The 136,551-nt window shown below is 46.1% G+C and overlaps 3 protein-coding genes, 2 long non-coding RNA genes and 3 other non-coding genes across 16 annotated transcripts; 4 read left to right on the forward strand and 4 right to left on the reverse strand.

Annotated features, from left to right (window-relative positions):
• Positions 1–2,550: 2,550 nt before the first annotated feature.
• Positions 2,551–18,280, reverse strand: LOC140686109 (uncharacterized). Of its 4 annotated transcripts, none has more exons than XR_012059618.1 (5): positions 18,192–18,280; positions 17,153–17,267; positions 4,536–4,642; positions 2,935–3,069; positions 2,551–2,842 (listed from the first exon to the last, which is right to left on the reverse strand). It is a non-coding gene; the product is annotated as an uncharacterized lncRNA (long non-coding RNA). The 4 variants fall into 4 exon arrangements; XR_012059620.1 differs by lacking the exon at positions 18,192–18,280 and adding an exon at positions 17,908–18,035; XR_012059619.1 differs by lacking the exon at positions 18,192–18,280 and adding an exon at positions 17,556–17,597.
• Positions 18,137–40,205, forward strand: KPNB1 (karyopherin subunit beta 1). The gene is made up of 22 exons (XM_006214217.4): positions 18,137–18,269; positions 18,374–18,432; positions 20,591–20,773; positions 22,763–22,963; positions 23,873–24,025; positions 25,479–25,538; positions 26,124–26,213; positions 26,559–26,669; positions 27,439–27,540; positions 28,771–28,995; positions 29,997–30,188; positions 30,992–31,122; positions 32,061–32,208; positions 32,579–32,650; positions 33,871–34,015; positions 35,204–35,286; positions 35,778–35,885; positions 36,312–36,455; positions 36,571–36,676; positions 37,333–37,447; positions 38,108–38,269; positions 38,990–40,205. Coding segments are annotated over exons 1-22 (2,631 nt in total). The 5' UTR covers positions 18,137–18,229; the 3' UTR covers positions 38,991–40,205.
• On the reverse strand, positions 29,265–29,338 carry TRNAS-AGA (transfer RNA serine (anticodon AGA)). Its single transcript has one exon. It is a non-coding gene; the product is annotated as a tRNA-Ser (tRNA).
• Positions 40,206–44,017: 3,812 nt separating the features above from the next.
• Positions 44,018–65,923, forward strand: TBKBP1 (TBK1 binding protein 1). 5 transcript variants are annotated; one of them, XM_072938857.1, is made up of 10 exons: positions 44,018–44,090; positions 50,693–50,952; positions 51,373–51,495; positions 51,749–51,853; positions 52,864–53,044; positions 53,645–53,820; positions 54,014–54,075; positions 62,329–62,447; positions 62,678–63,405; positions 64,377–65,923. In XM_072938857.1, the coding sequence occupies exons 2-10, from the start codon at positions 50,728–50,730 to the stop codon at positions 64,503–64,505; spliced, it is 1,848 nt and encodes a 615-aa protein (XP_072794958.1). In that variant the 5' UTR covers positions 44,018–44,090; positions 50,693–50,727; the 3' UTR covers positions 64,506–65,923. The 5 variants fall into 5 exon arrangements, with proteins under 5 accessions (XP_072794958.1, XP_072794956.1, XP_072794957.1 ...); XM_072938855.1 differs by lacking the exon at positions 44,018–44,090 and adding an exon at positions 48,696–48,834; XM_072938856.1 differs by lacking the exon at positions 44,018–44,090 and adding an exon at positions 48,922–50,310.
• Positions 44,256–44,328, reverse strand: TRNAV-GAC (transfer RNA valine (anticodon GAC)). Its single transcript has one exon. It is a non-coding gene; the product is annotated as a tRNA-Val (tRNA).
• On the reverse strand, positions 61,865–66,004 carry LOC140686110 (uncharacterized). Of its 2 annotated transcripts, none has more exons than XR_012059622.1 (3): positions 65,918–66,004; positions 62,569–62,671; positions 61,865–62,395 (listed from the first exon to the last, which is right to left on the reverse strand). It is a non-coding gene; the product is annotated as an uncharacterized lncRNA (long non-coding RNA). The 2 variants fall into 2 exon arrangements; XR_012059621.1 differs by lacking the exon at positions 65,918–66,004 and adding an exon at positions 63,272–63,347.
• A 19,393-nt stretch (positions 66,005–85,397) lies between these two features.
• Positions 85,398–95,686, forward strand: TBX21 (T-box transcription factor 21). The gene is made up of 6 exons (XM_006220183.4): positions 85,398–86,091; positions 92,521–92,675; positions 93,067–93,188; positions 93,778–93,936; positions 94,081–94,142; positions 94,382–95,686. The coding sequence occupies exons 1-6, from the start codon at positions 85,601–85,603 to the stop codon at positions 94,998–95,000; spliced, it is 1,608 nt and encodes a 535-aa protein (XP_006220245.4). The 5' UTR covers positions 85,398–85,600; the 3' UTR covers positions 95,001–95,686.
• An 11,693-nt stretch (positions 95,687–107,379) lies between these two features.
• Positions 107,380–107,453, forward strand: TRNAA-CGC (transfer RNA alanine (anticodon CGC)). The gene has a single exon. It is a non-coding gene; the product is annotated as a tRNA-Ala (tRNA).
• The last annotated feature ends 29,098 nt before the right edge of the window (positions 107,454–136,551 follow it).

Raw genomic sequence — 136,551 nt, forward strand, 5'->3', positions numbered from 1 at the left:
GGAGATGTCAACTGCTCTATATTTGGAACTAATGCTTGCAACCTTATACACTGCTGCCTGGGTGTTTAGCCACACATTTTGGTTATTACCATGAACTGGACTGAGAAAGTCATATGGTGACAAATTTCACAAAGCCTTTGGTGAGGAGGGATGTCGCTGGCTTCAAAAGAAAAGGATCACAACAGGCAGGGACTTCAGCTTGCTGCAGTTGTTGAAATGAGGCCATGAGTTCCTCCCACTGGAGAGGAACCTGCTTACCTGCCTGACGCCTGCTGCGTGCCAGCCTGAACAACTGTGGTACCTCCACTCCTGTGCTTGCACTATTAACTTGGTAACTACACCTCACTGCTTCGACAAGTGAAAAAAATGAGCCATCCACCTATAAGTGACCCAAGTGTGCACCAAACCAAGGGAAAGACCTCAGATGAGAATAGTGTGAGGAGCTTTTAATGTCCCTGTCAACCCTAGTCTACCCTTGACCACCCCAAAAGGATGCTGGGCAAAGGTTCTCATTGGTATGTCAGCATCAGAGAAACAACAGAAGAGGTGAGAACAGTATCAGTTTTTTTGAATTGTGACCAAAAAAATACAGTGGCACTGTGCCCTAACCTCACAACCTGCTATTTGATGTGGGAGGTGTGCATTTTGGCCACTAATCAAAAGACCTTAATTACTGAAGTAGCAGGAGCAGCTTGTCAGAAAAGCCCCACAGCACTGGACCGGAAGGCAAGGTTCTGATGCATTAGGTCCATGGCTATGGCATCCAGACAATAGACTGATTACAAGAGCTTTCAGAGCATATTATCCAAGGCACAGTCTAAGTGATCAGTTAAGGCAGACTTGGTCTCTGCCTCATGGAGCTTACAATCTAGCAGGAACAAGAAAGAGTGAATGAGTAATCTGAAGTGTGATGAGTCTTTGGAATGGGAAGTGCAGGGTGGTATAAGAGGAGATTACTAGGAAGACCAGTGTAGCTTGAATGTTCAGGAAGGCTCCTATGAAGAACGGTGTTAAACTAAGCCCTGAGAGATGAGGATTTGCCACCAGGCAAAGAGGACAGGCAAGAGTGTTCGAGGCAGAAGAAACGGCGCGTGCAATGCAAGGCCTACGGCTGGAAAGAATGTAACCTATTGGAGGAACCAAAAGAAATACAGAATAGCTGGAACAAAGTGAGGGTATTGGGAAAGTGGTGAAAGAGGGATCTGGAGAGGTGGGCAAGGCCCAGACTACGGGTAGACTTAGGCCAACTTGAAGATTCTGAACTTTAACTAAAGGACAATGGGAAACCATCAGTTTCCTCATGTGTAAAGTGAGAAGAATCATCACCTCAGAGTCAGTAGGAAACAAAATGAATACAGGTGATGAACTGGCTACAGAAGACTGATCATTGCCTTTCTGCATCCCCATAAGATTATGGGAGTAAAATCTCTGAGGGAGGAATGAAGTGGGAGGAAAGGGGGCAAGGCACAACCATGCAAGGAATGACACAGCAATTGAGGACAGGACAAATTGGTTAGAACCAAGATGGTGGAAGATTCGACTTCCAGTAGACCTTGAGCCTCGTGGTACACACACAGGCACCATGACAGCTCCTAGGTTGACCATAAAAGGTCAAAAAGTAGGCGGGGGAGGGAGGATCATTTCCTGGAAATCCTCACCCCTGCCCTAAAGTAGTGGAATAATCCTCCTACTCATTAGCATGTGAAATTACCGAGCTCATAAAACCTAACTACCCCACACCTGGTGGTCACGCTCTCTCTTGCCTTCTGAGGCAGCCTGGACTCTGTCTATGGAGTGTGTATCTGCTTTTACTTTATTTTTTTAAATATATTTTTACTGAAGTATAGTCAGTTTATAATGTGTCAATTTCTGGTGTAAAGCACAATACTTCAGTCATATAGGAACATACATATATTCATTTTCATGTTCTTTTTCACCATAGGTTACTACAAGATGTTGAATATAGTTCACTGTGCTGTACAGTATAAACTTGTTCTTTTTCTATTTTATGTATATTAGTATCTGCAAATCTAGAACTCTCAATTTATCCCTTCCCACTCCCCCCGACCAGTACCCCTAAGTTTGTTTTCTGTATCTGTGAGTCTGTTTTTGTTTTGTAAATAAATACATTTGTCTTTTTTTTAGATTCCACATATGGCTTACTTCACTTAGAATGACAATCTCCAGGACTGTTTTTACTTTAAACTAAACACTGGCACCTCTCGGTCTCTCTCTCTCTCACCTTTCCGAGATGGCCCACATTCTGCCTGTGGAGTATGCATCTCCTAAGCCGTTTTCCTGTCTGAGTGAGACAGACCGCACTGTGTCTATGGAGTGTGTATCTTTCTAAATAAAGTTGCCTTCACTTAAAAAAAAAGAATACAGATGAAAGGCCTTTGTAAGTCATAAAGTACGATGGGAATATCAGTAATAGTAGCAGTAGTAATAATAAGCAGTGCTGTTTTCTTAATAGAAGTAACAGTTCCAATCTCCTTCTAAGTGGGAATATGAAATAGTCTGTAAAATATAAAAGCCCCACTTAGTCGAGGGAACTGGTGGCAAGGTCAGAGGTTTATTTCAGCTGAAACTTCCAGTGTGAGGTTCAGGAAGCCCAGCAGGGAGCTTGGCCGTCTGGAGCAGGATCACACCATCCACGGCCCTGTGTGCTTCTCAACTCCACACCGACTCCCCAGCGCCACTTTCAGCAACACCACTCCCACCAGAGCAGAACGGCTGACACCTTCTTTCCCCTTCATTTTTCCTGCCAGAGCTTGGGCCCAGCATCTCCGAGGTCAGCTTTTGTAGCTGTCATCATTCCCAAAACATTACACTCTTCTGAGATCTTCAAGGCAAAATAATTATCTCAGTTAGCACCCGCATTACATTTTAGGAAAAATTCAACACCTTTCCAAATCTGTGGCGTTTTATTCTTACCGTGGTTCTGTGAAGTAGGCACAACCGAATCTCACAGAGTGGATTTGAAACCAGAGGCCCTCCTCTCCTATTTGACCAGCACAGATTTACTACCAGGAAAACCTAATGGTTCCTTTTGGGTCATTTCCTCTCCACCTGCAACACATTAAACTTTACCCAAGGACAGAAGGGGAGAGCTTTTGCAGGTACAGGCATTTGATTTGGGTCCCAATAACCTTTTCCCAGCCCTGGTCAAACAAACCAGACACAATTCTTCCCCCGAGGTCACCAACTACCACAAGTGCCCCACAGTACCACAGACCAGAGGTTGCAAATGTGTGTTTTGTCTTTGACTTACATGATGCCCTGTAAATCTTTTTGAAAATTTAAATGCCAGCTTTTAAAAATCATGGTATTTCACATAAAAACCCAGATTTCCAGTTTTCTTGCAAAATCAGAAGATCTGCCAACAATGTCGAGCTGAGAACTGACTTATGACCAGCACATTATACCACAGTCCCCACTTTGACCAGAGCCCTCGTGAAGGTCCTGTGCCAGGCCCGGAATATCTGAGTTGGTACACCCACTCCCGCACAGACCAGGGGTCATGAATACCCAAGCCCTCCTTTGTGACCCTTTCTCACGCACCGGACTTACTTTGGGAATGTTTTGGAGCCTATTTTGTACATGAGAAAACAAGCCTAGGCCACTCCAGTCCACCTCTGGTGGCTCTTAGTTATCGGCAGCTACTTCCCAAGAGTAAAGGTAAAAAGCTTCATTCCCTCAAAGACTGCTGTTAGGTCAATCATTTCTGCTGTTCTCCTCTGTTCCATTCTGGCCCCTTTGTTCATTCATTCATTCATTCAAAATTTAGAAGTTTTTTTTTTTTAATACTTAAGAAGGTGCTGGAGGAGTGACCTCAAATCATTTTTGGAATGAGTTGGAGAATTTTAAAAATGCATTACTGGAATCCCACTTCTGGGGATAGATCCAAAAGAACTGAAAGCAGGATCTTGAAGAGATATATGTACACTTGAACTCAGAGCAACATTATTCACAACAGCTAAAAAGGTGGAAGTAACCCAAGTGTCCACTGATGGATGAATGGATAAACAATTGGCTACATCCATACAATGTAATATTGTTTAACCTTAAGGAAGAAAATGGATGAACCTTGAGGACATATGCTAAGTGAAATAAGCCAATCACAAAAGACATATATTGTATGATTCCACTTACAGAAGGTATCCAGAGTACTCAAATTCATAGAGACAGAAAGAAGAATGGTGGTTGCCAAGGGCAGGGGTGAGGGGAGAGTAGAGTGGTTGTTCAATGGTATAGAGTTTCAGTTTTGCAAGACAAAAAAGTTCTGGAGATCTGTTACACTACAATGTGAATATACTTAACACTACAGAACTTATACACTTAAAAAAGGTTAAGATGGTAAATTTTTCTAACCACAATTTTATAAAAAGTTTTTTAATGCATCACTGGGTATCAGGAGACCTGAGTTCTGCTAGAGGCTCCAACAATGACTTGCGTGACCTTAGGGAAGGCATTCTTTGGAACTCAGGGCCTTTTCTGCAAAATAGGAGGGTAGAAGAGATAATAAAAACACCAACCTCAGTATGGGGCAGACGGATGTGATACTGCTGTATGAGCAATTCAACGCTCTGCAAATATTAGATGTGGTCATCAACTCAAACTGTGGTCTCTGTGGTGTCTTCATCTTAGATTTCAAAAAAAAAAAAAGAAAAAAGTAAAGGTCTGTGTTAGGTGCCAGAATCTTACAGAGGAAAGAACAAGAGCCTGCCCTCAAATTGCTCACCATCTAGTGGCAAAAATAAATACAGAACTAGAAAAAAAATTTACAATATAATGTGTTATGGGTCAGTCTAACATACATTGGATTCAAATATATACAACTTCCCTGTAATGGGATGAATGGGTATATACCATGATATGATGTTCAGGTAAATCAAAAGTCTCAAATTAGTTAAGAGAACACAAGTTTAAAGCTTGATAATCCTTTCCAGATATTTAGTCCAAAAAAGAAAAAAAGTGTGTGTGTCTGTGTGTGTACACTTTCATCACAGCCTTTTCTTTAGACTCATTTGTATTGATATTTTAATTCAAAAATAAATTTATGAACATATTAATTTACTAACTGAATTTAATTAACTCAATTCCTGTTTAAACAAAAGAAACCCAGAGTAACTGCAACAAAGAGCACCCCTGCTGGCTGGAATGCAGTCTACAAAGAGGAAAGCCCACGAGAGCTGAGGTTAGAGGCGATCAATAACCACACTGTTTACACAATTCTGCCTCCATAAATACTATCCACAGCCAAGCTATTTAGTTTACTACAACTAAACTGTGTTTCTTTTTCAGTTTTTTATAATGTTTTTTCCTGGAGTTAATCATTAATAAAAACAAATTGCTGGGTTTTGTTATTTGCTTAGTTTTCCATGTCCCTATAATTAATTTATTCTCCATCACTACCAGAAGTGTAAATTTTTCCTCTATCCATTTCATGTTATCCCTTGGAGACATCCCTTCTGGGGCCTTCGGTCGTCCCTCTCCAGTCCAGACTGGTTACTCTCAAAGGCCTGCAGCCAGGTTATCTGTCTGTTGCCCTGGGATTTCCTTTCATCAGCATCTCGAGGGTTCTCTTCATTTCTCATCTCTGTTGAATATCCTGTTTCCAGGAGCACATGTCTTCCTGTTTCTTGGTTTATTCTCTCATTTTGGTGTACCACATACCCCAGTCATTTCCTGAGAAAGGGTACATGGATAGGAAGTAAAAATTTTTTCAGATTTCACACATCTGAAAATGTGCTTACTTTACTGAATTCACAATTTGGCTAATTCATAAAATTATAGGTCACAAATAAATTTTTCTGTTTGTGGTTTTTTGTTTGTTTGTTTTGTTTGTTTAATGGAGGTGCTGAGGATTGAACCTAGACCTCACTCATGGTCATAAATAGTTTAAAAGCATTCCTCCACTGTCTTCCAGCATGGCTGGTGGGAAGCAGGGTGCCATTCTGATGGCTGATCCTTTGAATGTTAACTGCTTTTTCTCTGGAAGGTTTTAGTAACCTTCCACTATTTACCCAATAATCTGAAATCTATTTCTTTTCCATCCATTATGTTGGTCACTCAGTGGACTTCTCATTCTGGAGATCTAAGCCATTCAGTTCTGACTTCTCGAATTATTTTTCGATGACTGCTTTCCCTCCATTTTTCTGTTTTATTTCTCTGTAACTCCTCTTAGTTGAATGTTAATCCTCCTGGGATACTTCTAGGTTCAAAACTTTTTATGCCTATTTTCCACCCTTTTATTTTTTTTTAGGATATTTTCTCAATCTTATCTTCCAACCCTTTGATTGAAGTTACTGGTTATATTATCTTAATAAGTTATTTATTTTATTATTATTTATTTACTTATTTTATTTATCTTAGTGGAGGCACTGGGCATCAAACCCAGGACCTTGTGCATGCTAAGCATTCACTCTACCAAGGAGCTATACCCAAACCCCTGGTTATCATATTTTAAAGATCTGTATTCTCTAATGTTCTTTTTTAAAAATAACTTCCTGTTCTTGTTTCATGGATGCAGCATCTCTGTATGACAATGCTATCTTTAAAGATCTGTTTCATTCTGTCCTTTGTGCTGTTTCTGTATTCTCCAGTTTTCTTGCTCTTATTTATTTGGTGTTTGTCTTTTGTGTTAGAGGCTTTCCTTGACTACCTGATGATCCTGGACAGTCCACTCATGGTTAAGACCAAGGCATTAAAATGTTTTTGGGAGCTCTGTGTTCATGAGACAGGGCCTCTGAGTTGACAGACATTACTGGGGACTCTCAGCTTAGTATCTCTAGTGGGTTGAATAGTGGCCCCCCAGAAAGATATGTCCACATTCTAATCCCCATAATCTGTGAAGTGACCTTATTTGGAAAAAGGGTCTTTGCAATGTAACTGAGTTAAAAGTTCTGAGATCTGAGTGAAGGATCTTGAGATAAGACCATTCTGGATTACCTGAGTGAGCCCAATAACAAGTGTTATAAGCGCTACAGAGAGGAGAGACACAGAAGAGGAGAAAGTTATTTGAAGATGGAGGCAGACTGGAGTGATGCAGCTGTAAGCCAAGGAGCACTTGGAGCACCAGAGCCAGAAGAGGCAAGGAAAGAAATGCTCCCTACAGCCTCCAGATGGAATATGGCCCTGCTGATGTGTTTTCAGACTTGACTGATTTTGGACTTCTGACTTCAGAACTGTGAGAGGAAATTTCTTTTGTTTTAAGATACCAAGATTTTGGTACTTTGTAACACAGCCCTATGTATGGAAAACTCATACAGTATCCAAAGGTATTTCTTCTTGAGCTGGTCAGTTTTCCCAAAGGATCGTCCAATCTACTGATTAAAAGGAGAACCTCGGGCACGTGTGACAAGAGGATCAGCTCTTGCCATTTCTTATGTAGTCTTTTACCTAATTTCCTGTGTTTTAGTACAGTAAGGTACCTTGTTTCTGCTTTGCCTAGCACCTCACAGTTTAGATTCTTTCTAGAAAAACCTTCCAACAGGTGTATAATCATGTTTTTAAAACTTTTCTTTGGGGGAGGGTCTAGCTCAGTGGTAGAGCACATGCTTAGCATGCACAAGGTCCAGGATTCAATCCTCAGTACCTCCATTAAAATTAATAAATAAAATTTAAAAACCTAATTACCTCCTCCATAAAATTAAAAAAAAAAGAATTTCTCTATTTACTGATGCTTTGACATCTTGGGGCCTTGCTAGCCCTGGAGAGGCTGCCCCTCCCAGGGCGAGCCAATTCTTAGAGACAGTAAACCATTTTCTTCCAGTGTACCTTTTATATACAACCAATCCAATACCCTTACTTACCACCTACTTATCAGGCTCTCACAATCAGTCACTTTTCCTCCACCCTAATCATTTCAGGGCCAGACACCAGACAACTATAGGCAGTCCCTATGCCCCAAGGTCCACGAAAATTAAGCTAGCCAATCCTAAGCCTGCTTACACTGCCTCATCTGTTCCTTTCTGTGGAAACCACAGTAAAGGTCCTGGCCAAGCTGTTTACCAATACAACAGAATCCAATGAAAAGGAATGAACTATTGATATGTGTAACAATGTTGATGATTCTCAAAAGCATGCTGAGCAAAAGCAGCTAGGCACAAAAGAGTATACAGTGCATGATTTTATTTACAGAATTCTTAGAAATGCAAAAGGAAATGTCAGAAAGCAGACTGTGGCTGTAAGATGGACGGGTGACTGCAAAGGGGCACAAACTGTAGTACTGGTTAACTGGTTCTAAAAGAATTTTTTTTAAAGAAGTCTTGATCTGTGGCACTTTCCCAATTTCAGTGAAGTACTCCCACAATGGCTAATTTTGAGCTATCAATGTGATGTCACTAAATGTAAATTCGAGAGATGTACACAAAGCTGGTGCTCCTGAGCAGGTACTAGGGTACAAGCCAGCTTCGGCTGCCACTATAGAAAGGAACAAAGGTGATGAGAATGTTCTATATCTTGTGTTGGTGGCAGCACGGACTTATACATTCATCAAAACTTATCAAACTGTACCCTTAAAATGGGTGCACTTCATTGCCAGTAAATTATACTTAAAAATTGATTAAAATATTTCAAGTGAAACAGCAGCAATAATCAAAATGCCCCAAAAGAAGGCACTGGTTATGTTAGTTATTGCCTAACCTCTTGTTAATATGATGCAGCCATTCAAACAATGTAGAAGATTTTAGGAATATGGCAAAACGCTTTGCTATATCATGTTTTGTGAAAAAGGCAGAACAGGAAACTTTATTTTTACCATGTGTTTGCCTATGCAAATTCTGTAGGCAGATGGACAATGTCTGGCTTACAAAAAAAAAGTTTTTTCTTTCTTTGTATTTAAAAGCAGTAGATAGCAAAATGGTTGAGAGCTCAGAATCTGCAGCTGGACTGCCTGGGTTGGAGTTCAAATCCCAGGTGTCACTTCCTAGCTGGGTGACCATGAATAACTAAACTAATCTCTTCGAGTCTTAGCTTCTTGATTGTAAAAGGGGCATAATAATAGTACCTATCTCATAGGGTTGTTGTGAAGATTAAATGAGTTAATATGTGTGTGGAGCTTAGAACAGTACAGAGGAAGGGCTTTATAAAAATTAGTTACTATTTTCATAAGGCAGTGATACTCTTTGGGCAATAAACTCACCGTGTGGAATACAGGGATTTATGACATGGCAGCTGACCTCAAGGAGCAGTGGTTCTCAACTGCAGCGGGTGGGGAAGCTATTTTTGCCACCAGGGAACATAGCAAGGTCTGGAGACCTTGTCAGGTTTCTGACTGTCAGGGTTTGAGAGGGGTGTTACTGGTACCAAGTAGGTAGAAGCCAGGGATACCGCTAAAAAATTCTACAATGCACAGGACAGCCCCCTAGCAACAAAGAATTATTTGGTCCAAAATATCAACAGCACCAAGGCTGAGAAGCCTTGAATTACAAACTAATAGGGGACAAAAGATATTTGTGTGCATACAAAACGTACAAACATGAGATAATAGAAAACATATATATTAACCTCTGCCCCCAGTGCCTGGCATGTAGTTCCTAAACCTTTGTCACATCCTAAGTGATAAGAGCACCAGGAGCCTCTCCTGTTCTAGTATTTGGTCTCCTACCCCGGCCCTGACTCCCTGACTTCAGGGCTCCTAAAACCCTTATAAATTTCGAGTGATAAGAATACTAGGAGCACCTTATGTTCCAACGAGGTGACTCTGCGTGGGCACCTGGATGGTTCCTGGATGGCAGCTGGTCACCAGAAAGACCAAACCATAGTTAGGAGCATGGAATTTTAAGCCCTGTCTACCAGCCCCAAGTTCTCTAAAGAGGGGAGAGGGGCTGGAAATGGAGTAAACTGATCATGCCTACATGAGAAAGTCCCCATAAAAATCCCAACAGGGGTTTCAGGGGCTTCCAACTCTCACCCCAACTCCACAGGGACAGCAGCTCCTGTGCTCAGAACCTTCTCAGACTTCATCCTATGTATGTATCTCTTCATCTGGCTATTCATCTGTATCCTTTATCATATCCTTTAATAAGTTGGTAAATGTAAAGTGTTTCCCTGAGTCCTATGAGCCAGTCTAGAAAATTGACAGATCCCAAGGAGGGGGCCATGGAAATCTTAGATTCATAACCAAGGTGGACAAAAGCTGTGGGTAACCTGGGGGCCTACTACTGACAACTGGCATCTAAAGTAGGGGGCAGTCTCATGAGACTGAGCCCTTAACCTGTGGGCTCTGACTCTATCGCTAGGTAAATAGTGTCAGAATTAAATTGACCCCCTGTGTCAAAGAACTGCTTGGAGGGGAAAAACCCCCACACATCTGGTGTCAGAAACTATCATGAAGATAAAGGAGATACATAAGAGGAAAAGAGCTGGGTGTTTTCCAAAACAAAGCAGATCATCGAAATTGAGCATGTACTCAAATAAAGGAAAAAAAGAACAGAAAGATTAGAAGACAGCTGGCCCAGAATACGGGATACCTTTGTAACACCGGGCCAGGAAGAGGCTTCAGTGAGCCTCCGGGTTTGTGAGCCACTGGGCATACTTCAATGATTTTCAAGTTTTAGCTTATTCTATTGGTACTTTTTTTTTTAAAGCTTGAGTCAAAGTTAAAAGGCTTCACTTACTTCTCCATTATACTACCAGTATGAAAACCCATTTGGAGTCAGTCCAGATATGTTTAGTTCATACTAATTTTTAATGCCACCTGACAAAGAGTTGAACCAATTTAAAATTCTTAAAAGTATGTTTTTTTTTAAGGTGGGGGTGCCAAAATGTTACACAGTAATACTTTAGCTTTCATTTAAATTTGAAGTAGGTTGGGAAGTATGCCAATTTTTCAATAATTTGGGATTACAGGTGATTTCTGCTTAACTCTTCATGCTTTTCACAATTTCTCCAGTGAGAGGCATTATTACCTTGATAATTAGAAAAAGAACAAAGGAAGGATATAAAGAACTGAATAAACAAAAGGAGAAAGCGGCTGAGGGTGTCGGATCTGTCTCCAGGCTCTTGGGCAAACACAGGTGGGGGCAGGGGAGACTGAATAATCCGCTCTACTCCCCTCACTTCTCACAGACCCTCCCAACTCAGGAGTCAGGAAGCTTTCATCTCTACAGTCTAGCTTTTCTTCTTCTTCCTTCTCTTTACATCCCCAGTATTGAGTTTCTTTCTGCTTTGGGGGTTGGGGTAGGAGACACATTTAAAAAAAAAATCTATTTTCAGAAAATTGTTCATAGAGGCTTGGCTGCGCCACATGCCGCTGGGCCCTCACCCTTAAGCTTTTAAATCCTTCAAATTTTCTCCCTACCCCTTTTTCTTGATCTTTAAAAAATTAATTTTTAAAATGTTTTCTGATCAAAAAAGTAATGCCTGTTCATTGAAGAAAAGTTGGAATAGACAGAGAAGAATAAAAAGTGAACATAAAAATCATCTGTAACCCTACCATCCAGAGACAGCCATTATTAACATTTGGTTTATTAACATTCCTAGTCTCTTTCCTATTCATGGATACATAGATTTAACACAAGATTCTCTTCTTTGAACAAACAGGACATCTATATGAATCTGCAAAACTTTTAAACTGAGGTATACCACATCTAGTCAAGTGCATAAAATGCATGAATCTTGTACCACTTGATGAAATTTTAATATAAATACCTACAATATTTTACCTTGCTCTCTGGACTTGGCAATCTATTATGAACATTTTCCACATGTTTAGATGATCTCCTATAGCATAATTTTTAATGACTAGCTACGATTATAATAGTCCATCATACCGACATGCTATAACTTATTTAAAGAATCCATCATTGTTAGATTTAGGCTATTTTTAGCTGTTAACTCCTGCATTAGTTTCCTATCGTTGCTGTAACAAACTACTACAACCTTAGTGGCTTAGAGGAAAATAAATTTTCTTACAGTTCTGAAAGAAGTTGAAAATGGGTCAGCAGCACTGTGTTCCCTCTAGCAGCTCTAGGGGAGAATCTGTTCTTTGCTTCTTCCAGCTTCCTGAGGCTGCTGACATCCCCTGGCTCACAGCCCCACATCACTCAGGCCTTTACTTCTGTCATCACATCACCTTCTCTGACTCTGATCCTCCAGTCTTCCTCTTATGAGGACCCTTGTCATTATATTACAGATCATCCAGGATAATCTCCCCATCTCAAAATCCTTAATTTAATCATAGCTGCAAAGTCCCTTTTGCCAGGTAAAGGAACACATTTTCAGGTTCCAGGGATTAGCATGTGGACAACTTCTGGGGAATGTTACTCTATCATAATATTAACTGTCCACTTGCCCACTTCTTTCCCTACCTCTGCTGTTCCTTCTCTACTGCTGCTTCCTTTCTCTTCTCCCTCACTCTTATTGCCTACTAGTTTGTTTGTTTTTTTTCTCTGAGGGGGTGGGAGGGTAATTAGGTTTATTTATTTATTTTTAATAGAGGTACTGGGGATTGAACCCCGCACCCTGCACATGCTAGGCATGCACTCTACTAGAGCTATACTCTCCCCCATTGCCTGCTACTTTGTAACCCCATTTCCATTCCCAAATCTTTTTCTTTTCTCTCTTTATAGATAATGTCCTTAAAGACATAATTTACTTGTGGGAGCTCAATGACTGTTTGTCTATTGACGTCTAACTTCTTATTTTCTGAGCGTCAGCCCTTCTCCCAAATCCCAGTCAAGAATGTGCAGTTCCCCTTGGATGTCCTCTTATGACCTTAAAAACTAAATGTTTCTAAAACTGGATACATGACCCCTCTCCCAACCTCTACTCTACCCTCCTGCACCAACTCAGCTCCTATATTTGATCTTGTTTTTAAAATGACTCAGTCTCAAAAATACTCAAGCTGAAGACCTAAGACTCACCTTTCAATCTTCCCTCTCCTCTGTATCTAATCAGCCAGTAAATCCCATCAATTATTTTGTGACTTAGCATTCCTCTAATATTCCCCTAATATCTTGACTGTTGCTAGAACGTGTAATCAGAAGCCTTTCTCTCATCTAAACCATATTGCTTGTATGGGGTGGATTATCCTCTCCTCCAGGAAGCCCTCTGTGACGGCCCCTTCCTGGGATACAATCTCCCCCTCTAGAGGAAACGACTCTTAATTAAGTGTCCACTATGTGCTCAGCTTTTTTAAGCATTTTAAAAATGTAATCTTTAAGGTATGGTTTTAATCTTTACAAATGAGAAAACTGAGAGACTAACTAACTTAGGCAAAGTAACAGAACTGGTAGATGGCAGAACTTGAATCCCAGTCTGACCAACACCAATGGCAAGCTTTTTGCCTCTATTCCACATGGCCTCCCTGAAATTAATGTCAGTGGTTCAAAACTTGACAATTCATTAAAATTACCTTGGGAACTGATTCTTAAGTCCTACACTAGAGCTACTAATAAGAGTCTCTGAAGGTGGAGCCCAGAAATTTACTTTTAAAAATCTCTATACTCTGCACAAGACATATTTATTACTAATCAGTATGCTTAAAACACATGCTTTATTCCATCAACTAGGATAGGAAGTACTGTCCTATTCATCTTTGTGACCCATCCAGTACCTTTACAAACAGGCATTCAAAAATATCTGTCAGGTGTTCAAGTGCTAGATAAGCTGTGAGGTACACTATGAGCTATAATGTTGTAATAAAATACACTGACAAGATCAAATATAGGAGCTGAGTTGGTGCAGAGAATAATACCAACAGGTAGCACTTACTGAACCCTCATATTTCAGACCCTCACTGTTCTAAGAAATTCCCATGTATTAACATCTTAGGACGTTGCAATAACCCTCCAAGATAAGATCAGGACACAATTTGCAAGGCCCCTTGTTCAAAAATTATTAAGAATTTCAATATGGTGACAGCAGAGCATTAAGCCAAGTGAGGGGCCAGCATTTCTAAGTGCCTGTGTGACTGTACAGGTCTCACACCCTTAAGCCAACCCTGGTTAAAACACTTATCCCCATTTTACAGATGAAGGGCATCAAATAAGCATTCCCAAGATCACACTGTTAGTGAAGTGAAGATATAAATGTGCACAACCTTGGTTGGAGAAGGTTTCATTGCAATCTCTGTATTCACAAAGTTCTCCAGTCCTTCAAGGTTCAACTCAAAGCCCCCTTGTCTACTAAGTGTTCTCATAACTAAACCAGGAAAAAAGATCTCTCTTCCCCATTTGAAATTTAGCTCCATATTTGCTTTGCACCTTTCTTAAGGACTTTATCACATTCCCATGTTATACCTGAAATAACCTGGTGGGTGGTGGGGCACATCTAATAAATTCATGTAGCTGAATTAACAAATTAACAAGAATGAAAAAAGTAACAAATTTGTGCATGACTTGAAGACTGAGAGGGACAAGGAGAGAACTCTAGGCATTTGAGTAGTGATGAGTACTTCTGCAGTATCCAGTGATGCAGTTGGCTTGACTGGACCAATGGTACACATGGGGATGCATGTGGATAATACTGGAAAAGATGGCAAAGTAAGTTACAAAGCATCTTTAACAAACCTAGACAGTCACTTCTCACCAGCCATAAGGACATGTTGCATGTGCCCTCTCAGGTCTGCCAGCTTTGCTCAGGAGGAAACTTTACTCCCCTGGCAGCCAGTCTCCTCACATACACGCATTGTGGGTTAGTGGGGGAACTGAGCGGGCAATGCTAGCTGATCTCATCCATTCACGAATTCACTTGTTTAACAGACATTGGTGAGCATCTCCTGGCACAAGACACTTGTATTGGCACTTCACAGGAGAAAGGCTCCCTCCTGTGTGTGCTCAGACCAACCAATGATGTGGCACAGATCCAAAAGGTTAAATATAACTTGTTCAGGATCATACAGCAGGAAGTCACAGCGTAAGACTGAAACCCAGTTTCTCTCTTTAATTTCAGAATTTGCTCACTGGACATGAATACTCATGACATATTACAGAGAATAGCATGTTAAAACCCATGTACTCCATACACAGCTCAAAATATAAAACCTGAAGCCCCTGTGTACCTCTCCACATTCTACCAAACCACGTGGTCTCCAATTCCCCCTACTTGGGAAACACGGCAAATGGCACCACCATCACAGTGAAGCCAAGAGAGCTAGACACTGGTGACACCTCCCTCTTCTTTCAATCAATTACTAAGTTCTTTAACTTTTACACTTGTTTCTATTTCCACTATTACTCCTATCCTTCTTTCTACAAGTATCATCTTGTGTCTGGATTACTGCAATGGCCTCCAAACTGGTCTCTTCGCATTGACTCTTCATTCTTTCCCGTGTAATCCCCATGTTACAACCAGCCTTTTTAAAACTTCTGAATATCTGCTCTTTGGTCTTAGGATATAGACAAAAGCATTTGCATGGCATGCAAGGGTTTTCCCTTATTCAACACTCTAGCTGTTTCTCAATCCCTTGTTCTGTGTTTTGGGGGTACTGGCTTTCTTGCAATTCCTTATAATCCCCAAGCTTCCTCTCTTATCACTAGGCCTTTGCATATGCTGTTCTTCCTTTCTCCAGCTGAGTAACTCTCTTCCCTTTCTCAGGTAAGCTTTCCCTGAGCCCCGTGGCTGGGCCATTCTTTCCCATCTGTCAACTTTACATCTTTACATCTGTTTGTGAGATTAACTGATTAAAGGCTTTCTTCCCTAAATAGGCCAAGGACCAAGAACAACTTGCTTAGTACAAAATACATGCTAAATGGATAACAGCCAATGTATACGCAACATATACAGTATGCCAGGCAGTGTTCCTAGCACTTAACGTTTATCAACTCACTAAAATCACCCAAAAGCCCTATGAGGCAGGTATAATTATTAGCCCCATTTTCCATATAAGCAACATAAATTATACAAGGTAAGAGGTGGGAGAGCTGGGAAATGAAATCAGGCAGTCAGTTTCTGAAGTCTGAGTGCTGAACACTCACATTATAGTGCCTCAGTAGCATCTGCTGAAGCAGGCAGGATGGTATCCAGTGCTAAGGACTAGGCAGCACCATCAATAACCTTGGCTCAACTAAAACAATATTTCAGTTGGATCGTGGTAAGGATCTTATATTTATGATTGGAACTTCACTGCAAAACACTTATCTTCCCAGCATTTTATTCCAGCTACTTTAAAAATCCATTTGCCCTCTGGTAGTATCAGGATGGATGTCGAGCAGGAGGTGGCTCAGCAAACTGATAAGACAGGAGAAAGTTGGCCTGGAGTGAGACAGAACTGTGGATCACCCGTGTTATGGATAATTCTCATAAAGACAATTCAAAGATTTTCATGGATGTCATCTCATTTAACTTTCATTGATTCCTTATAAAGTTACACACAGAGGGCAATTCTTTCTCAGCTCGTAGATGAAGCAAAATGCTAAGGTTAGGAGGACTGCTAAGCCACAGTAAATCAACATAGTCACAGAATGGGTAAGGAATTGTGTCCCCACACTTCCAGCTTCAGAACTGCAGCTATTTCTGGCAGAAAAAGACCTCTTCTTCCTTTTTTGAGGATTAAAGGTAGCTGGCCAACCTTTCCTAATTCTTGGTCGGAATTTCTCAGCGGAGGACTGAGTTGCTGTTAGGTTTTCCCAGTATGCCTAGAGCAGGGCAATTATTCCACCAGCTCAAGCTATTTTGTAAAGAGCTCTATAAGTTAGCTACCCCAATTAGCCCTAGGTCAGTACAGTGGAAAATGTAATAAATCAGGAAATTCTTCACCTGGAGCCCACGTACCAATGTCAGGAGAAATCAAGAAATTGTACACACATTTTCTTTATGTGTATTTTGCTAAGGAAAGGCTTTCATTACTTTCTTTCAGGGCTTATAACTAAAAAGGGCTAAGAATCACAGTCCTTTAAGCCTGTACACACATTCTTTCCAGTTTACAGTTGTGCCTTTATAAAAGGGGCACCTTCGCAGGATGAAACATTTACTCCAAACACCTGATAGCTGTGGGTGGGGGTCTAAGAGGAATCCAAATGCCCACCCTACATGAGCTAGACCTTCTAACAGCCCAGGCCTTAAACTATAGATAGGTCTAAACGGACTGTATTAGCATTCACCTCGTTGGAGGAGTTGCCTGTAAGGCCAAGCGCAGTCAGGAGCGCTTGAGTCCAGTCCCAACCAGGCCACTAAGCGGCTGAGTAACCTTGGACAAGTTGCATACCCTCTCTGGGCTTCAGTTTCCACATCTGCAAATTGGAAGTTGAACCGCAGGGTCTTCAAGGTCCTTCCCAGCCGAGAGCTTGGTACCAAGTAGGCCTAGTCACTAAAGCAGCTTCCTGTGGGGGCGGTGCACGGCTTTAACGGTTCCCCCTCCCCCGCTCGAGCCCGCGAAATCCTCTTCAACACGCCCCTCAGAGTGACAGCGCCTTCCCAACCGCAGCCTTGACACAGCTCCGCCCCCTCCCGGGGGCGTCCCATCGTGCCCCGCGCCGGACTCCTAAAGCGGCGGGGCGCCTCCCGCCTTTCCACGGCCAGGACCCCGAACTTCTCTCCCCAATACTCTCGGGCGCCCTATCCTATCAACGTCTAGTATCCCAGCCAATCACGCGGGCCCGGAGTCTTACCTTCCGTCCACCCTCCTCCCAGCGCGCAGCCGGTCTGAGCTCAAGGCCTTTACCAGGCCAATCCAATCAGAGTCCGGCTCTCGCCTGCCCCACCCCAGCCTCCCTCCCCTCGGCCAATCCGTGCGCCCCATTTCACTGCCCGCCCAGCCAACCCGGGCCTTGAAACCAGCGGGCGAATGGGCGTAGGGCGGCCCTTCAACGCAAACCATCTGGCCAATTGGGGATTCCGCGTGGCCACGGAGGCAGCCAATCAACATGGCGCGCGGTGCCGCCGCGGAGAGGTCCGGCCCGAATATCCCTCCGCCTTCCTCCCTCCCTCTCTCTCCCTCCCTGCGAGCCGCCGTTCACCTACCGCCTCCCTTCCTTCTTGCTCCCTCCGCCACCCGAGCACCAGCCGCGCTCTGAGCTGCCCCTGGGGTCCCTCCCCCGCCGTCAGAGAAGCAGCTGCCGCCGCCCGCCAGCAGCAAATTAGGAGGCAGGAAGGAAGGAAAGGAGGAAGGAGGCGAGCTGGAGCGACTACTAAGAGGGAGCCGGTGAATGGGCTTGTGGTGACCCCCGCCCCCCACCCCACCCTCCCTTCCCACCCGACCCCCCAACCCCCATCCCCAGTTAGAACCGCCGCCCGAGAGGCCGGACCGTCGTCTTAAGAAGGAGTCTCCGCCACCACCTCCGCCATGGAACTGATCACCATCCTCGAGAAGACCGTGTCTCCCGGTAGGGCGCGGGGGCCGGGGGGTCGGGCTGAGGTGATTGGGTAGGGGGAGGGGAAGCCCTGGCCCCTCTGACCCTGTCCCCTTTCCCACTTTCCTTCCCCCTAGATCGGCTGGAACTGGAAGCGGCGCAGAAGTTCCTGGAGCGTGCAGCCGTGGAGAACCTGGTGCGTGCCACCCCGCCGTCCCCCATCCTGCCGCCTCCCATCCTCTGCGTGCGGGCCTTCCCGCCCTCCCGGAGGCCCAGGCCTCGGGAACCCACCCCGCCCCATCCCGTCCCCCTCCCCCCCGGTCCAACCTAACCCCGCCGTCGGGAAGCCGGTGGGTGTGTCCCGCCCCAGGCCCCGGCAGCTGGCCAATGGCGCGGCGCGCCGGGGTGACTGCCGCCCAATCGCTGAGCGGCCTGAGGGCGGCGGTGCAGCAGGAGGGAGAAAGAGGGAGGGAAGGGAAGTTAGGTTGCGCGGCGCTGCGTGTTCAGCAAGGGTGGGGGTGGGGGAGCCGGGCCTAGGGGCCATGTGGAAGCTCCGAGCCCCGCTGCACGCCCTGTTCGGACCGGGGCCGGCTTCTCCTTCCTGTCCCTTGGCCCTTGTGATTCTCTCCACCTACTTCCCAGAGCTCTACCCTTTCCAATCTCCGTTGATCTGTGCTCATGGCCAGGCCTGCACCCGAATACCTCTTAACCCATTCCGGCAGTATTTCTTCTTTTCTTGATTGGTTATTCCTCTCCCGGGCTCCCCCCCGGATGAGTGAGACTTAATCTGCACCCAGATAACAGGCTGAGGCTCATCCTTGAAATCAGGCCTGTTTCCGTAGGAAATCAGAGGAAAGTTCCTCGTTTTACATATTTTCAAATTAAGGGGTACAGAAAAAATGAATACTCGGTCCACTAGAGACTGGACCTCTGTATAAAATTGTGAGATTAATTGGTTGAAACAACCTATGTGCCAGTAATGTTTCTCCTTGGATTCCCTCCAGTTGGGGGGTGGGGAGCAGAGAAAACAGTGGATGATACTAGACATCTTTTTTAAAGGTAATCGGTCTAAATAATACTGTAACCAAATGTATTCCTTTGTGTTATCTAGGCAAAATAATGTAAACCAAAAAAAGTGACAGGGCATATTTTCATTTCATACAAACTGCCTTTTGAATGGTTTTGGTTGAGGAGTTTGTTTTTTGTCCTTACATGTGCTAGTTTTTACTACTGATCTTTTTATCCTTGACTTTCTGTAGAAAAGATTTTTATCCACTAGTGTAGACTGATAATTTTTACATTTGATGTATATTCCTATTTCTGCTTTTTGCTAAATTTACAAGAAGCCTTTTATCTTACTCCTAACATTTGATCTTATTCCTAACATTCCAAACATTCTTTAGTGGTACATAATTAATAAAATTTTTAAGAATTATCTTCTGCTGTGATTGCAGAATTCGTTAGTGGTAAGAAACTATTTGCTTTTGGTTTTTCCCGTTAACTTTTCCATTGGAGAGAGCTTTTTGTGGGGAAGAGTAATGTGTGTTAAAATTTTTAAACAAAAGGAGTAGTTTTGGGGGTCTATACAGTACAAAAGATTTTGAGTATGCTTTTCAAGAATTCACTGTTTAGTGGACAACTCAAGACCAAAATGAATAAGAACTTTTAATATGTTAGCTGTTAAACATAAAGTCATTTTCCTTGACATTTTTATCTTTTTAACTTCCCCCAATTTCTAAATATTTGTTACCACTTTTTCCTTATAAACCTGCTTTTTTTCATTGTTCCCCTCTTGCTGGACACATTAAAGTAAAATAGAGGACTAGGCTCCTAGGTTTGTGTTTTAGGTTTAGAAGTATTTCCCTCTCTTAAACAAGATTACTTGCTTCCATGAGATCATGAGCAACCCTGAGTATCATTCTTTTTGGACTAAAATTTTTTTTTCATTTAGAAAAACAATTTTACTTTCTACCTTCTCATAACATACTCATTTAACAAAATTTTCCGAGTACCTGGTACTATTCTAGGTATGGCAGAAAAATCTGACTACCAGATTGTCAAACTTGCTGTAATCCTGGGGGATCTAATATGAAAATTTAAACACTAAGAATGATGTTGATAGGAAAACCTGTAACTCCTTGTTAAATGCTTAGGCTGTGTGAGAAGATGGATGACTTCCTTATGTACCAAGTAACATTTTTATAGGAGTCTTGAAGTAGATGTTTTGGTGTTTTTCTGCGATGTTATAATATGTCCTGAAAATGTTAGGCTTTCGCCAGTGTTTTGATGTTGTCCTCAATTGGTAAAATTCCTAAGAGGTATTTGCATTCACAAATGTTATCTTCTCTTAACAGCCCACTTTCCTTGTGGAACTGTCCAGAGTGCTGGCAAATCCAGGAAACAGTCAGGTTGCCAGAGTTGCAGCTGGCCTACAAATCAAGAACTCTTTAACATCTAAAGATCCAGATATCAAGGCTCAGTATCAACAGAGGTGGCTTGCTATTGATGCTAATGCTCGACGGGAAGTCAAGAATTATGTAAGTCACTTGCATCTCCTTTTGGTCATTCTAGCCTAGGAAATGTCAGTTCTTTTGTCATTTACGTGGGATAGGGCTGACAGTGTAAGTTTAGATTTCTGGAATCTAAACTTTACTTGAAGATAAAAATTGTATTTGATTTAAATCTTCTTTCTCAAACTCTTTTCTCAAGTGATTCTTTCATAGTTAACTAGCACCTAGCTCTTGTTGAACTTCTTTTGTAGGTAATTCTCGTTGTTTGGTGATTTAGGCATGGCATCATGTGGAGTCAGAAGGGGAATTAAATGATCTTGTGGGCCTTTCTTGTTGAATTAGAAATCCGTTAATTCTCACTCCAGCAAAGGAATCAGAATATATGGACAGATACACTTTAAAAAAAAAAAGGTTTTTTTAGTGGCCTGTCTTACGTAGATAAGGCATAAAGGGTAGTAAGTCAAACATCTGTGCAGTCATCAATTGGTCCTTGGTATTTGAGGGGAAACCAATGAGGGGATTTCCACGTGTGTATTTGTGTTGGTCATGGTTGTGCATATCATACTTGCTATTTCCTGGTTCTGGGTGTCAGCATTAGGTAAATTAGTGCCCCTTACGACAGTACCTTCTCTTTCTAATTATGAACCTCTTTCCCTCTCCAGTCTTGCATGAAGGGACTCATGACAGAAAACTAGGTTATAAAAGCCAACTTATTTTGAATCTTCTTTGGAATATGTAGAGCTATTTCCATCCGCGTTGGGTCTGCTTATGTAATAACATTTTAATCCTCACCCCAGTAATTTGATATAATTGAAGTTTATTCCGTCAATCACTGGAAATCTTGATACTTATTGAACCCATTCAATTTCTCGTTTTCTTTAAAGTACACAATAGTAAATGAGAGAAGACATGATTGGAACTGTCATTGACTTTTTTTTAGGCCACACCAAAATTTTTTTTTTTAATTTGAGTAAGGATTTATATAGGCATTATTGAAAAAAATTAGTCATTATCTTGGGTTTTTTCCCCCTTCGTAGCACATCTGGTAATACTTTCCCAGTGCTGGTGGTTATTTCTTTTTAGTACTCAGGAGTTTATAGTCTCTAAATCACCTCAAGTAATATTAATTAAGGGTCTTCTAGAAGCAATTTAAAGGAGAAAAGAATGGGATTCAGTATGTTTCACATATGTACTAGGAGATGGTTCAGTATAGTATGAAGATACTCTGGACTGGAACTCTCAGTTGGACTTGAATTAATACCTGTTCATCCCCTGCCCTTTTGGACAGTTCATCTCATCTCTGCTCCCTGCCACCCTCCCCAAATGTTTTTGACATACAGTTGTTGTTAAAGGCCAGTCTAGCTCTGATGGCCCTAAGGAGCAAGACCTCCATTTAGGATCAGTCAGAACTGTTACTGGGTAGAGCTGTTGGGAGTGTGGTGGGCAGGGATGATGATATACTGTATAAGGGGGAAAGATGGGGAGTTCATTATTATTAGCTACAAAGCAGGATACTGAGTGACCTGACTCAGTCAGCAGAGCTGGCCTGAATATCTGGCAGCTACTCTTTGTCCTGTGTTCATGCCAGGAACAGTTAACTGTTTGACTTTTGAGTGGACTGGTGATTCTTAGTGAGTTCACTGACTGAATTAGCTGATGATGGTAATGATTAACCTTGGGTCAGTTGTGGCTTCATCCTTTATTTGTACCTGTGCCTTTACTACCTATTTGTGTTGAACGTTGAGGTGAGACATCTGACTTTAGAGAATTCCATTTGGAAGTAGGGGGTGGTTGGTTTTGTTTCTCAGCTCTGAGGCAGTGTTGATTGTGCTCATGTTGGTACTGAGGCTGGCTTTTTTTCTGAAAGTTGGCCTACACTGTATATACCTTTTTCTACTTTTCTGTATTACAGAAAATTCAGAAACTGATATAAGAGGTGTGCTGGTAGGTAAAATGTGTTCAAATTGTATTAGAAATTGATATATTTTGTCTTTTTGTGTATGTACCTGCATACAGGTTTTGCAGACTTTGGGCACAGAAACTTACCGGCCTAGTTCTGCCTCACAGTGTGTGGCTGGTATTGCTTGTGCAGAGATCCCAGTGAACCAGTGGCCGGAACTCATTCCTCAGCTGGTGGCCAATGTCACAAACCCCAACAGCACAGAGCACATGAAAGAGTCAACATTGGAGGCTATTGGTTACATTTGCCAAGATATAGTAAGTGCTGTATCTAACTTCTATACTTCTGATTCTCTCTAGTTGTAACATGCATGTTATTAGGGTTATTCTTTATTACCATGAAGAAAACCAAGCTACTACAAAGTGTTTTGAAATATGACTGCTTTGTTAATTTAGACTTCAATACTTGGATAGTTAATTTATCCTCATGTTGCTAATCGTACCTTAAAGGAAAGAGATTTGAGGGTCACAACTCAAGATGGAAATCCCTGTTGGAAGAGACATAGATATTCTCTCCTCTCCTAGAGCATCCTCTACCTGGTCCCTTTCTGAAGATCCTCAGTGTACCATGGATGCTGTATTATTTTCTCAATGACTATTTTCCTGAAACAGTTTGCCAGCTTTTGCTGTAGTTGGTTTAGCCACTGGAGCCACAACACAGTATGTTGAATGTAGCCCTTCTAAGACTGTTGCTGCTGCTGAGGTTTCCACTCTTGGTGTCTGTTTTGATACACAGATTTGATGAAGCAAAAGAAGTCCACAGTATTTGACCTGAACTTAGACTCCATAGATGTGCCCAGGTGTTGATCCTTGGTCCTCAGAGGGTTCTGAAGCTTTACCTCACTTGGTACAGATGGCCTTGAAAAAACAACAGACTGCCATCTCCATTTGCACAGAAAGGGCAGCGGGGTTTGGGGGAAGCCAGCGTTAACTCATGCCCAAATTCATGCTAAGAAGTCAGAGATGAAGTTGATGAGTTTAACTTGTTTCCGTTGAATTTTGAACTACCAGACCCTGGGATATTTTGCAGGTGGTTTGTCCCTAAATGGAAATGTGTGGGAAAGGACTGAAGTCATAATACTCTCGAATGGATTTTACAGTTAAAAGGATTGCTGATTAGTCATGAGTTCAATTATTATATTCACTGCACTTCTCTGCTTATTTCAGGACCCAGAGCAGCTACAGGATAAATCCAATGAGATTCTGACTGCCATAATCCAGGGGATGAGGAAAGAAGAGCCTAGTAACAATGTGAAGCTGGCGGCTACTAATGCACTCCTGAACTCACTGGAGTTCACCAAAGCAAACTTTGACAAAGAGGTGAGTGTCTTTTGATTAAAAGGTGTAGGTTCAGAGAGTGAGGTGTGAGAGTTAAATGAAAGTGTTGTTAAGTTGATGATTTAGAAAGTACCATCTTGTTTCCATTCTAGGTAAGATTTGTATTATGTGAAACATGGCCATGGAGTAGGTGTTTGCCATTTCTCATCAGGCTTTTGGGAGTAATGTGGTCTAAAATGTCTCTAGACTTAGGTTTTCCCTTTTGCAGTCCAAAGTGTGAGTATGCTTTGGGTTTTGTTTTTTTTTAATTAAGGAAATTGGGCTGTTTCATACTTTCTTAGGAAGGTGCTTTTGAAAATGTATAAACTAAGTTTATTTTGCCTGAAAGTATTTCCTCCATTACTTATTTTTAGTTGTGTTAAAATGTACAATAACATAAAGTTTACCATCTTAACCATTTTGAAACATACAGTTAAGTATATGCACATTATTGTGCAACCAGTCTCGAACTTTTTTCATCTTGCAAAACTGAAACCATATCGTTGACTCCACATTTCCCCTTCCCAAACCCTGCCAGCCACCTTTCTACTTTCTGTTTCTGAGTTTGGTTACTGTAGATACTTTATATAAATAAAATCATACAGTAACAAATTTGTCTTTTTGTGACTGACGTCTATTTTACTTAGCATAATGTCTTGGGTTCATGAATGTCACAGCATGTATCAGAATTTCCTTTTTAAGGCTGAATAATATTCCACAGTAAGTGTATACCACATTTTGTTACCTATTTGTTTGTCAGTGGGCATTTGGGTTGCTTTCTTCTATCTTCTGACTATATATCTTTGAGAACTTGTTTTTAGTTCTTTTGGATATATATCCAGAAGTGGAACTGCTGGATGTTGTGATCTGAAAGCATTTTTGTGTATGTTTGTTGACACTTTAGTTGGGCTTTTTTCCATTTCTTGGCATTAGAGTGAACAAAGTAGAGAGATCTAAGAAACCAAAGCAAACTGCAATTCTAATTGGTTAGAAAATTTCCTTTTAGATTTCAAAAGACTTAGGATGGTAGCAAATAAAGTTCATTACTCTCCTGTATCTTACCACATTTGATGTGGATTTGTTTGAATTCTCTCAAATTTTAAATACAAGAAAATGGACTTTACTAATGCAGGGATTTTTGTTGTTGTTTTCACCACCTTTATTTAAACTCTGTGACCTACATTTTCCTATATACTTCCTCCCTGAAGTCTTGTCATTGAAGGTCGCTTTGGGGATTAAAAGATTAGGGACCTCCTTACAGGGCAGGCTATATAGTAGACGCTGGGGGCACATTCTTCATAGCCTCATAGTGCCATCACTGTGTCAAGGAAAACCCACTTGATTAGTCCCGGGTTGTGTAGGTCCCTGAGGGAGTGGGAAGTTTTCATTGAAAGGATAGTCTAGTATTCTTCATATATTGTTTATATTCTTATAATTCTCTTTATTCTTCCTGCAGTCCGAAAGGCACTTTATTATGCAGGTGGTCTGTGAAGCCACACAGTGTCCAGATACAAGGGTAAGTGTGAGGTCATGTGAAAACTCAGTCTCCTCTTTTGTAGGAAATGCTAACTCTAGCATATTGTGTGACTTCAGAAGTAAGGTTTGACTAATACTGTTGCTAATAAGAATTTTTCTTCAATGTATTGGAGAAGAAGGAAGACTAATACTTGGAACGTTAATACAGTGGAAGTTGCCATGTTCTTTAAAAAAAAGTTTAAGGGAGAAATAGTTTTTGATCAGCCTTGCTGTTTAATTGCTGTAGGTTTTTCAAGTGATTTTTTTCCATTGTAGCCATTGACATAGCTTTGCTATTCAGTAACCTAAACTTTGACCCATGAAGCAGGTGGGAGTAACATCCAGTCTGAGGGGCATTAGTGAGTTTAGTCCTGCTAGGCATTCCACAGACACCTTTAAAGTAAAAAAGAAGGAAAGGAAAAACAAATAGGAAGGGGCAGTGAAAAAACTGAGGAAAGAGAGAAGAGATTGATTTGGGGGGAATAATTTTATCCAAATGACCCATGTGAATGAAGTAGTTACTTACCTCTGTCAGATTACATTGTTATTAAACTAAATGGTAAACTATTTAATCTGTTTGCAAAAGGTACGAGTGGCTGCCTTACAGAATCTGGTGAAGATAATGTCCTTGTATTATCAGTACATGGAGACATATATGGGTCCTGCTCTTTTTGCAGTAAGTTTTTCTATTTTATGTATTTGAACATGTAGCTAATTGGCCAAGCCCATTATTCTCAGTTGCTGTTCTGTCAGTTCTGTACTTCTTTATTTAATATTGTGAAATCAAGGAAATTCCTTGAGTCTGAGTATTAGATTTAAGTTCATCAGCAGTGCGCCAAGAAAACTTGTGCTACCTTTGTGCTGATAAAAAGAGTGTATTTTAAAAATCTGTTTCCTGTTCCTACCTTTCATTTCAGACCTAGCTTTCATAAAACTACGTTTTTGAAACTTGAGTATCGGAGGGGTGGAACTTGAACCAACACTTACTTGGGGCCTGGGGTGTCATGTTTTCTTTCTTAAGATCACAATTGAAGCAATGAAAAGTGACATTGATGAGGTGGCCCTGCAGGGGATAGAATTCTGGTCCAATGTCTGTGATGAGGAAATGGATTTGGCCATTGAGGCTTCAGAGGTGAGCCTGGGAGAGCTGTTCTTCTAACGGGGCTTTGGGACTTATCTCTTTTGTGTTTATTATTATCCTCCTTTGGGGAATCTTTATTCTGACTGGCCTTACAGGATATCTCCATTTGTAGAGATTTTGATTTTTCTGCTAGCCAAAGCCCCTCACGAGGGAGACAGATAAGTAATGAGACATCTCCTGTTTTTACCAGTCAGGGAGGATTTGTTGTAAATATTAGTACTGCGAACACAAGGGGGCAGCAGGCAGTTAGTTTAACGAGGTGACATCTGATGCTGATTTATTTCCTTTTGGAAGTCCTAATGCAGGCATGGAATGTATAACTGATAGCTTACTAACACTAGTGAAGGAATTAGGTATGGAGAAATGAGTTAGTTCTGCACTTGCAAATTCTAATTGAAGTTTTGTTTCCCAGCTTGATTGCCTTATGTTTTTCAAAAAACAGTTTTATTTTTGGCATCCTTATGTAAACTTAGTACATCTCTTCATCCAAAGGTCACTTAGATGACATGTGCTTGTGAATTCAGCTTGTGAAAAAAGAGTGTAATTCTTAAGGTTGCCTTGGTCCTTTAAGGAAGATTATAGGTACGGCCTAAAAGAATCTCATTGAAGTAGCCGAAATAAGAGCACCTTCAAAGCTCACTCACAGTGCATGTTACCCTTTACTGCATATATTTCTGTACAGACCATGGGCAGCGCTGAATGTATGCCTTTGGTATCCATGTTTGCTGCCGTGCAGAATTTGCTTTATGTTTCTCTTCAGGCAGCAGAACAAGGACGGCCCCCTGAGCACACCAGCAAGTTTTATGCCAAGGGAGCACTGCAATACCTGGTTCCAATCCTCACACAGACACTAACTAAACAGGTAAGTTATCTTCCAGATCATGTCAGGTAAGCTATGAAATCTTGTTCAGGGTTGGTTTGCTATGAACAGTTGCCATGAAGGAACTCAGCAGCTATTTAGCTAGTTAATATTCTGAATTTTCATCTATAAATGAATCAGGAAGAGCTGAGATGGATCTGTAAGATCCTCCAGGCTCTGAATAGTTTGTGACAAAATTAACAAAGACTTCATGAAGATGTGGGTTTAATGAGTAAATATAGAAATTGTTTTATAAGAAGTGTATCTTGGCTGCCATTGTTCCCTTTTGACTTTATGTATCACAGTTTTTCTTGGTGTGATGTCTGGAAAGATTCTTTCTGTCACCTCATCTCTGATGCATGTGAAATATTACCAAAGAGCTGGCAGTGCTCTGAGGAGACAATGCTGTAACTTAGAGCACTGCAGAATTTCTTTGTACACAGGAATGTAATTTGTTTTTAGGGGAGTACATGACTCTTTCAATATAATAATCAAAAGATAAGTAGAGGTGTATTACTTTGAAATGGACTAGGTGTTCTCTTAAGTTTTCATCTCATCTTTCAGTTTCACAGTTGCTTTTTTTTGCCTTTTGACCCTTAGTATTTTCTCTTTTGTATATTTTTGTTATGCTTTCCTCATTTGAAAACAAATCATTCTTTAGGTATGTAATTTTCTAAATCTGCGTGGGCAACCTGCCTTAAATTACTCTGGTGTGAATGGCCACAATAATGAGAATATACTTTGAATTCTAGTTTCATGTGAGATCTCAGTGGAATCTTTCTTTTTGTTTGACTTTTTATTAAAATAAAATAATTACTAGCACACCAGGAAACACCCTCCCTCTCATGTCTTCTTACTGGTCATTAACTCCTCCCTCACTTTTGACTCCATAGATTAATTTTGACTGATGTTGAACTTTATGTAAACTGGAATAATATAGCATATACTCTTTGTGCTGCTTTTATTCTGTGTTCGAGATTCATCTTTACTGCGTGTAGTTGAGTTTGTTCATCTCATTGTATAGTACTAATAAGGATCTTCCTTCCATCTGCATCTTTTTTAACAAAGGCTGTGCTGGGATGTATCTTTGTGGAAGAGATTAAGATATAAAGGTTTTATATTTTATTTACTTCCCCAAAGCTTAAGTTGTAATGGTATTTGGGAGTAGTCAAAGGACCTTTTGAGTTACAGTGATTCTTTGAAAACTTAACTATTGCCACATTCTTTTACCAGGATGAAAATGATGATGATGATGACTGGAACCCCTGCAAAGCAGCAGGGGTATGCCTCATGCTTCTGGCCACCTGCTGTGAAGATGACATTGTCCCGCACGTCCTCCCCTTCATTAAAGAACACATCAAGAACCCTGATTGGCGGTACCGGGATGCGGCTGTGCTGGCTTTCGGCTCTATCTTGGAAGGACCAGAGCCCAATCAGCTCAAACCACTAGTTATACAGGTGAAGCTGAGGGAATTTGGGGGTGAAAAGTGGGATATTTATTGTTTATGTAAATTTTACTTGAAAGTATGCCTTTATTTTAAAAACAAAGTTGAAAATAGTCATCCACAAAGGTTACTTTTAGCTGTTTGTTGTCAATGAAGTATAAAATAGATCTTTATAAACTTGTTTAAAAATTACAAAAATCATATGACTTGATTTTATTTTATTTTTCTTTTAAATTTTTTAGGGGGAAGGTAATTAGGTTTGCTTATTTATTTAATTTTTAGAGGAGGTACTGGGGATTGAACCCAGGGCCTCATGCACTCTAAGCATGCACTCTACCATTTGAGCTATACACTCCCCCCCCCCTAAAAATTGTATGACTTGAAAAATTCAGAAAAGGCCAAAAAGAAAAAGTCACCTTTATCCCACTGACCAGGGATAACATTCATAACTTTTGGTATTTATCCTTTAAGATTTTTTTCTGTGTGCGTGTATGTGCAACAGGATGGCAATCTTACTGTGCAAATAGTCTTATGACTTGTTTTTTCACTAAATACTATATCATAAACATTTCCCTTGAGTTTTTAATGATGTGATTATTCTGTCCTTAGAACAAATTGACATTTATGTAATGAAAGATCTTATGGAAGTGTTGTATTAATTTTGCTATTATAAGTAATACAGGAGTACATTATAATTGAGTTTAGTGCATATAGAACTCAGCCTTTCAAGAATAGCCAAATGTTGTCACAGCTGCATCGTGGGATCTCTGCCTGAGTAATTCAGTAAAGATTGCTGGAAGTATTCATATCGAACTCTTAATAAAACTCTGTACTGAGGTTGGTGAAGAGAGGAGGACTTTTTCACTTTTCACTTCACTTAATTTTATTATATTGTTGGATATTTGATAAGCATGTCTTATAAAATGACAAACCATCAGTGTTTCCTCTTTTGAGGTATCAGTCAACGGAACTTTAATCTTTGCTTTACTTTGCTAATAACTGTTGTATTTTCAGGCTATGCCCACCTTAGTAGAATTAATGAAAGACCCCAGTGTAGTTGTTCGAGATACAACTGCGTGGACTGTGGGCAGAATCTGTGAACTGCTCCCTGAAGCTGCCATCAATGATGTCTACTTGACTCCCCTGCTGCAGTGTCTGATTGAGGGCCTCAGTGCTGAACCCAGAGTGGCTTCAAATGTGTGCTGGGTGAGGCATTTTCTTCCTAGTGAGATGAGGAGCTTGGCGAAGCCATTGGCAAGGAAGTAGGAGGTGTGGGAGAGAAATGGGTCTACCTCACTTGAAGGCTTTTTCTGAATAGCATCTCCTTTGTAATTTCTTCAATTAAAATGTGGGGGAGATGTGAACTGCATGACCCAGTGGGAGCTGTTGACTCATGGTGACTGGTTCCTGAACCATTTAGAACAGTCATGCTAACCCAGTGGGAAAACTATCTGGACTTGTTTTTTCTTTTTTTCTGCAGTTGCTTGGGGACAAGAAATTTTGATTAAGGTAGAGAGTTGCTGGCTACAAAAAGTATCATTGCTGAGAAGGGGGCAAGAGGGAAGGAAGGTAGGCGGCCCAAGTGCTGCGTCAGTATAGGCTGAATGTAGTTCATTAGGTACCTTTGGGGGTGTGAGGGAGGAAGTTCAAATAAGGAAGAAGGAGTGGGGTAAAAGGCTTTCTGTGACTGGAAAGAGAAGGAATGAAGTGACAGGCATTTGTGGTAGGTGAAAATACTCTGCTGCTTAGAGAGTTGTGAGCAGATTATTAGGCAGGAGAAACAGTATATATAAAAATACATACATGCCTACATTTATTTAATTTTAAGGATACCTGTAGATGTTTTGAGATGACCCTGATAGGAAAAACTGAGGATTCACTACCATTGGTTTATTCTTAGATCAGCTGGAAAGGAACACTGCCTGAGGTAACTTAAAGAAACATGAAGTAATCATGGACTAGGGTTCTTTTCAGAACTAATTAATATTAACTCTGTCTGGGTTTTTAAGGCTTTCTCCAGTCTGGCTGAAGCTGCTTACGAAGCTGCAGACGTAGCTGATGATCAGGAAGAACCAGCTACCTATTGCTTATCGTCTTCTTTTGAACTCATAGTTCAGAAGCTCCTGGAGACCACAGACAGGTAACTGATACCACACAGAAATGAGTGGTATCTTTGGATTCAACTCCCTTTGCCCTCTGTGTGGGTGCTATCTAACCAAATCACAGAAACATTACAGTAAGAGAAATTAAAAGAATCCTATCATAGATTGTTTAAATGAGAGAAAAGAAAGAAGTGAAACTTTGTCTACCTTAGAATGTACACTTTACAATTAAAGTCAGAAAATAGCCTCATTACTTACAGAGCGTAATCAATCTAGAGAGGTCCCTTCATTTTGTAGTGTCTGCAGTTAATGGGAATATTTGATTATGGTATAAGACAAATATTAGCTCTCATAAATTTAGTTGCCACGTGAGATTATTAACCACCCTTTATGATATTAGGTGAAGAACTTGGCATTAAGTACAATTGTTTTATAAATGAGCTTTGGAAATACGGTTTTAAGGGGTTATTAGTTGGGGACAACCTTTAATTATTTTGGTTTTGTGTAATCTGTACCTAAAGCCATGCTCAAAAGAAACCATTAGGAAGAGGGCTGGGTATAAATTCCTCCATGCTTAACTAGTTCATTTCCATCTCTATTCAAGATCGTGTATAAAGGCAGCTCTTGCTGATATATGAAGAAAATTGAGGTAGTTTTTTCATAGCTATAAGTGTATCCTCTCTAGTTGTCCACATCGGTTCTTCAGCATTTAAAAATTTATTTTTCCTGTATAATTTCCACCCATTTCTAAAAGGGCAGTTCTAAAGTTTAACCAGGTCTGGAAACCATAATGAACATAATCATTGGCTCAGAGATTGAAAATTGGTTCCTGGCTGTATTGTGTTTGCTAGATGCAAATCAGGTTGGCAACCGTGTATCTGTTTCTGGGTTATTTTCAGTGAGACAGTGTCTACTTTATAACAACTTCTGTCCTTTCTCAGTTAAGGCTGTAAGAATTTTACTGTGTTCCTTACAGACCTGATGGACACCAGAACAACCTGAGGAGTTCTGCATATGAATCTCTAATGGAAATTGTGAAAAACAGTGCCAAGGATTGTTACCCTGCAGTTCAGAAAACGACTCTGGTCATCATGGAACGACTGCAGCAGGTGCTCCAGATGGAGGTGAGACTGAGGGCGTTCCTGGCCATTGGTGGGAAGGGTGTGAGTACTTCTAACACAGAGCTCTATTTTCAAGGTTGTTCTTTTTTTTTTTTTTTTTGGTGTTTACATATACATGTTCTTGGAAAGATACAAGACTTATACAAAAAAATGTTGCAACTTAAAATTGTATTGCTTGATACAGTTTACTCATACATGTGTTACACATGTATGTATACAGTAAACATGTATAAGTTTTTTACTTACTTTCTACATTAGCACCAGTAAAGATTATTTAATAGTCCTTTCAAATCCAGCAAAAATGGAAGAACTGAGGGAGTTTAGAGCCCTTTCAGAAGGTGTTCATTCAGATTATGATCTTCTTTCCTTGTAGTCTCACATCCAGAGCACATCAGATAGGATCCAGTTCAACGACCTTCAGTCTTTACTTTGCGCAACTCTTCAGGTATGATGGTGCCTTATCGTTTAATAGCTCCAGGGAAGAGACTCATCTTGGGATGACAAGTTCATGTACACACAGAACTGTAAAGATGATGGTACAGATGTTGATGGTCTTAAGCTTTCTCAAAAGGTCTTGGTCCGATTGATTAAGAGAGTAGTTTCCCATTTTCCATTCTTGTCTGTCCATAAAAGTTCCAATTTGTCTTTTGCACAATGTAGAGAAGGAAACTACTGCATTTGTGATGGTCCTCCCAGCTATGCAGCTGTTTTGTGTCGGTGACTTTTAGTCTTTGGTTTTTATTTGGTTGTCTTGAGTGTTGCCCAGTCAGATTTAGTTCCTGGCTTTGGTTCACTTGGCTGACAATATAGCCTTGTGTTTTTACCATCATCTTTTGAAGCAATTGCTGTTGGATGCTTGATTATAGTTTACATCATTTATAGTACCTGGTGTCCACAATAGATTTTTCAGAGGAGAGACTGGGAAAATTAAAGTAAATGTTACTCCTCACTCGTGACTAGAGTCATCATATGGCTGAGGAGCAATTCCCTTTTTTACCCAAGAACAGGAAAATCTGGTAACTTGTCTATCAGTTAGATGGGTACTAGATTTTAGAACTGAGTGATGCAAACTAGGTTATCTTACCTATGACTCCCTTCTCTTTTTCACTCTAAACTTAAATTTTAAAATATGTTGAAAGATCTTTTTTAATTCAGCAGAGAAAATATAGGAATGATCCAGTAATATTGGTTGAAACAAATTAAAAGGGTTGGGAAAAGTCAGGTTGGCTTCAGTTTATCTAGATCTTTTCTTGACCATCATCTGTAAATGGGTTAAGCTATAGGAAGGGTTGCTTTTTTTGTTTAAAGTAAGAACTCTGGTATGACATGTCCTTTAAAGCTAACGTAATTTAACTGCCATCCCAGTATGACTAGAATATGAAGGCAACTGATGGGAATTCATCAGACATAAATGAAATGCAGAGGAGATGACTTTCTGCACCATGGAAGATGATCTCGTGTCTATTCGGAATTGGGAAGTAGATGGGATATTCAGATGTATGTTTTGTTGCAGATAATTTGCATTGTCAAAGCTTTTGAGCAGAAAAAAGCCTTTTCAAAAAAAAAATTCTAGGGACTTATAGTTGATCGAAAAAAAAAAAGAGGTATGGTATTCTAATTGGAGTGTTGGAATCAACAGATTCTGAACTCTTATTCATTTCACAGAATGTTCTCCGGAAAGTGCAACATCAAGATGCTTTGCAGATTTCTGATGTGGTCATGGCCTCCCTGTTAAGAATGTTCCAAAGCACAGCTGGGTCTGGGGGAGTGCAAGAGGATGCCCTCATGGCAGTTAGCACACTGGTGGAAGGTCAGTGAGCTGATATTGGGCAGGGAATGTCTTTAGAATGCAAGAATATCAATGGCCATGAAGAATTTTTGACTGCAGAAAGCTTAGCTCTATCATCTCATTTGTTGGCATAGTGAGTCTGTTCAGAGTTGGATTAAACATAGTGCAAATTTGTGTACAACTGCCTTGCCACTCTCCTTGATGTGAGTGGGGAACCAATTTGCAGCGCAGATTGGCAGCCCTTTTGGGAAGGGGGGTACTGTTATCTACCTCATATTCATCAGGTTCCTTTTTTCCCTAAAGTCTACTTGCTTTATTGAGGCTTGGCTCCTGTAAAGGTTGGAGGAAGCAGTGGTTTTCTTTTCTTTTCTTTTCTGGCACTTGCTGCCTTCTGGTTTGGATTGTAATACTTTGGATTCAGGTAGACACATTACAGTGCCTTGACATGGAATGTAATGAAACATTGAGTTCTAGGAATGAATTGATTTCTGGTTATTATATGTCTGTTTATGCAAAATTGCTTTGGGGAAGCTGTATGTGACTTAAGACTCCTTGAAAGCCCATTAAAAGCATTTTAAAGACCACTTCAGAAACCCAGAATGCTTCAGTAGTAAGTAGTCTGTGGGGTGCATTATTAAGGCCATTACCTGAGGACCAGACCCATTTCTAGCATAAAGAGCATATATCCAACTGGTCTGGCAACATGTGATCATCCTGGCAGGGCACAGAAGTTGATTTTGGTTCCTGGAGTGGCTGATTGGGATATGAAACCCAGACAGCTGTTCTTGACTGCTTTGTTAAGTAAGTCCTTGATGGAATTGCCTGGAGACCCTGTTTTAAAGCTGGCTTCCAGAGAGGACATAACTATAGTCAGACGAAGAGGTAGACAAGAGGCAATATTGCTAGCTCAGCCAATTCATATTAACCATGACATTCTTTGAGGGCCATACCACTTGGTGGATTCAGCCAGAGTGAAATCCCACTCTGGAGATTTGGCAGTATCTCTAGGGTATGAGTTGGGCCCCTCCAGCAGTTGTGATTTTGGCTTATCTAAGGCAGCCATAGTATCTTCGTGATAGAATCAGTAATTAATTCACTCTACCCAACCTCTTGAGTGAAGTGCATATATTTTTGGGAGGGAGAGCTAGCGTGGTTGTTTTTGCTCACTTCTGGGATATCCAGTGGTGCTAATAGTTTGTTTCTTTACAGTGTTGGGTGGTGAATTCCTAAAGTATATGGAGGCCTTTAAACCCTTTCTGGGCATTGGATTGAAAAATTATGCTGAGTACCAGGTAGGCTGTGCTTTTCAAAATAATACATTTATATTCCCATTTATACCTTGTAGTCATTGTGGTACAAAAGTCAGGAAGGATCCTGTAGGCTAAGTAATTCTTCACTATGTTATCATCCCAAGGGTTGAGCTACTTTCTTTGTTGCCCTGACTGTCTGAGAAGCAGTCAGTAGAAAAACAGGGTATTAGATGCACCAGAGTAGCACCCTAAGAAGAGTTTTTTGTTTTATTTTATTTTCAGTAAACCACCCTTCCACCACCATCCCTAGTGAATATTCTTTTCTGTCCTTTCTTACTAAGGATATTTTAGATAGTCCTAGTTCTCTTCCTGCCATTTTGGTTGTTAAAATGAACTAATCTCAGAGAGGAAGAGTCTTTTCTTCTGTGACACTAGATTCAAGTGGTAAAGGATCAGCAGCTAGGTAAAAATTATGCCTTACCCCTGCAGGGAGCCTTTTCTGCTTGAGAGATCATTTCTTTGATTCTCTGCAGGTTTGTTTGGCAGCTGTGGGCTTAGTTGGAGACTTATGCCGTGCCCTGCAATCTAACATCTTACCTTTCTGTGATGAGGTGATGCAGCTCCTACTGGAGAACTTGGGGGTGAGTGTCTATACACACAATCTAATTTACCAGTATTTGAAGAAATCATTAGTTGAAAAGATGGTTAAACATCGAGATCTGTGACAGGGAGCTGTAAGTTCCAGAATGTTGGCTGTGAGCTTATGAGGGGAATTGTTCATTTTCACAAGATGATTCTAACCTAAAGATGTAGAATTAATTAAAGGAATGCATGCTCGAAGCATGGAAGTTGAAGAGGGCAGGTTGGGGACCAGTAAAGTACAAAGGAAAAGTAAATACATAATCCTTCTATCTAGAGATAACTACTGCTAATTTTTGTGTATGTCCTTAAGGTCTACAAACTACTAAACATATGAGTAGTTGCTTATTGTTAAAAGTGCTTTTTGACTCTTTGTACAGAACTAATTTTGACTTATTAATTTGCTTTTCCCCCTTTTTCCTTATCAGAATGAAAACGTCCACAGGTCTGTGAAGCCGCAGATTCTGTCAGTGTTTGGTGACATTGCCCTTGCTATTGGTGGAGAGTTTAAAAAATACCTAGAAGTTGTATTGAATACGCTTCAACAGGCCTCCCAGGCCCAGGTGGACAAGGTAAGCTCAAAGCTGTCTTTTAAGTCCAGCCCTGATTAGAGGAAGCAGGACTTTTGACAAACATACAACTAAAGGCAATCAGTATGATGGAGGTTCTATTCTTTGTCTCTTATAGTCGGACTATGACATGGTGGATTATCTGAACGAGCTTCGGGAAGGCTGCTTGGAAGCCTATACTGGAATTGTCCAGGGATTGAAGGGAGACCAGGAGAACGTACACCGTTGAGTATACAACCCAGTTGACTTAGTCCAGTGTGCGCTTAGCCAAATGGGCTGTGTGTTTCAGTAAACTAGCACCTGTGGCTTAAAAGAAGGGGGAAAGGAGGAATGGTGCCCTAATGAAGGGAGTAGCTTTGGGGGAGGATATAGACTTCATTATTTCTGCTCCCCACTTCCTGAGCTACCTTGTCTCACATTTTTTGAGCATTGCAAGGGATGGGATCTAGCAAGGCTGTTGGTGCTGGTTGCATCTGTACCAACCCTGAGTAAGCCAGTGCCGCCACACCACTGCCCTCCCACCCCCAACTAGTGTATCTGAATTAAATGATTGGGGGACCAGATTTCCTCTGTCACCTGATGTTTCTGTTACTGATTGGGGAAGTGTTTGTACTTCACCCCTTTGGTAACAGGCTTAGAGGAAAGGTTTCATTTGTTCCTTCTTAGTATGTATGCTTGTAAGAAGAGGAATATCTGCCTCTTCTGTTGACTTGAAGAATGACATCTTAATCTGATGAAGAATAATTTGATATAACTACATGGAACTAGTTCTCCAGCCTGAAGCCTACCTGATGGGGATAAAGTATTTGGAAATTTTGAAACAGGATGTATTCCTGCCAACTGTGGGACAACTTCATCAGACCTTCTCTTTCTTTTATAGCGGATGTGATGCTGGTACAACCCAGAGTAGAATTTATCCTGTCTTTCATTGACCACATTGCTGGAGATGAGGATCATACAGATGGAGTAGTAGCTTGTGCTGCTGGACTGATAGGGTAGGTTATACCTTGCTTCCAATAGCTGAGTAGAACTTCTCACGGACAATGGGAAGACATGTAAAGAATTTTGAGAGTGGCCTGGGTGGTAATTACCCACCTCTTTGGCGCAGAAGGGACTTCTTTCTTTAATAGAACCCATGATATCCTATTTTGAGTTCTCAGATGAGAATTCATTCCAGACTTTAGCTCTAATCTCATTTGAGACCCTCCAGATTTCTAATTTCTCCCCATCAAACTATGAAGAGAGCTCTCAGGGGTTAGAAACAGCATCAGATCTATGTCCATCCCATATTCCGATGTTGGTCAATAAATTGCCTGCTTAGCTGAGGTTCTCTACTGAGGGTCTCTGAGGCATCATTAGAAGACAGAACGTTGCTCTTAAGGAGCTTAAAGACGTGGATTCTAGTTCTCATTTTACCATGAATTAGCTGGGGAACCTTGGGTAAATCATTCTACTTCTTTAGATTTTTTCTTTTTTTTTTTCCATCTGTTGAGGGTAGATGTTAGATTTACTTATCTTTAAAATCTCTTCCAGCTTTTAAAAAGTAGGTGAGTACTAAAAAACCTATAGCTAGCTTAGCACTGGCTTGGAAGATTCAAAACATGATCTTGGTTTAGGGCCAGGAGCTCATTTTCAGGTGTGTTTATTTTGCACAGGGACTTGTGTACAGCATTTGGGAAGGATGTACTGAAATTAGTAGAAGCTAGGCCAATGATCCATGAACTGTTAACTGAAGGACGGAGATCGAAGACTAACAAAGCAAAAACCCTTGCTACATGGGCAACAAAAGAACTGAGGAAACTGAAGAACCAAGCTTGGTAAGAGCTTGTCTCCACTGCCCTCTTTCTTCTACTTCCTTGGGGAGGAGGTACATTGTCTTTAGACTCTTCTGACAAGGGCTTTCTTTTGGTGTTTTGTCTGGTATACTTCCCCATGTGAGTGCTTCTGAGCCAGGCCTTTGTCCCTCAGCCTTGTATTTGTGGAAGGGTCAGGCAACCAATCTTTGAGCCAAGTATTTGGCTCCTCATGGTGATGAAGAACAGAACTTACATAACTAGAATTCCCTGAAGTCCCCAAATCATTTTGGGCTCTTAATAAAATCATCGATAATGGTATTTTCCCATAATTCTCTTCCTGCTTTCCATTTCCTTCTTCATGTTCTTTTCTTTCTTTGCTGCAGTGCTTTTAGACATTGCCTTGCTCTACAGAAGATAGCCAGAGTCAGAGCTGTCTGGCCTCTGCTTTGAAATTTAATTTTAGTTTATTTTCCTGTTAACACACCCAGTTATCTTCTACCACTGATCTCAGTAAAACTGGCTGTTTTGAGTTTTATCTTTTTAGTTTCCCTTCCACCCTTCTGTAGGTGCTAATGAGAGCAAGTAGATGGCACATAGGAAAAGAAGAAAAATAATCAGTCCTTAAAAAGTTGACCACTTCAGTTCAGGCCTGTGAGCACTTAGTGTAGGGATCAGAGAGGTGTTTGGCTCTGCTGGCTACATGGAATCTCAAAGATTGACCTTTTTTCCATCTGTTTTTAGATCTGTTACCATTGGGATGATAACCTGAGACCCCCACTGGAAATCTCCAATCTTTTGAAAAACCCGGAAGTGAGGAGTGTGCACGGATGCTGAATGTTTGGGAATGAGAGGATGAGTGAGTGAGGCTTGAAAACACACCACATTGAAAATCCTGCCACAGCAGCAGCTGCAGCGCCAACAGCAGTGCTGTTAGTGAGCTAAGTAAGCACTGACTTCGTAGAAAACCATAACGTCGGCCATCTTGGAAAAGAGAAAAATGGTGGATTTACTTGCTTAAAAAAAGAAAGCTCTCTCTTCCCAGGAGAGGCTAGAACTAGCTTTTCTGTCTTTTGGCCGGTGCAGAGTGGAATGTCTAGTTTGGGAGAGGAGGAGGGACTGGGTTCAGCTGTGGTGCTTTGTTGTAAAAGGCAGCCTGGCCTTTGCTACTGATAAAGTTGGAGCCTGGGTCTCAAGCCCACCTTTGGTGTACCTTTGCCACACGGTACTGTATGCGTGCCAGCTAGAAGGAGGGTGAGGGATTCCTTACAGTCTGAGAATGAATGTGTGTGAGTGAGGCGGTATCCACATTCTCAACTTCAAGTCATTGCAGTTTCTTTTTCCCAGAAAAAAAGGGGTTAGACATTGCATTTCATAAAACTAACTGAAGTTCTGTCTACTGATGCAGCACAAGAGTTGTAAGAAGAAAAAAAAAAAGGAAAGACGCTCTTTAGGTTTTGTTTTTTGGGGTTTTTTTCTTTTTCTTTTTTTTTTTTTTTCTTTTTTTTTAATTCTAGGGAAAACACTGACGAATGGTCAGAGCTCCCATCCTGATCTTTTCATCAAGGCGCCTTTCCTCATAATATGGTTCAACTGTGAATGTAGAAGTGGGGGGGAGGGGGGAGAAAAGGAAAACTCTGGAGTTAGAGGATATAGAAAAAATAAGAATACAATTGTTACAAATAAAGAATGCAGACTTCAAAAACAAAGAAAGCCACAGCCCAAACAAACCAAAATTTAAATGCTCAGAATTGGCAGCACAAAAGAAAAGTTCTCTCCTGACATGTATCGTGGCAGTCTGAACGCCCCCAGAAAATTGTGCCAAAGAGTTTAGGAAACAAACATACAATAAAAAGTAAACACACACACAAACAACAAACTTCAGGTAACTATTTTGGATTGCAAACAAGGATAAATTTAATGTTTAAACAATCTGATAAAAATAACCATTTGGAAACTGCTTGGCCTTCTGTTCTCTTTTATTTGATTGATTACAATGCGGTAATGGTCTCTTGCTGCACTTCAAAACCAACTAATCAAATCAAAAAGAAAGGAATATGTATGTGTGTATATATATACATTTATATACACACATATATATATATGCTAGAACTCGTGATGAAAATGGCACTTGAAAAAGGTTATATTTTTCCACTGAAGTTGAAGATTAATAAAATGGTGTCAAAACATTCCCCCAGTCACACGCTTTAATATATTTTTTTAAAGTGTGATGTGCTGTGATAACAATAAATCAGACTTAATTATTTTCCCTTTTACAAGGGAACAGGGCACTCTGAATTTTGGTTTTAGAATCTTTCAGCAATAAGGAGGGATGTTGGTGAGCTTTGTTCCCCTTTTGGTTTTGCAGTTACTAGGAGTTTTTGCTGGCATTTTGAATATGCTGCTTTCAAAAGCACCAAGGAAGATTTTAAATTGCTTCCTGGTATTTGGAGGTTTAAAAAACAAGACCTTAAATTCCCATTTTCATTTCCATTCTAGCAAAAAAAAATGGGCTTACATTTTTCTCCTTGCCAACTCCCTGTTCAAGCCTTCCATTCATAAATGGGATTGGCTCAGTTTTGCCCATCCATATGGCAGCATCTCTAATAGCTCTTGTACAGGGTATCAGATATTGTGCCTTTTGGTGCCAGGTTCAAAGTCAAGTGCCGATCTATGAACCAGTGTACAAAAAAAAAAAAAATCCAGGTGTTTGAAGGAAAGACGCTCCATTGTGAATAAAAAGCTCACACCAGCTCCTAAGCCCTGTGAAGAAACCCAGCCCTGTAATGCCTTGTGTTTAAATTTTGGTTGTTCATTGAGGGAGAGGTTGATACACGAACCATTCCTGATAGGGGTTGGACAGGGCTTACGGAGGGGGCAGGAATATTGGGGAGAAAAAAAATCTGATCATTCCTCAGTGCTACCCATTTCTGTCCTGTGTGGGCTGCTTAGCTAGACAGCAGGAGAATAAAGTACACCGAGAACCATAATGCAAACAAAACCTTCCGTGTGTTTTGTCATGTTTTGTTCCAGGGAAGCAGTTGACAAGTGCTGTTATTAATGCTTTCTCCCAGATCCATTCAGTGATGGAGAGGAGGAGAATGGGCTGGTTGGATTGTGGTTTTGGTGCCTCACAATTACTCTGCACTGGTTATGCATTTATTATCCTCCTCTTTTTCTAGTTACCTTTGACTAGTGGGTCTTTCCACTGGGTATTTGTCCTTAATCATTTGTACCACCTAAGGAAACCAGATGCAAAATGCATTCTGTCCACTCACTGGGCCTTCCTTTCCCTAGTCTTGGCACATTCCTTCAAGAATGTAGTTACCATCTGGGAAGATGTCAGTGCAAATGTGAAGAAAATCGGCATCGGACTAGGCTTTGGTTTGCCACAAGTGGCAGCTGCCTGTATGAGTTACACTTAATTTTGCTTTTCATTTTCCCAGTTCCCCTCAGTTCCCCTCTGAAATGGTGAGATTTTGGCTGTCAGAGGCAACTATAACATTGCCTTAGGGACTTGTGAAGGAGGGGAATTGCTCAGTGTAGTGTTTTCATTTTCAGAACCAAGTAATCTAGTCACTCATATTTAAGAAATGTGTTAGTCTGACTTTAAGAGAAATCCAGACTCCATCAGCTTTTGATAGCATCTTGGTTTCTGAAACAACTTCAGTTTGTAATTGGCATTCAGAATGCCCTTGGCATGCCAGTCTGTGATGGCAGTGAAAGACCTGTTCAAACACTTGAGCCCGACTTTATTAACCAAAACTGATACCACCACCTTTATCTTCTAAATAAAGTCCGCTTTATTTTTATTTTCAACATTTTGCCGCTTCATTTTTGGTTCCAGATGGTGTCACCTCCTTGTAGGTGAAGTGAGTGGCTTGAAAGAAGCTGGAGCGTGTGGTGATAGATGTGTGTGTGACCTGGGGAGACGAAGGACACATCTGTCTTAAAAATGGACTCTATGTAGTGTAGTGGGAAATGAATGGAAAACAATTTCCTACAAATGAGGTAGTGAAAAAGGACTACATGGAGGCGGTTTCCTGTCCAGAGTGATTCTGAAACTGCTGGAGGTTGTCCTCTGTCTTGTGCATATTTTTCAGGCTAATGATCTGGTCTGTTTAATGGCTCATCCAAAGGTTGGCTTTTTACTTAGTTTGCAGCGTGTATTTAATTTCTACATCCACTTTTCTTTCCCCTAGAAACTTGGAGAGGAAAGAACACTAACTTGGGATTTAAGAAACCGAGTCCTTTCCTTCACCCTGCTGTTTGTTAGTACAGTGACGCCTGCAGGCTACTTTATGAGAAATGCACTTTCTTAGTTTATGTTGGGCAAGTAAAATGAGGGCTGACCTTCATTTTCCTACCTTAGCCTCCATGTGGCCTTTCACCATTTATGACTGCAAATCCCTGTCAGTAAGAAAGTTTTGATCATGCATACCCCCATGTGTTGATAAATTATATACCTGTACTTCTGTACCCATATATTGTGTAATCAAGACACAAAAATAGATATTAAAAAGTGACTATATGAAAAATAAATATAAATAGGAGTTCTAATATTTTATTTCTGTACCCAACTTTGGAGATTCCTGGGTCATAGAGGGTAACTTGTAATTCTTACTAGACTGCATTAAATTTTGAGTGATGGCAACATTTCTCCATTGGCTGTATACTTGGAGGAAAGAATGGAATCAATTCATTATCAAATGGTAAGGAGGAACTGCTCCTAAGAATTTTTTTTTCTTTTTTAACAGTTCTGTAGGTAATTCCCCATTCCCATATACCCCTCTCCCCAACACACACTGAAAAAGAACACAGCACAAGGTTACAGTTCCACCTGGCCTCATCAAGGACTCCAGCTTGACCTGCCTGATGTGAAAAACAGTCAACACTGAGAAGATTTTATGTTTGATTTCATCTTAATTCTCACAACCACCTTGTCACTATTCCCATTTTACTGATGAGGAATGAGGGGCAGAAAGATTGATTTGCCAACCCAGGTCACATGGGAGCTTGAATTCAAACCAAGGTCTATTCGATTCCAAAATTCAAGCTTTTCTCACATTTATCCTAGACAGCTGCTGTCGGTATCTTAGCGATACAGAGCAAGGGTCCGTGCTGTACGTATTCATGATATACCACCCATTCCCAGCCCTTTGTGGCACTGTCTAAAAGCATGTTTGTTGCTTACTTATTGCCAGTTTTCCCAACTATAATGAAGGCTCCCAAATTTGGTGACCTTGACTGTCTTATTTTCTATTGTATCCCCAACCTAGAGCAGAGCCTGACATACAGTAGATCTTCAATAAATATTTGTTGAACTAATGACATGTCGGTACAGTTCAAGGAGTTCCTGAAATGGCATCACTTAGCCTTTGAAGGGCAGAGCATCCAGAAACCTGGGAATGACAGGGCCTCAAGAGACGGGCTCCTGGCTCTTACCCTCCTCATTTGCTGGATGACTTCAGGCTAGCCTCTTAACCTTGGGTTAATTGAAGGAATGGGAACAGGATTAGTCATTATATGATGCTGATTTTATGTACTAACCTGATGCTAGGCTTGTAATAAGCATCTTACGTATAGTTAATAAAAGTAACCCTCATCGACACTGTAACAAAGGCACCATTTTAGTCCTAGTTCACAGATGAGGAAAGAAGCACGTAAGGGCCAAGCCCCTTGCCCAGAGTCCTGCAGGTTTCCAGAACAGTGCCGACTCCGCAGGCTTGCTTGTCCCACTGGGCTGTTACAGGCTGTGTGGTATGTGGGTGAGAGGATGAACAGATGAGCCTCTGCGCGGGTGAGAGGATGAACAGATGAGCCTCTGCTCCCAGCAAGCTGACAGGTAACAAACAGGGAGAGCTCTAGATGAAGGGGTTTTGGAATTAAATGGCAAAGCCATTTTGCCTTAATTCTATAGTGAGCTCCATTGTTAACCTTTTGGCAGCTATCGAGCACACACACACCCTTTTCTAAAGTTATTTATGTATTTATGTATGTATGTATTTAATGGAGGTATTGGGGATTGAACCCAAGACCTCGTGCATGTCAAGCATGTGCTCTACCACTGAGCTATACCCTCCCCCTCAAACTCTTAATTCAAGGATGGGGGTGACATATTTCCCTAAAGTCAACTTTTCCTCCCACCTGGGGTTTGAATCATCTCCCTGCACTTCTTCATTTTCCCTCTGAGCTAGAAGCTTTTGGGAACCAGGGCTGGGAGGCAGGGTGGACATTGGTGCCTAGCGGCCCGAAAGGCCACAGGCTGCTGAGTAAGCTCCACATTTGAATTACCCCAGCACAGTCAGCTGATCCTGGGCAGTGCAGTGCAGGCAGGAGGCCTGAGCTGTTCCCTCTCCTGGGCTGTAACATAAGTTCCTGAGCTGAGTTCTCCATGTGAAATGTACCTTCTTGTCTGAAAGCAAAGTACACCTGAGCTCTGGCACCCAGTCTGAGCTCTGGATGCAGAGGGGCAGCCTGTCACCATCCTGAGGAAAAGAATTAAAAAATGGCTTTGTTTGAATAAGCTCTCCAAAGCAATGAGCAATGCCTGCTGTTTTCTGAGCACTGCCCTTCAAAATAGAATTCTAATTCTATAGAATGTGACCTTGTGCAAATTCTTCAACTTTTCTGATTATCAGATTCCTCATTTACAAAATAGGGGTCCCAAGGAGGGAAGGTATAGCTCAATTGGTAGAGCACATGCTTAGCAGGCATGAGGTCCTGGGTTCAATCCCTAGCATCTCCCCTAAAAATAAATAAATAAACCCAATTACCTCCCTCCACCAAAAGCAAGCAAGCAAATAAATACAAAATAGGGATCCCAGTGGGAAAAAATGTGTATTAAGTTCTTAGCTTAGCACAGGACCTCACAAGTGCATTAATTAGTTGATCAACAACTATTACTGAGTACGTGCCAGGCACTGTTGAAGGTACTGGGGATACAGCAGTGAATGAAGCAAATAAAACCTCATGGAACTCAGAGCTGATGGTTAGCACATAATAATTATTCAAAAATTCAGTACAGGCACACATCAGAGATACTGCGGGTTTACTTTCAGACCACCACAATAAAGCAAATATCTCAATAAAAAGAGTCACACAAATTTTCTGGTCTCCCCGTGCATAGAAAAGTTATATTTACAGTATAGTCTGTTAAGTGTGCAATAGTAATATGTCTAAAATAACAACATACATACCTTAATTAAAAAATAATGCTGTTGGAAAAATGGCGCAAACTGACTCGCTCAACACAGGGTTGCCAAAGACCTTCAGTTTGTAAAAACTATAGTATCTGCGAAGCGCAGTAAAGTGAAGCGCAGTAAAATCAGGTGTGGCTGTGTACTTTTAATTGGGAGACAGCAGAAATGAACTTGGTTGTGCAGAATATGAAGCACAAATAGTTATAAACTTTCTACCCAAACTTCGCTAATTTGGAGGATGTACATAACCTCCACAGGAATGGGGGGATTTGGTGAAGGAATGAGTCCACCACTGCCCAAACCTCTGATCTGATGGAAGACCAGTAGCTACAGTTGGAGTCCCAGGATGGTTCTGCAGCAAACCCTAGAGTCTAGGGTTTGTAGAGCCTAGAACTGGAGGGCTAAGGGTGGCACCAGGGTCCTGCACTGTCATGTGTGTCTAATCGATTTTTCAGCCTGTCTGGTTCTCTTTGAGTCATCAGCGTTTTATTTTGATTCAATCTTCTTGCCAGTTGCTAACGCCACCTCCTCCTACTCTTTTCAGGCAAGAATGGGACAGGAAAGAGAGAGTTTCTCTCTAGAGCAGGAGTCCTGGGAGTGGGAGACAGATTCCCTGATAGTTTCCAATAAAGAAATATGCAGGGGTGACTTGGGCCTTGCTTTTGCATGGTCTCTCCTACCAGTAACTACTGGAAGTGGGTCCTCTCTCACAGTGCCTGTGAACGCCATTTAGAGATATCTTACAACTAGAGACAGAAATATCCACCGTGTTCCCTCCTCTCCTCTCACATCCTCCTACCTCGCTTCCCCTTCACCAGGCCCTTGGATGTTACCTTTTTCTGTCTCTACCATGATAAGACATGGTAATATCTGATAATATCATGGGTTCTTAGGAGGAATTCAGATCAATATCCAGTTTTCTCAGATGAAGAAACAGGCATAGATAGGTGAAGTAAATAATCCAAAGTCATACAGCATTATTCACTTGTTCATTCAATGAGGAACACTCCCTCCTCTTTAAGATTTTAGCTTAAATGTCACCTCATCAGAGAGACCTGCTCTGACTACTTTATCTAAAGCAGATCCCACCCCTTCCATTCTTCCCTCTCTCTCTCTCTCTCTATATATATATATTATTTTTTTTTTGGTCTGACTCTTCTAGTAGAATATAAGCTCCAAAGAGGGCAAAAGAGATGTTTGTCCTTCAGAGACATGGTCATCACTGTATTCTCAACATCCAGCACATAATAGGTGTTCAGGAAATCTTTGTTGAATAAATAAGTGCAGGTACTACCAGGGCACCTGGGGATATGAAGATGACTGGGATATGGTCCCTGCTATCAGAACTGTTTGATATGAGCAACAGAACCAAAAACAGGGAGAATGCAATGAGATCAGGTTCAGATTTGAGGGAGGTACTTTGGGGGTACTTGAACTAGGTATAATCTCTATTGGCCTTTTGCCATCAACTGCCTAGAATCCAGGATAAATCATTGGGCTGTGCCCTGCTGGGTGACTCAGGCCTGTACCCTGAGCAGCTCAGCAGCATCAGGAACTGACAACTCATCCCATTGAGTGTGTGCTCAGATGGTACCTGGACCCACTAACGCTTTCCAGTGAGGGAAGGCTTGCCAGTCAGTTTCAGGTCCAGTTGGTGGCCAAGTCCATGCTCACTGAGGCCCCAGAAACAACCCCACACCTTTAAGCCCAGCCTCTGATCTTTTGCCTGGTCTTCTAAGAGCTTTGGACGAGAATCTGTGAAGTATTAAGGAAGATGACACCTGCCTAGCCCTCGGGATTAGTGGGGTGACAGATGTCCCAGTTGAGTAGCCTTCATATCCAGAGGGCAGGTGGGTTGTCCCATGGCTCAGAGAAAGCTAGTGTTCTGGACTGTAAAAGGGAGCAGAAACTAGCAGGAAGGACTCAAAGGGAACCCAGTAGGAGAGGGAGGAAGGGAGCCAATGAGAATCCCTTTCTTTGATGAGAAAGAATACACAGCCTCTGCTGGCTCTCCTGGGAGCTCACCCCTCAGTCCAATCTTCTCCCTACAGCGGGGCAAGATGGGAGCTGCTGCTAAATTTCAAAGCTCACAGCAAGAAACCTATTCTCCAGCCTCTTCCAGCTTCACCATCCCCACCCCCCCAGGAGTCAAAAAGGTAGGCTCAAGTTCACAGCAGCCTGAACCCTGCCTCCAGACCAGAGGCTTCACAGCTAAATGCTGAGCCTACCAAAAGCCCCCTCTTCAGCCCCCCTGCTTCCAGGGTTGTCTTGTCAGGGGTTAGCCAGAGTCCTCCAGAGTTTCCCCTGATCATTCTCTACCTGCAGCAAGGCTGACGGTGCCTCTGCCCACGTTTTTTAACCCATCAGGGAATAACGAAAATGACTTATTAACACCCCCTGAGGATTCATAGAGCACCTTTAGTTCTAGTCCTCATTTTTCTCCCACAGTTGCCCAGGTCAGGAATTACCTCCAGTTTAATTCAGAGAGGTTAAGTAACTTGCCCAAGGTCACACAGTGGGAAAGTGGCAAAAACTTGTGTCTCCTGCTCAGCAGTTTGGCAGGTGCTCTAATAATCTATGTGGAAAGGGTGAAATCTGTTGTTTGTTCATTTCGCTGGCCTGTGGATGCCTCTGCGTGTTGGGGGAAGGGATTGTGTGTGGGAGAGGAAAGCTGTCCCCCTCCCTAAATGAACCTTTGGTTTTCTCAGTTGACGCTCACTTCCGAAGAAGTTACTAATTTAACTCTAATCTCTCCGGCTAGATCCCTACGATCGTTGTTATTTATTGTTAGAGCAATACCCCCTCCCCCAAGAGGAATGAAGAGTAGGTCTGATATTTTCCTTCTCAAAAGAGCAAAGACCAAAACAATCCAAATAAAGAGCCTCACTTTCCCCCAAACTGTACAGCCCCAAAGCAAATCCCAAAGCATCACCGGAGCCCTTGCGCCGTCCGCAGACGCCCCCACACACCCCGCCACGCCACACTGCGTTGGGAGGCGTCGGGGAGGGGGCGCGGAGCGCGGGCCCGCGCGGCAGGGAGCGGGTGGGCGCCGGGCGCGCTGCCAGGCCCGGCCGCACCGCGGGGGCCGGCTGCCCCTCGCCACGTGGTGGTGGCCGCGGCGGGGTCCAGGGCGCCATCCCAGCTGGAGAAACGCGGAGCAGCCAGGGAGGAGGAGGAGGCGGCGGCGGCGGCGGCGGCGGAGGAGGAGCGGGGCGGGAGCGAGGGAGGGGGGCTGGGGGAAGGGGTGGGGGGTGGGGAGAGACCCGGCGGCGGCGACAGGGCGAGAGCAGAGCGCGGTGCCAGGGGGGTGGGGGCACCGGTGCCCGTCTGGGGAGGGAGCAGGCAGAGGGGGTAAGCTGCGATTACCAGCAGGAACCGGCAGCAGCTGTGAGTCCCGGCTGGGCTGGGCGGGGGGAGGGGAGCGGCGACCGGGGCCGGACCCCGGGGGTCGCGGGGTGGGCGGGAGGAGGGGACAGGAGGTCGGCTCGCAGTTGGCCCAGGGTGGCGGGGAGGGGAAGGGTCCGGCGTTGACCGCCGGCATTCTCCCCTTCCCTCTCCTCCGCCTCTCCTCAGGCCGCACCGCCTCCGGAGCCCCTTTCCCGGCTCGGAGACGGCCGACTCGGGGCCCGGGGCTCGGCCGCCAGTGGGGGAGGGGGCTGCCTGGTCTCGGCCCCCGAGAGGGGTGGGGCGACAATTTCTGTCGGCCGAGCTAAAGGGGTTTAAAGGGCGGCTCTTAAAGGGGCCGCAGAAGGGGCCTGGGGACGAGGAGGCATCCCCTCTCCATCCGTCTGCCGTCGCTCTCTTGAGGGGGGCGCTGGGCCGAGGAGAGAATGTGGAGGAAGCAAACACGGGTCGGGGCGGCCCGGGGGACAGAGGTTTTGGGGTTGGGCCCGAGGTGGAGGGCCGGGGGTCGGGGGGTGTGGTGAGCACTAGCGAGCGGAGTTGGGGGGAGAAGGGATGGGCCTGGGGAGGAGAGGGTTAAAGGTGGGGCCAGTCCTACAAACACGCGTTTACTCAGACCTGGTCACACGCGTTTCCCCGGCTCTGAATGGGGGGCAGTGTAGGGGCCTAGGCCTGAGCTCTCTCCACCCCAGGCTCCTGCTGCCTGGCTTTGGGAGGTCGCGGACCCCACTGTCTCAACTCACACCTCGGGAGCCCCCTCTCATACGCACACACACGCTCTGGCGCGCGCGCACACACTTCGGACATTCCCATAGTGCCTCACGTGACACACAGCCCCGAACGTGCCCACCCTTCACACACGCTCACGCACGCGTGCACACACGCGCACACACGGCCTCCAGGCCACTTCTCCACTCCATCCGACCCCCGCCCGCAGCCCCGCAAAGGCACTCATTGACTGTGACACACCTACACCCATTCACAGACACACACACTCCCCCCACACATGCCAGCCACAGACACACATTCATAAACAGGGCCAGAAGTATATACGCACCCCTTCGCCTACTCTTTCTGGAGCCCTGAGTCATTCCTGCCCCCTCCCAGGGCTCCCCATTTCCTTGTATGCAGGCACACAGGCTTAGGAATTCTTTGTCAGCTTTTCTTCACCTATGCTCAGGCCTTTCCCAGAGCCCCCTTCCCCTCTGTGTACCCTCAGACACTTAGCAGAAGACTTCCTGTGGGTCCCAGGTCAGGGGTGAGGAGAGCCTGGAGGGCTGCCACAACCTCAGTGTGACTGGGGGAGGCACTTCCTTTTTCTGAACTCTGGGATCCTGCAGGAGGAAGCTGGGAAGTTGGGCGGGGGCCCAGCAGAGGATGTGCTGGCCGTGGTGGGGCTGACCCTCCCAGAAGCACTGGGCCTTCCTAAGAGAGGCCTGGCATGAGGAGCTTGGCAAAGAGGTATTTGGGGAAGTGAGGCCTGGGGTGGAGAAGGGACTGAGAAGTGAGAGACAAGGCAGGTCCCTTCTGGGCCCCTGTGCTGGGAAGGTAGCCCTCTCCTGTCCACAGGTCTCCCTGAGTTCTGGAAGGGGCCCTTCCCTCCTGCTGGCCTTGTCTTTACTTGTCACCCCCCTGCCAGCCCTGAAAGTCTTCACCTGGTCCCAGTCCCTTCCTCCAAAGGCAGCAGAGAAGAGATGAGGCTTAGTAGTCTGGGAGGGGGCTGTGGATATGAAGGCAGGACCAGGCTGCATCTCAGCTGGCCGCAGGGCTCCTCGGGCCAGGACGAGAGGTGTCAGGGACAAGCTCTGGGCCACCCTCTCCACGGTTGCTCCTGCTCTCCCAGGAGGCCTAGGGCAGGCCGTGGCCCAGGCCCTTGCCATGGAGTCCATGTTTGAGGATGACATCAGCATCCTGACCCAGGAGGCCCTGGGGCCCAGTGAGGTGTGGCTGGATGCCCCTGGAGACCCCTCGCTGGGGGAGGACATGTGTTCTGCCTCCCACTTTGCCCTGATCACGGCCTATGGAGACATCAAGGAGCGGTTGGGAGGCCTGGAGAGGGAGAATGCCACCCTCCGCCGCCGCCTCAAAGTCTACGAAATCAAGGTCAGAATCTGGAGATGATGGGCCGACTTTGTGTAGGGGTTGGGGAGCGCTGGGTGGCAGGAACTCAGGATCCAGCAGAGATTCCAGGGAACCAAAAGAGGGGTCAGGGTACAGACTCAGGAACTTGAGGGGCCCCCATGAAGGATGTGGCTGCTCTGGATGGGAGCTCTGGAGAGCCCAGTGCCAATCAGGAAGGGATCAAGAGGGATCTGCTTTGGAGCACTGGACCTTGGATCTAAAAAAGATCTGGTTGGTGGGAGACACCTACAGGCCCGTAGAAACTGGGATGTGTAGATCTCTCTGGAGAGGGAAGGGAGAGGCGAGGACTCTGAGGCAGGTTGTGGGACGGGGACACAGCTAGGCTAAAGCCTGGGCTAGGGGCCGGGCACCGGCTCTCCTAAGGGCCTGTCCCATCCACAGTACCCACTGATCAATGACTTTGGAGAGGAGCATGGCTTCTCTCTGTATGAAATCAAGGATGGCTCCCTGCTGGAAGTGGAGAAGGTCAGCCTGCAGCAACGGCTCAACCAGTTCCAGCATGAGGTAAGCCCTCCCTGAGCTCCTGGCTCCAATCCATTTCCGAAACCTGTCACCCCCACCCCCACCCCTCTAGCCTCTGGCCTTCTGTCTCCTTGATCAGATGGCCATGGTCCTCCCTATAACCAGCTGCAGCTCCTTCTACCCCTCCACTGGCTGCTGGGAGTGGGGGTGGGAGGCACAGGATGCTGCTCTGCTACCCCAAGTCAAGGATGGGCCTGACTATGGCTGCACCCTACCCTCTCTGGGCCCCATCCAGCTGCAGAAGAATAAGGAGCAGGAAGAACAGCTCGGGGAGATGATCCAGGCTTATGAGAAGCTCTGCGTGGAGAAGAATGACCTGGAGACAGAGCTGGGGGAGATGGTGAGGTCCAGGGAGCCCGGGTGCTTGTGGGTGTGACCCTGAATGGTGTGCTCGTGATATGCACCCAGCTGTGGTGGTGTCTGTCGGTGAGTGCCTTTTTGGCCTTGTGAGTGAGCTTGTGCGTGTCATACAGGTTGTGAGTGACTCTGTGTACATCCTGGCCATGCAGTGACAGGAGGTAACTATATAAGTGACCCTGTAGGACACTGTTTCTCTGTGTGTGTTTGGGTCTCTTGCTGGGTTGACCCTAGCACTGAACTGGAAAGCTGTATAAGTGAGGGCAGAGGTGACCAGAAGTGTTTGTGGCTGTTGGGACAGGCCTTGGCCTGAGTGTGATTCTGAGTCAGGGTATGGCCATGTGTGTGAGTAGGTGGGCAGATATCAGAGTGAGGAGACATAGTACAGCCAACCCCTAACTGACCTAGGTCAAGACACTTAGCCTCTGTCCTGCCTCTGAAAAGTGGGGCAAGTAATAACAATCTTGCTGAGCTGTTGTGGGGCATTTGTGTAAAAATGCTTTGCCGTAATAGTCACAAACATTTACATGGCACTTACTGTGTGCCAGGCATCATTCTCATCTCTTTGCATATATTTACTCATTTTAATGCTCACAACAAATCTTAAGTTAACCCCGTGTTATGAGTAAAATAGATGAAGCCCATAGTGTTTAAGTCACATATGCAAATGGAAGTTATGCTCCTGAGGGGGTGGCGGTGTCTGGACAGGAGGCTGAATGTTCTTATAAGTGTCTCTGCATGTTAGTGACAGGGAAGAGGCATTACCTCTGACTTTGCAAGGGGCAATAGCCAGAGACATCTGCATTGCAGTTGCTGAGAGAGGAGACCTCTCACTCATGGCCTCTTGGAGACTGGAGCTGGGATGTGTGACCTGGGACCTCTGCTCAGTTTGGGAGATAATGGATACCCAGACATGGGGAGGTCCTTGTTTGGGGGGCCCACAGGGGTGACCTGGCCTGGTGCAGACCCTCACCCCTTTGTCTTCCCCCATAGCGGGCTCTGGTGGAGACCCACCTGCGGCAGATCTGTGGTTTGGAGCAGCAGCTGCGGCAGCAACAAGGCCTCCGGGACGCAGCCTTCCCCAGCCTGAGCCCCCCGCCTGTCTCTGCCCCGCCCTGTGCTGATCTGGACCTGCACTACTTGGCACTGAGAGGCGGATCTGGCTTGAATCACGGTAAGATCTCAGCAACCCCTGACATCCGTACTCCAAAGGCCCCAAGCCAGCCCCCGATTTCAGCACCGCTGGACACCTCCAGCATCTCAGATTGATAGTCATCACCCCATCGTAATGTTTTATTTTCTCCCATAGTCACCCCATCCCTCCTTACCAACAGTCCCCACACCTCAGTCACTATTACCCCAGTTTCTGACACTGACATCCCCCCTTTTATCTCGCCCATTCCGAGGTTACCCTCATGCAATCCCTGTATGTGCCAGCAGAGGGCGTCCCCACCCATAGTCCCCTTGCCTGTCAGGTGGTGTTTAGCAGAGGGCCCTAGGATGCTTGGAGACTTGAGTCTGGCCAGGGAAGCCCTTCCAGAGCCCATCTTATTTTCCCTCTGCCTCCAGGAAGATTAGGAAAAGCATCTCAGCCCATCGTTCCCATTTCCCTCGGGAGAGGTCTCTCTCTCATCCTGGGATAGCTGTCCTCTGGCTGTCTCTCTTGGATCCCTCATGCTGCAGCTCTCACCCACTTCACCTTGTGCTGATTTGGGAGTTGGTGGAGGGTGCCCGGCAGCTGGACCCAGCCTGACATTGTCCTTTTCCCTCACAGCAGGCTGGCCAGGCACCACACCAAGTCTGGGTGAGCTGGAACGGCGACGGCTAGAGGAGGCTCTGGAGGCCGCCCAGGGAGAGGCACGGGGTGCTCAGCTCCGGGAGGAGCAGCTCCAGGCTGAGTGCGAGCGGCTGCAGGGGGAGCTGAAGCAGCTGCAGGAGACCCGGGCCCAGGTAAAAGGTGGAGGGTGCTGCCTGGGGCCCCTGCCCCAGCCCCTCTAGAGCTTCCTGGAGGTCTGGGGGCTGCTGGAAACAACCCTTAAATGTCTAGGGCTTTCCCATGAGTCCAGACGAGCCCTGGGGGTAGTAAAGAAGGGAAGTCCAGGCAAGGTGAGCTTGGGGTCTCACCTCTCAATCTTTCTCTTAGGACCTGGCCTCCAACCAGTCGGAGCGGGACATGGCATGGGTGAAAAGAGTTGGGGATGATCAGTAAGTCACTCTGTAATCCTCTTCCTCTTAAACTCTATACCCTGGGGGGTGCCATTTCCTAGGTTCCCCCTTTGGTTCACTCCTTCCCCTCTACATTTTTGGGGCCTCTCTTTTAGGCTGTCAGGATTGTGGGGTTTGGGTTGCTCGTGTGGCTCTGCACCCTTCAGAGGAAGGAGGCAAGGTCCTGGAGATGCGCAGGTTCTGGGACGTTCCCTTTGTTTTCCTCTGGTACCCAGGCCTGTGTCTTCTCGAGGTGTCAGGGGTGGAGAGAGACTTCCTCAGCAGCTTTGCTGCTGTGTTCTGTGTCCCCTGGTGAGTTTTGGGACCTCTGGGGCCCATTTTCTATCCCAGTGACAAGGCCCAGCCAGTTGGGTTAGCCCTCCCCTCCCCAACGAGGAGGAAGGAGATGATCTCTTTCAGGATTTGTGGTGCCTCCTCTCCTTTCTCAGGAGAGAGAAAGCTGAGTCTTAGAGGAGGATGGGCTTCCTTGAGTTTATACAGTAGCATGCAGGGGATTAGAACATATTCTGCTGGGGTGTCCCGTGGGAATCCTGCCAATAAAGAGGGGCAGCAGGAAGTGGGGAGGGAGCTATGTCAGTGGGACCTCAGTAGTGGGGCCTTGGGGCAGCCTCGGGCAGACAGGGAGAGAGTGAGCACAGCCTGGCGGCTGTGAGCCTGGTGCCTCTCACATCCGCACCCGAACTCATCCTCTCCCACTTTCTGAGAAATAGAGCACAAACCTCTTTCCGCCTAAGCCTTCTCCTCTAAGACGAGGTGTGTGGCACAGACTCCCTCCTTTTATTGGAGGGGAAGACTGAGGCCTGGAGAGGAGCAGGAGCTCGCCCTCTACCATGCCACACACCCAGCTACAGGACCTCTGGCTCCCCCTCTCAGCAGGCCTCCTCCTCACCTTTTTCCCAGCTGCTGGCCAGTTGGGGATACCCCTCACCTCCCTCTGCACCCTGGGGTGACGGCCTGGGTGGAGCTGTGATAGCTGGGGGGGTGAGAACCCCGTTTGTGGGACTAATGGGTGGGACCCCTCAGCTGTTAGGGGCCTCTGTGGAAAGGGTCCACCCTAAATTGTGGCTGGGGCTTAGGGCACATCCTAGTCCGTGTGCCCAGACCCGGAACACACATACACGCAGATGTTCTAGAATCCTAGCTTGCCCCTAAAGTCACAGTGTAGGGCCCTTTATGGCTCACTGAGTCCAGCTCCCTCTTAGAAGAGCTGAGTGAAGCCTCCTCTAACTGGTTGAACCCAGAGAGAGGATTTTTTTTGGCAGGGCTAGAGTCTGAACAGCCAGGCTTTGAATCCCAGGGACCCTACCTGGGATGCTGAATGGCTTAGCTTGGCCAAATTCATCTCTCTGGCCCCAGGTTTCCTTCACGGTCTCAGAGGTCCATCGCTGCTGAGAGGTTCTGAGTGGAAGGTGATGTGGGTGAGGCAGAGAAGGGGTGGTGGGTCTCAAGGGGCCAAGGCTATAAGTGAATGAGTGGAAGAGAATGCCTCCCATAAGGTACTTTTGGAGGTCGTATCATCCCTGTCAATGATTTTGGCCAGAACAGCCCCTATCTGTTCTCACCTCAAGGCACCTGCCCCGCCCTGTCCCTTTGGCAGAGGGAGCTGAGCTGTGCTCCGAGGCTGGTCCTACCAGAGATGACCTCCTGCTCTTTCCCTCTGTCTCCACGGTTCGGGCTCTGCCTCAAGGCCTCCTGGACATCTGCCCCTGGAGCCAGCCAGGCCCTGCCTGCCAAGACTCTCAGTTCCTTTCAGGCCAGGCATCTCCGGACAGCCCCAGCTTGGCAAGAGTTAATTCTCAGAGGAAGTCCTCACTCCCCCGGTAGTTTTATTTTCTTATAAACTCAGCTCCTTTTAGTAATAAGCCGCTTCCCGAGTGCTCTCTCCCCTGTCCTCCCACCTGAGGAGGCCTCAGTCACCTGCTCTCAGATCCTTTCCCCCACCAGCCCCTCCTCTTCCTTCTGCTTCTACCTGACCCTCCGGGCCAGTGGGAATTTTACATGTGGGCCTTCCACGGAGAGGAACACAGGGGCTGAATTATCCAGATGGAGGTGTGATGGCTGAAGAGGGGGCACAGAGGTTCCTGGGTTCAGCCGACTCCTCTGTGGGAACCCTGTGTACCCCTGAAGGGTGCTCGTCTGTCCCAGTGTGGACACCTCCAGGGTGGCCAGTTTTACTGTGGGAGTCCTGGCTGTTAAAATTCCCTCCCTCATACAGCTGCTGCCTCTATTAATTCCCCTCCATAGGTCTTCCCTGTGCTGAGGGGGGCAGGCCGGGGAGGCAGCTCCTGCTCCAAGGTTTTCAGTCCCTTCCTGCCCAGTGCCCAGAACAGACCAGACTGCCCACCTCAGGTCCGACCTGCAGGCAAGATTACTCTGCCGTCTGGTCAGCCCAGCATCTGGTGGTTGGTACCAGGGGGACAAGTTGCCCCAGTGGCAGAGCTGCTGAGGGTGACTCAGGGGCCAAAGGCAATAATGAGGAAGGAGATGGGAGTGGAGACAACCTGCTCCTGAGGATGCACAGGGATCTTAGGACCCCAGGAGGGTCCCAGCCAAGGGAGAGGCACAGAGCCCACGACCCCTGCCCCTCTGGGCCCAGCGCAGAGTCACAGTTCTGAGCACGGCCTTCCTGAGGGTGTGACTAGCCCTGAGGGTGGAGGGGAAATTGTGGAGAGGGGGCTCCTTGAGGGGGCTCAGTGAGGGGAATGAGGGCCAGTGAGGGAGGGGGCTCATCCATGAGGGGAGCTCCCCTTGAGAGGATGGGGGTTCAGTACGAATGATGAGGAGGGAAACTATAGGCCTTTTTTCCCAACGTGGGGGGCTCAGTGTTGCAGCCTGGGCCCTTTTCCGCCCACCTCCCCACACCCGCCCCTCTCTCCGCCCACAAGCCTCTGCGTGGGCTGCGGTTAGTGGTGGGGGAGAAGTGTGAACTCGGAGAGAGAGGATGGAAACTCTGCACAGAGGTCAAGGGCAGTGTGGGGTGGGTCAGGACGGAAGTCGGAGACCCCCGTGTACCCAGAGCTTAGTCTCATGCCCCAGAACCAGCGGGCCCAGGGCCTCCCCTTTCACGCTTCTCACCCTCCCTACTTCCTTTCTCTCAAATCTCCTTCAGCCCTGGCGCCCAGCCCACAGGACTTGCAGTCTCCGGGCTCCCCAAGGGTGAGGAGGGGTTCTGAAGTTGGGGCCCACCACGCCCACCTAATTGTGGTCTGAGGGATTGGTGGGCTTTGAACCGTCTCTGACCCTTTCCCTGCCAGGGAGGCAGAGAGCAGCTCTTACCCATGTGCTCTCCCTAGATGGGGAACTCCACATCTTCCCCTCATTCAAACCAAAGTCACTGAGCTGGTGTCTTCAAAAAGGAGATCACAACTGGTTCCCCGCTTTCCCCACCTGTTTCCTGGGCACTTCCCTGAATCCTCATCCAAACCATCTACAAAATCTTACTTGATTCTCACACCAAAAAATGTGTGATAGCATTGTCCCCTTTTACAGCTGAGCCAACTGAGGTACAAAGAAGTTAAGTAATCAGAGAAGTTAACTGCAAATACCAAGCAGGTCCTGAGCAGATGGGGTGAATGTACCTCTGTGGTGTTTTTCTGGTTCATGTTCTTCTCCATGTAGGAGGCCCTAACATGAGGGGCAGCCAGCCAGGTGATTTGTTGTCCAAACCTGAACACTTTTGAAAGTGAAAGGGGGCACTATCAATAATTATGCCAGGCAACTGCTGTGAACCTGGGCAGCCCTGGGGAAATTAGGATGCATGGCCCCCTCCCCAACCTAAATGGGGACTCTGGTTTCCAGCCCTGCTGTGATCTCCCCAGCTGGGGAAGGCTTTCTAGACATAGTGACCATCTGGCTGAGCTGGAAGCATGGCAGGGGCTGCCACGAAGAGCCAGGCTCTGTGGACCACAAGTCATAGCTGGTCGAGGAGAGTGAAGGGGCTCAAGGCGCCTGAAAGGAAGTGGTGGAGCGCTGGGTTGTTGCAAGCGACTTCCTCCTCCCCACGGCCCGCAACCTCAAGTCCGCTCCACGGCCCGGTGCCTGTGGTCCCCTCCCTGAGGGTCGGGTCGGGCGGGAAGACTAATGCTGGGTGTGCCTGTGGGTGATGGAAAGTTTGGTCCCTAAATTCCCCCACAGGAGTGATGTGGCCGAGGGCAGCTGTGGGCAAGGATGGAGGGGCTGGGAATGCTGGATTTCTGTTTTCCTCCTGATTTGATCAGCTGGGGACTCTGACCACATGAGCAGCTCTGATCCTGACCCCAATCCTAACCTTAATACTGATCCCATCCCTGCCTGTAACCCTGTCCCTCATCCTGACTCAACTCCATCCACAAGCCTGAAAATGAACTAATCTTCCCCCAACCTCAGCCTTAATCCTGACCTTGAGCCCATCCCTAGTTCTAATCCCATGACCCAACACTGGCCTGAATTTCTGCCCACTGCATCCGCATCTGCATCCACATCCGTATCCTCACAGAGGCTCCAGGGCAGCACTGGGCACCTGGTGAACTTCCCCAGGAAAAATGCTACACTCGGAAGCTCGCATGCCTCCCAGCTGGTTTAGGGCAGAAAGAGGCCTTTTACAGAGGAGGATGCTTAGGTCTCTAACCTTTCTCATCTCAGTTGCTTTATCAATGACATTAAAGATTATTATTTCCAAATAAATTTTTGAGATCCCTGAATTATTCACAGAAAGAATGAATGAAAGGATAAGTCAATAAACAATGGAAAGGTTTGCAGTGGAGGGAGCTCTGCTTCCAGCCAGCACTGCCATTTGCACTCCAGCTCCTCCAAAGGTGCCAGCTCAGCAGGCTGAGGTGCCAATAGCCTGTTTGAATCCCTGCACTGTGCCACCACTGCTCTGGGACCTTGAGCCAGCCAGTTTCACATGTCCAGCATCTTCCTCTCCCCTCCCAGGGCTGGACTTGTGATGCTCAGGACTCCCAGGCCACTTTGGAGGTCCCCATTCTCTTCCTCCTCATCTCTCCTTTCTGCTTTCTTCCCATCTCTCCTCCTGCCCCACTTTCCTGATTGTTTTGGAAGGCAGTACATAGTTGTGTGGTCAGTATCCTCAACTTTGGAGTCCAGGAGGCCAGAGCTCCCATTCCAGCAGCTCCACTGTTATTAGGCTTTATGACTTTGGGCAAGTGACTTAAGCTCTGTAAGCCTCAGTTTTTTCATCCATTAAATGGAGATAATGAGTGGCAACACTGTAGGTTTGTCGTGAAGATTAAGTTCTTAGCACAGAGTCTGGCCCATGATAAGGGCTCTTACAGATTATTTATGATTTTCTCCCTGAGTCCCTCTCAGTTTCTGAGAGACTCAGACAGAACTCCCCCCACTCCATAACTTAAGCAATAAAGAAGTACCCAAACACAGCTCTCTGCTACTGTTCACCTGACCCATCCTTCCCAAACAGTGGTGATGGTGGAAAATCGCACTCAGGTGTGGGCCAGGAAACCAGGAAGCGGAATGTGTATTCAGGTGCACGTGTGTGACTCTTGGTTGTGTTGTGAAGTTGAGATATTTTTCCACTGAATTGGCAGTGTTTTCTAATGTGAGTCATTCAGATGGTTAGCATATTTAGCAGCCGTGCCTGTGCATCTTGAGGTGGGAAGAGATGCCAGATGAAAGGGGAGGTCCCAGGGGCCATGGGACATTGGGAAGTCAGGTCCCCCTACCTTGCCCGGGGTTGCAGAGGTCCTTGCAAGGGCTGCCTGGAGCCCCAGGAGGACACAGGGTCAGAGCTGGGAGAAGGGCTAGACATTCGGGGCTGGGCCTTCTCCTTTCCATTTCCTGCTGCCCTGTCTATTTTGCAGTGAGGAGGGTGCCAGGAGCTGGGCTGTGGAAACTGGGGTAGCTCCTGACAAGGGGAGGAAGGCAAGCAGGGGAGAGATAGGGGCCTGGGAACTGAGTGTGGCAGGTGAGATCTCCAAGGCAGGGTGTGAAGGCGACGACCTGTATCTGTCACCTGAGATACAGCAGTGAAGGCAGACTGGGAGAGAAACTGTAGCTGCTTGGTCAGAGGGGATGTTCCATCAGTGCCCTGCCCAGAGCCTCCTCCTGCCCCCACCACTGAGGGGTGGCATGATCCTGTCTGAAAGCCCCCAGTCTGATGGGAGAGACACAGCTCCTGCCCTCAGATTCCCTTGGACTAAACTGGGGAGTCTTCTGTTGGGAAGTCCCTAATTTAAAGTGGGACACAGATGGGTCTCCCAGTCTGATGAGTGATGCCATTTCTTCCCACAGATCCATGTGAAGAGGGTCGGGGAACATCATAGAGCTGAGATGTGATGGGTTGAGGGCTGCAGCACCTCGGCAAGGGCTCCCGGCAGGACTGCTTCCTCCCATCCCTGTCCACCATCAGATTGGTAGAGGGAACCCTCCCTCCCTAAGGAATGGGTTTGTCCCCCAGAATCCTAGCCTATTTGCAATAATTTGGCTTTGGCCCAAATGGGTTAAAAATAGTTTTGTTGTGGGTGGTAGGGGTTGCTGTCTCCCCCTCCAGCCAGCTCTGCCCTAGGATTAGTAAGAGAGAGGAGCCAGTGAGGAGGGTAAAGGAGTTCAGTCATCATCTGCCCTCTGAAGTCCTAACCTCATGACTTCCCCTCCTCTTCTCTGGGGTCAGGCACACACACTCACACTGTTCCTCACACTCATCACATTGGTCTCACACCTCCCTTCACTCCCTCCTGTCCACATACATCCTCTCTCATGTCCATTACCATGGGATGGAGACCCTCAGGGTCTAGAGAACTACCCCCACCCACCTCTCCTTCCCGCCCAGGGCCCTATAGCTCCCGGGGCAAGAGAGCCTCCCCTATGAGGAAATCCTTTCTAGGGTGGCTGAGCCCTGCCTGCCACTTCCCTCCAACCCCAACTTCCACAAAGTTCCAGAGTTCCTTCTGGATTGGGGAGGGAGGCGAGATCTGAGGAAACAAAACATCCTGCCTCACAGGCTCTGTCCAAGCCCAGATCAGAGATGAAAGCAGCGACCCACGGCCATGGCAGAGCCTCATGTGAAGTCAGTACGGGTGTGCAGGCCACGGTGGGAGAGAGGGGAGGGTCAGTGCCGAGAGTGATAACCTAGGTGGTTCTGGGTCAGAGTGACCCAAAGAGAAAGGAAGTGGAAAGGAAGTGGTTGAAGTCTTTCCTGAGTCTGTTCCAGCTCTGTGAGGGCAGGTACCTGGGAGGCCTGAGCAGAAAGTGGGAGGGAAAAAGGGAAGAAGAAAGAAAAATAGAGAGGCTCAATTCAGTATTCACTTACTGAACAGCTACTGGGTACCAGACCCTAGACAAGGTGCTGAAAATATGAGCACAGTGATAAAATCCCCACCTTCGAGGAACTCTCAGTGAAGTTCCAGAACAAGGCAACCTTTAAGTGCTTAATATGAGTGGTGCCCCCTGGAGGTGTGCAGTGCACAACAGCTGTTCACAAAGATCTCCATGTAAAGGGCTCCCTGGTGATCCTGGGAGTTGCAAGGCTGAAGGAGCTCAGAGGCAGCCCTGATGTGGAAGCAAGAGGAGTGGACCTGGAACTGGGCAGACCTGGGTTCAAGTTTATCAGTTGGCACCACTGCCAAGCCAAGAGGCTATGTCTTCACTCATGGAATAGGGCTTTTCATAAGCTGTGCAACAGTGGTCCCTGATCTTTCAAAGGTGAGGACTCCTCATGCACCCCCTGCCCCCAAAGCACAGATTGCACTTACACTGTTAGTAGGAGCTCTGTGAGAAAATTCACAGTGACAAAAGCTACTATAAATTCAGCGCAGCTTTTTGATGAATCTATGTTTTATTTGTCACCACAGCTTCTGCACAGATTAGAAAAACATTCACACATACCTGTAGGAGATGTATTCAGGCCACAGACAAGCTCAGTGATCACACAGATTCAGGGATCCCTTGAAATCACTGAGCTTCCCAGCCCCCAGGCCATAGTCTGGGAACCACTGCCCTAACCCCAGGTAAGGTTCGCTGGGAGAAGGGGGAGGCTCCCTGGAAGAGGTTCTCTTTTGAGGTGGGCCTTATAGCCGAAGAGAATTTCTGCAGGTGGGGGTAGGAGGGCCCTGGAGGGGAGGGCGGGGCAGATGCTGGGGCAGATCTAGTCCTTCGCAGTCCGTCCGCTGCTGTGATAGTTAACTCACTTCCCTTCTCTTCTCCACACCCTGCCCTCTGACCTCAGGGTCAGGGCAGGCTGGGGTCAAGTCTTGATCTGAGTGACTGGCTGTCCTTCAGGGTGAATTTGGCGCTTGCTTACACGGAGCTGACAGAGGAGCTGGGCCGGCTTCGGGAGTTGAGTTCCCTGCAGGGGAGGATCTTGAGGACTCTGCTGCAGGAGCAGGCTCGGAGTGGCGGTGAGATGGGGCAGGGGAGGCCGGGAGCTGGACCCAAAGGGAGGGGCTAGCTATGGCCAACGTCCTGCGTCCTGGGGCCACCCTCGACTACTTTCCCGGTGCCTGGGCCTTTTTCACTTACGTTCGGAGGAAACTGGGTGGACACTGGTCGCCCGCAAGGCCTTGGCTCCCCAGTTCTGACGCCTTCTTTCCCCACCGCTGTTTCTCGACCCGTCCTGCTTCTCCTGCAGGCCAGAGACACTCGCCGCTGTCGCAGCGCCACTCCCCAGCCCCTCAGTGCCCCTCACACTCCCCGCCGGCCCGAGCGGCGCCCCCATGCCCCCCGTGCCAGTCCCCCGTCCCTCAGCGCCGCTCTCCGGGGCCCCCGTGCCCCTCGCCCCAGCAGCGCCGCTCGCCGGCCTCGCCCTCCTGCCCGTCGCCCGTCCCGCAGCGCCGCTCGCCGGTGCCGCCGCCGTGCCAGTCCCCCAGCCCGCAGCGCCGCTCCCCGGGGCCCCCAGCCTGCCCGGCCCCGCAGCCCCGGCCCCCGCCGCCCCCGCCGCCGGGGGAGAGGACGCTGGCCGAGCGCGCCTACGCTAAGCCGCCCAGCCACCACGTGAAGGCCGGCTTCCAGGGCCGACGCAGCTACTCGGAGATGGCAGAGGGCGCGAGCTACGCGGGCGCCTCCTCGCCCTGGCTGCAGGCCGAGGCGGCCACGCTGCCCAAGCCGCGGGCCTACGGCGGCGAGCTCTACGGCCCCGGCCGGCCCCTCAGTCCACGGCGCGCCTTCGAGGGCATTCGCCTGCGCTTCGAGAAGCAGCCGTCGGAGGAGGAGGAGTGGGCCGTACCCGCCAGCCCGCCCAGCCCAGAGGCCGGCGCCATCCGCTGCGCCTCGTTCTGCGCTGGCTTCCCTGTCCCTGAGTCGCCCGCCGCCACCGCCTACGCCCACGCTGAGCACGCGCAGTCCTGGCCGTCCATCAACGTGAGTGGGCACGTGCGCACTGGCTTGAGCCACAGGGAGCCCCGCCCTCCGCTTCACGCCTGATTGGTGGGCGAGGCTCCTTTCCTTTGAAGCCACCTTCCCCGGGTCGCAGCATCTCACTCCCTCGGCCTTTTGTTGGCGTGAATTGGGGTCCTGCACCATTAAAACTTGTTCAGTTCCCCAGTGAAAGGCACTGTCTTCAGAGTGGCAGTCCTGGCTTTGATTCTGGACTCCACCAGTTAATATCTGTGGGACCGTGGACAAGTTACTTATCTTTTGTGACCCTCAGTTTTCTCATCTGCAAAATGAGGGCGATGGTTTATTATCTCATTCCATTAGAGAGTTCTTGGGAGGGAGGCAGTGAGGCCAAAGCACTCTGCACAGTGCCTGGCTCAGTATTAAACTTACAATGTTACTTGCTAATGGAAGCCATGCCTGCTCATCCAGTTGGCCCCATCAGGCCTCAGAGCCCCTGCTCTTTTTTGTCTGTCCTAGAAAACAACCCTATCTCAGGGCTGTATCATTTCACTGAAATAATGAGTTTCCTGAATGTCAGAGCCAACCCTTGCCACCTGGAAGGACCAAAATATTTTCCAAAACCAGACAAGCTGTACATTGTTTGGGATTATCCATTTCTTTGCATTATCTGGGAGCTGTGTTTTAGTCATGCAGAGAGCATGTCTGGGTCTTGGCTTCTCTCATTACCGCAGATGCCCTGGCAGGTTGAGCAGACCCACCTCCCCATTAACACCTCCTGGGGACCCTATGCCCAGGGCCAGGGGAATGGAAGCTGAACTGGTAGAAGGAGGGCAGGGAAGGGGAGGAACAGGTGGTGCAGGAGAAAGGGGGGCCCAGACCTCTTCTGCATGCTCTATCTCTCCCTGCCTTGGGTCCCCGAAAAGGACAGGCTGGGATGTGGGGACTATGTGGGAGGGTTGTGGACCATAAATGACTTCCTTCTCTCCCCACAGCTGCTGATGGAGACAGTGGGCTCTGATATCCGCAGCTGCCCCCTCTGCCAGCTGGGTTTCCCTGTTGGGTATCCAGATGATGCCCTCATCAAACACATTGACTCCCACCTGGAGAACAGCAAGATCTAGGGTGCCTCCCCCACCCACTGGCTGTTTCTCCACCTTCTCCCATCACCCCCAAACACTCACTCACTTTGAATGCTGCATGACTCTCGTGGGGGGCCTCTGCCCCTTGCAACCCCCAGATACCTCCACTAGCTACCAAGTCAACGTGTGTGCCGTCTTCCCTAGTCCAGGCACCACTCAGCCCTGGCTCTTCCTGGGAAGTCAGCTGAGGCTCTCCCCAGCTTCTGGGCTTCTGCTGTGGAGGTGGGGATCAGGGCTGGGATGGGAAGGGGCATATCACCCCACCCAGCCTCTCCCTCTGCCTTTCTGTTCTCAAGCAGGTGGATCCCAGAAGGTGTCTAGTGCTTGGGCCTGGGGGAGGCGGAGGGTATCAGAAGACTCCAGGAACTTCCTCAGCCCCTCCCCAGATGTCCATCTTTCTCAGGCTGTGCTCTGTCCAGGGAGCACCTCCCTGTGGGGTCCCAGAGCATGCCCTGCACATTGATGCCAGTTCCTCCATCTCATGGCTAGGTCAGGGCTCGTGGCATGGGTCCCCACTGGGGGAAGGAGGCATCTTGATTCTTGCCATTCCCTTCAGGCCAACCCTTTTCTCCCCCTCTGTCCACCCTGGGGAATAGGGAGGGTGGGAGAGGAGAGGGAGGACCCTGGAGGGCTGGGAGCATCCAGCCTAAAGAGGCTGCCCTGAGGCCCCATGACCCTCATGCCAGGTAACAATCTGTGCCAGCCTCCTGGGCCCATGCCCTCCTCCTGGAGCCCCTAGCTCCAAGGCACAGATCACTAAGGCAGATGCTCTCCTCCACCCTGACTCCACTCAAGCCCCGACACCACAGGTGCCCTGGAGCCCGTGTGTGACTCAGCCTCTGTTAGCTGGGTGGGTGTCATCAGCCCTGCCTCCCAGGCCAGAACCTGAGGATGGGCCCCGGGTGCTGTGGAGACCAACTTCAAAAGAGCTAACCCCCTTCCCACGCCCAGCGACCCACATTCCCTCTGTGAAATCTACCTCAGAGTTGTACCCTCAGAAGGACGGGTAAGCAGGAGGCCAGGGGGTCCCCAGGGCTGAGGTGGGGAGCTTCCTATGGCAGGAGCCTGCCGCCCCACAATGAATCCAACCCCCTCCACTGTGAGCCTCTCCCGGGCCTCTGCCTAGGCGTGGGGAGGCAGTGGACGCTACTGTCAGTGCATGTACCATTCTGATCCAACTCTTCCAGGTCCCCCACCTCTTCACACCTCTCCCCTCCTCCTCAGTGCAGGGGAGTGAGGGGTGTGTTGGGCGGGGAAGGGGCCAAAGACTCCAGAGACACATGGCATTGTACCTTGAGTGTTCCCCAGGGAGGGGAAATGGGGAAGGGGAACTGGAGAGGGGAGGTGGGGCTCCTGAGCTCTCTGAACAAGTTGACAGTCCAAATAAAACTTACCTGTTCCATCTGCGCTCGGTCTGTGCCCTCTGTGGCTGGGATGGAGAGAGAACCCTTGTAGCACGAGGTCTTAGAAACTGTCTGAGGAACCACAACTGTGGGAGAGTGGCCACTGGGCAAATAGGTGATGCATGGGGCAGCCACGTGCTGAGGAGATTCTGGAGAAGTGGGCGTTCAAGTGGCTACAGGTGACCTGTGACGTGAATTTATTTGGAACAGATAGGGAGCAGGACAAAGCGTTTTCAAGACCAGCCCTGAGCAGATGTCAGGAACTCATGAATTTTCCCTTCCAACAGGTCTGGCACCCTGAGAATTCATTGATCAGTACCACTGTTTTTTCATCAAATGATTTCTTGTGCCAGGAACCAGGTTGGGGCCTCAAAGAGGTAGAACATCTGGGTTCCATGTTCTTATGGGTCAGAGAGCAGAGGGTGGGGACTGGGCTCCAGGCTCAGCAGATGCCTTGTAAAGTCCCACAGCCTGGAAGGTCAGAGTCAGGTCATGAACCCATGACTTCTGCCCCAGCTGGGGCTGTGCCCTCTGTCAGCAGAAAGGGCCTGAGCTACTTACTCATCAATTGTGAGTGCCTTTTATTTCCACCCAACTCTTTTGGCCAGAGATTCACTGAAAAACAAAAAGCAGGGGCAATTGCTTATTGAAGGCCAGAGGTTCAGCTCCAGACCCAGGGTGAACATCCTTCCTCGTTCAGTGCCAAGGTCTAGACCCCCATGGGGAGACTTCCCAGCATCCCCTGCTCCTCTGTTGCAGTTGACAACTATGGCTGACCTCTAAAGGTTTACCCAACCTTGATTTCATCTGCAGGCAAGTCCTAAGTGCCAGGAAGGGTGAGAACAGCCATCTCTGTGGGACATGGCCTCTCACAAGCCCTGGGAAAGAAGGTTCTGGAACCTTTGGCACATGGGTTTCCCTGGTTCTCCTCTACCTCAGTCAACTCCCACAGAGGAAGGCAGCACCCAGGTTTCTGGGTCTGGGTCTTGTTTGGCTCTCTGGAAACCCTTGCTAGAAAGGCATGAGTAAACTAGGGGTGGTACTGGGACACAGGCAAAGAGAAATCCTAGCCGTTGAGGAAAAGGGCAAAGGATGACCTGGAAATGAGGTACAAGTGGGGGGCATGACCTGGGGAACCAGGTCTGGCCCTTGAGCTCATCTGAAGAGGGGAGGGAACCCAGGTATCTCGCCACCTGGACATTCCCCCTGTCACCCAGGTGAGGGGAGCATGGCGACACAGAGTGCAGCTTGTCTTCTTGATTTCTGGGGAACCGGGAAGGGGCTCAGAGGCAGGGAGGGAAGCGGGAGAAGGTGAAAATTAGCTGGTCTTTTACTTAATGCCTTTAACTTAATGCCCCCGCAAAGAAGATGACATTGAGGGTGAGGAAGCTGGAAGAGGGGCTGGGGGCCCTGCCAACACTCACTCTTTTCCAAACCAGGGCTGTGGTCAGAAGAAGGACACTGGCTGCTCATTACTCTGTGGGAGTAATTCGGCAGCAAAGGGCCTGAAAGAGTGTGGGGCAAGGGGGTCTGGATCTCTGGGTTCCTGGAAAAGTGAGGGGGTTGACACAACTTGCATGGGAGCAAAGTGGCAGGAAGATCTTGTTGAGGCTGGAGGAGACACACCTGGGAGCCACTCACACCAGCACAGACCCAGAGCGGAAGGTGACCGGGGTCGGGGAGGATTCACAGGTGCCAAGGCATCCATGGACTTATCTCCAAGTGCCCAACGAAAGTCCAACACCCAGCATCCGGGCTCGGGCCCCACTGCCCTCAGTCTCTCCGTCAACCACCAGCGGGCCCTCAGGCCTCCCTGCCTCATCTCTGGGGACCCAGTAGCCCTGGCCCACTCCCCCCAGGATTTCTGCAGAGCTACCAGGCCATGGCAACCTCTGCCCCTCTGGTCCCTGTAGAGGCTGTGCCAGGGATCAGCTGAGGAGAGCAACAGCTCCTTTGAGAAGCTGCTGGTGGGGGGAGGGTGTGGGCAGCTGATCTCGCACAGAAGGGAGGGGTGTGTGGGTGAGTCAGCCGTGTTAATGAGAAACACCACACCCGCTGATTAGGACTAATGAAGAAGAGCAGAAAGGGTGAGAGTTTCAGTCAGGGATATCTTTGTAGGGTAGAGGGGTGCAGAACAGCTGCCCCAGTCCCATTTCTCCTTTAGTAAGGACAAGAATGGAGCAACTTTGGCTACTGCAGGCAGAATGGAGGTTAGACACAAGGATGAACCATCCAGAGCAAGGGGGTTCTAACTGGGAAGGGGTAGAAACAGGCATCTGAGCAGATACCACACATGGGGGGAACCCGTGTGAGATTCTGTAGTCCCGCCTCTATTCCTGCCCTGCCCCTAATTTCTCTGTGTTGACCCCAGAGAAATTCTTGGCACTCAGAGCTGTGCTCCTTGCCCCCCCCAACCCCCCCCCCCCATTGCCTAAGTGCCTTTTGAAATATAAGGGACATCTGCAGAGGGCCCTGATTGAGAGGTGCTGTTGAGAAGGCTCCAGCCTGGAGGGGAGTCTCTGGTTCTGGGCACTGACTGACTATGCAGATAATGACCCAGGGAGGCCTGGCAAGGCTGAGGGCAGGAGGGGCTGGGGCAGGGGAAGGCCTGGGCATCCGCTGGAGGCTCTCTTGGTGGGTGTCCTGTCCTTGTGGCAGAGGCGGGAGCCCCTGAGAACCTGCGGCATCACCCACCCTCCACGCCAACTCAGCCCAGGGCAAAGGCAGCAGGCGCGCCTTGCAGATGCTGCAGTCCGCTGTATGTGTGTGGGTACGGGGGAGGGGGGAGGCTGGGAGTGGGGACAGGATGGGTGTCGGCCAGCACCTCCAACACCTCCTAATTTGCATTACCACTGACACCCTTCTTGACCAAGAAAATGGAGCCAGAAATAACAAGTTGGGGAGGTGATTCCCTGGGGGGCCTTTGAGGCTCTTTTCCTTGCCTCCAACACTCCCAGTGCTGGAGGGCAGGAGGACAGATCCACAGCCGGCCCCTAGCTGGGGAAAGGCACCTACTAGCACTCCTCCCTCCTCGGATTGGGCAGACACGCCATCCCGGCCTCCCACTTCCCTTCACCCCAAACACCCCAGCCCTGCCCCTTCCCTTTTTTGGAGCCTACTCCACCCACCCTTCCCTCCTCTGGGAACCCTCTCCCTGGAGCCTCTCTCACAGCTGTGAGCACCCCAGCTCTGCCCAGCTGGGGAACTGTTCCCTTCAGTCCGTCCTGCTTCCCCCCCATCAGACTGGGCATTTCCCAGGACAGGGCCAGAACGGCCCCTGTCAACCTAGGAGCCGCTCAAGGGAACATTGTGCATGAGAAATAATCCAAACAATAGCAGGAGAGCTTGTGAGTAGATTCTAGAAATGGCATGTGTAAGACCCTGACCCTAGGGCTATAGGGTGAGCGAGAGAAGGGACTCCCTGCTCAGTTAGAAGCCTCTGTCCACCTTACTTGGAAGTATTGCCAAGTGTCAGGCCTCTCCCTTGTGAGATCCTTGGAGAAAAGAACCAGGACTGCTCCATTTTGACATATTTCTCCTCTGCCCCAGTGACCATCTTACAGACCTCTCCAAACACATTTGGTGCTCAATTTATGTGCATTGAATTCACTCCTGTCCCGAAGAGGGCAGGGAATGATGTGGTAGCCACAGCTGGGAGATGGGAGATGGTGAAGGAGAGAGGGGGCTCCCTTTCTGCCAGAGGGGTCCTGGGACCTAGAAGAGCAAATGGTGAGGGTGGAGGCAGAGCAGAAGGGGCCTGGCAGGGAAACCAGGTCACGAGAGACAGTGGAGGGAGCTGTGAACACACTGTGGGAAGGAGCGACGAATGAGCTGAGAACTTCCCCTACTCCCCCCTCCAGAGATGCTATTTTGGAGGGAGAGAATATATGCAGTGCAGGGGTTGGGGGGAGTATGCCAGCTTCCACAGAGGTCAGTGGAACCACCTGCTGCCTCCACTCTCCCAGCCAGCCATCCTCACTGGCCCGGGAACCACCCCACCCCCAGCACTTCCCTCCCTACTGGGAAAATCTTGCTCTCTTGAGCACAGGAGGAGAAAGAAAGGGCTTGAAGATTTGCAGTTGGCCTCTTGATACCTGCTTGTGGGTCCCCTGGGTCCTCAGACCTAGGAAGAAGCCTCTATTTCAATTACTTCCTTGGAATGAAAATGTAGAGGGTACCGTGGGGTGTGGGGGGAGGCTGTCACAGCATACAGCACAGGGGGCGTGAGCACTTTTGCCCTCAACTCCATACATAGGCATTTCACATGGATTCCTCCCTTTGGCATCACATTTAGGGACCAAATTTTGTGTTAAAAGGGGCCAGAGAGGAAGGCGCTTTCGGGGCCAGCTGGGCTCACCCACAGGAAGTCCAGCACCTCCGAGTGGAAGCCCATCTTGCCCATTTGGGCCAAGGAGGCTGGACAGAGGTTGGTGTCAAGTAGAGCATTGCTTGGCATGAAGGGAAATTCCTGTGCCCCAGCTCAACCCCCCTGAGGGGCCCTGACTCATTTTGGGATGAAGGCTCCAATGCCCTGCGGGTTTCTGTGGCGGCTGGGGGCAGGGGGCGGGCAGGGCATGCAGAGAGCGCTGGGGACTAGGGGAGACTTTTGTTTTCGTTTTTGGAGCTTGGCTCCTTGTCTGCCTGAGAGCCCAGCTTCATCTGAAGGAGTAAGGTTGGCTGATATCGGAAGAAGCTGCTGGGCGCGGCTGCCGTAGAAGGAACATTAGGTTAGACTTTAGGAAGAACTTCCTGTGAAGACACTGGGGCACATTTCCCAGATGAGCCGAGGGGTCCGGTTCCCTGGATGTTTTCCATAGCAGATGCTTCCCTCCCTCTAAGACTGGGAGTTTGGGCTGGCACAGGGGCAGCACAGACCAGAGGCAGACAGATGAGCAGAATGACCTGCTGCAGGTGGTGGGCGTCTGAAGGCTCCAGGGAGGAAGGATGAGAGTGGGTTCAGACATCAGAAGACATCTGTCCCCACACGAGACGTGGGTAAGGGATTGGAGGGAAGACCGCAGGTGAGAAAGCCTGTCTCTCATCTCAGTCCCTCTTCCACTGTCCTATCAACATTCCTTTCTTCTTCTGGCCTTATAGACCCGGGAGGGAAGAAGAGGAGAAAACAGCCATGGTGAAGGGAAGACTAGCTCCTTTCGCTATGCCTAGAGCAAGAGGACCGCAGGACTTCTTGGCCAGGGAAGCAGGGTGGAGGAGCCAAGTTCCCTGGGGCAGAGGAGCTGGGGGTGGTCAGCAGAGGGACAGAAGGATGCAGGGAGCGCGGGTTATTCCGGCCAGGCCCTCTGCTCCAAAGGGACACCCAGCCCAGGCTTTTAGCCCACAGATGAGTAGGTAGATGGGACCGACTGAATGATGATCCTGTCCCCCCCCCTTCCTGGGGCCCGTGGCCTTGTGGGTGTTGCAGGAGCTGAACTCTCCCATCCCTCCCCCAGACAGCAAAAGCCAGCTGTGGATGGGAGGGGAGGGGAGGATCAGGAGATGGTGTGAAGGAGATAGGTCACCCAGAAGCATGGGTGTGGGGCAGGGAAGAGGACAGTGCCCCCTGGTGCTGGCCTTTATGGTGTGCCCAGCAAACGCAGAGAACTTACCTGGGGGATCAGAGAGCCCCTTGCCTGCCTTGGCATGCCACTCCCTCCAGGACTGGCAGGTGGTTAAGCCTGAGGACTGAGGAGGGACGGAACAGGACTTGGCACAGGGGGTCTCAGAGCTCAGGGGTTTGTGTGTCTGGTGGCAGGCACAGCCCTAGTCCCCTGCAGTGGGCACGTGTGGGTCTCTTCCCCTCAGTCCCCCAGATTTGTTATGTCACACATAGCCCCAGATGTACAAAGCAAACACAACCCCTTCCAAAGTCCAGGTTGTGCACATACACACACCCTTCCTCAGTTACCAGGCTCCCAGTGACACCCACCTGCAGAGACACACTCCTCCCAACACGCATTGCATACACGCAGTCTCACACAACCAGGAGCACAGTGCCACACTGTATGTTCCAGGTGCCACGGGGACATGGGCATGCATTGCCATGCATTCACACATGGCCCCGCGTGGACCACAGAAACAGTGCACATCAACACATGCGTGAAGTCCCACGTGCACGTGCTCCTGGCTTTAAAGCTGACCCCATTAGCCAGTGGTGTGCTAGTGAACACTCAACAACCGGCTCTCCAATTTAAGCTGCCACTAAGATGGCACTGAACCTTGGGAAAAGACTCACCTAATCAGCTCTTGCGAGCTGCTGTGAGCCAGCTCGGGCCCACCACTCCACTATCCTTTGTGGAAGTCACGTGATAAACCTTAACCACAGATGGACAGCCCCAGGAGGCCTGCACCTGCGCCACAGTGACTCACTTACCCACTGGTGGGCCTCCCCTTCCCTAGCTTCTCTTGTCCCCCACTCCTGTCCAGACCCCACTTCCTGCCCCAGGTGTGGAGGGTCACAGGCCCAGTGCTAATTCAGGCGGGCTTCCAGGAGGAAGAGGATATGGCGATGCTGCATATTTTCAGAAAAAATGCGAAACCTCTCTGCCTGGCTGCTGATTGCCCTGGATCTGCCCCCTTGTGCCTGGCCGGCCCCTTGTTTCCTGATTCTTCAACTTGGTCATCAGGACCGGGAGTATGGTCAACACTGAGAGCCAAGAAAATCTGCACCTTGTGGGGCAGTGCAGGAAGGTGCTCAGAGCCTGTTCTGAGAGTGAGGACCTCTCGTTCTCACCAAGATCTGGGGACATTGCGTCACTCCTCAGAGCTTCGGCTCCTCAATGAGAAAAAAAAAGAACAGGGCTGGACCAGGTGGTTTTAATTTCCCTCTCTGACATTTTTGGCCTTCTATCTGTCTGAGATTCTTCTAAAATCTACTCCCTTAATGCTAATCCGGGTCTTTTCCCAGCCCACAAGGGAGGTGAACAGATGTAGTTTAGGGACTGCGGGGCAGTGAGTGCTGCAGCCGGAGTTGCAGGAGGCTGGGCCTGGGCGTCTGGGGATTTGGATTTGGGCCCTGATAAGCCATGTTCATTTGGGGGATCTTCCAGCAGCTTCTGTTCTCTTCACTGTGGCTCCTGAATTATTTCTGCCACACACACACAATATAGGAGAAGGGAAGAGGCAGGAAAGAAAGGAAGGAGGGAGGGAAGAAGGAAGGGGAAGGAAGGAAGGCATGAAGAAAGAGAAAGAAAGAAAGGAAAGGAAAGAAAGGAAAGGAAAGAAAAACAAAATGAAACAAAAAAGGAAAGAAAAGAAAAGGGTTCACCCTGGATCCAGGAAGCAGCCAGCCTAGCCAGTAAAGTCACAGGGGGACATGGAGAAGATGGGGAGAGAGGTGTTCCTAGCTGTTACAAACCCTTCCGTGTGAATAGGGGGCAGTTCTCGGCCTTCCTGAGCTTGGGCTGAGTTGTGCCAGGGCAGAGCCGAGTGCCCCCTCCCTGCCCTATCAGTGCCCCAGGCAGGGGCTGGGGTCCAGGAGGCAACCCACTCCTCTGCCTAGGGCCTCCTGCCGCTGCATTGCAGCTCCTTCTGAAAACAACTGAAACCACAAAATTGGCTTGTGGTTGGGTGAATATCAGTCACTGCTATTCAGCTTGGCTTCCTAGGATGACTAAGGGAGTTGGAAGCCCCTCCTATTAGCCCCCTAAATTTTCAGAGGAGTCAGAGGCAGACATGGAAAAGTGGTTTCTTTTGGAGGCTTTTGCTGGGATCTGAGCTCCCAGTTGGTAGGGCTGCGGGCACTCTATCCCAGCATGTCTGTGGGACCAAAGGTTTGGGACGTCACCAAGGTGGGAGTCACATTATTCCTGGGTTACCTCACCCAGCAGCTTGGAGAAGGAAGGAACTGAGGATGAAGACAGGTAGGTTCCCAAAGAGTGTCCTTTCAATCTGCCTCTTTCAGCCCCAATTCTCAAGGGAGCCAGGAGTGAAGCTGCTGCTGAGGGTGTGAGTGGACCCAGTGGGTCCCTGGGACATCCAGGGCCTGGGTATCAGCCTGGCAGCTCAACTGGTGCCTGGGCCTGGGTCCAGAGTCTCCTGTTGGAATTCCCCCACCTTCGCCCAGGGGGCTGTGTGACCTGGAAACAGTCCCCTTCCCTCTCTGGGCCAGGTTCTGCTGGGGGTCTTTCTGGCAGGGGTGGTGTAGATAGGAGAAGCCAGGCTGAAATACGAATGCCCAGACCCCAGTCAGTGTCACGTAGGGCCTACCTCTCCATCTTTCCCAGAGTCAGGAAGAGAACCCAGGTGATCCTGAGTTCTGGGTGGAGGTGGGGTGGGTAAGAGAGATGATTTTTTTTTTCCTTCTGGGTGTTAACACGCTCTTGGCCCCTTTTCTGACCTTCTCTTTCCTGAGCATCAATGGTAGGGGGTGCCAAGGGAGGAGGTTGCATCCCCTCATTTCAATGTTATCTTATGTAAAGTGGGGTAAAAGCATCCTTTAGAAAGTTTTGCTATTTTTAATGATACGTAACATCTCAAAGGAAGAAGTGCGCTTGCCATGCAAATACAGTCAAGACCAGTTTCCAGTCTCCTTCCCCCCTGCCACCCCCACCACCCCCCAGCCCCACCATAGAGAACGTGGGAAGTGCTGGCTGAGCCTGAACTTCCTGACTACCTGGTCCTCCTGAAACCGCTCTGGGCTTCAAAAAAAAAAAAAAAAAAAAAAAAAAAAGAACGAGCGCAGTCTGGGAGACAAGAGGTTGAGTCCTTCCCGGCTCCGTTTTCCATGTTACTGACTCTATCACTCAGCCTCAATTTCCCCTTCTTGAGAGGACGGACTTGCATTCTTTCAGCGCTGACCTTTTGCGCATCTCTGATGCTACCGAAGAAAGGGAAAGGGCAACCCTTCCCTGGACTCCTGTTGCCCGCGCCCCCACCGCCGCGGCAGTCCTGCTCCCAGTGCCTGCCCCGCCCCAGATCTGCCCTTCGATCTCTTTCTGACTGTCCATTGTCTCAGTTTCTCTCTAAGGCTTTCATTCTCTGCCGCTCCATCTCTCTTCCTGTTTCACTCCCTCCTTCCCCTCACCCCGCCCCCAGGCTGGGGGTGGGCGCACGTGAGTTCTAGATTGCCGACTCAGGCCTTTCTAACCGCCCCCTCCCCAGGATTCAATTTCCCCAAACTCGCCTGCCCTTATCCAGGGTCCCGGAGTGGGGTTCATGGGGTTCACGTCTCTTTGAGGCTTTGAGCAGGTGGGAAGGTTGAGGATCTGCACGATCTATCCGTGACCTGCCCTGACCAGCTGAGGGCTACGGGTCCCCTGGTGGGAGGAAGAAGTGTCATTTTTCTGCGATGGGACATGCCTACCTCCTCCCTGATTCCTGAATCCCTTTACTTTTGGGGAGGCCCCAGATAGGGGGCTTCTCACTTAAGGAGAGGGAGGGAATCTGTTTAATGCTCCAGGCTGCAAAAAATGGGGTCCATGCCAACTAGGCTTGTGATTCTGGGAGGGATGGAGAGTGCATGTGGACAAGGAACATATGAAGAACACACATGTGGAAAAAACTTGTGTCACTCATAGTCACACCAGAGGCATGACATCTCCCCCTCCTCCACCCCACTCTCACCCTTGAGGGTTAGGGGCCCACCCCCAATAACCGTACATGTGTGTTAAGCGCACACACACATCACGCTCCTGTGCTCAGGCGCGCACACATCCGATGAGCTGAAAGAACAGGATGGGGAGCTGGGCTGAATGAGGGGAGAGGGGGGAGGAACAGGAAGGCAGGGTAGCCCCACCCCCACCCCATGCCCCATGCCCACCGTCCGCCTCCCCGTAACTGGCGAGGTCTCTGCCCCCTTGACTTTTCCCAGCTTCGAGGAAATACCTCCCTTTAGGGGAAAGCGAGATCGTGAGGGGAAGCAGGGGAAGCACTGACTCGGGCAGAGGCATGAGCCTGATTTTCCAGTCTGGGGTGGGGCGGAGCGAGGTGGCACTGGGGACGCCCGGGCGATGGGGCCTGACTCAGAGCCAGAACCACAGAGCTCGTCCGCTGTATTGTCGTCGGGGAACAAGAAGCCACCAGGTTTATAAGAAACTGCGATTCATCTCTGCCCTCTTCCACTCCTCTGCAAGGGATCACAGTTAGACTTGAGGAAGAACTTATGGCCCAGGCAAGGAAAGGACTCTGTCTCAAATGATCTTTTTGGAAGTTTCCTCTGGTTTTGTTAAGGAAGATTGACATGTTCAGGGGGTTTAGATCTTAAAAAGAGTCTGGGGCCAGAGGATGGGGCCTTCAATTTCCCCACATAAGCTGTCAGAGAAAACCCCTTCCTCACTCCCAGCCAAGAACAGGAGCTTTTAAGCCTCTCTTGCTGCCCTAGAGCTACTGAGGCTGCAGCAGGAGCATACAGGAGACCCCAGAGTCATAGGCAGTCAGGTTGGCATGGAGAGGGGTGAGGGAAGGTGGCAGCTCCGGCTGGCTCTGCTGCCCCCCTCTTGGCTACTGGATCACAGGTCCCAAGGTGAGAAGCAAGATGGGGAGTGAGTGTAGGTTCTATTAACAGAAGGGCAGAGCTGAAGGTGTGATGAACCTCAGAGTGGGCAGAGAGAAGGAGGCAGCACTGCCTGGCAGGGAGCATGCCCAGTGGCAGTGGCAGGAAGCTTAGAAGAGTGAGGAATGCCCCTGCCCCCCTCCCTGCACCTGGAAACCAGGACTCCTGGGTTCTTTCTGTCTGGACCTGTTTTCCTTCGCTGCCATGCCCAGCCTGGCCTTGGCTGTGTGTCTGAACCAGTTCATGCCCCTTTTAGTGCCTCAGTCCTGCTTCCCACCCCTGCTTCTGCCGCAAAGTGGGATGGATTTTCCTGAGTAATGAAGCTCAATTCTGCAGGGTCATCAGATGGAAAAGGACACTAGGAATGACTTCCCAGAGTACACGGGAACACACACTGGGGGTGACTTGGGGAGGCTTAAGGCCTTGCCTTTCTCCAGAGGAAGGGGAGGGACTGAGCCAGAATTGGGTTGAGTAGGATATCTTGTGAGCAGGGAGGGAAAGGGAATAAAAATAATGGAGAGCCTGGGGAAATCAAGTCACCCTGTGAGCATCAGTTTCCTTATCTGTAAAATGAAGAACAATAGTATCTTCTTTGCAGGTGGGGTCATGGGAAGGGCACAGTGCAAGCATAAAGGTTCAGCATTGGGTCACAAGCTGTGTGACTTTGGTTTTCTTGTCTGCAAAACGGGGACAATGATCCCTGCCTGGCTGACCTGTGGCATTGTGGGTCTTAATGAAATCAAGGGTATGAATTTCCTGGGGCGTCCTCTTTCCTCCTCCTCCATGTCCCCAAGAAGCAGTGGGATAATCAAGAAGAACTCAGGTTTTTCCAATTTCCAGATTCACTGGGAGTCAAGGGGTGAGACAAAGTACAAGCTGAACTTGGCAAAATGTCCAGGGTGATGGGGGCCTGGAAACCCTGGTACAGAATCCTGGGGTTTTGAGCCTTGGGTGGTGATTCCATGTCAGTGTGTGTGTGTGTTTGTGTGTGTGTCTATGTGAAATGCAAAGACCATGGGCCCGGTATATCAATTTCCAGTCACTGGTCCATTTGCTAAGGACTTGCCTAACCACAGCCATCCCTCCCCAACCCACAGAATATGTCAGGTCTGGTGCCTGTGATTGGAAAGAAATGGAGGTGGGCATGGTGGGGAGGGGCTATGGGCAGCCACACCAGCTTCCTGACCCCCGTGGCTGGAGATAAGGGTCCAGGGGCTGCACAGAGCGCCAGCTGCCCATGGCTCTGGTGGAAAGAGGTTGGCAGGACGCCTTGTGACACTTCCTGAGTAACTGGGGGGGGGGGGGCAGCAGACAACAGGCTCCCGGGAAAATCTCAGACTTGTGTGTCACAGCGGATCTGTGTCTGGTATGGTAAGTGGGGTTAAACTCAAGGTCAGACCTAGCCAATCTATTTCTGTACCAACATGGCCTTGGGTGCCCTCCATCGCAGTGGCTGGGACCCAGGTGTCCACTCAGCTGGAGATGGCACTGCTAATGCCTGCTTTGTCTCTCTGCCCAGAAGCTGGTTGTCTGCCTGATTTCTGCCTGTGTCTGGCATTTATGAGGACAGGAGCTCAGCATACAGGTCCTAGACCTCTGTTCTACTCCCAAGTTGCAGGTGCTAATCTCTCCATACATAGGTTTTGGGGATCTTAAAAAGGAAATGAGATCTAGCTGCAGTATGAAGGGCTGTGGGAAGAAAACTTCTCAGCCTTAAGTGGATGAGATGGGAGGTGGCTCTAAACTGTTCAAATAGAGGGGACTCTATCAGGTGTCTCAGAGTTCTGTGCAATCTGGACATGGTCACTTAGCCTCCATCTGTGAAGTGTTTGAAAATCAACCCGCCCCAGGCTCCTGGGTCTCCTACTTCCCTCCTCCTTGCTTTCTACCTTATGCTGTTCCCAGGCCACTGTTATATTTCATGGAGGTGAAAGGGAGAGAAAGGAGGGAAGGAGGGAAAAAGAAAGCTCTGAGAACAAGCTGGAGGGCCAAAGTGGACCCCAAGCAGGACGCAGAGTTGGCAAGATGACAAAGAAGTTACAGTGGTGGGTGAATTTGTTTAGATGGACAAGAAATGGATAAGTCAGCAAGCCGCCTTTGCAGCAGGCGGACCAGAGGTAGATGGTAAGAAGGGCTTCCAAAGGGGGCAGTAGTCTCAATGTTTCTGGAATAGAATTTGTATATATATTGTGGGTGGGGTAGGGCTGGACAGAGGAAGAGCTGCATCTTCGTGCCTCAGAGGAGGAAGATGGTACAACAGAAAGGCCAGAAGGTGGACTGCAGGTAGAATTCCAAAGTGTCCCCATGGGATAGTGATGAGGGAGACGGACGGCCAGCTGCTGGGCCTGCAGCCTTCTTGTCCCCACTCCTCGCTCACCCGCCCCCTGCAAACACTCCTCAGCTCCCCCACCCCATTCTGGCCCGCAGCCCTGGGGAAGCTACATGGCGTTCTCACCACGGACCCAGTGCCGGCTGCGGCTTCTTCCCTCTGACCTATTTTTTAATCATCTGATGGGATTCTCCCCCCTACCAAACCAAAGCCCTGGCCCCCTGGGCCCGTCAGCTCCACCGCGTGTCAAAACTGCCCCTGTCACTTTGCGTTGGTTTCTCAGTCCAGCCGGCCCCTCCCCCAGGGCCTGAGAGCGATGGCTAATTACCCAGCTGCTGAGCCCCCACCCCCACCCCACCCCTCCACTCCCAGCCCCAACAGAGGGGCCCCAGGACTGCTGGGAGGAGAATCTGGGGCCTCCTCACCCTCCTGCTGTGTGGCAGGAAGTCCTTCCTGCTGTCTAACCCCCATTTTTCCCTCTGTCCTGCCCGGAGCTGAATTGCAGACACAGAAGATATTGGTACTGGAAGTGACTTTGCGGTACCCCTTAAAGGACAGAAAAGGGCAACCCATCTCCTGCCCCAGGTTTAGGGAAGTCTGCCCCCGGCTGGCTCTCTCACAGAATTCTAGGAGATGGTCTCTACTGACTGTTTCATTTTACAGAGCAGAAAATTGAGGCACAGAGAGGGTAAGCCCCTAGCCCGAGGTTTTCAGGGGCTAGTGGTAGAGCCACGGCCAGAACCCAGAGCTCCCATTCTGTCTTTCCATTTGTTTCTGGGTCCTCCCTATTTGGTATCTGTTTCAGTTTCTGTGCAACTTTACCTCCAACCCTGGCCAGACATGTTCCCTGCCATGTCCCTCTCTCCCTTGCCCACTGGCCTGGAAGGGCTTCATCCTGCTTTTTAGGGGCTGTCCAGCTTGCTTCAGGCAATAATTTAGGAATGAGATTCGTCCCTTTACCTCCTCCCTCTACTTCTGCCTATGTCCCCCTTTTCCCCTCCCTCTTTGGTCCATCCCTGGCCCAGCCTATAAGTCTGCCTGCCCCATCTCATCCCCCATTGTAACAACCCCACTGTGTTAACCAGATGGATGAGCCCAAGGGCCTCAGGCCAGAGACAGGCCCAGAGCAGACTCAGATAGAGGCCCAGAGAGAGGAGGCTGAGCAGGGACTGTTTGGCTGTCTTGCGGCCAGAGGCCCTGGGGAGTGGCCTTCCACGGGAGGCCTGACCTGGCATAGCCTGACTGTGCCAGGGAATTATGTGGGCTCCAAGAGCACTGGATGGGGAGCAGAGCCTCCTGGAGCCTGGCTGTGGTGGGGTTAAACCCTCGGCCTGCTTCCCGCTACTCAGCTCCTCTCCCCACCTCATCCCAGCTCCTTTTACCTAAAGCCCTGGGTATCCCCCCCACCCCTTGGTAACCGGACCCTGCTTCCTGCCTGAGATTAAGGTCCTGTTTGCTGAGATTCCCCAGGAAGGGGAGGGACACAGTCTCTCCCTGGGGCCTCCCTGAAGCTCAGGCTTGCCCACCCATAACCCGGCATGCCCCCAAGACGACAGGTTGTTCAAGTACCCAACATCTTAAGGTCTTTTCAGGAGGGGGCAGGAACCCCAGTTCCCGGGGCACAGTGGAGGTAGGGTGCTGTGTGGGTGTGTGTGGGCATGGGGCTAGTGTGCAGAGCAGGGGCTGGGGTGAGAGAGGTTAGATGCAGAGAGAAGAGCTGATCCAGGATGCCCATGGAGGGAGCACTGAAAGGCAGAAGGACCAGAATGTGGCCTGGAGCCAAATGGTAAGGCTGCCCAGCCTTGAAGGCTGTATGGGGTGGGGAAGAGGAACCGGCCTGGGGGCCTTGAGCCCAGAGCCCTTGACCTTGAGATGAGCCCACACTGACCACCCGGTGCTGGGTGCTGGGGACTCTGAACTCCTGCAGCTGTCACGGGGGGAGGGGCTTCTACAGGTGCTTGTCACTCCGCTCCTGGCCTCCCTGGCTGTTAATCCGATGGTTCCGGCCATGCTGCTCTCTGAAGGACTGGCAGTCTGGGCCCAGAGCCGGAGGGGGTTCAGGGTGGGTGGGGGTGAGCAGAGCAGATGCCCAAGGATCTCAGGGAGGCCACATGTGGGACAAGAGAAGGGGGTGTGGCTGCAGGAACTGGCTCACAGGGACTTGCGTGGCACCGCTCTGTGGGCCGTGTGTGTGTGTGCACACGTGGATGCTGTTGTCCATGCACAGGCTGGTGTGTTTCAAGTCTGCATCTGAGGGACTCAAAGCCTCTGACTCCAAGGTCACCTTGCTAGGAGTTCTTTGGGGGCAGAAGCTAAGCTTAGTTTATCTCTGTGACCCCAGAGTCCCCGGGGTCTGGCCTATCCCAGTCGCCAAGGAATGGTGTATGGGTGTCGGGGGGAAGCCCAGCTTTCTGAGATGGGGTTCTACAAACAGAGAAGTTCTTTTTTGGCCTAAGGCCCTTGTGGAGGCGGGAATCTGGATTTCAAGGACCGTTTGTAGGGAACCAGCGGATGCCAGAGGAAGGAAAGGGAAGATGCAGGCAGCTTGGAGGAGAGGAAAGAGAAGGCAAATTAACCCAGCCTGAGCCTGTGCTGGTTCCTGCCTTTACACTACCTTACACCTCACTTGAGACCCATTTGTCCTGGCAGGATGTCTGTTCACTCCATTTACTGACAAGGAAACCAGAGAGGTGAAGATATTTGACCCAGGCCACAAGGCCAGTTGGAATTGGGCTTTCAAGCCAGTTACCCCATTTCCCTCTGCCGCAGCCTCCAGTACCCACAGGCGTCTCTGTCTCTGCAGACCTCCCTCTCCCTGGCCCATCTCCCTCCCTTCTTTCTTATATCCTCCTCTTGCCTGGCCTGAGACTGAGTCACTCTCTGGGTTTCTGACTTTGTGGTCCCTGTCCCTCTCCATCTCTGAATCTGTCAGAAACTCTGCTCAGGCCTTGCACGGTGCTGTCTCTTTCCTTTCCTGTCTCCTCCCCAGCACAGTGCGCCCCACTCCCACCCCACTCATCCACCCTCTCACAGCCTCTCGGACTTTACCCAGCAGAGTGGAGGGCAGAAGCCCTGGGTCCTGGAGCCCCTGTGCACTGGGGCTCCACTAACAGCCACCCCCTCCCCAACACCCCCACGGGCCACTCAGCCCTCCCTGCACCTTGCAATATGAGACTTCCGGGTCCTGGGAGGGCTCAGCACCCACACATTTTAAGGAGAGGACCCAGTTAGATTCTGAGGTGAGGAATCATCTGGTCCTGGAGCTTCGATAAGAAAATCTTCTCAATGCCCGTTGCAGCCCTCCTCAGTCATTACACAGGCTGCCAGGCACCAAGGGGCACACAGCAAGCAAGGTCAGAGCACAGACTTTCTCAGGCGGGGACATGACTTGGAGATGGAAGAGTGAAGTGGGAGGGGGCCTGAGAGTGGGGTGGGAGGGGCCTGAGAGTGTGATGGGTGGACTCTGTGGGGTCCAGCGTCACCTGGAGTTCTTTTAAACGCACAGATTCTGAGAACCTGCCACAGGCCTGGGAATCAGAATCTCTAAAGGCCAAGTCCCAAGAATCCACAGTAACAGCCTCTTGGCACAATCTGCGACCCACAGGTTGGCAGGTGCTGTGTGACATCAAGGGAGCCAAGCTCATTTTGAGTCTTGATAAGAAATGGCTTGAAAAGAAGCCTTGGATACAGGCGGAGATGCACAGATAACAGGGTGGAGAAAGTCCCTGTCCAGACTGGTGCGTTAGGGGCAATTTCCTTTTCTGTTTTTCAAATCTTTTCTGATGCAATCGTATGACTTTACTATTGTTCCCCCTCAAAATGGGAGAGCAACCACTCTTGTAGGAAAAACACTGGATCAGGAGTCTAGAGACTGGGGTTCCAGCTCTGGCTCTGCCACTAAAGGGGAGTGAGAAATTGGTAAGTCATTCAATTTCCCAGATTTACCATCCAGCCTGTCTCACAACATCTGATGTTTGTTGGAGACTGTGTCTCTCTCATCCTGGACACACACCCTGTGTATCTTTGCTCCCACCCCACAGGGCTAGCCTTCTGGATGATGCTCAGTGGGCTGATCCATGAGAGACGGGCTGGGACAGGCAGAGACAGGAAATGAGGGGATCCCAGGGGGCCTTGTCTCCCTCTCCACCTTCCCCACCTCTCCAGCCCCAGGGGCCTGGGAAGAGGGTGAGGTGGCAGCAGGAGGAGGAGGTGACACTGCCTGGGTTCTTTTTCTCACCCAAGCTGGCAGAGGGGCAGGACTGGCAGTGGTGACACCAGGGCCACTCAGCCCCCGCTTCTCACAAGCATTTTCTTTTTTGGGTGGAAGGAATCAGAGAGAGAGGGTGAGGAATCTGGGGTATATGAACCAGGCTATAAGACCCTCTAACAGCCCATCAGGTTACAGAAAGACTGACCCCAGCCACCCTCTTCCTCCAGGGACTTGTCCCCAAGTCCACCTGATTCCAAAATTCATAATCCTTCCCACCCCAGAAAGCTAGGTGGGAGCCCAGGTCTCTCTGTTCAGAAGTAGGATGGATCACTTCACCTGAGGATTAAGATGGAGAAGAGGATTGGGAGAGAGAAGGAGGAACAAGGCTCCATTTGGCCCTCCAGAGCCAAGCACTCAGCAAAAATGTCTCCCCAAAGAAATGTCAGTCTTCAGCTGTCTCATATCTCCTGGGGAAATCAGTCATTCAGGGAAGACACTAAAATCTTTCACATTTCTCTAAAAGTAGCCAAGGGTTCCAAGTTCACCCTGTTTTTCAGGCCATGCTGCCCACTTGGAACAACAGGCAGAAACTTCTCCATTCTTTAAGGATGGGGAGTGGTGATAAAGGACCAGGAGGAGGCCAGTCCCTGGTTCTGGTACTGTTGTGCATCTGGACTCCGTGCTCAGGGGATGCATAGATTCTCTCTCCCTCCACCCTTCCTGGGTCATGCCCGCCTCCTGAGGTCCCCAGCTTCCCCTTCACCTGCCAACCTGCCTCTCAGTTCAGCTCTAGTTGGGAGCAGAGAGTCCCCATGGGCCCCTGAGTGTGAAGCTCTGTTGGGCTGGGACAGAGATGTAGAGATGGGGTCAGTCCCCAGGGGAGAAGTGAGGAAGGCTGGGGTGGAAGAGGGGGAGAGGAGAGGTTAATCTTTAACGTGATGAAAATGTTAAAGTATTTTTCAAAACATTCTTATAAATGTAAATCTCTAGATATTGGTATGCAAAAAATTCCGTGAAACCTTGTTGAGTGAAAAAAATATACTACAAAGAGGTCCATGTGGTGTTTATATAAAATTATATATATATATATATATATATATATATATATATATATATATATATATATATATAGTGTGTGTGTGTGCATGTGCATGTGCAAAAGACAGAGACGGGGTATGTGGGGAGTGAAGGGTGTTCATGAAAATCTTAATCCTGTTTGCCTCTGAGGGATGGAATTGGGGGTGATTTATACAGTCCTATTTTTACTGTTTTGTACTGCTTACATTTTCTATATAAGTATGCTTTATCTTTATACACAGGAAAACTCCCAATCATGATATTTTCAATTGGGGGAAAAAGGATTGTTTTCATCATAAAAGGAATATAACTACATTAGTCAACAGAAAAGGAAAAGAGAGAAAGAAAAGCCCCCGTAGTCCTATAACCGAGGCGGCCCTTCAGAACATGTGGTGGGTTTCCTTCCTGTCAGCCGGCTCTGAATCTGTTCAGAGCAGCCTTTCCATCCAGGTATAATAATAGACTGTAAAGTGCCACACAGATGTCCCCTCTCATGTAAGACTCACAGCCCCTCTGAAAAATACGTAAGTACATTTGTTTTCCTTAGCCTAGGACTTGAAGCACTCGAGGCTGACTTTCAGGTAAGGAAAGTGACTTGCCCAGGTTACAGATACCTGAGTGACAGGCAGAGCCAGTCCTGGGACTCTGAGCACTGGCAGCCCAGTGCTACTTCCAGTGCCGGTGGCTGCCAGGCCCAGGTAGGGGAGCTTTTGTGGGCCTGGACCAGCCCAGGGCCCTGCAAACCCACAGCTGCTGGGGTGCAAGCTCCTCCAAGGATCTTTTCCCTCTGCGCATAGGTCCCAGGTCTGCCCTGGGGCTGAAGGAACAAGACGCATCTGACACTGCCACTTGGGCCTTTGGCAGTGAGAAAGAGCGCAAACACGTCACACAAAGCCAGTTAGCACTCAGCCTGGGCACACACTGGACATCAGTGAATATCTGTTGCATGTTCCTGGGTGAAGCGGCTCCGAGCCTGCAAGTACTGCGAGAAGGCTTTGTGAGTCCCATCTGGGCCATCACCGAAGGCTTCCCGTAGGAGGGGGCCTTTGAGCTGAGGCTTCAAGTGTGGGTTGAATTTCCACGAGGGTCCAGAGGAGAGAAACATGCTGGCGTTTCAGGTGGAGGCGTTGACTCTCCCAGAAGGCAAAGTCTTCGAGCGAGAACTAAGAGGCTCCCGGTGTCTCGCTGGTCTACATCGAAGAGGCCCTTCAGTCCTCACCGACCGAGTAGAATTTGCCCAGTACTAGCCACGAGGGGCGGGGTGAGGCGGGGCGGGGCCGAGGTGGCGGGGGTGGGGGGGAACCGGAGAGCTTCATAAGGCCACAGCAAAGGCGCCGCGCACGCTAGAGACAGCGGCCCGCTGGAGAGGGAGCCCGGGAGCTGCCGCGCGCCCGCCAAACGCGGGCGCAGGACCCAGGCGTCCGAGCCCGGGCTCCGGTGGGGCCCCGCCCCCGCCCCAACCCCTGGGCCCCGGCCCCGCCCATCTCGGCCCCGCCGACCCCCGCGCCCGCCCCCGCGCGGAGAGGGGCCGGTCCTCGACGGCCGCGGGAAGGTGCCAGCCAGCCCCGGATGGGCATCGTGGAGCCGGGCTGCGGAGACATGCTGACGGGCACCGAGCCAATGCCAGCGAGCGACGAGGGCCGGGCGCCAGGCGCCGACCCGCAGAACCGCTACTTCTACACGGAGCCGAGCGCTCAGGATGCGGCCGACCGTCGCGGGGGCGCCAGCCTGGGGGCGCCCTACGCTGGGGGCGCCCTAGTGCCCGCCCCGCCGGGCCGCTTCCTCGGAGCCTACACCTACCCGCCCCGGCCGCAGGCCGCCGGCTTCCCCGGGGCGGGCGAGCCTTTCCCGCCGACGCCGGGCGCCGAGGGCTACCAGCCGGGGGACGGCTACGCGGCCCCGGACGCGCGCGCCGCCCTCTACCCGGGGCCTCGCGAGGACTATGCGCTGCCGGCGGGGCTGGAGGTGTCCGGGAAGCTGAGAGTGGCGCTCAACAACCACCTGTTGTGGTCCAAGTTCAATCAGCACCAGACGGAGATGATCATCACCAAGCAGGGACGGTGAGTGAGGCGCGCGCCGGGAGCGCCGAGCCGTGGGAGTCTCTGTCTTTCCAGCCCAGACAGGGACGCGCTTTTCTTTCTTTTTTTTTCTCCTGTCTTAATCTTTGCCAGTGTCTCCTGGTCCCTCACAGTTTTGGCTCAGGCTTTGTGGAGAAGGAGGGAGTTGTAGTGGGGCTAGGAAAGTTCTGGGGTTGTTTACTCTCAGGACGTTACACCAACAGGCAGAACTCAAAAAGGAGGTGGAGGAGAAGGGCACGATGAGCCGGCGTCCTGGTTTAGGAGGAAGGTGCCCATGATTTCACCCAGCATTGGGGTGCGCTCTCTGTCTGAGTAGGGGGCGCCGTGGGCACAGAAGGATCGTGTGCTGTGGGTTTGACAGAACACGGCACCTCTTAGCCCCTACGTGTGGGCAAACGGAGGGGAGGGCAGAGTCTTGCAGTGGGGCCGGCAACAATTCAACCTCATCTCTGGGGCCTCCTGTGCCCACCTCTCCCAGCCCCCTTGCTGCTGCTGGGTACAGGTCAGCTCTGGTCGGGGGGAGGACAGTAAGACTGGGATTTGGTGACATGGAGAAGCGGTCGCCAAGTTTCCTTTACGGTAGTACTTTGAGATCATATGTCTGGTGTGTGCGTGTGTTGGGGTTGGTGTGTGTGTGGGGGGTGGTAAAGTGGGAGGGGGCACAGATTCCTTCTAGGCATAGTCCCCTGCCCCAGGGCACAAATGACTATGAGCCTGAGCAGGTGAAGCTGATTTGTGGGTCCCAGCTTGTCCCACACTCTACCCTTCAAAGCCTGTTCCCTGAAAGCCTGCCCCACCCTTTGCCAGATAGTCACCAGTCCATCCTGGGGAACCCATGGCTCCATGGCTCAGGGTTTCCTGAGCCCAGTGCATGCAGGGTAAGGTTTGGGGCCAAGGGTGCTGCTTCCGGAGAGAGCCTCCGTCATGGGGAAAGAAAGAGAAACTTTTGACTTAGTGTGTTATTTGTTTAGTAAGCAACACTCTGAGTGGGCCCTGCCTGTGTCTGGTGTGAGTGTGCACACACCTGGCCCAGTGGGGGCCGGCATGGGCAGGGGACCAGTGAGGACCTGTGTGTGGACGGGCTGTAACATCAGTGGACCTAGGAAGTGTTGAAGAGCAGATACCGAATGTGGGACTTGGGCAGGGAGACGGGAGAGGCCATGCTGGGCCCCGGGATTGACATTCAGTCTGGACATTGCTGGAACATTCTTACTTCCCCAAGATTTCTATGGTGTGGCTTGGGATTGAGGGACCTGTCCACCAACCACAACTAGCTTCAGATTGCTGAGCTCTTCCTCTTTCTCTGGGATGAACCCAGGAACGTTAGCATTTTCTTTTTTGGCAAGGCCTTCATCTTCTAAGCCTTGTGATAATTCCTCTCTGCTCCCTCCAACCCTAGCCCCCTCTGGGTACACCCAGACACAGCCCCGACTTCAGTCCTATCGAGTCTGAATTGGAGGGGACCCAGAAGACCCTGTCCTGTCTCTACTGTGGACAGACAGGGACACTGGCCCAGAAACAGCAAGACATTCTTCTGAAGTTACACAGCGCACCCATCTCTGGCAGAACTGGCCTCGGTTTCTTTCTCTGATCCCCCCATGGCTGGGAGTAAAAACAGCCGCCCACACTGGCCGAAGGCCTTCATGCATTCAGAGTGCTTTCACTTCCATTATTTCGCTGTGCGCTAGGTAGGCCCAGCGGCCTCCCTAGTTACAGCTGAGGGCACTGAGGCGCAGGCGGGCTGGTGGCTTGCACTCGCTCACACAGCAGACTCCGACTCAAGCCTCCACTCTGCTGGGTAGTCCTGAAGCTTCCCATCCTGGGGCCTGGCTCGGGTCTCCCCACAGCCTTGCTGCCAGGCCCTTGACCCTCCAGTCTTGAGGGACAGGATGGACAGAGCTTCAGCCAGAACTTCAGGGCTCTGGGTGCTGGGCTAGCCGTGGCTCTGCCCTCAGGCTGTTTCAGGAGGTATCTCAGGGCGATGTGGCTCCCGGCCCGGGTCGCCATCTCTACACCTACAGTTTCCTTCTGTTCTTTATGTTCCTGCTGAGTAATTCTCTCTTGACAAATTTTGTTGTCTGTTTGGATCCACACACTTAATTTCCTTTATTATGAAAAATTCCAATATATGCAGCAGTGAAGAGAAAAAGGTAACAGATCTCCATCTACCATTACTCAGCTTTGACAATTGCCAGTACTGGTCCAGCCTTGTTTCTTTATCCTCGCTCACTTAACTTCCACCCTCTGGTCTGAAACCATGTTCAGTGACAGTATAAGTAATTAGTAAATCCTAGACACTTTATTACTTCATCCTTGAGTAGTTCTCTGTGCACCTTTAAAAATGGCTTTTTAAAAATAAATACAATACCATTAGCAAACCTGAGTAGAAGTTCCTAAATGTCATCAAATTTCCCTAAATGTTTCATGTGTATGTGCACGCGTGCGTGCGTGTGTGTGTGTTTTACAATCCTCACACTTTCAATCCATCCTGAGGGACCACTTCGGACACTGCGGCGTGTTGGACACTGTTGGAAGGGGACAGTGGCCCCTTCACCCCTTCCTTTGATGCCTCCTCGTGGATCAAGCCTCTGGGGTCAGCACCCCGTATCTGAGCTTGGGCTCCAGTGATCTGGGAAGTTGGTGGCCATTTCCTTCTATCGACTTCTGAAAAGTAAGACTTGGACTCAGAGAACAGCTCCCTTTCCGTTCTTCTCTTTTGGCGGGCTGGCCTGTCCATCCGTGGGTGCCAGTGACCCACCAGTCACTACCACATCACCCACGGCCTTCTTCCTTTTTGAAAAATCCTGCCAGCCCAGGCCCACTCACAGCCCCGTAGCCTTTTGCCTTGGGCTGACTCACTCCCTCCCAGATCCTTCCCTCACACCCACCGTAGCCCCATCCTCAGGGTGGACAAGCGAAACACTCTCCTGCATGGGCAGAAATGGGGCGGGGAGCCGGGAGTGATTCCAGGGTCTAGAGACGGAGCCAGGCAGCTCAGATGGAGCTGGGAGGGGAAACAGGACAAAAAGATTGTCTGGCCAACTGGAGACTTTGGAGTTCAAGTTTATGTGTTTGTGGAGCTTTGGGGCCTTATAGTGCCTCCTGGGGTTGCTGGGCCTCATGTCATCTCTGCGAGGTAGTCTGTGTGCTGTGCCCGAGTTGGCTGGCATGGAATAGTCGAAGGCAGACCTTCTCAGTAGAGGAAGAGAGAGGCGGCTGTCTCCGGGTATGTGGATGTGTGGGTGTGTGGATGTGCAGTAATTGCTGGCAATCCCCACTTTTCTGGGTGTGATTAGTTGATTATTATAATTAAGATAACTTTGGGTAGCTCTGTTGTTAAGCATCCCAATTTGCACTTGTGTGTGTATGTGTGAAATTAGGGCTCGATAAAACAATTTCAGTCCCACATCATCTTCGATCGCTGGCCTCAGGCATTTTGGTTTTCTCTTTTCTACATTTCTACTCTGAGAACGCTTTAGCTCTTTAAAAACAAAAAAAAAAATTTTTTTTGCTTTCAGCCAGCTTTATTTCTCTGGGTGCAGGTGAAAACGGCTTTGCTTGCTGTTTGGCCATTTGCTGGTGGCCATCGAATTTCTATTAAGTGGGTCCAAGGTTGGTGGGAGGAGGCGATCTCTTGATGCCAAGTGCTTTTCGCATTTGAATAGGCAGATGCCAGAACACACTCCTAAAAAAAAAAAAAAAAGTAAATAACAAAAAAAGAGGGAATAAAACCAGAATACACTCCTAAAACGTGGTACCAGTTTACACCCCCACCAATAGTGAACGAGAGGACCCACTTTCCCACAGGCTCATCGACATTGGATATTACCAAATTTGAAACATTTTGCCGACATGACTGATAAAAACCATCTCCTTTTAATTTGTACTTAATGACAGTGAATTGGAGCATTGTCAGAGGTGTTCAGGATGGGGAAGGGATACAGACCCTGCGGATCATTTCAGGGGGGATGGTCCTGAGGGGCAGCAGAGGAATTTGGGGGTCTTGGACCTTATCCTCTGAGGGCAGAACGGTAAGTGGTCTTTTGTAGGGGGCTCATTTTGGCACCAGACCTATCTTCACTCCCTCTTCCCTCCCAGCAAACTGTCATGTAAATCAGGGGCTATTTTGGGAATCCCAGCTGGTGGTGATTCTAAACTTTTAGGATGAAGTTGAGATCTCCTTTCTCTTCTCCCTCTTCCCCACGGTCCTCCTGTGTCACCTGCCTTTCCTCCTGCTAGGGAGAAGCAGGATGGAGGTATGGAGGCTGCAGGAGACCCCAGCTCTGCTCTCCTATCAGGGAGCCATCGGCAAACCTCTTTGAGCCTTGTTTTCTTCAAGTAACATTTGAATGGAAATAACATTTGCTGTCTCAAAGGACTGGTTCAATGAACTGACTGCTGCATAGGGGCTCAATGAATTTGTTTTCTTCTCTCATTTTATTCCTACAAGTTTGGATAGGAACAGGTTACAATATAGGTTGCAGAATGAGTCATTGGTAGAAACGCGTTGAAAATATTCTCCCACCCTCAAATGCTCAGAGCCTCACACCTCACCTCTGATTTTTGAAGTCAACTGGCGGGCCGAGCGCCTGGGACCAAGGGTCTAGAACTGGAACTCTGGATTTTTGCTCAGGGTCTTTTTGCAAGGCCAGAGTGCTTTGACGGCTCTGGGCCTGGGAGGAGGTGGGATGGGGGTGGGACAGGAGAGATGGTGAGCTGAGTTTCACATCTTTCAAACTTCTTAACACCTCTCAGAGGAAAGGGGGACAGGAGTTATTATCTCCATTTATAGGTGAAGAAACTGAGGTTTGGTTTGGGAATTAACTTATCCAAGGTCATAGGGCCAGTGGTCTCTTTTGCTCAGCCCAGGAGAATCTGGGGAAGATGGGACTGTGACTGCCCTCCAGGGAGATCTTTCGAGGTTATTAGGGATGTTGCTCTGGGACCCTCTGGGGACTAGAATCTACCCCAAAGCGTTCCTAGACCTCTTGAACTCTCCCTCCCCCAGGTTTCCTGACTCACGGACCAGTACCTTTCATCCCATCCTGAGGGGCTTTTTGTCAGAGGAGGGGAGAAGTGTGTGAGAATGAAAAGTAATTCTGATGAAAGTTTGACTCTGCCATCTTAAAAACTCTGCCCTTCCTGCTTGGGTTAGAAGAGCAAGGGTTTAAGCCATTAGAGCTGGTGGTGGTAGAGGTGGTGGTTGTAGTGATGGTGGGGATAATGGAGGGGATAATTGTAGTGATGGTAATAGTGTAGGTAATAGTTGTGGTGGTGGGTGTGGTGATGGCTGTGATGGTGGAGGTGCTGGTTACAGTGATGGTGGTGGTGGGGGTGGTGATGGTGGAGATGATGGTTGTAGTGGTGGTGGTGTTAGGGGTAGTGATAGTGGAGGTGTTGGTTTAGTGATGGTGGTGGTGGTGGAGGTGTTGGTTGTAGTGATGTGTTGGGAGTGGGACTGGTGGAGCTGGTGGAAGATGGTTGTGGTATAGGAGTGCTGCTTTCTCTGAATTGAATACTCTGGCACAGTAACACAGCACACCAAATCCAAATTCCTTTTCCCGGGAACCAGGACTTTGAACATAAGGACTGTGGTCAAGAGTCCTTTTTGATGGGATGTGGATGGGAAGTTCCAGCTAGGACTTTGAAGACTCAGGCCTGGAGCAGACCACACTGCAGACATCTGGCCCACGACGATGGGGCGGGGAGGGCCTGTGGATGGGCGCTGTGGGGCTAGGCCTGTGCTAGCACCATGAGAACTACAGTGGAGAGGATGGATGACGGACTGAGGCCACACCAGGGTTCAGGGAAGTGAGGCATGAGGACCTACTAGGAACAGCCTGTCTGGGGCTGGCTTGTGGCTTTGCTCCCCGCTAGGAGGCAAACGAAGAGTACGGACAGTGGTGTGCTGCTAATGTCTAGCAACTGACCCTCTGAAAGAAGAACATTTTAAAAAGCTGATTCGTAGTGTTTGCTGATTTCTGTGGTAAATACCCTTGCAATGCTGCTTTTAAGCTACCCACGTGATATCACGGAACGCAGAGTCGGGAAGAGACCAGTGGTAGCGCACATTATCTAGTATCTCCACCATACAGGCAGAGGAGACGTAAACAACCTCAAGAGCAGAGATGAAAGTAAAATGGACTGAAAGAACTGGGAAGTGATGATTTTGGAGTATTTCTTACCTTGGCTTCTAATGTAATGTATTTAATTGTAAGTTTATATAATTTAATTTTTAACCGTGGCTGTTTTAACAACTGGCTGGCAGGCTTTCTGGACCTCTCCATCTGGCTTTGGTGTGGGGCGGGAGCCAGCTCCAGCACGCCACTGACGGATGGCCTTTGCACAAGGGATGGCTGTCCCGGGGCTGGGGGGCCGATGGATATTAGTGGGTCTCTCTCTTCTCCCCAGGCGGATGTTCCCATTCCTGTCATTTACTGTGGCTGGGCTGGAGCCCACCAGTCATTACCGGATGTTTGTGGACGTGGTCTTGGTGGACCAGCACCACTGGCGGTATCAGAGCGGCAAGTGGGTGCAGTGTGGAAAGGCTGAGGGCAGCATGCCAGGTATAAGCCTCCTTGGGAGCGGTGGGCACACCTTTTCTCTAAGACTGGGCGCCCCCTGGTGGATCCAGGAGGAACCTCCAAGCCCTTGCCCGTGACTCCTAGCATTTAATTCTCCGTTCCACCCTTCCCATCCCACCCCACCCCACACCATCCCATTCCATCCCATCTCACCCCATCCTCTCCCACTTCTCACTTCCGTTCTATTTATCATCTCCTACTTTGCTGTAGCCTATCTTCAGCTCAGTCCTCTGCCCACACCTCCCCCTGCCCTGCCCCGTCTGTCTCCTCCCTGCTTCTTTCTTGCCATCCCCCTCAGAACAGGCAAAGAAGTCCCACATCACCAGGGGCCTGGTCCCAGGGGCTGTATGCCAAAGAGATTAACTGTCCACAGGAAACCGCCTGTACGTCCACCCCGATTCCCCTAACACTGGAGCCCACTGGATGCGCCAGGAAGTTTCATTTGGGAAACTAAAGCTCACCAACAACAAGGGGGCCTCCAACAATGTGACCCAGGTGGGACTCCTCCCCATGGGCGAGCCCCGCCCCCGTCCCCATCCCTGAGGCCACAGTAGGTCCTGTAGGCTGATTCTGTTCTGTAGAAGTGACTTTTCTTCCTCTCTGACTTTGGTTCTTTTCTACCCACCTTGGGAGGGAACTGAATCTCAGGGCAGGCAGGGATCACATTCAGGCCAACATGGGACAAACCAGCCTGGGGATTTCTTCACTGAATCCCGGCTGCCATGGCTCGTGTACTGTATTGGGTATAAAGCTGGTACCGGTGGTCCCAGGGAATGGACGCAGAGTTTCTTTGAGTTGAGTAGTCGTATTAAAATGCCCTTATCCCTGAAAAGCCCTGTTTGTACTAATAGCTTGGTCACAGTGGACATCTGGGGATAGGGAAGGGGGCAGGAGGATAGAATTGGTGCCCTAAAGAGGCTGGGGACTAGGGTTGGAAGGCCTGGGAGAAGTTACATGGTGGCAGGGCAGGGGAATGGCCACCATGACCTCAGGGTCCTTTTGAGCCTGGCCACAGGGCCAGCCATGGAGGTGGGGTCCTTTGAACTCCTCCTCCCACCCTCACAGCCGTCTCACTGCCTCTCAGATGATCGTGCTGCAGTCCCTCCATAAGTACCAGCCCCGGCTGCACATCGTTGAAGTGAACGATGGAGAGCCAGAGGCAGCCTGCAACGCTTCCAATGCGCACATCTTTACTTTCCAAGAAACCCAATTCATTGCCGTGACTGCCTACCAGAATGCGGAGGTGGGGGCTGCCTGGGCAAGGGTGGGCTGAGCCTGGGAGGGGGATTAGGGGGAGAACAGGCCCCTAGTATCCCCTAGGAAGGATTCTGTAAGCTCCCCAGCCACAGACTCAGGATTCAGGTGACTCTGTTTCCCCTCTCTCTAGATTACTCAGCTGAAAATTGATAACAACCCTTTTGCCAAAGGATTCCGGGAGAACTTTGAGTCGTAAGTACCACTGGGTTCAGCTCACCTTTGCAGAGGCCTCCTCTTGTTCCTCTGAGACTGGGACTCCAGCACGTCCCCTCTCTGCCTCTGAGCATCGGGAAGCATGGGGTGGGTGCTCCTGGAGGGCCAGCAGGTCTGGGGAGGGACATGCAATGGGCAGGTTCATAAGTGATGGTTCTGCTCTTGACCCCTGTCTTCTTGCTTCCTGTTTTTTTCCTCTTTTTTTTTTTTTTTTTAAGAATGTATGCGTCTGTTGACACCAGCGTCCCCTCTCCGCCTGGACCGAACTGTCAATTGCTTGGGGGAGATCACTACTCATCTCTCCTCCCCAACCAGTATCCCGTTCCCAGCCGTTTCTACCCCGACCTTCCTGGCCAGGCCAAGGATGTGGTGCCTCAGCCTTACTGGCTGGGGCCCCCCCGGGACCACAGCTACGAGGCCGAGCTTCGAGCAGTCAGCATGAAGCCTGCGTTCCTGCCCTCCGCCCCTGGGCCCACCATGTCCTACTACCGAAGCCAGGAGGTCCTGGCACCTGGAGCTGGCTGGGCTGTGGCCCCCCAGTACCCTCCCAAGATGGGCCCAGCCAGCTGGTTCCGCTCCATGCGGACTCTGCCCATGGAACCTGGCCCTGGAGCCTCAGAGGGGCGGGGGCCAGAGGACCAAGGTTCCCCCTCCTTGTGGACTGACATCACCCCCATCCGGCCGGAGTCCAGTGACTCGGGACTGGGCGAAGGAGACTCTAAGAGGAGGCGTGTGTCCCCCTATCCTTCCAGTGGTGACAGTTCCTCCCCTGCGGGGGCTCCTTCTCCTTTTGATAAGGAAACCGAAGGCCAGTTTTATAACTATTTTCCCAATTGAGCAGGTGATGTGGTGAACGGAAGAGAAAGAGTGCTATTAGGTTGGGAGACACCAACTACTGTAGACCACAGACTCAGGACTGAGAGGTCTCTAACTCCCTCTGTCCCTTCCCCTTTTATAATTGGTTGAGGAAAAGGGGGGGCCAAGAAGGATTCTGGGGTTCACTTGCTTCCTGGCCCACAATGAAACCTGAAAAGAGTGTCCTCTGCCTCTTCCTCAGCCCCTAACTACAGCCATTTACCTGGTGCTGCTTCTGGCTGTGGGTTCCCAGCCAGATAACAGAAGGTCTGGGATGCAAAAGAGCTTCCTCTTCTGTGGGGTGGGGGTGGGGTGAGGGTCTGGGTCAGGTGGATGGCTGGACTGGATAATCAAGATCTCTTTCTCTGTAGAGTAACTTTCAACGTTTTTGTTTGTGTGTGTGTTAATCCCTGATCTGGAAATAACGGCACATGAATTTTATAACAACCAGCCAGCCAGGGTCAGGGAGATGACCCAGGTGACTTTGAGCAGCCAGCCTGGGCCCTACCAGCTCGGAGACAGTGGGGTCCTGAGGAAGGGGATGGGATGGGGGGATGGTGCACGCCTCAGGGGATGGGATGGGGAGATGGTGCACGCCTCAGGACGGAGTGGTGGTTGTGTATCAGGGAGCATTTTTCTTTTCTTTTTCTTTTTAATTTTTATTTTTGGAACAGGGGAGGCTATTTATTGTACAGAGAGTGGTGTTTGAATATATATCTTTTGTTTTCATCACTTTCTGAAAATAAACATGAAACTTTCAAGTGTGTCCTGCTTCCGTGCCTGGGTGGGGGACATGGATGGGGGCACCACTGGGAATTGCAAATGTACCAAAACTGTTCTGTCTGCTCTCAAACAGAAATTGAAGTTCAGAAGACCCTGTAGCTCCTAGAAACCAGAGGTGGCTTCATTTAGGGAATCACTTGAGCTAGAGCAAGGCCACTTGTCCTGCCTTTGGAGCTCAGGTTGATGACTGATGCCGCCTCTTAACGTGTCTTGGGACACACTAACCTGTGGAGCAGGGTGTGAGTGCAAGGCTAGAGGATGAGGGCTGGGGCAGGGGTGGGGGGCGTCTGGAGAAGGATGGCACTTGATTTCTCTTTGTGTTTCTGGCAGCTTTGGATCTCCATCTTCGTCTTAGGGTTGTTTAAGGATTAAAGGAGTAAATATAAGTTTGGACCACATGAAACTACTGTTTTTGTAGGTCATGAACAGTCAAATACTGGCAATTTCATATGATTCAACCTCGTACATGTAAAGAGTTTAGAACAGTGCCAGATAGACAGAACCCAGGGTGTAAACTATTGTTGTTGTCATTATTACAATTCTGTAACTCTGTTTCTCTCTCTCCTTATATACACACTGAATTGTGTTTATAAAATGATGCATGCTTCTTTTAAAGAATTGAAGCAATGCAGAAAAGTATAAAGACAACAATAAGTTATCTCAAATCTTATCACCCAGCAATAATTGTCACTAACGTTAGATGGATTAGAGAGACAGGAGTATTTTTATAATATTGGAATCATACTGAATATGCTTTTTCTTAATGAAAACTATTGAATTTTAGTTAACAGAAGGTAATAATAATAATAAACCACCAAACAATCAACACCCCCAAAACTCTCAAGTGAATGAAGAGAATTGCTGAATTAAAAAATACATCTTCCTTCATAATAAAAAATATTTCCTGAAAGAGCATTCTAAGGTTAAAAAAGGAGCTTACAGGAAATGTTAAGAGGTTGGAGTTGCTAGGTTTGCCTCACCCGAGTCCAGGGTACACCCCATTCATCATTATAGGCTTTGGGGTGTTCTTCCAGTTTTGTTTGTGGCCTGGAAATTTCACTTCTGCCACACAGTTCACAGCCCGTCCTTTACTGGTCTCTTCCCAGAGGTCATTTTCATCACCATCTAGTCAAAAGAAGGAAAAGATAAGGAGACACATGTATTTGGTTCCATCCTTTTTGGATTTGGAAGCTCATATTTTTTAAATGACATTAGGAGTTCAGCCATATTGCTCTGTCAATGCGGATTATTCCTCCCCCTACCCCACCCCTTGGCTGTCACTCTTTGGAGTGAATGATACTGAGTTGAGTCTATTTCCTTTCTTGGGGAACTGTTGTGGGTAATTACAATACTCTCCCCTTACACTGTTATTCAATGGTTTTTGTTCACTTCATTAAATACGAAGTGAAGGGAGTTGTGATTGGGTCATACTCCACTATTTTTTTCCAGAAGTCTGGCTGTGGATATTTTGATGCTTTGTTATTTGACTCACAAAGGCGCATTTCTATTACTTCTTCACTATTAAATGTACCTTTTACTGAAAAAAAAATCTGAATAAATAAATATTTTACTGAATATATATAAATACACATACACAGAGTCTTTAATTAATGTAGTGCATTTTACCTTAAAATTATATAGTCTGGTATTAATATGCTAATTTGTCCTGTGTTTTTATTTGAATTCATCTGATAAATTTTCTCATTTTTAGTTGGTAATGTCTTAGTTTTATTTTGTTGTAGTTATGTCTGTGTTCAAACACGTCGTTAAGACTCTTAAAATATTTTCTGCTTATTTATAAATATAATGATCACTTATTAACCCACTGCACAACTTAAGAACTAAAACATTAATAACATCATAGCTATATATTCCCCCATCCCATCTCTTGCCTTTCCCTTATGGATAACTAGTATATTGAATTTTGTATTTAACATTTTCTTGCTTTTTAAAATTATGTGTTAACACTTAATATATTTAATTATTATGTTATTTAATCTTTGTTGTTTTGATCTTTATCTTTCTATGCATGAACATGGAATATTTCTTCATTTATTTAGGTCACCCTTAAGGTGTCTCAGTAGAGTTTTATAATTTCTAAGTATAGATCTTATACATCTTTTAATAGATTTAGTCTTAGGTATTAAGTTTTTTCTCTATAAAAGTTATCTTTTAAAAATATATATTTCCTAATCGCTGCTGGTATATAGAATTACAATTAATTTTTCTATGCTGATCATAAGATCCAGCCACCTTGCTAAACACTATTATTTTTTAGTGGTTTGCTGTAAATTCATTACTTTCTCTATGACAGGTGATTTCAAATCATTATGCTTCTAATTTCTTCTTATCTTACTGTATTGGCGAGAACTTAAAATGCTAGTTTCTTGCCTTTGCGGGGATGATTTCTCCCCTATTTATTCCACTTTTCCTCTTACGCTGGTTTGTTATTTCTGTAACCTATTTATCTTACTTTAGTGGTATCTCTATATATTTTAATATGCACATTTAATGAATTAATGTCAAATGATATTTTGCCCTTCATCCTGGTCAATGAAATAGCTTTTAGATCACTTTAACTCTGCTCTAACCCTCCTAACTCACTATTGCTTTTCCCCCAATTTACTGATTTTGGACATTTCAGTTCTGTCTTTTCTTAATCCCCACAGATTAGATTCCTGTATTACTTTACTGAGACAGTAGTTGTTTGGGCTTATTTTTATTTAACCGTTCTTTTTGCTCACTTTCCTTCTTGCATTGCTACCTTCCTACTTCTTGAACTAAATCCTTTGTATATTCTTTTAGATAAGATCTCTTTGTAAACTCATGTGATTGTTTCTTATACAGATTATTATTTTTTCCCCTCATAAATGAATGAGATTTGCTGAGAACGCAATTTATAGTGCTTAATAATTTTTTCTTATCATTTAATGGAAGTTAGTCCGCTGTCTTCTGGCTTCTGCCATTGTTTGTGAAATCTGCTGCTACTCTAATTGCCATTCTTTTGGAGGTCATCTGTCTTTTTCTTTCTGCTTTGCAGATCTTCTATTTATTTGATGTCCAACAGATTCACTATGATGTGACAAGGTATGAATTTATTTTTCTTGCTCATATTTGAGATATTTTGTGCTTCCTGGATCTGTGTATTCATGGTTTTCATCAGTTCTTTTGGAAATAATTTTCTCTCAAAATTTTCAAGGCATTTTCCATTGTCTTTGTTTTCAGTTTTACTCTTAAGAAGTCTGATGCCATTTTGATCCACGATCCTTTGTGTTACGTTTTTGGATCCTGTCTTTATTTCTAATGTTTTGAACATTCTAGATTATATGCCTTGGTTTGAAGTCTTTTCTTTTTTTTTCTGTTCATAATTCTGGGGCACTCAGTGAGACCTACCAATTCAGAGTCTCTATTCTTCATTCTTAGAAAGTTTCCCTTTTATCCATTCTTACTCTTTTTTGTTTGTGTGCTTCTCACCTTCTTTTAATCATATGATAGCTATCCGAGGCAATTCTCTAATTTTATTTCCTAACTTTAATCCTTTTTCTTTCTATTATTATTTTAAGAGAGTTTCTAGACTTTATATTCTGGTTCTGTTTACTTTAAAATTTCACCTATCTTATTTTTCATTCTACAAACTCTTTCTTGTCCTCCAAATGTTTTTATAGCACTCTATGCTTGTTTTATGGATGAAATATCTTCATATCATATCTCTATATTAATCGGAAGAGGGAGTTTTTATTTTGCTTTTTGCAACATCTGTTTTTTAAGTTCCTTTTTTCTGCTTGTTTATTTTAGACTCTTTCATTTTGAAGGTTTTGCTCAAATATTTGGTGATCCTTGACTGTGTTTAAGAACAAAACACTGTAAAATAATAATAATTGAAAAAAGAGCAAGGCACTAAAAGCTTACACAAAAGCTCTTGTGTGTTCATGGGGAAGGGGTTAAGCAATCAGTGGGCTTCATTTCAGGGTGATACGGAAGGATGATTAAGTTGGGGATCTGGCAATGGTGTGCCGGAGCTGGCTTACCTCAGCTTGCAAAAGCTGAATGGGTACACATACCTCCACTCTGCACTTAGCGACATCATATTGGCAGCTTGAAATTGTCCATGGGAATATTGACACCAGGGAAATCAACAAATGCTACAAACAATGGCACACTTCCTCCCAGATTGTTGGTTGCTAAACATTTACTGCCACATCCCTGTGAGCTGGTTCTTTAGGTTGGGAACCTCATATTAAACCCCGAGAGAAGTATATAGAAGACTTTTCTCCTATTATTCAGTTGTCCTAAGGAGACTTCCAGAATTTTCCCTGGTTGACAGCATTCTAGGAGTGGAATATAAGAAGAGAAATTGGGGGTCCAGTTTTAAATTTTAAACTTTCAGTTAAACTTTATGCTTTCAGCTTTGCCTTATCTCTCTTAGCTACTAACTTTGGTATCCCCAAGTCCCATGTCTGTTCTTCTCACTCTCTTCAGAGAATAACGCTCTGTTCTTTTAGGTAGTGGTGGACATCTTGATACCCATGATTTCAGACTTTTAACCCATCCATCAATTTTCAGCACATGCCTCAAGTCTACCTGCCACTGTGCCTGATGCTCCCTAGTCCTGAGCCCCTTAAGGGTTCTCTGATGGTAAATCAGTTCACTTATTGTTGATCCTGTCTGCAGGCATTTCAGGTGTGGCTGCATTTTAGTTTGTTGCTCCATCTTGGTTAATCAGGTACTACTCCTCCATCTGCTTTCTATATTCCAAAAATCTGTTGAAATTTATTGTCTGTTTCCTTTAGCTCTATTATCTTCTTTGCTTCTGTAGTTCTATACATTAAGAAAATTCTTGTATTATCATTTTTGTAACCAATGTACAATTTTAATTGGAATAGAGTTGATGTATAATATTATGCTAATTTTGGGTGTACTACATGATGATTTGACTTTTGCATACATTATGAAATGTTCACCATAATAAGTCTAGTAACCATCTGTCCCCAAAGTTATTACAATATAATGTATTACATCTCTGTGACCTGTTTACTATATATCTGGAGGTTTGTACCTCTTAATCCTCTTTACTCATTTTCTCCACTCCTCACCCCTCTTCTTTCTGGCAAACATCTGTTTTATCTGAGCCTGCTTTTGCTTTGTTTAGTTTTGTGCGCTTGTTTGTTTTATTTTTTAGTTTCCACATATAAGTAAGATATGCAGTATTTGTCTTTCTCTGTCTGACTTATTTCATTTAGCATAATGCCCTCTAGATCTATGTAAGTTGTCAGAAACGGAAAGATTTCATTTTTAATGGCTGAGTAATATATATATATATATATACACATATATATGTATATGTATGTATGTGTGTGTATATATATATATATATATATCTCGCATCTTCTTTATCCATTAATTTATCGATGGACACCTAGGTTGCTTTCATATCTTGGCTATTGTAAATAAAGCTGCAATGAACATTGGAATGCATATATCTTTTCAAATTAGCGTTTTTGTTTTCTTTGAGTAAATACACAGAAGTGAAATTGCTAAATCATATGGAAGTTCTATTTTGAATTTTTTGAGGAACCTCCATACTGATTTCCATAGCGGCTGAGCAAATGAACATCATCAGCAGTGCACAGGGTTCTTTTTTCTCCATATCCTCACCAACATTTGTTGTTTGTTGTCTTTTTGATGAAAGCCATTCTGAGAGGTGTGAGATAATATCTCACTGTGGTTTCGATTTGCATTTCTCTGACAATTAGTGATGTTGAGCATCTTTTTATGTCTCTTGGCTATTTGTATGTCTTCTTTGGAAAACTGTCTATTCAAATCCTCTGCCCATTTTAAAATTTGGTTGTTTGTTTTATTGATGTTGAGTTGTATGAGTTCTTGGTATATTTGGGGTATTAACCCCTTATCCAATATATCATTTGCAAGTATCTTCTATTCAGTAGTTTTCCTTTTTTGTTGATAGTTTCCTTTGCTGTGCAAAAGCTTTTTAGTCTGATGTAGTACCATTTGTTTATTTTTTGCTTTTGTTTCTCTTGCCTGAGGAGACATATCCAAAAAAAAAATATTGCTAGGGCAGATGTCAAAGAGCATACTGCTTGTTTTATGGTTTCAGGTGTTACATGTAAGTTTTTAATTCATTTTAAGTTTATTTTTGTATATGGTGTGAGAATGTAGTGCAGTTTGATTCTTTTGCATATAGCTGTCCAGTTTCCCCAACATGATTATTGAGGAGGCTGTCTTTTCCCCATTGTATATTCTTGTCTCCTTTGTTGTATATTAACTGACCATATAAAAGTGTGAGTTTATTTGTGGGCTCTCAAGTCTGTTCCCTTGATCTATGATCTGTTTTCTGCCAGTACCATACTGTTTTGATTATTGTAGCTTTGCAAGATAGCTAGCAATCAGGGAGCATGATACCTCCAGCTTTTTTCTTCTTTCTCAAGATTGTTTTGGCTATCCAGGATCTTTTGTATTTCCATACAAATTTTAGAATTACTTGTTATACTTCTGTGAAAACTGCCATTGGTATTTTGATAGGAATTGCACTGAATCTGTAGATTTCCTCGGGGAATGTGTTCATTTTAACAATATTAATTCTTCTAATCCATGAGCACGGTATATCTTTCCATTTGTTTCATCAATTTCTTTCATTAATGTCTTATAGTTTTCTAAGTATGAGTCTTTTACATCCTTGATTATATTTATTCCTAGGTATTTTATTATTTTTATTGCAATTGTAAATAAGATTTCTTTAGCCGGGAGGGTACAGCTCAGTGGTAGAGTGCATACTTAGCATGCACAGGGTCCTGAATTCAATACCCAGTAACTTCATTAAACTTCATTAAAAAAATATTTAGTTTTAAAAAAGACTTTCTTAATTTCTTTCTGATAATTCATTGTTAGTGTGTAGAAATGCAACAGATTTCTGTATATTAATTTTGTATGCTACAACTTTACTAAAATTGTTTATCAGTTCTAACAGTTTTTCAGTGGAGTCTTGAGGATTTTCTCTATATTATATCATATTATCTGCAAACAGTGACAATTTCACTTCTTCCTTTCCAATTTGGATTCCTTTTATTACCTTATCTTGTCTAACTGCTGTGGCTAGGACTTCCAATACTATGTTGAATGAAAGTGGCAAGTATGAGCATTCTTGTCTTGTTCCTGATCTTAAAGGAAATGCTTTCAGTTTTTTACCATTGAGTATGATGTTGGTTCTCACGTATGGCCTTTTTGTGTTAAGGTATGTTCCCTCTATACCCACTCTTTTGAGAGTTTTTATCATAAACCGATGCTGAATTTTGTGAAAAGGTTTTCCTGCATCTATTAAGATGATCTTAGGAGGTAGGGTATAGCTTAGTGGTAGAGTGCATGCCTAGCATGCATGAGGTCCTGGGCTCAATCCCCACTACCTCCATTTAAATAAATAAGTAAATAAATCCAATTACCATCCCTCCAAAAAAGCCAAAACAAAACAAAACAAAAAAATGATCTTATGATTTTTATTCTTTAAGTTTTAGTGTGGTATATCACATCGATTGATTTGCAGATACTGAACCGTCTTTGTGTTCCTTGGATAATCCCACTTGACCAAAGTGCATGATCCTTTTAACATATTATTGAATTCAGGCTGCTAATACTTTGTTGAGGATTTTTGTATCTGTGTTCATCAGTGATATTGGCCTGTAACTCTTCTTTTTTGTGTGTGGTATCTTTGTCTGATTATAGTATCAGGGTGATGCTGGCCTTGTAGAATGAATTTAGAAGCATTCTTTTCTCTTCAAATTTTTGTCATGAAAATGACATGTTTGAAAAGAATAGGTGTTAATTTTTCTTTAAATGTTTGGTAGAGTTCACCTATGAAGTTTTCTGGTCATGGACTTTTGTTTGTTGAGTGTTTTCTGATTTGGGGCTTTTTTTTGTTTTGTTTTCATTTTTGTTTTTATTTTTACTACTGATAGCATTTCATAACTGGTAATTGGTCTGTTCATATTTTCTATTTCTTCCTGATTCAGTCTTGGGAGATTGTTCATTTCTAGGAATTTATCCATTTCTTCTAGGTTGTCCATTTTGGGGGAGTATAATTGTTTGTAGTAGTCTCTTTTGATTCTTTATATTTCTGTGGTGTTGGTTGTAACTTCTCCTCTTTCACTTCTGATTTTATTTATTCGGAGTCTCTCTATTCATTTCTTAATAAACCTAGGTAAAGGTTTGTCAGTTTTGTTTATCTTTCCAAAGAATCTGCTCTTAGTTTCATTAATCTTTTCTACCATTTTTTGTCTCTATTTCATTTATTTCTGCTCTGATCTTTATGATTTCTTTCCTTCTATTAACTTTGGGTTTTGTTTGTTCTTCTTTTTCCAGCTCCTTTAGGTGTAAGCTTAGATTGTTTGAGTCTTTTTCTTATTTCCTGAGGTAGGCTTGTATCACTATGACTCTCCCTCTTAGAACTGCTTTTGCTGTGTCCCATAGATTTTGTATTGTTGTGTTTCCATTTTCATTTGTCTACAGGTATTTAAAAATTTCTTCTTTGATTTCTCCAGTGCTCCATTGATTATTTAGTAGCATATTGTTTAGCCTCCATGTGTTTGTGTTTTTTTAATAGATTTTTTCTTATTGATTTCTAGTCTCAAGCCATTGTGGTCAGGAAAGATGCTTGATATGATATGATTTTAATCTTCTTAAATTATTGAGAATTGTTTTGTGGCCTATGATATATATACATATATATAATTATTTTATACATATACATATACATTATATATATATAATTATTTTAAGTTGATGATCTCTTAAGTTCAAATGCATTCTAACAACCCTGCGTTTTTACCACACCCCACCATGTTTAATGTTTTTGACATTTTTTTTAATATGTTGTATCATTGGTCTCTTAAACTGTCCTCATTTTAAAAAATTATTTCTTTTTTCTGTTCAACTTGGGTGACTCCCATTACTCTCTTCCAGCTAGCTGATCTATTCCTCTGTATCATCTAATCTACTGTCAATTCCTTCTAGTTCAGTTTTTTATTTCAATTATTGTATTCTTCAGCTCTGTTTGGTTCTTCTTTATATTTTCCACATCTTTGTTAAAATTCTCACTGAGTTTATCCATTCTTCTCCCAAGTTTGTTGAGCGTCTTTATAATCATTACCTTGAACTCTTTATTGGGTAGATTGCTTATCTCCACTTCACTTAGTTCTTTTTCTCAGGTTTTGTCTTGTTTCTTTGTTTAAAACATATTCCTCTGTCTCATCATTTTGCCTAATTCTCTGTGTTTATTTCTATATATTAGGTAGATTGGTTACATTTCCAGGATTTGGAGAAGTGGCCTTATGTAGAAGACATTCTGTGGGGCCCAGCAGCACACTCCCCTCTAGTCACCAGAAGTATAGGTTTCAGGGGTACCCCCTATATGGGCTGTGTGGGCCTTCTTTTGCAGTGGCACCGACTACTGTGGACATGCTGGTAGGCGGGGCTGTGTCCTGGTGCAACTGACTGTGCATCCTAGGGGTCTTGGAGTTGGTGCCAGCCCACTGGTGGATGGGCTCATGTCCTAAGGTGGCTGGCTGTGGGCTTGGGGGTCCCAGAGTTAATATAAAAAATTTAAACTAAATACTCTTCATTGATTTTGAATGGAAACTTGTAAATCTTTCAGTCTTCATAAATGGGGGGCCTTTTATCCCCCCATTTTACTAAGTTTTATTTAATTTTGTCTCTGATTATCTCTCATTCAGTTAGTATTTATTTTTCAGTCACATCTGTAATTCTTTGACTTGATCTCTTTCCTCTGTTCCTTTCAGTATTACTTTGTTTTCATTTTTTTTCCTTTTTTTTTTCCTGAGGGGGAGGTAATTGTTCTTTTATTTATTTATATTTGGAGGAAGTACTGGGGACTGAACCCCAGACCTCATGCATGCTAAGCATGTGCTCTACCTCTCGAGCTATATGCTCCCCCCATCTTTTAAAACTTGTATTCTGTACTCTGAGAAAGAGATTTCCAAATTTATCTCAGCAATGGAATATTAACTTGGGGATGATGGGAGGTTAATCTCTAAGGGGAGAGTGACCCAAAATGTTAATACCTATACTTACACTTTGCATGAATGCTTTTGTAAATGTTTATGGTTATAGCGGTCTTAAAATGTTGTTTTAGAAGAGTTAATAATGGCCAGATTTCCAAATAGCTGGATATAAGAGTAACTATTGAGCTCAAGATGGGAAACTAGATTAAACACTAGTCTAATATTTTCTCATAGTAAAATCTAGCCTGTTTGAGTTACTTATATGTAAATTATTAATGGTTCCTCCAAGTAGGGAAAAGGGACACAGGAATTACTTCAGGAAATGTCTGAGAAAACATAACTGCCTATTCTTATGTCTTTATATGGCAAGTATCCTTCTGTGATGAAGGAGAAATTGTGGCATAGATATGTGGCTGAATCATGTCCAAATACGAAATCAGAATGGTCTTGCACTACGCAGTTTTCCCTCAGTTCAGTTGTGCTCTTTAGAGCTTTCATTCAGAGTTTAAATTCCACTATTGGATTTTAGTTGCCTTTTTAATTTTGTCTTATCTATCTCCCCTTCATCCTGGCCTGTTTATCCTTGGATCACAATTCTCTCCTAACGGATTTCTTTTATTTAATTGAGGATGTTGAATAGTTCCCTGGAATTTTCTTTTCAGTCTTGAAATGGCAAGATAATGGAGTAAGGCAACTTATTAATAGGATTATTATCTACAAGTCAGCTAAATGAATAGTTGAATAGTAGTGCTTTTGGTGCAATGTAATGGATATACTCCTCCTTTATGACAACTCTACCTATACCCTCCTCCCTCCTGGGGTAAGACATTGAAGGTCATGTTCATATAGTGTAACCCTGCCCTGCCTCATACTCTATCATAGCTGGTTGGAAGAGGATTGCATGAAAGAATTGGGGTTGAGAGTCATTAGTTAGTTTGATATAGTTTATGTAAACTGTGGTGCAACAGGACAGCCAAGTATATAAAAATGCAGAGAATACAGTTTGTGGATACAGGAGTAGAAAAGATGTGCAAAGAGATACAGGAATAAAGTGTGAGAGAGGGAGTGAGTGATAGCAAGAGCAAGAGCAAGAGTGAGAAAGAACTTCCTGGTTCCAGTTCCTCTTAAGATCCTACTGAACTTCCTCTCTTTGTCCTGAGCCATATCCATGTGCTAACAACAAGTTCTCTTTAGTTTGGAGTGGGAGTCTGAGACTACTAAGAGAACATTGATTAAGACATAGCTTCTCAGTCATAATAAGCAAATCATATCACTGTGAGTAAGAGAATGAAAAAGATGTTGCACATTCTTTTCCTATAGTGGGAGGATGTATATCCAGCTCATCCCAAAGTAATATCAGATGATTAGGAAACAAGGTGAAAACTGTGGGGATGGACTAGGACTTGCGGGGGACAGAACCCACATCCTCATTTTACCCCTGTGGAAATTATTTTCTGATCCATCAAGAGGTGGAGCCCCCTTTTCCTAGGTCTTGGGGAAGTATTGACATACAGATTCCAAAGGAGTATCAAAAGCTTATGAAGCTGGGGGGATGGTATAGCTCGAGTGGTAGAGCTAATGCTTCGCATGCATGAGGTCCTGGGTTCAATTCCCAGTACGTCCTTTAAGAGTAAATAACTATTAAATAATCCTAGTTACCTCCCCTCACCAAAAAATTAAATAAATAAACTTTTTTTAAAAAAAAGCTTATGAAACTTAGCCAATAACCAATTTCTTTTCTTTAAAAATTTTTTTTATTGAAGTATAGTTGATTTACAATGTTGTGTTTCTGGTGTACAGCCCCAGAGCCAATTCCTGATCATGGAGTTAAGGGTGAGAAAGAGCAATGAAAGCTTTTAGCTTGGTGATGAGGACTCCAACCACAGGCTGAAATGGAGGGTCATATCCAAGGCTCTCCTACTCCTCATGTTCAACACCAACCAGAGAAACCCAGGGCTGCAGGTCAGTGAAAAAACAGTGGATATGCATTTTGGATAGATGCTGTGACTGGAGGAACAGCAGGTTGCCTTTTAAAAAGAAGAAAAGAGTAAGTGATATTCATTTAGATGGGAATCAAGCCTGTGGGGCTGGCAGGGGTTGGCAGGGATTGAAGGCATTCTCCAAGGTGGCTCTTGAACATCACCAGGGCCAGAGAGTTTTCTTGGTTGCTGTCCTCAGTGACAACCTTTTTCTTTTGAAACCTTATATTATGAAAATTTTCAAGCATACAAAAAAATCCCTCAGATTTAACAATTGTTGACATTTTCCCATATCGTTTCATTTGTTTTTTCAGGTGTATTTAAAATTGTGAACATTATATTTTACCTCCAAATATTTTGGTCTACATCTCTTAAAAAATAAGGACACTTTCTTACATAATCACAAAGCCATTATCACACTGGCAAAATCATCAATAATTCCTGATATGTTCCCATACTAAGTCCTTATTCACATGTATATAACTGTCCCCCAAATGTATTCCATGATTGATTTGTTCGCACGGCTCCCAAAGTCCACATCTTTCTTTTGATTGTTGTTCTCCTTGAAGATCTTTTAATATGGAACCGTCCCCCCACCTTTTCTTTCATGCTGTTGACTTTCTAGATCAGCTGCTCTGTAGAGGAGTATCCCACTCTCTGGATCTGACCAATTGCTTTTTTCATGTTAGCATTTAATTTGTTCTTCTTTCCACTTCATTTCCTACAAATTATATATATGAATAAATATACATGCTATATATCATATCATATAAATGAATAATATACAAGAGTATATAGTATAGTGAATATTTGATATACATGCATATATATAGGGGCATATGTTCGTAATTGTTAAACCTTTTATCAATATATAATCTCCTTTGTCTCTGGTAACCTTTAAAAAAATTAAAATCTGCTTTGTCTGAAAGTAATATAGGCACCCCAGCTTTCATCTAGTTACTATTTGTGTGGAATATCTTTTTTATCCTTTTACCTCAACCTCTTCATGCCCTTGTATCTAAAGTGAAACTCTTGTTCAATGAGCATATAGACTCCCTCTGCCAATCTCTGTCTTCTAATTGGTGTAATTAGGTCATTTAGACCATTTCTTCTTTTCTATAAACTTTTCTGTCAAGCACTGCTTAACCTGTACATTTTGATACAGTTCAATGCATTTTTTAAAACTTCCTTTGAGACTTTCTTTTTGCTGCATGGATATGTTGTTTAGTTTCCAAGTGTTTTGGAGATTTTCTTGTTACCTTTCTGTTATTGTTTTCTGGTTTGATTCCACTGTGGTTGGAGAACACAGTTTATATGACTTCAATTCTTCAAAAACTTTTGACTTTGTTCTATGACCCAGGATGTGGTCTATCTTGGTATATGTTTTGTGGGCACTTGAAAAGAATGTGTATCCTGCTGTTGTCAAGTACAGTGTTCTATAAATGTCAATTAGATTAGGTTGATGATATTGTTAAGTTCTTCTGTATACTTGCCGATTTTCTGTCTAGTTATTCTATCAATTGTAGAAAGAGTCATTTTGAAGTCTCCAATTTAACTGTGGATTTGTCTATTCCTTCTTTCGATTACATCAAGTTTTTTTCCCTGTCTGTTTTTTTCTTCCAGTTTTATTGAGATATGAGTGACATACAGCACTGTATAAGTTTAAGGTGTACAGCATAATGATCTGACTTGCATATGTCATGAAATGATTACTACACTAAGTTTAGTGAACAACCATCATCTCATACAGATGCAAAATTTTAAAAGTAGCAAAAATTTTCTTTCCTTGTGATGAAAACTCTAAGGATTTTACTTTTTAAATAAGTTTCATACATAGCATACAGAAGTGTGTTAACTATATGTATCCTGTTGTACATTATATCCCTAGTACTTATTTATCTTATAACTGAAAATTTGTACTTTTTGACTACCTTCATCCAATTCCCCCATCCCCCAACAGCCCACCTCTGGTAACCACAAATCTGATCTTTTTCTATGACTTTGTTTTTTGAAGTATAATTGACCTACATTATATAATTGACTTACAATTATATAATTGACCTGTAATTGACCCATGTTAGTTCCTGGGATACAACATACTGATTTGCTATTTCTATACATTTCAAAATAATCACCAAGGTAAATCTAGTTATCATCTGTCACCATACAAAGACTTTATATAGTTATTGACTATATTCTCCACATTGTACACTTCATACCCTTGACTCATTTATTTTGTAACTGGAAGTTTGTACCTCTTAATATCCCTCACCTGTTTCTTTTCTCCCCCTACTCCCCTCCCCACTGGCAAACATCTGTTTTTTTCTCTGTATTGTGACCCATTATGTTTTGTTATTTTTGTTCATTTGTTTTGTTTTTTAGATTCCACGTATAAGTGAAATCATACTGCATTTGTCTTTCCCTGTCTGCTTATTTTACTTAACATAATACCCTCTAGGTCCATCCAAGTTGTTGCAAATGGCAAGCTTTCACTCTTTTTTATGGCTAATATTACATTGCATATGTATACCGTATCTTCTTTATACATACATCTACTGATGGGCACTTGGGTTACTTCCCCATATCTTGGCTATTGTAAATAATGCTGCAATGAACATAGAGGTGCATATATTTTTTCAAATTTGTGTTTTTATATTGGTTTTTGATTCACACATCTTGTAACTCTGTTCTCTGGTACATACACGCTTAGAATTATGTCTTCTTGGTCAACTGACCCTTTAATCATTTCTGTGTCTGGTAATTTTCTTTGCTTTGGAGTTTACTTTATATGATATTAATATAGCCACCTCTACTTTCTTTTGATGTTTGCATGATGTACCTTTTCCATCCTTTACTTTCAGTCTGTCTATAGTGTTATATTTGAAGTGAATTTCTTGTAGAAAGTATATACAGTTGACCCTTGAATAATATGGTCTTGAACTGTGTAGGTACACTTATACATGGATTTCTTTCAGTAAATACTATAATTGGTTGAATCAATGGGTGTGGAACCGCAGATCTATATCATGGAGGGCCTATTATGTGACTTCAGCATTCATGGATTTTGGTATCAGTGGCAAGTCCTAGGACCAATCTTCCATGTTGTTCAAGGGTCAATTGTAGTTAGGTCATATTTTTTTCATTCACTCTGCCAATCTCTGTCTTTTAATTGGTGTATTTATACCACTGACACTTAATGTAATAACTGATATGGTATGGATTAGGTCTGCCTTTTTGTTTGTTTGTTTTAGGATTGTTCTCTCTGTGTTTGATTGCTTTCTTTTTCCTGCCTCCCTCCAGGTTTCTTGAACATATTTTAGAATTCTATTTTGATTTATCTATAGTGTCTTGAGTATAGCATATTTTAGTAGATGCTAGTTGTTGCATTATACACACACATGCACACACATATATATCTCTTGTCACAGTCCATTAGTGTTGTCATTTTGCCAGTTAGAATGAAATATATAAATCTTACCTCCCTTTATTTCCCTTTATCCTCCGCATACTTAGTATAATTGTCTTAAATATTTCCTCTGTATACATTTAGTGCCACATCAGTGTTATAATTTTTGCCTTAGCCATCAAACATAATTTAGGTAACTCAAGAAGAGAAAGCAAGCCTGTTGAATTTACTTGTATATTTTTGTTTATCATATTTTTAATTCCTTCCTGATGTTCCAAGTTTCTTTTCTTTTCTTTTGTAGTTTTATTTATGTTGAGAATATCCTTTAGTCATTTTTAAAGGTTAGATCTGCTGGTAATGAATTCTTAGTTTTTCTTTATTAGAGAATGTCTTGATTTCTCCCTCATTCCTGAAGGACGTTTATACTGGATATAGGATTCTGGGCTGATAGTGATTTTCTTTCAGCACTTGGAAAATATGCCACTTTTTTCTGGCCTCCGTGGTTCCTGACAAGAAATCTACTGCCATTCGAGTTGTTTTTCCCCTATTGAAAAGATGTCATTTCTCTTTCACTGCTCTTGAATACATCCGCTGAATTCTTAAATTTCTGTTATTATTTTTGTCAGTTCTAAAATTTCCATTTGGTTCATGTCTTCTATATCTTTACTGAAACTTTCTGTTTCTTTGATGAGGCTTCCTATTTTTCCATTTGTTTCAAGCATGTTTGTTGAAGCATTTTTATCATGGCTGCTTTACAATCTTTGTCATATAGTGTTAACATGCCTGTCATCTGTGTTGGAATCTATTGATTTTCTTTTTTCATTCAGTTTGAGAACTTCCTGGTTCTTGATGTGAGTGACTTTCTACTGAAATATGTACATTTTGAGTATTATGTTATGATACTCTAGATCTTATTTAAACCTCCTGTTTTAGCTGTCTTCCTCTGACACTTCAGGCAAGGAAAAGGTTGGCATCCCTTCCTTTGCTAAGTAGAGGTGGAAGTCCAGGTTCTCCATGTGATCTCCACTAACACTGGAGTAGGAGACTGCCCTGAGTGGGGATGTAAGTCTTGACTCCTTATTTAGCCTTTCCTCATTGAGTGAGTTGTTGAGGGGAAGGGTCAGTTGCCTCCTACCAGTCTGGGAAGCCTGGATCTTAACTCCCCACTTGGTCTCATATATGGGGATTAGGCCACAGTTTTTTGTTTCGTCCTGTTTAGGGGGATTTTTTGGTAGTGTTTGGCTGTAGTAAGTAAAGTGGCTACTGTTCAAAAGTTTTCTGTATTGCTAAGCTGCCCTCTTCCTGATCCTTTAGTTAGAGACAGCAGGGTTTCATAGAGTTTGGGGTTTTTTATTCCCTTGTACCTATTGGTGTTTCTAGATTGGTGGCTCCTCTAGCACCTAGTCTGGGATATATGGGACAAAAAAAAAAAACAACCCTTAGATCTCACTAGATTAAATCTCTTGACTGAGGATGGGAGAGGGAAAAATGGTTCTCCAAAGAAAATTCAAGGTCTCAGTCACAGAAAGAATGCTGGGCTGTGAACCCCGGATGTCCATATATCAAGGAAGAATCTTAACCTAAGGCCTAGAGGGATAGTCAGAGGCCCCAAGCCTGTTGCTAAGAGATAAACCACAAGAAGTGGGTTCAGAATCAAGTTTCATGACTGGGCAAGATTTCTGGCGTTGGTTACTTGCATGTGGCATCCCTAGGAATGGAGATGACAGCCAGCCAGCTAGGATTTAAGGGAACTGTGTCACCAGAGAAATCCCAAACCCGGAAAACAGAGGCCTCTGATTGCTCAGCCCTGAGATAATTCCAACTTTAACTATGCCAGTAGGGAGTGGAGCACTTGGGCAGGACACCTCCCAAGGGGGGATTTCTCTTTAAACCCCTCTCAGGTCTGGCCACAGAGAACAATGGACGAGATAAAGCCAGGCAGCAGCCAAAATTGGGGCAATCAGACTTGATAAAAGAAACCAAATTTCACTGCCAAGGAAGTGAGTCCTTAGAGATCTTGTCCTTTTTTGTCTATGGTATTTTCCAGACTGCGGACCTCTGTCTGTTATCTCCCCCACCTCCTGCCTTTCTTTAAAAAAAAATACATAAAAATTTTTTTACAAAACCAGTAAGTGCTCATTTTTATAACACCAAATAACATAGAAGGTTATAACGAAAAACTTTAGTCTGTCCCTAGACCCTTCTCCACTGGGAGTGCCTACTCACTGAGATTTACATTGTTAAGAGTCAGGTACGTACCCTTCAGAGGTTTTCTACATACGTCTACACTGTGCAAGAGAGTAAAATTGAAAGATTAAAGTCTTTCTCCATCAATTCTGAGGCCCATTCCCCAGAAGTAATCATCTTCAACCACATCTCCTTTTAACTTTCCTGATAGTACTTCCTTGATGCCAGAAAATATGCTAACATCTCTGTACCCGATTCATCAAGTTTAAACAGTGTATCTCCTGACTCCTTGCCATGGAAGATGGTGAATTTTGCTTGCTTTCCCTGTTTCCCGTCTTTCCCTAATCCCTGCCAGTCACCCCTTTACTTACTCCTTCTATTATTTAATTTTATTTAATTTTAGGACTTCAAATAATATGAACATCTATTTCCTGACTTCTCTTTGGATTGTTGCCTATACAAAAATAACTTTATTTGATTCCTGTACTTGATTGATATTTTGGCTGGGCATAATCTTCCCTCAGTATCAGTTAGAATTAGGTTTAGTATAAATAAGAGACCCAAAATGGCAGTGGCTCAAACAAGTTGAAGTTTATTTTTTCTCTCATGTAAGAGACTGCAGAGGACTAGGCTCCTCCCAGTTTTCTGCCACATATAAGATGTGGTCCTTGTCCTCATGGTCCAAGATGATGGCATCCTATGGGCTTTCCAGGCAGCAGGATGGATGGAGGAAGGTGCAAAGAAAGAAAGGACAGCTGGAACTTACTCACATGGCCACACAGCTTCAAGGGAGGCTGGAATGTAACCTTGACTGGATGGCTACATGCACAGCTGAACACTCAAGGGTCTATCACTAAGGAAGAATGGGGAACAGACGCTGGGACAAGTAGCAGTCTTGCACACTCCCCTCCACCCCACACTTTGCAGGCTTTTGCTCCACCTTCTTGCATCAGAGGTTGCCAATGAAATGCCTGATGACAATCTGATTTTCATTCCTTCATAGGTAATCTGTTCTTTTCCCTGGACGCTTTCAAGTGGGAGAGAATTACACCTGCAGAGGCCTGGGGACCTGAGAGCACAACTCATGTCCTCACCACGTGCTGCTGACCAGCTCATCCTTTTCTCAGACGCCTTCTGCCCTGTGTCTGCTGTGTCCACCCACTCGGCCGACGTGGGCGCACTCAGCTTTCCTCTTGCTCTCCCCGAGTGACAGCATCCTCCCATGGCTTTCACTGCCACCCACTGGGATGAATCCCAAATTTATTTCCACAGCTTAAGCCTTTTTCTCAACCTCTAGATTAAAAAAAAAAAAAATCCAACTATTTACTGGTCTCTCCACCTGACTGATCCACGGGCCCCTAGACTCCTGATTGCAACTCTGAACTCCCCAGGTCCTCTCACCCCACACTGCAAACCCTCCGTGCCCCTCTCTTGAGGAAGCACACAACAATTTGCCCTTTTGCCCACGCCAGGAACCTGCTGTTTTAGAGTAGTCTACCTTCTTATATGCTGCTCCCTTTCCCTGGACTTCCTTCTACCTTTCTTCCCTTGGCTAGTTCTTCATCTTTAATTTTTAAAATTTAAAAATCTTATTTATTATTATTATTATTTCAAATGGAGGTACTGGGGATTGAACCCAGGACTTCGTGTGTGCTGGGCATGCGCTCTACTGCTGAGCCATACCCACACCCCTTCTTCATCTTTTATAACTCAGTTGAGGGGCAACTTTTGGAGGAACGTTTTTCCTGGTTTCTTTCTGTCTCAGTCTGGGTTGGGTGCCCCTCTCTTGGGTTTCCAAGTGTCTGGAGAATCCCCATATCTCATCATCATCATGACAATTTCTAATCATCCAAACCCTCCTCTAGACTATAGTATTTGATGGTAGAGAAGGGATCTTATCTCTGAATCCGTAGCATCTTAGTAGAGCGTTTGGCACACAAGAGTGGAAGCATTCTTTTTTTTTTTTCTGGCTGGCTCGTTTTGTACACACCTCCTGATCACTGAACCCCTGTTTCTTTGGGGGACTCCTTCCTTCACTCCACACGGTCCTGAGGAGCTTTGAGTTGGGATGCTCCCTCCACTTTTGCCTTCACTAGAGAGATGAATATGTGACCCAGCATGGATTAATCACAGTCTCAGCAACAGTGATTAGACCAACGAGTATCACTGACCCAGTAGGACCAATCAGATCCTTCCCTGGGATTAATATACAGACATGGGAAGGAGGTCCTCTTCATACTGGGACTGCTGGTTGAGATGATACAGGCAGAGGGCTGGGCGGTGGGTGGCCACTTTCCCTCCACGTGAGGGAGTCTCTCTGCAGAACAGAGCCAAGCAGAGCTGGAGATGAGCCATCAGCAGGGGTGGAGCTCTGGTGGCTCCTGTGGTCCTTCCTTCACTCTTTTAAGCTCTCACAGAAAAAAATTCCCTTTTGTTGAAGGTGGTTTTGAGTGGGTTTCTACCACTTGCACAGAAAGAGTTCTGATTAATAGAGAACTCCACACAAGTTTAATGAAAAACATTAATAAACCAAGTGAATCATCCCTAGTGCCTCTGTCCTCCATTTGCTCCTTCTGAGCATGGAGAGATGCCTCCTTATCTATGCTCTTTGGAGAGGATGATATCACCCCTCGCCTGCACTTATGGTGTCAAGTTTGAATTCCTCAGCCTGGCGAGGGAGACCTTTGCGATCTGACTCCACCTCCCTGGCCAATCTCCTGTCCTCATCCCAGGCAGCCTCTGTGCCAGCCAGATAAATGCTCACAGTTCTGCACTTACGCAGTTGTTTCTGAAGTTGCCTCTTTGCCTGAGCCGCAGCCTGGAATGCTCCCCCTGCCCACGAATCCGGATCCATCCTCTAATACCAATCTCAGGGGGCACCTCCTTCAAAACCTTCCTGTCCCACCCAAGCAGCCCCCTTTCCTGCAGCATTTGCCTCCGCTGTCCACTGTCACATTGAATTGCAACTGTCCTTTCCTCACCTGTCCTTCCTCTCCTAGACAGAATTCCTTAAGGGCAGAGAGCTGCTCTTTAGCCACCTCTGTGTCCCCATCTCCCAACACCCACAGCAGATTGTCATCTAACATGTGGTGAGTGAGGGCGGGTCTTAGGAAGAGGCTTCATTTCCTTATCTTTTAAATGAGAGAAAGAGAGTTCTGACCCCATACACCCCCAGGTTTCAGGTTTCAGAAGAGGTGAGTCTTGTGATCCCTCCCCAGGTCCTCCTCCATGCCAAGAGGGTGGAGAGGGGGAAGGCAGTGTGGATGCCATCTGACTGGCGTGTCTACACCGGCTTATGGTTCAGTTAGTGACAGGATCATATTGCTTTAGAGAATCTCCTGAGACTCTCCCTGAGTTTCTCAGAACTTTGAGTAGCCCTCCCTCCCCACTCACTTTCCACTTCCCAGAACCAACAAGGTCAGAGAAGGGAGGTTCTTGGAAATCTTCTGACCTTCTATTCATGAGGCAAGACAGGTTCATCTCTGGGAGGTGTGCGGTGAGCTTCAGGGGATTCAGAGAATGGGCCTGGGGAGACTCTCTGTTGAAGCATACACATCCTCTGGCTGCGCCTGTGTTGCTGTAGGAGGCTGTGTGACCTTAGGCAAGGCACTTAGCTTCTCTGTGCCACAATTTCCACATCTGTAAAACAGGAATAATAGTACTTACTAATCAGTAGCTGTGAGGGATACATGAGTTGATATTTGTAAAGCACGTAGTAAGTACTATGTAAATGCTTGTTTAGACTATATTAGGGTTTTATGTGTTGAAATCCAATCTTGGGATCCCCAAACCCTCTTCATCCCTAATGAAGGGACCCCTCAATGGCCTGTGAGTGGAGTAGAGGTAAGGGGTGAAAATGGTCATGGAACTACTCTGAGAATGGAAAAGATACAGTGAATTTCCTCAAGGATCCAGAAGAGGGCACCCAATTTCCCAAAAGAGCCCACTTCATGATGGAGCGCCTTATCTGACTTCATTTACTTCCTCTTGGGTGTCTGCACCAAAGCAGGTCAATCAGAACCAGATCACAAATAATGGCTGAAGGTGCTGCCCAGTGATAACAAGTGACTCACTCATAAAGAAGTGTCCCCAAACTCAGGCTGTGTGCACCACAGTACACACCACCTCTTACTTCTATGAGACCCGAATAGTCCCAACCTTTAACACTGCCCCTGAACCTGCTGCCTTGAGGGCTGCCTGGATGTTTAGGAAAGGGAGTGTCAGGTACTTCCAAGCCTGGGTATGCTGGTTCCCTCACCCCCACTCCCACAGGGAGTCAGACCCCTCCCATTAGCCTCACCCATCCCACTCTCAAAATGTTTCTGACCCTTATTCCATCACAGACCCCTCACCCACCCATCTTGCCCCCACAGCTACCCGAGCCTGACCAGAGTCTGAGCTGTGGGTCCAGCTCCGGTCCTCATCTCGTTTCCAGAGCTAGCTGGAGTGGAGGCGGAGTGAGGTAGTGAGACCACTTTCCTCATCCAGCCTCATTGAGATGGTGAGAGCTGGGGTGGGGAGACTGCCTAATTCAGCAGAGAACTCATGACCAACATGGGACACCACTGCTCCTGAGTCTCTGTAGTAAGAGGTAAAGGAGGTGGAAGGTGGAGAAGGGAAGTCCCACAGATTCTCCCTCTCTGCCTCTCCCTTCCTCCCCACAACCCAGGCCCAGGACCACCTTTCCACAGCCAGCTCTGTGGCAATGCAGCTCTTGGGGGCCCAAATAGGGTAGAATCAGGCTCGACCCCCTCCTTGCTTCACAATTCCCCCACAACAGAGTCTGGGCAGAGGAAAGTCATTGGATTCTATAGGAGACCTGTGTTCTATGCCTGTCATCAACTGTTGTCACCTCCCTCATGTTACCGAGTCCAAACTCGTTCTGCTTGCTGCATGACAAGCTGATAAATCGGGGGACAAGGTATTGGAGCAAAGAATAGCAACTTTATTTGGAAAGCCCACAGACTGAGAGAATGGCACACTAATGTCCTGGAGGATCACCCTGCTCCAGTCAGAATACAGGCTCCTTTTATACAAAAAAACAGGGTAGGGGGTGTGGTTTATTGTTGCAAACTTCTTGGTGTAGGAAGTCTTTGTTTTTGCAGCCATCCATGTGGGTCAGGCCATGGTGTCCTGGTAAATCGCCAACAAAACAAAGGTTATTCTCTATTTTGCAACTTGCCATCTCTACATAAGTGCAGAAGTGCTAACATCCTTAAAGGTCAGAGCCCGGAGAATAGGCTCTCCTGTATATTTCAGGCTAAAGGCAACATTGTTTCACACAAGGTGCAGAGCTAGCAAGACTAAGCCTAGAAAACAGGGCACAGTGGTTAAAACTAAAAGAATAGATCCATTATGGAGTCAGATTTGTTCTCCTCTATTACACTCATTTCTGAGGTAGGGATAAGGATGCCACCCAGCTCTGGCAATGGGGAGACAGATTGGCTCCTGCAGGAGATGGAATCCCAGCTAGGAAGGCTGGGAGGCATAGGGGTCCCATCAACTTAAGATGGGAACTAAAAACAGTTCCTAAAATTACCTGTTTAGTTGAGGCTGCAACAAAGCAGATAGTGGCCTGGGATCTCTCTCAAAAGATGGAGTCCCTTATCTCTGTGGTACCCTTCACCATCAGTTCCTGAAACAGAACATGACATCCCTACATCTGTTGGCTGACCGACTCCCTCCGCAGTTAAGGAGACTCGGTCTGTGGGGCAGCTCCTGTCCCACCCACATCAGACACAGAAGAGAAACTCCGTGCTAAAGGGGGCAGGAAAGTCCTGGAAAGGCAGGAAGTTCCAGGCTGACAAACATGACGGTTGAGGAGGCAGGAATGGGGACCCGTCCCAGGCATCACTTCACCTTCAATTCTGGCTCCAACACAGGGTGGCCGGGGTGGGAGGTGACCGGGCACATGTAGACACCCAGGGGTAGAGCCGCACCGCCCAGCAGGTCTGCTCGGGTGCAGCTGAGCCGGTGGCCGCGGGGCGGAGCCCAAGGACCGAAGACTGAGACGCTGGAGCGCGGGGCCCAGAGGGAGCCGGCGCACAGTCCTCGCCTTTGCAGGAGTGGGGTTGGAGGTGGGGGGCCCTGGAGGGGCCCCTGGTTTCCCCCGGGCTGCCAGCTCGTGGTGCGGGGGAGGCGCGGCGTCCACGGGGCTGGCAGGAGTCTGCGCGCACATGTACGCGGGTCTCTCTCCCAGCACGAGCACCGGGCACTGCGGTGCCGGACCCGGACCTCCCGCCTGCAGCCCTCCCCCAGCAGAGAGGGTAAGCCCAGGACCCCAGTCCTGGCGACCCTCTACCACTCTTAGTGACCAAGGGGGTGCGGAGGCTGCAGGGTATTGAGGGAAAGACACCTCAGATCCTCCATGAATTAAAGTTGTACATTGTATACCATAGGGAAACAGCAGATCACACAACCCTTTCATCTTTAAAAATATATATAATAAATCATTTTAAGAAAAATGCACATTTATTGTAAAACAATTACAACTAATCAAATAACATTAGGAAAGAAAGTAGAGTTGGGAAAGATGGGGACCGAGTGCCTGTCCCTGGCTCTCAGGTCAGCTTCGGTGGTCCCATGATAAAAGCCTGGCCCCCTTCCCTGTGAGGGCCAAGAGGAGAGGCCATCAGACCCCTGAAGCTGGGGTGCTGGAGGGGAGACCCCAGAGTGGTCCAGTGCATATTGGGTGGAAGCTGTCATCCCAGTGTCATTACTATCTGAGATTCTGGGAGGACAGTGGCCCCGAGTAAAGACATAGGGGCTTGGCCTTCAAGCCAAGCAAACTGTGAGCCCTTCCAGCCCAGACATGGCCACCTCTGACCCGACCAGTTCTCCTGGGCTAAACTGCTCTCCCACACCCTCCCCAGTAGTCTGAGAGCCCAAAGTCCTCCCCCACCCTCCTCAGGCAGAAGACACTCTTCTGCCTACACCAGCCCTCAGAGCTGAGGAAATTCCTGCAACCTGAGAACCCACAGGGCTTGGTGTGTGTGGGCAAAGAAAGGTTACAGATCATTCAAGATGACTCAGTAGCTTGAATGAGAGATCATGTGGCAGGGTCGTTTCCCCTCCTCACCGAGGAAGATGGTCCACCAGTGAAGGGGTACCCCAGGCTATACCCCATTGAACCATCCTCTAGAAGCCTCCATTGAACTACGTTATCCATCATGTTCCAGGTGCCCTGGCCTGGGCCTAGCTCAGGATAGAGGTCCTATAAGACTTCTGCCACTTGGAATCACAGCTGGGTCTGTGGCCTCCAGGATGGCAGGGCCCTGCCACCCAGGGCTTGTATTCTGGTGAAGAGGCAAGATAGATAACAATACAGAAAGATGAAGTGGTCCTGGATGTGGGAAGAACTTTGACCTGGAAGTCAGGTGTCTTGATTTCTACTTTTCTGTAAAATGGGGCAATAGTGTTCACCATGTAGGCTGTTACAAAAATTAAAAACAAATTTTTATTTGGGCAGAGCTGACATCCCCCAATGAACCCCTAGGTCAGGGGCCCACTCAGTCAGGGCAGGAGAACAGGCCAGTGACTTCACGTCTCAGCTCAGTCGGCTGTTCTGTCCTATGTACCTGCAGTTAGAGTTTAATCAAGGACTTGAGGGGTAGGTTCATCATTGTAACAATTATTTTCTTTTTTTTTCTTAATTTATTTAATTGTTGCTGTTTTTATAATGAATGTGTATTTTTTCTTACAGTGATCTATTTTATTTTTTTAAATCATTAAAAAATCAAAAGATCATAAATTTGATGTTTGGTTTTGTGCCCCTACATACACAGACATAGATCTTGGTGTAGTTTAGCTCTCAACGCATATGGAAAATCTTGAAACTTTACTACAAAAATGTGACCAGTGTCACCTCTGGGGAATTAGACAAAGACCGAGGGCAGATCTTTAATGTTCTCTTTTGCTTATATATTTTACAAGTACTGCTTTTAGAATTAAAATAAATTTGAGAAAAAGTATTCATAGTATTTCACTCAATGATTCTACTCTTAGTTCTTATACTAAAAGAATGAGCATATGTTGGCACAGATTCATGTGTCAGGATGTTGGCTGCAGCATGAGTTAGAGAATATTCAGAAACTGACAGCCTACTCTTCCATCAATAAAGAACTGGCTAAATAAGTGGTCTTCTATTTTCCCATAAAATATGATACAACTTCAAAAGTCACACTTTTATAAATTATTTGATGATACGGGAAAACGCTCTTGACATTAAGTTTTAAAAGCAGGATACAAATTTAAATAGGGTTTGGTTATATAAATGATTGCCTCTGGGTCATTAGATTAGAAGCAAGTTATTCTCTTAATTTTGTTGTAAATTTTCAAATTTTCTAAAATAGATTTGCATCACTTTTATCTGCAAGAAAAAAAAGTGCTTTAATAAAATGAATGCAAAAAACACTTAAGCCTGGAAAGTGTTAATCCCTCCATTAAATGATGTGTTTGGCCGCTTATGCCTCCACCACCCCTCCTCTACCCTCCTGCCACCCCCGCATTTTCCTCCAAACTTTCCTTCCCCTAATCCAACCACCTCTTGACCCTCAGTCCTTTAATTTCCGGCACCTGAGATGCCTTTTGCGTCGTCTCCCTGCAGCCTCCCCACCCCCTTGGTCACTAAGAGTAGCAGAAGGTGGCCGGGACTGGGGCCCTGGGCCGGCCCTTTCTGCCGGTGAAGGGCTGCAGGCGGGAGCGCGGTCAGGGTCCGGCAGCAACGGGTGCGAGTGTTGGGCGAGGGGACTCGGGTTCGCGTGCACGGAGAGAGGATGCGGAGACTCCAGCCGCCCCGCGGACCCCGTGCTTCCCCGGCGCCCCGAGCCCCGCCGCCCGGGGGGAGCCAGGCCTCCGCGCGGCTCCCGCAGAGGCAACCGAGGACGTGGTGAGCCGTTCCCTGCCGCCGGGCCGGGGCTCCGCGCTCGGGCGTTTCCAGTCCTCGGGCTCCGCCCCGCGGCCACCGGGCCAGATGCACCCGAGCGGCCGGGCTGGGCGGCGCGGCTCTGCCCCGGGTGCTCCTGAGAAGCTGGGTGTCCACACGCTCCCAGTCACTTCCCACCTCGGCCACCCGGTGTCGGGGCCAGAGGTGAAGGTGATGCCTGGGGCAGGTGCCCATCTCTGCCCCCTCCACCCTCATCTTTGTCAGCCTGGGACTTGCTGCCCTTCCAGGACTTTCTGGCCCTTTTTAGCCCGGAGGGTCTCTCCTGTGTCTGACGTGGGGGAGAACAAGAACTCCCGGTAGCCTGAGGCTCCATAGAGAAAGGGATCAGATATAGGGTGTTAGGTGTACCGATGAGACTGGGTATGGTCCGAGGAGCACACTCGATGGAGCCGGGGTTTGGGGCTCCTGCCTGAGCACCAGAGGGAACAGGACAGGGAGCCCCAGGTGTGGCGGGCAGCACAGCCAAACGCAGTATAGTAGTTTAAAGAACTAAACTGCCCTGCAATTCTTGGTCTAAAAAACTTTAGCTTCCCACCCCCTCCCTCATTATTTGTTCCTCGGCGGCAACTCCCTTCAACTCCTTTAGCTTATGTTAACATGTTTATATAGCTACTTATTTGTTCTGCAGTTTTAAGACATTATCTATTTACTTCTTAGGATGGAAAATCAGGATTTCCCTGCCTCACCTCCAATCTATCTTATACATGCCCACTTCCCCACACAGTCTCGATATAATTATATCATAAATGTGGCTGAAAACCTGATACGGCTAGGTCAATACTCCATGTTCACGTTACTGGGACCATGGAAACCCTATTCACGACTGAAACTCGTACAGAGTACTACGAGTGCTTTTCCTTTTCTGAACAACTTTTTCCTCTCTCAAGTTAGTAATTGTTTTTGCTTGCCTGTTTTTCTATGGCTATATCACCACTCCAACCCCAAACTCTTCACCTACTGTCCAGATTGCTTCTCAGTATTTTCCGACACATCAGGTAATTTGATCCATTTCACCTTATGGACGACTCTCTCCCTCACAGAATCTTTCCTTCCTGCTCCAGTCTGGGCTGATCACTCTCCATCGTCATCCTTTGGCTTCTCTCTTGAGCTGGATTCCTGATTCCTGTGCTCCATGACTTTTTCTTTCTTGACTTCTGCCCTCATGTTGGTAGAGCATATCACCCTACTAGCTTCCTAGGAAGGGATATGTGGCATGTCTGTATTTTCAGAATTTGCACATCTTGAATTTCTTGTTTCAGTTCACATTAAATTGTTAATTTTCATGGGTACAAAATTCTAAGAATTAACTTTCTCTCAGATAAGCAATGGTTCATTGTCTTCTAACTTCTGATGTTATTCTTGGGGTATAAAGCCTTTCTGGTTTTTTTTATTTTTCATATGTGTACTTTTCTTTTTTCTTTCTCAGGAAGCTTGTAGGATCTCTTCTGGGTCCTTGATATTTGGAAGTTTTGCGATGGTGTGCTTTGAAGTGAATCTATTTTAGCTTCTTCTGTCGGTTTTATCTTCTTTGAAGAAATCTCTTCTGAAAGCTCTGGTCACAACCTACACTTGGTGATGGGCTTTGTCATCAGGCTTTCAGAGAGGGAGTGACCCTTTTGTCTGCTTGTATTTGAGAATGGGATGCTAAAAACTTACTGGAATAGCTAAATTAATGAGTGGCTTTATCTACAATGGACTCATGTAGTGATCTGGCTGGACTTTTTGACGGGGGGACCCTTTTTGCATCTTTACTTACGAACTGATAGGATTCTCTAAAAAGGCCTCCTTGATCCCTTGCCTGTGGAGTTTAAGCCTCGCGACTATTGTCTTGGCGCTGAATGGAAGGAGAGGTTTGGGAACGGGGTCTCAAAATTTAACACGTAAACATTACTTTACCCTTCTGTTTCCTGAACAGTAGTTCCACCTTCAGCTACATCTGGCATCTCATTGTTCTTGTTCACAGTAGTGCAGAGACTATGTATTTACTTGTTTATTTAGGGTGGGGGTTTGGGGAAGTAATTAGGTTTATTCCTTTTTTAGGGGAGGTGCTGGGGATTGAACCCAGGACCTCATGCATGCTAAGCATTTGCTCTACCACTTGAGCTACCCCCTCCTCCCAGAGACTGTTTTAATCTCACCACCCAATAAACTTCCACTCTTCTTTTGGGAACTGGAAAGGGAAATTGTTCATCTCTGTTGAGTTGGAGAGAATCTGAGGTTCACTGTTTCTTAAACAGGCTTTTAAACAATCTTCCTTTTTTCTTTTTCCAACCTTACCTTCTCTCCCACTTCCGGAAACTTCTATCCCAGAACCTTTAGGGAATTATGTAAAAATCAGGGTCCTTTCAAGACTTTTCCCACTGCCAGCTGCATCGGCATCTTCCCCCAGGTCTGTTATCATTCACCATTTGTTTCCAGTTTCCAAAATTTTGTTGATAGCCTCTCCTATCTAAATTGCTATTTTTTAAAAAAAAATCTGCTTAACGTCCTGTTAAAATAACCCTGTGAATGTGATAAGCATACTGAGTTTGGCTCCACTAAAGAAATAAAGAGTGGTGGAAATGGTAAGAAGTAAAGTAACAACAATAAGATTATTTTTTATGATTTTTTGATCACACTGAAAGAGAATTAAAACAAACAAACAAAAAACCCTCAAAATAGATCACAGACCTCAACGTAAAACTATAAAACTTCTAGAAGAAAACATGGAGGAGATATTTTTGACATTAGGTTAGGCAAAAATATACTAAATACCACCCCAAAAGCATGATCCATAAGAGAAAAAAATGATAAAACTGGACTTCACCAAAATTAAGAACTTACGCTCTTCAAATGACACTGTTAAGAGAGTAAAAAGACAAGCCATTGGCAGGGAGAAAATATTTGCAAAACATATATGATAAAGGACTGGGAACTAGAATACAGAAAGAACTCTTAAAATGCAATAAGAAGAAAACAATCCAATGATAAATATGCAAAAGTTTCAAACAGATGCTTCAGCAAAGGAGATACATTAATGACAAATAAGCACATGAAAAGATTCTAAGATGATTACTCTTTAGAGAAATGCAAATTAAAACCACAATGAGATACCACTACACATCTGTTAGCATAGCTCAAAACAAAAAACAAATTTAAAAATCCCTGATAATACAAGTAGGGTTGAGGCTGTGGAGCTCATAGGGATCACATGCTTTCTCAGTGGGACTGCAGAATGGCACAGCGACTTTGGGAAGCAGTTTGCCGTCTCTAATAAAGTTAAAGATACACTTAACAATTTTTATAAAGTTAAGCATACATCTAGCGTAAGTCTCAGCAATTCCACACCTCTATATTTATCCAAGTGTAAAGAAAACAAGTTCACACAAAAATCTGTACATGGATGGTTATAGTTGCTTTATTTGTAATTGCCAAGAACTAGAAATAACCCAAATGTCCTTCAACTGGTGAATAGACACACTCATATAATGGAAAACTACTCAGCAATCAAAAGAAATGAACTATTGATACACGCAACCACATGAATCTCAAATGCATTATGGTAAGTGAAAGAGGCCAGATTCAAAAGGCTACATATTCTATTATTCCATTTATATGACATCCTGGAATAGGCAAAATCATAAGAATGGAAAACAGGTCAGTGGTTGTCAGGGATGGGGGTGGGGGAAGGACTTGACAACACAAAGGCATAAAAAAATTTGGAAGGGTAGTGACTGCGGTGGTGTTTCACAAAACGATATGCCTTTGTCCAAAATGCACAGAAAAAACTAAGATGCATAGAAAAATAAAAATGGAACTGTACTCTAAAAAAGGTGACTTTCCTGTATGGTAATTATCCTTCAATTAAATATTACTAAAATAAATCCATTTAATTTCATTTAGTGGTGATTTGGCAGGGAGAAAAAGTATGTGCAAGTGTTCAATCTATAGTGTTCACCTGAAAATCATTACAAATGCATTTTTAAAGTAGCTTTATAATTTCTGTGTTGTTATTTTTTAATTCAGTTGTTCCCATGTGAGGCACTGTTTTTTGCTGTCAAAACCAATGCTGAAATAAGTATCTGTTCCTCATTTATGCTTTTATTATATGGGATACAACTTTAAAATTAGGATGCCAGAATCAAAAGGAGTTTCTCTCTAAGGGTCTGTGAAAGCAGAGAGTGAAGCTTCTAAGCTGAAGGGACCTGGGGGAAGTTCTGGGAGGGACCTGACAGCTGCAGAGCCATCCGTGTCACCACCCATCCCACTTGGAGGAAATCAAGCCTCATTCCCATTGCCTGCCAGCCCTACCCTACTCAGGCTCAAAGTTTTAGTAACAGCTGACTAATGTGCATTGCTGCAACTAAACTGGTGTTCATAAGTTTTAATAACACCTGAAAGTACTTAAGTGGCATATTAAAAATGTACATTAATGTGACCACAGCAAGGAAAAAATGAATGCACTGCATGGAAGCAAATGATCTAAAAAGCAGCATGTATCATTGACTTTGTAGGCAAGAACATAAGTGATTATTTTCTCCTCTATTTCTGCATTTTTCTGTATATTAAGAGGATTGCTTTATTTTTTAAATCCTGGAATAATCTTTTTTGATGAGCAAGTTTACAGTAGAGGCTTCAAGTTGTTACCTACTGAAGCCACAGATCAATATTGGTATCACGAAAACTGAGACAACCTGACATTATGTGCCTTCTGGGGACATGCAATGTGAAGGACTTACACCACCTTCTTATCCAAGAGAAAAGTTAAACCTGAATAGAATCAAGCTTTTAGACCTGACTTCGAGTTCAAGAGAAATACAGCAGATAAAGGAACAAGTCAAATGCCATCTCAAACGCACAGACAAATCTTGAATATGGGATATTCTACAAGGTAACTGGCCTGGTTTCTTCAACAACATAATAGTGAAAAAAGGGTGAGGAGAGTGTGAACTACACTAGATTAACAGAGATTTCAGAGACATCCTCAAATGCAGTGTGTGGACCTTGACTGCATTCAGATTCAAACCAACCAACTGCAAAAAGGTTTTCTTGAAATACTTGGAAAATTCAAAAATGGACTAGAAAATAGATGACACCAAAGGATTATTATTTTTTAAGGCATGATAGTGGGACTGCGGTTTTGAAGAAAACATCTATATATTAAAGATGCATACTGAAATCTGTAGGGTTGAAAAGATGTGAGGTGGAGTTTATGATAATAATAACAGAAAGAATAGACTAGGCAAGTGTGTGAAAATTTGATAATTGCTAATTCTGGAGGATGAGAATATGGGGGTTCATTATATGTTCCTTCTACGTTGTCTGTTTTATAATATTTTAATAATAAAAATTAAAAATGTATGTAATAGGTGGTTACGTTGTGAAGATCATGGATAGTGGATGGGTATCTTCAGATAATATTTCCAGGGACACCATCATATAATGAGAAGATCGCTTATCCTCAAGTAGCTCAGATGGGAGTGCTCAAGCAGTCCCAGTAGTGACAACAAGGATAATGATACCAAAGGAGCAATTTGGATCAAAAAGTTTTATAAAATAGGAGAGTGACAAAGCAATATTTCTAAACTTGTCCATAATACATTGCATTATTTTATATACTGACATTTTCAATATGAAAGTGTAAAATTGACAATTTTAATGTTTTAAATAGTTACAAACAGTGTCAGAAATGAAAAAAAAGCTTTCATTTCTTTGGGTGGCCCAATTCTTTTGGCACCAGGTAAACACATCCCTAGGCTTAATTTTTTTTCAAGATTCTTTTAAGGAATATTCTTAATTTTCATTATCTTTTATATTGCATTTTTTAGATCATGTAAAAAGTACATGTGGCATATACCTAGAACTTAAAGTGTAATATTAAAATAAATGCCTATGAATCAAAGACTCAAATTAAGCACCAAAACAATACCAATAACTTTGTGTCTGTCGTGTCCTCCTTTCTTGTCTGGCTGCCTTGGTCTCCCCTAGTTTACTATTATCCTGAGTTGTGAGTTTATTACTTTTTTGTTTAAAAAATTTTAATCCAATATTCATATATTCTTAAACAAGGTGTTATTTAGTTGTACTTCTTTTTGAACTTTGTGGCTCTTTTCAAGGCTCCTTGGGATTCTAGTTTGTTGGGTTCAAGACAGGATGTCTCTGACAATTTTTTCCAGGGAGTGTGAAGGGGGAGGAGCCTGGACTTTCAGTTAGTTTTCCTTGAGACTGGAAGCTTTAAAGCTGCTGGAGCTAACTTCGTAATTAGCATCAACTCTTTCCAAGCTGTTTGGCAGGATGGCTTGCTAGTTGTCAGCACCCTGGACAGATCAGGGTCATCTCAAGTGTTCTGCTGTCTTTCCCTAAGACAAAAATGACTTCTTTCACCCATCAGGATTTTGCAACACCGTCCTAAATCCTCAGTGTTCTCAATCCTGAATCGGGGGCCTGTTGATTCTTCTGGTTCTGGGTTTTGCCCACGGTGGGAGCCAAAGGATTTGTGCTGGATCCAGGCTTGGAGTTAAGATGCTTAAGGCTTCCACCTCCTCCATCGATATTTTTCTCATAATTAAAAATATATAAAAAATGTTTTTATTTCCTTTTAATGTTGACAATATGGCTTTATAGAGTCTGAAAACATACTTTTCCTCCCATGTAACATTCACATACTATTTCAGGCAACAACTTACTTCTTCAAAATCTTATCAAATCACAAAGAGTAAAATTAACCACTTCAAAAATACTGCTATTTGCTGACCTCACAGCCATTAAAATGGCTATTAGAAAAAACAAAACATAACAGAAAATAACAAGTGTTGGGTAGAATGTGGAGAAAGTGGAATCCTTGCGCTGTTGATTGGAATATAAAATTGTGCAGCCTCTATAGGAACAGTAATTCCTCAAAAATTAAAAATAGAATTGCCATATGATCCAGCAATTCCACTTCTGGGTATATACTCCAAAGAATTGAAAGCAAAATCTAAGAGAGAGATTTGTAGACTCTTTTTCATAGCAGCATTATTCACAATAGACAAAAAAAGTGGAAGCAACTTAGGCAACCATTGATAGATGAATGGATAAACAAAATATAGTATGTACATAAAACAGAATATTATTCAACACTAAAAAGGAAAGGAATTCTGACACATGCTACAATATGGATAAACTTTGAGGACATTATGCTGAGTGAAACTGGCCAGTCAAAAAGACAAATAGTGTATGATTCCACTTATACAAGTACTCACTTGAATTTATACACACAAAATAGAATGGTGGTTGCCAGAGAGGGAAGGGGAGAATGGGGAGTTATTGTTCAGTGGGTATAGTTTTAGTTTAGGAAGATGAAAAAAGTTCTGAGAATGGATGGTAGTGATGGTTACACAATAATGTGAATGTATTTAATGCCACTGAACTGTACACTTAAAAATGGTTAAGATGGTAAATTCTGTTATGCACATTTTACCACAATTAAAAATAATATAATGGAATTACTATTTGTATTTTTAAAACTTAATTAGAGGAAAGGTCCATACAACTGTCAAGTAATGATTTAGAAAATCTTAGGAAAAGCTAGCCATGACAATTCTGGGCACATAGCATGTGTGTTATTTAATTATGCTCACTCTAGAAATAATAAACTTTAAAAAATAACCAAATGGTACCCATTAATAAAGTCTGAAATGAAAAGAAGGAAATGAACAGCTCCCAAAAGAAGAAATTCACATTTGGGGAAAATACTACAAAATAGAAGTACTTTTTCCTTTTTCTTTTTTACTTTGTATTACATGAAGTCAAGAGCACAGATCTTAAATGTATAGCTTGGTGAATTTAGAATATTTCTAGTACTCTAGAAGGCTCCACTGGAACCCTTCTCAGCCAATCCTCTCTTTCTAAAGGTCATCACTAATTGGTTTTGAACACCATAGTACTTCCCATAAATGATGTCATTCAGTACACAGTGTGGCCTCTTTTGCTCAATCTGTCTATGATAATTCATTCACGTTGTTGTAAGTAGCGATACTTTCTTTTTTCATTGCTCTCTTGTTTTGTTTTCCACTGTATAACGTGTCACAGTTTATTTATCCATTCTCCTCTTGATGGACTTCTGGAATTTATCTAGTACTTTGGTAATAATGAATAATTCATGTTAGGAACATTCTTGTACATGTCTTTTGGGGAACACATGCATTCATTTCTGTAGGGAATATGGCTGGGAGTGGAATTGTTGGTCCTACAGTACAAATATGCCTTTTTTAGCTTTAGTAGATATTAATTGTTTTCTTAATGCTCATACCAATTTACACTCCCACCATGTATGAGACATCTACTATTCTATATCTTTTCCAACACTTTGTATTATCAGTCTTTTAAACTTTAGCTTTCAGACAGAAATAAATTGGAGAATTAAGAAGGGGATATGGTAAGTTATTGGGTTAATGAAAATAAATATGAGTGAATAATACATACTGATATATTTGGAAATGTGGACCACATGAGCAATTTTCTCAGAATACAAATGACTGAAATCCACTAGAGAGAAGGAAAAACTATTATTATTTGGTTAATCTTGAAGAAATAAAAATTATTACGAAGTATGTCAAAAGGTAGATATTTGATTGAGCATGTTTTGGTTAGAAGAGTCTGGAAGTAAGTGGTGAGGGCTGGTAATGACTGGAGAGGAGAAAAGGTAAGGCCATTGTCCAGATGCAAATGGACTCTGAACTATTGCCAAGAACTTTGATGTGATCTCATACTAAAGGCCATGTATCTACGACAGTCTTTGTCCATCCATAGCTGGGGAATATGCCCTGGCAGGGCTATGCTGCGCATGTGTAGGAGCAGACCTTGGGAGGATCCAAGGTTGGAGGCCAGCAGGAAGGAGAGAGATAGTAGCAAGCAAGGGGTTCCATGGAGAGGCCGGTCCAGTCGGTGACCCTGAAGTCCAGTGGTGGTGAGGGAAGCAAGATGTGGCTGGGGCTGGTGGGCCAGCGAGCTCTGTAGCAGCAGTGCTAGCAGCCCAACTGAGTGCTTATGAACAACAGAAATTTATTTCTCACAGTTCTAGAGGCTGGGAAATCCAAGTTCAAGGCTCTGGCAGATTCAGTGTCTAGTGAGGGCCACTTCCTGGTTCATAGACGGCTGCCTTCTGAGTCCTCACATGGCGGAAAGGGTGAGGGAAATTTCTGGGGTCTCTTTATAACGGTATGAATCTCATTTATGGAGGGCAAATCCCTCATGACCTAATCACCTCCCAAAGGCCCCACTTCCTAATATCATCACGTTGGTGATTAGGTTTCCACAGATGAATTCTGGGGGGGACACAAACATTCAGGCCACAGCACTAGTCAAGTAAGTGCTGTCTTTTGCCTGAACTAGTGCAGTTTGCTCTTTGCTGCTCTGCCCATAACATCTGTGGCTCCCTTCCATTCCGTTCTCCTCACAAAACTCACAGTATTCAAAATGCAGTTCCGATCAGCCTTAGTGATACGGGCTCAGGTTTCCAGCTGCCCGGAATCTCTTCTTTTGGGGTATATACTCGTGTGTTGCTCGATTTGTTTTTATAACAAGTATGTATTTATTTTATCCATCTATTTGCTGTTATTTGCTTGATATGCCTTTGCCCATCATATACACATCTCCGTGTTTCAACATATATATGCATTTTTACACATACACTCACACTGAAAAAGGCGGGGCCACTAGCGCCAAACAGCTAATGGAGGGGCTCCTGGGAGTGAGAGGGAATGTGGGGGCAGGATGTTTATTGTCTTATATCATTTATACCTTCCTTTCTGTTTGAATATTTTTCTAGGAGTATGTGTTACTTTCAGAATAAAAATAAATTGAGACAAAATGTTCCTACCCTTAAACCAGTGGTAAACCTAGGCTGTGCGTGAAGCATTTTCAAAACAGCGAGGCTCAGGCCCCACCCGGACCACTCTGGCCATGGTCTTCTGCAAAACTTCTTGGAGTAACAGAATATGCAACCAGGCTTGAAACCTGCTGCATTAGATTTAAATAATTCCATGTTTAGTAATTTAGCGTAAAAAAATCAGATGTGGATAAAGCTTCAAGGATTTTCTTTGCTGTGTTATTCTGATTTATTTTATTTTATTTTATTTTTCAGAGGTTTCCAACACATTTTATTTTGCAATTTTTTTCTGATATATTTTAAAGGTTATAAATCTAAAACTCCTAGTCTTCAATGGAATATTATGTATACTTTAAAAATCATGTTTTTGAAGACGATAACATAGGGATGTGGTCCTGGTGTAGGACACAAAACTACAGATGGTGTGATCATGTGACACTTATGGAAGAAAGTGCTAAGGATTGAAAGATAGTCCTTGGAATATGGGAATGTGGGCTTTTTTTAACTTAATTTTTTAGGACTTTCTAAAATTAAAGTATGGTTTATTTACAATATCATGTAATTTTCAGGTGTACAACATAGTGATTGACAATTTTTAAAGATTATACCCCATTTATAATTATTATAAAATATTGGCTATATTTCCTGTGCTGTACAGTGTATCCTTGTATCTTATTTATCTTATACATAGCAGTTTGTACCTCTTAATCCTTTATCCCTGTCTTGCCCTTCCTTGCTTCCCTCTCCCCACTGGTAACCACTAGTATGTTTATATATCTGTGAGTCTGTTTCTTTTTTGTTATATTCACTAGTTTGTTTAATTTTTAGATTCCATATATGTGATAACATATAATATGTGTCCTTCTCTGTCTAACTTATTTCACTAAACATAATACCCTCCAAGTCCATCTGTGTTGTGGCAAATGGCAAAATTTCTTTTTTTCCCATAAAAAATAGCTAATTTATTCTTTGATCCTAAAATTTGTTTTTGACCAACAGATAACCATAACAAGAACCTGGTGCTACCCATGAAGACCCACTCACTTCAAACACTTGCTTTATCTCTTAATTTCATTCATTTTTTTATGGCTGAACAGTATTCAGTTGTGTGTGTGTGTGTGTGTGTGTGTGTACATTCTTTATCCATTCATCTGTTGATGGACACTTAGATTGTTTCCATATCTTTGCTATTGTAAATAATGGTGCTATGAACATTGGGGTGCGTGTATCTTTTTGAACTAGTGTTTTCATTTTCTTTGGCTATATACCCAGGAGTGAAATTGCTGGATCATATGGTAATTTTTAGTTTTTTGAGGAACCTCCCCACTGTTTTCCACAGTGGCTGAACCAATTTACATTCCCACCAACAGTGCACAAGGGTTCCCTTTTCTTCACACCCTTGTCAGCATTTGTTATTTGTGGTCTTTTTGATGATAGCCATTCTGACAGGTGTGAGTGATATCTCAGTGTGGTTTTGCACTGCATTTCTCTGTTGATAAGCAACTTTGAGCATTTTTTCATGTGCCTACTGGCCATTTATATGTCTTCTTTGGAAAAATGTCTTTTCAGGTCTTTTGCCCATTTTTCAATTGGGTTGCTTTTTTTTAATATTGAGTTGTATGAGCTGTTTACATATTTTGAATATTAACCCCTTATCAGTCATATCATTTGCAAATATTTTCTCCTATTCCGTAGGTTGTCTTTTAGTTTTATTTATGGTTTCCTTTGCTGTGCAGAAGCTTTTAAGTTTAATTAGGTTCCATCTGTTTACTTTTGCTTTTGTTTCCTTTGCCTTTGGAGACAGGTCTTTATTCTTTTCGGTGTTTTCTAATTGTCCAACAATGAACAAGCATTCTTTTTAACGGGGTGGGGGGAGATGGTTAAAAAAACACTTGCACTATATTGTTGTCATTTTAAAGAAATACAGGGAGAAACTGACAATCTAGACAGGAAACTTGGCCACTACCTCCTCTCCATAACACAGGGCTCTAAATTATTCTACCTTCAGACGTCCCTGTCGTTCTCACCCACGCGGCTCTCCGAGTCCATGCTGTCCCTTCTCTGTCTTTCCCTAGGTCAGGACTTCCTTTTCCAGATGGTCACCCCCAGGGCACATTTTACATCCTTTGAGATGGAGAGGATGAGTAGTTGAGGTTATTGGGGGAGGCGGTCCAGGTCTGGGGCCCTGGGCCGGCCCTCTCTGCAGGTGAAGGGCTGCAGGCGGGGGCGCGGTCCCGGTCCCGCAGCGCCTGAGGCGCGTGTTGGGCGAGGAGACCCGCGTTCGTGTGCGCGGAGGAGATAGGTGGCCAGAGACTCCAGGCGCCCCCGCGGACCCCGCGGCCCAAGTCCCGCAGCCCCGCGGGTGGGCGGGGGGGACGGGGTCCCTGCGCGGCTCCCGCCGAAGAGACCGAGGACGCGGCGAGCCGCTGCCACCCGCCGGGCCAGGCCCCGCGCCTCAGCGTCGTCGGTCCTCGGGCTCCGCCCGGCGGCCACCGGGCCAGCTGCACCCGAGCGGCCGGGCTGGGCGGTGCGGCTCTGCCCCGGGTGCTCCTGCGAAGCTGAGTGTCCACACGCACCCGGCCACTTCCCACCTTGGCCACCCCGTATTGGTGCCAGAGGTGAAGGCCAAAGTGATGCCTGGGGCAGGTGCCCATTTCTGACCTCGCAACCCTCATCTTTGCCAACCTGGGACTTGCTGCCCTTCCACGACTTTCTGGCCAAGAGTGTCTCTCCTGTGACTGATGTGGGTGGGACAGGAGCTCTCCGCAGCCCTAGGCTTTTTAACTGGGGAGGGGGTAAGTTAGCTAACATGTGTTCTGTTTCGGGGCCTGATGGTAAGGGGGACTATAGAGGAGAGGGGTGCTGCTCCCTCCCCCTTGACCGAGGCCTGAGCCTCCTCATCTTTTGGGAGAGATGCTTTGTATCCTTTCCTTGGCAAAAGTATTGGGAACTTTAGGGCACCAACTTGTGTCTGCATACCCACACTTGAACTCTGCTTCCTTCTGTCTCAGGGAGGACTGGTACTGCACTGGGAGCCCCGAGTGTTGGGGTAGCAGAGCTGGTGGTGACTCTGGTCCAAATCATCTGAAGTCACCCTTGTCTGGTGCTCCACAGCTTAGACAATGCCACGTCCCACAATCTCCTTTGACAAAAGAGAGAGACCTGAGGGAGTGGGGCCTTTAGCATTAAACCTACCCTACAGAGGGAGAAATGAAGGAAGGGATTAAATGGCAGGGCCAGGCCAGGAACTCAGATCTCCTGGCTTTTAGTCCCACCCTGCCTTGCAGGTGGTGGAAGGGGAGTGTGCTGGCCTCTGATGGCCTGGCTTGAGAAGAGAGGCTGCCCTGGGCCTGGAGTATCTTGCTAAGTGGTGGAGAAGGGAGGGAGGGCTAATGGGACCCACCCTCCCCACTTCCTTTCTGGTTCTGTCCAGGGGTCCTAGGTGAGATGGCTTCTCTCAGCAGCCAAGACATCTCTGCTAAACTGGCACTGACCTAGCTTCTTTCTCACCCCTAGTCTCACCCCTCTCAGGAGGGCACAGTGGATGCCCCCACCACATGCATACATCCTTGAGACGCACAACACAAGAAATCTTCCCAGGCCCACCCCTAGCATTCTATCCTGGGTGATAGAAGTACAAACACAGGCTCATATATCACATGGTAAATACTTAAAGGTTATAAACCAAGCTGACAAATATGTTCTATCTTCCAGACTTGACAAAATAAAACTTTATTATGACCTGAAAGGTCAGGTTTGAATTTAGAATTTTCAAACTCCTCTGAGTTCCTCATCAGTGTAGGGAGACCTGGCCCAAGGCCAGCTGCTAACCTCCACATGTCTGTCATGGCTTGGGAGGGGATGCCTGCACAGGCAGGCACAGTCAAACCTCAACAGGGTGTGCCTGGGAAAGGTACCTGCACTGTGATCTAGAAGCCAATTGTTCAGGAATTCCAGGGCCCTAAGTACCCGGGATGTTGTCTGTGATGGGTCAGATACCACATTCCCTCCACTCCACAGATCCCAGCCCTGTGGGAGGGGTGCTGTCAGAGAAAAGCCAGAACCAGACCTTTTCAGATCTGAGGGCCCTGGCAGGGGCATCGTTTGCCTGGACTTAAGGATGGCTCTCTAGCTACCATACACTCTACCTGCCTTTCTCTTTGGAATTTCAAAGTTAGGGTACCAGACTAATTTTGAGTTTCCTTCCCATGTGTGATGGGTCTGGAGACTACAGAAGCGAGAGAGGTGATAGTGGAAACTTAGCGGAAAGTTCTCTCATGAAGTTGGGGTGGGGGGGTGTCTTGAAACAGCCCCTGGAGGGTACTGTTACCTGGGCACCAGCAAAGGAGGCCTGGCCAC

Source organism: Vicugna pacos, chromosome 16, assembly GCF_048564905.1.
Source record: "Vicugna pacos chromosome 16, VicPac4, whole genome shotgun sequence".
Taxonomy (NCBI): domain Eukaryota; kingdom Metazoa; phylum Chordata; class Mammalia; order Artiodactyla; family Camelidae; genus Vicugna; species Vicugna pacos.

Bases quoted from the DNA above. Each gene is read 5' to 3' on its own strand.
- KPNB1 (XM_006214217.4), top strand. From the start codon at position 18,230: ATGGAACTGATCACCATCCTCGAGAAGACCGTGTCTCCCG. The intron at 18,433-20,590 runs GTGCGTGCCACC...TTCTCTTAACAG, and splicing joins GTGCAGCCGTGGAGAACCTG to CCCACTTTCCTTGTGGAACT. The intron at 28,996-29,996 runs GTGAAGCTGAGG...TTGTATTTTCAG, and splicing joins TCAAACCACTAGTTATACAG to GCTATGCCCACCTTAGTAGA.
- TBX21 (XM_006220183.4), top strand. From the start codon at position 85,601: ATGGGCATCGTGGAGCCGGGCTGCGGAGACATGCTGACGGGCACCGAG. The intron at 86,092-92,520 runs GTGAGTGAGGCG...TCTTCTCCCCAG, and splicing joins ATCATCACCAAGCAGGGACG to GCGGATGTTCCCATTCCTGT. The intron at 92,676-93,066 runs GTATAAGCCTCC...AACTGTCCACAG, and splicing joins GGCTGAGGGCAGCATGCCAG to GAAACCGCCTGTACGTCCAC.
- TBKBP1 (XM_072938853.1), top strand. From the start codon at position 50,578: ATGAAGGCAGGACCAGGCTGCATCTCAGCTGGCCGCAGGGCTCCTCGG. The intron at 50,953-51,372 runs GTCAGAATCTGG...TCCCATCCACAG, and splicing joins TCAAAGTCTACGAAATCAAG to TACCCACTGATCAATGACTT. The intron at 51,496-51,748 runs GTAAGCCCTCCC...GGCCCCATCCAG, and splicing joins TCAACCAGTTCCAGCATGAG to CTGCAGAAGAATAAGGAGCA.